General features: G+C 42.5%; 2 protein-coding genes across 3 annotated transcripts; both read right to left on the bottom strand.

Moving 5' to 3' along the window:
* Positions 1-4,664: 4,664 nt before the first annotated feature.
* On the bottom strand, positions 4,665-19,336 carry LOC126289264 (uncharacterized). The gene is made up of 3 exons (XM_049984904.1): positions 18,995-19,336; positions 7,386-7,751; positions 4,665-5,145 (listed from the first exon to the last, which is right to left on the bottom strand). Exons 1-2 carry the CDS (start codon positions 19,268-19,270, stop codon positions 7,389-7,391), a joined length of 639 nt encoding a protein of 212 aa, XP_049840861.1. The 5' UTR covers positions 19,271-19,336; the 3' UTR covers positions 4,665-5,145; positions 7,386-7,388.
* A 7,802-nt stretch (positions 19,337-27,138) lies between these two features.
* Positions 27,139-100,361, bottom strand: LOC126285150 (uncharacterized). 2 transcript variants are annotated; one of them, XM_049984822.1, is made up of 4 exons: positions 100,181-100,361; positions 50,752-51,030; positions 34,267-34,632; positions 27,139-27,508 (listed from the first exon to the last, which is right to left on the bottom strand). In XM_049984822.1, exons 1-3 carry the CDS (start codon positions 100,334-100,336, stop codon positions 34,270-34,272), a joined length of 798 nt encoding a protein of 265 aa, XP_049840779.1. In that variant the 5' UTR covers positions 100,337-100,361; the 3' UTR covers positions 27,139-27,508; positions 34,267-34,269. The 2 variants fall into 2 exon arrangements, with proteins under 2 accessions (XP_049840779.1, XP_049840840.1); XM_049984883.1 differs by lacking the exon at positions 100,181-100,361 and adding an exon at positions 99,852-100,033.
* Between the last annotated feature and the right edge of the window lie 43,818 nt (positions 100,362-144,179).

Below are 144,179 nucleotides of genomic sequence, written 5' to 3'. Positions count from 1 at the left end.
CTTTTCGGAGCAGCTTGCCACGCCAAGGGCAAGACAGTGGCCCTGAATCTCTTTGCGCTCCTTGAAGACTCATCTCACGGTTCCTCAACACATGTTTCTCAGTTCACAGCAGAATCCATAAAAAGTGGTATAGGTGACGTATTATATACTGGTAAGGCGTTCTATGGAGCAGTTGCAGATGTCGTCCCTCAAACCACCTCTTTAACTGGTAGTGCGGGTGACTAATTTGTGCAAAATAAGTCCAGAATGACATTACAACGCATTTATTTGCAAACCGCGAAATAGTAACACGTAAGTATCATGAAACGATTCCTTTCAAAAAGTTAATAAAATTCTCGAGCTCGGTAAACCCGACTATCACATAAGAACAGTTTCTGTGTATTCCATCGCCGAGTTTCATTTATGAACGGGCTCCGACTACATTCTGTCGCTGACTGACGAGATTGGCCTGCAGCCGAAATCTCTAGCTCACATCGTAAAACTTCGTCGCCCTTCGTTCGTCTTCTTTAAGTTAAAAATATTCCTTTGATTACTGAATTTAATAGTTTGCTACATAGTGTTGTAAGCGTATTGAACCCCTGATGAATCTTAGGCTTTTCCTAGCACCAGTTATTCCAAAAAAAAGGACTTAAATCATTACAGTTACTCAAGTGAAATCGGCGTTTCGAGTCAGAACACTAGTGGTTCCCCTACGTAGTTACTGCCAGGTAATGTCTGTTCTCAAGGCTTGCGTTCCTCTCCGCACTCACGTGATTTACCATCGCGCCGTATAGTCCGGTCGCTATCTTTGCCTCACTTCTTAATGCAACGACTTGTCGTCGGATCTCTGTGTAGTTCCAGTAAAAGTAAAGCTTGGAAAATTAGGTATCCTTCAAACCAGGGGAAACCTCACATCCTCCACCTTCTTTGACAAGACTGTTGGCAGAATGACATTGACTTCTTACACCAGAAGTCTTCGACCACCATTTTTGATAAATTTTAATAAAAAATTCAAGTAATGGCTGTATCTGGGCCCAGAACATTTCTGATTACTAGTCGGAGACGCTATCCCTAGGCCATGGAGGAATTGTATCACTTGATCCTGGGGCACAGTTGACGTAGTGTGGAATTCCTCAGCGACAGTTGCTAATGGCAGGTTTATTCCTCAAGTGCTGGTGGTCAGAGAGTAATATTGCATGTGTAACATTTTGCTGATACATTGTCTCACCTTGAAATCCCTTTGTCTTTGGAATCTCTGATGGGACCACTCGGCGCAGCTGGCTGCCTTGCTCCTAATTCAAACTGAACCCGATGTGCTAAGCTACGGTGGTGAGATGCCTGTCAAAAAATTTGTTCAAGTGACTCTAAGCACTACGGGACTTAACATCTGAGGTCATCAGTCCCGTAGACTTAGAACTGCTTAAACCTAACTAAGCTAAGGACATCACACATATCCATGCTCGAGGCAGGATACGAACCTGCGACTGTAGCAGCAGCGCGGTTCCAGACTGAATCTCTCGGCCACAACGGCTTGAGCTGCCTGTCGCCATAGTGTTAAATGGTTCAATTAATAGCTACTCCTGATTAGCCTCGTTATTGCATGGCTATCATATGAATGAATTAAACTTTCTAGCAGTTACAGAAGGGCAAGGGTAGACAATATGAGTGAGGGTAAGGTGTGCAATTAAATATTATTAGACAAGCTAAACAGTGGTTTCTGTTCTTGCAGTCATGGACTGTGCAGCTGGTCCCAGTGGAGGTTCGAGTCCTCCCTCGGGCATGGGTGTGTGTGTTTGTCCTTAGGATAATTTAGGTTAAGTAGTGTGTAAGCTTAGGGACTGATGACCTTAGCAGTTAAGTCCCATAAGATTTCACACAAATTTGAAACTTCTTTTATTACTGTTCTTGCATATTTAAATCTGTGTCATGCACGACGAATTCTTACCAGAACTGGTTGTTTATGCCTTATAGTAGTGTTTTTGAATTGGCAAGAGGGAATATGAGTGTTTCAATCTAATGTTTACCATGAATCTTCGCATTTGGGCGTTGGGTTAGATGCATGCTTTGGCTTGCAGATGGCGCTGAGTTCTTTCCCGTGTTTGCTATACCGGCTTGCCCGTTTTATTTGTTCACACTATTAAGTCATTGCGTTGCTCTTGTTTACTCGTGTCATTACTGGCTGCTAGTTGTTTGCGTGGCTGGTTGCCGAGTGGCTGCGCTCGCTAACGCTTGTGTTCGCTCCCGCCCTGGATTTTCTTAGGTACCCACCAAAGCCAGATAAATCCGTTGTTTTGGTATGTATGTCCATAAATGAATCTGAGCCATTCTGTTACCCGTTGCTTATGGCCAACCTTCGTCTGTTACAGATGTGGCTTCTTGGATGCCTGCTACAAGTAGTCTGTTACGTGTGGCACCGTGACGGTCCCAGGAGGCGGCTGTTGTTGGGCTACATCGCTAGTGGGGCCGCTGTATTTTTTTAAAAACTGAATAGTAGTAATTGAAGCCTGAAAGAGCGAATTAATATGTTAATTGAAGCCTGAAAGGGTAAATTGATATGTCTTAATCCCATTCCGCGTCGCTATTTCACACTCACATACAATGTTCGAATAATTTGGTTCTTCACAGTCCTGGCCTGGAAAATCATAAGAATTGAAGTCTTCTGTTTTAAATAAGCTAGTGTTTACATTAATTTAGACAGAATAGTAGTTTGCCTTTCAAATTGGCTGCTTCTAGTGTCTGTTAATCATAGTTTTATTTCTGTATTTGCACTTCAGGAAAATTTTGGAGAAGTTGCATTTAATTGCCTTGCAGGAGCAAACTATTTTTAAATTGATTCTGTATAGCTTGATCAGAGGCGAGGAGGAAATCATCAACTGTTTGGCCCAACTCTTCAGGTGAACTTAATTGTTCTTTCATATATTGGTTTTGAAATATTTAGAGGAAATTTACGAACTCTAATTATTTGAACTGGGAGAACATTCATTATTTGAGAGCCTGAGGTTAAGTGCAGTCTTAACATGAGTACACTTTACCTATAAATTTTCTTTCTAATTTGAATGTTACATTGTCTATGAGATGCAATGTTACAGTAATTTTGGCATAAAGGAACTGACTGAGTTCCCGTGTTTGCTTTCCCTGAGGGGTGACATCAGTTGTTGAAATTCTCACTGATCGCTATATGTAACTGGTTATTTACCGCAAATATTACAACCAGTTAAACTGAGTGATTGTTAATCGAGATACGAACTTGAAAAGGGTGTAACTATGAATTTGCTGCCCCTGTGTGTTTTTGGGTTTCTTCTTCCACTGCACAGTCACTTGCGCTGCGCCCTGCGTACTTTTAGTTCAGAAAGACACATCAGCATTATTGTAGATTATTTGTGTAACTAAATCAGCTCTGCTGTTCCGTCCGCATCTCGTGGTCGTGCGGTAGCGTTTTCGCTTCCAGCGCCCGGGTTCCCGGGTTCGATTCCCGGGGAGGTCAGGGATTTTCTCTGCCTCGTGATAGCTGGGTGTTGTGTGTTGTCCTTAGGTTAGTTAGGTTTAAGTAGTTCTAAGTTCTAGGGGACTGATGACCGTAAATTTTAAGTCCCATAGTGCTCAGATCCATTTTTTTTCTGCTGTTCCGTATGGAGAAAACTGTATTGCACTGAAAACTATTGATGTATGAACGTTTACGAGGACTGGTAACTCTCGTGTCTACACCACCTGGCCACGATGGAACTACCTGAGCTACGCAAGGTGTTCGACTTACCTTTCGCTCCTTTTCCCTATGAAGAAGGTTTGCCGTATTCGAGATACCTACGATGTAACCATGTCTCTACGACTCTTGGTACCGAACCTCATGCCCCTGTAAATCAGGTTACATTTTACAAACACGGAAACCGTATCAAAGCAGCGAGTTGTTAATGATCCTGCGCTACTTGATTTGGATCCTCAGTTTGTGTCAATCGTAATAACCTGTGACTGTGCCAATGCAAAACCTCGAAAACTGTCGAAGATACACTAGTAAATGCATCTGATAAATTAAATAAAATTAAAATACAGAACAGGCAGACGAGTTATGAGAAATGCGTGAATTATTAGTAAACTGATAAAGAAAAACAGAAAGACGGAATAAATATTTGATACACTATACGAATAACAAAAAAAAGAAAAAAATACTCTTGAGGACAGTGATTGGAAGTGGAAGCTATAGCTAGATACGATGTAGTGCATTCGTTGGAAGTTGAATTCACAAACTGTTCCAAGTAAATGAGAGAAAACATAACTTGAACTTATTTTTTTGATCCAACTGCCTTATGACTCGCATTTTAGCTAATAATCTCGACAGATTCTGTTTCTCAAAAGCATCTAGAATGGGTCACGACAATGCTTAGACGTTTCGACGCTTCTCGAACATATGAAGAGCAGCTGTCTGGAGAATAACGTCGCCAGCGTATGGATGGCTATGCCAAATGACGAGACTGTTGGCAAAAATGAGATTTTCAATACCGAGAAAGCTAACATCGAAATCGCAGGTACACTATTGCTCCACCACTGCTCTATTATTTACCCGGCGTATTCTCACACGGTAGATATGTCGTCCCTGCAAAAGCTTCGAAATAAGTTTTGTTAATGGGTTCCTCACATCTCAGGAAACAGAGCCACGATGTCCTGGCTCTAGAGGAGACAGAACGACTTAATATTTTTGAAAATTAATTTAATTTCACTATTCACAGTTTTATTTTTACATAAAGCTTGGACACTTAACATACGGTAGTATCAACACTGAGCCACTATTTTGTTGTAGTTGACCAGGTCAGGCTAGATATCATTTCGTTTCATTTCTTAGTCCAGAAGGACTGGTCAGTGAGTTAATGTATTCTAATATACGTTGTATAAAGATGAAACAACTCTTTCTTGTCATAGTTTTGTTTATGCCTGCATTGTTTCCGCCAGTTAATGTACTGAATTTATTACACAGAATTTATCTCTCTGAAAAATGGCGAAGGTAATGTGTACATTGATGCTGCGAAAGAACCTGTCTTTCAAAAAGCCTTGTAACAGCAAGGAAACTTCGGTCATGTGCATTTCGTATCTTCACACTACTTCGAACGTCGATAGAGATGATAATAACAGTCTGTCGCTGTCTACCCTAAGGTAATAATTGCAGCTTCGCAGTTCCTGGAACAGAGAATAAAGCCACGTGTTAGCCTATAAAAGAATGAAAGCAATTTTATAGAGATAAATAAATAGAGTATGTCTTCAAAGATTGTGTAAATATCGTTTTTATTTATAGTTCTGGAAAATCATGAGCTCTATAAATGAGAAAACGTTTTGAAAGGTTGAAACGTTCCTAACGCATTTATTAGTGAGGTGACACCTAATGACTAGTCCACGCTGAAAGTCACTGAGCTTTCCTAAAGGATCCATTATGCTTTTACTGGTCCCCTACGAAGAAGGTAATACTCCCCTCTTCAATTTATACAGGGTGGGGTAAATAAAAGTAACCCAGACGATTGGACACGATTGGATGTGAATTTATGCTTATAACCACAGCTTCTGATGTGGACGCAAGGTGAACGACCGCCATGTGAACCACAGCAGTTCAAAGTGTAGTGCGCACTATGTCAGTGTGAGTGGAGCATTGCAAAGGGCGATGGTACTCACAATGGAACAGCGGGTGTTCGTTGTGGAAAGTTACATGACAGCAAAGTAGTGGATACGGTGTGGTCAACTGTTTGCTGAGCAGTTTAATGGCGTCAAAGTGCCAGCAACACTTTGTCAGAAAATGGCGTCAGGCAGAATGTGTTTCGAAGAAGTGAAAAAAAAAATAATTGCGAAACGCGCCTGCACACCATAAAATGAGGCTGCAGTTCACAAGAAAATGCTTCAGAGTCGAAACAAATCAAACAGACGCAATAGTTTGGCACTTCACATCAGTCAAGAGGATGAAGACTCCACTTCGACCTGCAGTCTACTAGCTGTCCTAGATGGCCACCCAGGACACCTACACCAGAATATTTCAGATGAGATCGCATCAATTTCAGCAGTCCAGCTCCGATCCGCGTTCAGCAACTTACTGCCGTGGGGTGCAAAAGTGCAAAGAGATGAATGGTGGTCACTTAGAACATGATCTGTAGTTAAGTTAGTACTGTATTTCCTTTCCTTTGCTGTGTTTTTTTCTACCCTGGAACTCTGTTCTCCAGGCCACTTTTATTTGCCTCAATCTGAATTGGTGGATCTGCCTCTCATGACAGTATTATTTAATTTCATCTACGTCTACATCTACGTACATACTCCATAATCCACCATACGGTGCGTGGCGGAAGGTACCTCGTACCACAACTGGCCTCTCTCCCTGTTCCACTCCCAAACAGAAAGAGGGAAAAATGACTACCTACATACCTCTGTACGATCCCTAATCTCTCTTATCTTATCTTTGTGGTCTTGCCTCGAAATGTGAGTTGGTGGCAGTAAAGCTGTACTGCAGTCAGCCTCAAATGCTGGTTCTCTAAATTTCTTCAGTAGCGATTCACGAAAAGAACACCTTTCCTCTAGATTCCCACCCGAGTTCCTGAAGCATTTCTGTAACACTCGGGTGATGATCAAACCTACCAGTAACAAATCTAGCAGCCCACCTGTGAATTGCTTCTATGTCCTCCCTCAATCCGATAGGGATCCCAAACGCTAGAGCAGTACTCAAGAATAGGTCGTATTAGTGTTTTATAAGCGGTCTCCTTTGTAGATGAACCACATCTTCCCAAAATTCTACCAATGAACTGAAGACGACTATCCGCCTTCTCCACAACTGCCAATACATGCTTGTCCCACTTCACATCGCTCTGCAATGTTACGCCCAAATATTTAATCGGCGTGACTGTGTCAAGCGCTACACTACTAATGGAGTATTCAAACATTACGGGATTGCTTTTCCTATTCATCTGCAGTAATTTACATTTATCTATATTTAGAGTTACCTGCCATTCTTTACACCAATCACAAATCCTGTCCAAGTCATCTTGTACCCTCCTACAGTCACTCATCGACGACACCTTCCCATACACTACAGCATCATCATCAAAAAGCCACACATTGCTATTCACCCTATCCAAAAGATCATTTATGTAGATAGAAAACAACAGCGGACCTACCACACTTACCTGGGGCACTCCAGAGGATACTCTCACCTCTGATGAACACTCACCATTGACGACAACGTACTGTGTTCTACCAATTAATTTTTCATTAACTAGAAGCGTCCGGATGTTTTTCGTCAGACAGTGTGCCTTTCCCAGTTTTTTATGAACCTGTATCCCCCTCTCCCCCCCCTTCTTTTACCAAATTTTGCAGTTCCGTCGCGCTGCGCCCTTGGCTGTGCCCTATCTCGCCACCTGTTGTGTGTGGCCCTGGTGACATGTTACCTGTTATTGCTGGAGGTGCAGCATGTAAATGGCGAGTCTGTCGTGTGGGTGTGGGGGCTGCACAGGCATGTCGATCTGGCTGTACGGCAGCTCGTAGACGACTTGCATGCCCGCGCGGCGCGCCATCTTCGCGGAGAAGGCACTGGTGCAGAAGATCATCACCAGCGGCAGCCGCAGCTCTTCCTTGGCCATCCGCAGCGACTCCGCCAGCAGCGCCGCCGCCAGACCGCGGCCGCGCGCAGAACTCGCCACGGCCAGGATGTGCACCTCGAGCGCGCTCCGAGCAGTCGTATGCGACCACACGTCCGCCTCTGCCAACGCCGCATCTACCACGCGCAGCACCGCGCGTAGCTTCTCATCGCGCACCTAAAACACCGTCACATTCTGCCGTCACTGCTCAGCACAGTGGTACAACGCCCTCCTCTAGTGGAGTTGAAACGTTTCCTTCTTGTCTGAGATCTTGCAGTTTCCGAAGTGTCGGACGAAGTCCCACTGGCGGCCGTGCCGTGCGCGAAACAAATCACGCGACCGCTTGCTCCGTAGACTTCCTTCAAAACGTGTTTCGCTGGACCTGTATTACGAAGGCTATCCAGAAAGTAAGTTACGATTGATCGCGAAATGAAAATCACAGTGAAAATCAGAAATGTTTCATTTGTAACAGTTAGCTACAACTGTCAGCTACTTCTCTACGTAGTCACCGTTCTGACTCAGACATTCGTCGTAACGTTGTACCAACTTTCCAATACCCTCATCATAGAAGGCAGCCGCCAGTGCTTTTCGCCAATTCTCTATGTTGGCCGAAAGCTCGTTGACTGTGCCAAAATGTTGGATTCATAGCCAGCAGTTCGTTTAAGCAGAGATGAAAATCAGTGGGAGAAAATTACGGGCTGTATTGTGGGTAACCAAACATTTCCAATTGTAACGATGCAGGAACATCTGCATTGCCCCTGCAGAATGAGGCTGAGAATTTTTTTATGTTGCAAAGAAACCACATGACAGTTACGTAATATTGGTTGCATAGCTTCAGGGAAAAATTCTCAGCAGGCCCTCGTACTTGATGGGAGACACTATTTTCTATAACATCTTCACGCGCTCACTAAGAGCCCAGGAATGAAAAGAGCGACATAAATCTACCTGGAGTCGTACTAGAGACACTGCCCAACACATCTTTGCAAAGCTTTATCGGATTTTCATAGTCGTTTCCATTTCGCGACCGATCGTAAATGACTTTCTGGACAGCCCTCGTATTTCTGTTCACTGCTACACGTATACTACAGGGCTAAACAAGGGTTGTCAGTTTTGCTTTGACATACAAGGCAGAATTAAAATAGTCATTTCTTATGCGTCACATATCAGTTGCCTGTAACAATCATAGTACTTATAAAAGACCCTCCCATGTGAACAATGGATTGTGAAACGAGCTCCACAAACCGTCCTCTAAAAACAGGATACAATGCAAATTTAAACTTAAGAACACGCATAAAAATTCATAAGTATTCAATGGAAGAAATGGAACCCTACCTCGTACACATCAAAAAAAGTTTTGCATCACCCCATTTCCCAGAACTCGTGAAGATAGACTGTGGATATTGTACCACAGGCACAGTCCCTTTGACTGTTCAGAGATGTCACTAAACCCGCCCAAAGATGTAAACAACCATGCATGAGCAGCTGCTATTAGACAGAGGGGGGTCCACCAGCAATGAGGTAAATGGCTCATGTTGTTTGTAGTCCAACCATGCCTACACGGTAAATACCGCGGTTCGATCGGCTTCTGTATTGTTACTTTGTGCCAGGAAGGGCTCTCTACAAGGGAAGCGTCCTGGAGATGTTGTTTGGACATGGAGGAGAGACAGAGAGACAGGAACTATCGATGGCATACCTCGCTCAGGCCGCCCAAGTGCTAGTACTGCAGCGGATGACCGCTACCTACGGATTTTGGCTCGTTGAACCCTGACATCTACGCTACCATATTGAATAATGCAGCCCCAGGACGTCGTGTTACTAGTCAAACTGTGCGCAATAGGCTGCATGGTGCGCAACTTCACTACCGAGGTCCATCTTTGCAACCACGACACCATTGCAGCGCGGTACAGATGTGAACCACAACATGCTAAATGGACCACTCAGGACTGGCATTTCGTTCTCTTCACCGATGAATGGCACATATGCCCTCAACCAGACAATCGTCATAGACGTGTTTGGAGGAGACCTGGTCAGGCTGAACGCCTTAGACACAATGTCCAGCGAGTGCAGTAAGGTGGAGGTTCCCTGCTGTTTTGGGGTAGCATTATGTGGGGCCGACGTACGCCGCTGATGGTCATAGAAGGCGCCGTAACGAATGTGAAATACGTGAATGCCATTCTCCGACCGACAGCGCAACCATATCGGCAGCATATTGGCGAGGCATTCATCTTCATGGACGACAATGCGCTCCCCCATCGCACGCAACTTGTGAATGATTTCCTTCAAGATAACGACATCGCTCGACTAGAGCGGCCAGCATGTTCTCCAGACATGAACCCTATCGAACATGCCTGGGATAGATTGAAAAGGGCTGTTCATGAACGTCGTGGCCCACCAATCACCCTGAGGGACCTACACCGAATCGCCGTAGAGGAGTGGGACAATCTGGACCAACAGTGCATTGATGGACTTGTGGATAGTATGCCACGACGTATACAGGCATGCATCAATGCAATAGGACGTGCTACTGGTTATTAGCGGTCTGGACCACAACCTTTGAAGGTCTCGTTGTATGGTGGTACAAAATGCAGTGTGTGATTTTCATGAGAAATAAAAAGGGCGGAAATGATGTTGATGTTGATCTCTATTCCAATTTTCTGTACAGGTTTCGGAACTCTCGGGACCGAAGTGATGGAAATCTTTTTTTGATGTGTGTAGTTATCAAGCACAGCCTGCAGGTAGCTAATGCCTCCACATTCTGCAAGATGCTTCACAACGTTTTGAAGAATTAAAACCTGAATAATGCGCAATAAAAACAAGATGCAGCGATGGTGGTGCTGTCTGTTAGTGGTGCGGAATGTCATATGTCATCCCATATACAGGTCTCTCATCAAGTTGTAGTGGTCGAAGCAAGACCGTTCATTCGTGTTGGGATGCTATTTTCGATACGACAAATCTTTAATGCTTATGCAACCTGTCTTTTGTAAGCATTTCAAGATTCTATCGCAATATCCAGCTCTACAGGCTTCAATGCTTTGTAAGTCCATCCTTGTGATTGACGGTCTGCGGAATTTTGGCCGTTCACTAAGGTAACAAAATGAAACATCTACAGCAACCGTATTAAGGTTATTTTATTGCACTGCAACCACGTTTGGTGACTTCAATACATCTCCAGGCCTTAACTGACGCTGAGGGAGTGAACTCCAATCATATGTACGATCCCATCAGTCTCCTGCATCTATGAACTGGCGTCTGCAGAATACTGTAAAACTAACATTATGCTTTCAACCATCAACTACCAAGATTGCTAGTTGACAGTCGTCATTTGTCTGATGTAGTATTTCATAAGTAAATTTGAATAAATGGTGTACGTTGTGTAAAATGTTCAATTTTATTTTGTGATTAGTTTGTATGTCATTCAAATTTAACTTTGAAATCATCGAAACACTATGCAGTATCTTTTTATCTGGTCTGCTGTCCAATACTATGGTTCGAAGTCCATGCGTAACTTTGTCACTCGTTTACCCATCATTACTTTGCCCTCAACATCTTTGTTGCAAGTGCCTTCACTAGGGATGACAGAACGCAAATTTTTACAATTTTCACATTCTTAATTATTACCTCTTTTAATTCTTTTACGTCCTGTGGATACTAAGATACGTAACAACAACCGAAAAGGGTTATTTATTTTGTGATTTTACGTGAGTGATAGCGAATTAGTAACTGGAAAGAAAAAAAAACTTACACAATCCTAGTGTAGCCTCCAACGATAAACATATCTCCAGTACGCTGGAGAATAAAATACCTCACAACAAACTTAACATGGAATTACGTCATCCTGAGGGTACTGTGAATATTTGTGTACCAGTGGAACATCAATGCTTGAAATCTACAGTTAAATTATTTGACTGCCACACAGAAACAAAGTCATTGAGGATAAGTGGGGGATTGTAACGATCATTTCCCAGTTCATCATCAACACATACTCCATTCCTGAAATGATGGGCAGCATATCGTTTCTCACCAGAGGTAAATTTCTTGCAATAACTGATCTACAGGATTCTTACTTAAAGCTCCCTATGGACGAAACATCCAAAACGTGCTGGTCGCTGACGTACCATTTGGTTTTTTCAGTACAGTCGCCTGCCCTTCAACATTGTCAGAGCACTGGCCATACTCTAACATCTCACAAAAATCGTTCTGGAGATGGGGAAGTATTCGGCCTATGACTGTCAATGGCAAAAATGCACAGTATAGAGCAAGCAATTTGGACTTCTTGTTCAGCATACACCTACAGGATAATTTGAATATCAACAAGGAAAGATCCTGTTTCTTTGTTATGCATATGGAATACCTGGTACACATTTTCATCACTTCAGCGATACGCCCCTCTCTGTACTGCATGGAGTCATACAAAACCTACTGACCCTAAGAGATTCCAAATTCCTCAAATCAACGTTAGGTCAAATGAACTATTGCACAAAATTCATTCTTCGTAGAGCAGCTACAACTTAACAGCTACATCAGCTCTTTCACAAGAATGTTAAATGGCAATGGTCCTCCGTTTGCATCAAGTCTTTTCGAGATGTCAGACAGGTCCTACTCCTTCCAACTTGATTTAGACAGAGCTGTCAGTTTATTTCTTGCCTCCTACCGCTCTTCTCCATAGGGGGGATCCAGCCTAGCTGACAACCTGCATAGTTGGCCACATCGATCACAGATGCGTATCATCGATACTATCACTCTCCTGCATCCCACCCAACACGTGCGCCATCCCCGTTGTATCCTTCACTATGCAGTCTGGGCACTATAACCTTATGTTCAAGGTTGGTCTCCTCGACACACAGTTCTGTCACCCATGGCCACTGGCACGCATTGTTACCGGATGCTTGAGGCCAACCCCAGTGCACAAGATGTACTTAATCATCGGGATCGCACCGCCCAACATACGACGTGACATAGCCGCCGAAGCCGAAAAAAACAAGTAAGAAAAGGACATGCGTCATTCTTTATATGGACACCACCCTGCTGACCAATGGCTTTGTTCGAGGAAGAGTTCCCTGTCACGTATCTGAGCCCTGGAAGGGTCGGCTGGAGAGAATCGTTTGAAAAGGTGGGAAATCGACCTGAGAAACCCACATAAAGTTGTAGAAGAAGAACTGGCACCTGGTGGAGACCTACCGAACACAGTCTGAAGAACGCTAAGCCGTATGAGGGTAGAAGTCTGTGTGATTCTGTCCAGGATCCTCAACACCTGCTTATCTGTCCATATTTAGACCAGCCCTGCACAATGAATGACTTATGGGAGGCAAATGACAAGGCCATATTGGCTGCTGTGTTTTGGAAGTCTGAGGTCTAGTTCCGGACACAGAAAGTAAGTAAGTACTGGCTGCCTCAGCGACTTGACCTGTAGGATGCACGACCTAGAGCACTAGTGTTCCTACGAGCCAGGTACCCACTCCCATGGATGTTGACAACAGACTGCTAGGTTCTCCACTTTCTCAGGACACTGGCAACTCTGGGTCGCCCAAAAGTGTAACTACATCTCTTTTATGGGAGACAGCCCTTCAGGATTACAGCCATACACCGTGCGTGGCCCTCGCGAAAAGTCACAGTGTTTGCAACGGCGAAGACCGCCGCTGCAGTTCCAAGCATATGCCTCGGCTACATATGGCAGCAGCAGTTTCAATATCACACGCAGAAGGAACTGCTGGAAGAGAGAACGAGTGGCTCACTATATGCTCTGGATGGAAATCATTTTCGGATATTTCGGCTGATGCTCAGTTTGCCTCAGATTGGAAATTCATGACGAAAACCAGTGAAATTCTTGCTTACTTCCCACATGCACAATGCCAGTTTGCTACAGTTGGCCGGCCGCTGTGGCCGAACGGTTCTAGGTGCTTCAAGCCGAAACGCGGTTGCTGCTACGGTCGCAGGTTCGAATCCTGCCTCGGCCATGTACGTGTGTGATGTCCTTATGTTAGTTAGGTTTCATGTTAAGTCTCAAAGTCTCATAGTGCTTAGAGCCATTTGAACCATTTCGCTGCCTCTGGATTTGAACAAGAACGAGAAATAAGTTTCCAGTCTGAGCTCTAAGTCATGTCGATATGTTTATATGCATGCAGAGTGTGGGGATCACAGTTCACATTACCTTGAAGGGGTCTGGGGAGGTTTATTTTTGCGTCTGGATCAGTGCTGACAACACCCCCCTCCCCCCCCCCTCCCCCGCTTTATTTATTGCATGCTTCTTACGATTCTTACGACTGTGCTACACATTGACAGATCAGAAGCGTTGTAGCAGGCGACAGTGGCACCGAAGTTACTGACAACTCGCGAGTTGTGCAGAATTGAGCAACAGTAGCAGAGGGCATAACTTGGCGAACAAACCAGTTACATCGTGTAAAAGCCTGTGCTAGTTGTTTAATTTTGTGCAAGTATTTCCCTACACCTTTACTGAGTTCGCTCTCAAGAACACGTGTTTTTACGGATAATTGTGGCGGCATATCGGGAACATGGTGTCATTTTATGGCAGTGCGTTACCCCATAAACATTCTCAAGGACGCTATAGATTCGACTTTATGTGCTGCCATGGCCTGCGAGATTAAGTAGGTATGAACTACTTTTGGTGATCTGCTGACGTACCTACATGGTCCTGGTGGAATTCGCATACAATGTGGATCTTCTTTGATCATTTTCCTCGTAGCATTAATGTTTTCAGGAGTCACAGCTGTTGCTGGCTGGCCGGGATGAGGTTCATCTTCAGTTGACTGCCGATCCCTCGAAAACTCGCGAAACCAATTTTACAACTGTGGCCCTAGAAGGGGAAGCTTCACCAAGAACACGCAGCACAGGAGAATGGCATTCTTCGGCACTTAAACCCATTTTATGATCATAAAAAATCATGGCGCGAAAGTCGCGGCGCAACAGCTCCATCCTGCAACGTCTCTGACTCAGCACTGCCTGTGAATTCTTACCGCGCTGTGGAGGGAATCATAGCTAGCCAGGGGCTGCGCGCGCACGTCCCAAGGTCGAAAAACATCGCTCTTTCGAATGAAAACAACCCCACTGTCCTCCGCCTTACGGTTTACGGACTGCTAAAAACTTTCGGCATAGCCCTCGTATTATAGGTGTTTCCCGCAGACATCTGACAGACTAATAATTTCCCAAGATGTAGAGTTATCAGGTCCTGTAGAAACTACATATACCTCAAAATTAAATATGAATACTTCTAGAGATCAACTTTCTTGGCGAGTACGTCGGTTTGGTACAAATACTACAGGCTGGTTATACTGGCTGCATATCGATAAGAGAGAAAAACTACTGTCAGTGTTCCTCTGCACAAGTCCGAATTTGTTTAACTTCCCTCTCATGGCCAATGAGATGTCTGCGAAAGGTAGTAACATGTTTCTGAACGAACAGTCTCCGAAATTCAAGGCTAAGTCTTCTGTGACATGTTTTCACCAGTGCTAACAGCAGATTATTGAGCACAATTGTGACGTTATCAACCTGACTTAAGAAGACCGTGACAAATGTCACAAATATTCTTTGAATTTTCTGTAATTTTTCTGTTAATCCTGAGTGAACAGTAGTTTAGAGAGAAGAATAAAACTCAAGAACTGATCAAAAGAGAGGTCTATAAGTAGCCTTATATGCTAATTACAATTTCGAACGCTGCTTCCAGTAAGGGTCTGGCATCTGTCTATTATACAGTTCACTTTATATGGCTGCTTCGCCTTAAATTGTTTCTTTTACATTCTCTGAAATATTTAAGCGTGTAATTCCAATGACTGCACAAACAATGTCTAGTGAAATAACAGGTTTTCTGCCAAGGAACTATTCACATTGATGGCCATTAATGAATACATTCCAGCATATTCTCTGCGCCTTGGTAGTTTTACTGTCGGAACCGAAATGAGAGAACAGCCTGGTAGCGAGGCTAGTGGCATGTTCGAAAGACTGAGTTATAGTTTAATTTGAGGCAGGTTATATTTCAAGCGTTTTATTTTAATTAGAAATTTTTTCGTTCAGTTACGCCAAAAACACCAAATTAAATAAAAACAATGTCGACGGAACATTATTACTGAATAAATGCTTATCAGGGTACACATCCAAAGGTTATTGGCCCTGCAAAAGGCAGCATTTATCAATAAAAGAAATATGAATCTATTTAATTTCGACGAGGAATTAAAAACAGGTTCCTCATAAAGCGTGTCTGTTGCTAACATTAAACAGAAATGAAATGTGATAAACAGTTGAAGAAAACATTGCAATAGTTTGAGACGAGGTGGTACTGAGGGATGTTGAAAATAAATTGAACAGAAGAAATACAAAACAAAGAGGTACCAGCAAACATATGAGAGGAAAGAAGCATAGTAAGTAAAGGTAAGATATTGAGGGATAGGTCACAAAAAGTACAAGTTAATAACCAATTGCATAGCCATCACAAATGACCTCACAGTTGTAGCATCAAGCGTACAAGAAGCTTCTTACCAGCTCTTCTCCCTCAACCACATATTAGTTAAAGTTGTGCTGAATATCGCCGTAGACAAGATGGAGATGTTCACAGACATCAAAGAAATACTCAACAGGATCCCACCGGGTGGCGTTAATACAGCAGACTAGCTCCTTCAAGTAATTCGGGGAATGAAAAACTGTGAACCCCAACGTAGATCTGGCCATTAACATGTAGAAAATGAACCAAGCAAAAGAGAATACAGACGGCACATATTGACAGAAGATACAAAATGATAACTGGGGAATCGCTAGAGAAAAAATACAAAGCATTACAAGCATTTATGACTTTGGGAAAGATAGATGTCATCCACGGGAAACATAAAAATCATTTGCATAAAAAGAAGCATGGATATTGAGGGGTCAGATGGCAAGCCATTACGGAGCAAAGAAAAGAAGGCAAAATACAGAAGCAATATATTGAATGGCTGTTCAGAGGTAACGTAATTGCAGACAATGTTACGGAATTGATGAAGATGATATGGAGCAAACCTCAGTTGAAACAAGGAGTATATGACATTGCAACACAGTTACTGTCTTAGATGAAGTGGCCATGACGAAGCAGTTCCACAGGGTATGCAGGATATATCAGACAGGAGAAATAACTCCTTGCAGTAATAATTTAACAATTCCAGCTGAAAAGAAGGTGGGTGGTCACAAGTATGACTATCAAAAAACCTTCTGTTATTAAATCTTGGTAGCTAATTACTAACGCGAAATGGAGAGACCTTTGGGCTTCAGAGAGATTTAAGCAGACATGAGGAAAAACTGACCCTACGCCTTATCTTAGAAGACAAGAGAAAGAAAGGTAATCCCTTGTTTATATTTGTTTATTTTGAGGAATCCTTTGGTAGTGTGCTTTGGACTACTCTTTGAAATTCTGAGGGAAGCAACGGTAAAATACATAGAACGATATGCCATCTACTATTCGGACAGGAAACAGGTCACATCTATAAGAGTCAACGAATACGAAAGGGAAACAGTTGAGAAGAGAGCTAGACCATAGTATAGCCTGTCCCCAAGTGATTCAGTTTGTGAATTGAGCAAACTGTAAAGAAAAGAAATTTGGAAACAAAATTAAAAGTCTGAAGTTTTGCCGATGACACTGTAATTCTGCCAGAGATGGCAAAGGACTTGGAGAAAATCAGGTAATAATTAGATAACTGATTACGAAATGAAACACTAAAAGCCGTAGATGAATTTGTTATTTGGACAAGAAAATAAGTGAGAATGTCGATATAGAGATGATGCAAATTGCAGGCTAAAAATAGAAAGAAAACTGTTTCCAAAAAACAGAGGAATAGGAGAACTTCCAATATAAATTTAAAGTCTTAAAATTTGTTGTCCTGTTGTCCTTAGTTGGCGTGTAATATCATGTAGATAATTTTCCCGTTGGGACCGTCTCCTTGCTTTCGTTTTATGTAGGCGGACTTACGACAGTTATCACTGAAATACATTTAAATATAGAAAGAATTTTGTGTGCTCCGGAACGCAGCCTATCACAGCAGCGAAACAATTTAGGTAAGAAATATATGTAAATACGAAAACAGTTATAAATTTAGGTTCCAGAGATGAAATACAGTTAGGAATTAAAAGAGGTTCTAGCACTAGCAATAAACCTTCTATTGTACGCTGATTATTGGATTACAGGAAACAGAAGACAATTTATAAAAAGAAATTTATAGATTGAGCTAAAACGCAATATACTGCAACTTAACTATATCTGCAAATAAGACAAAGTTTATCGCTCTCAAAGAGAACAGTCCGGTCAGATCGAAAATAATGACTTAACGGAAAACTTTAGAACAAGTATATCATTTAAGTTAACTAGGATTTGATATTAATTTTAAAAAATACCAAAAAAACAATGAAGAGAAAATAAATATCCTGTTATCTGCGGAATACTTAGAAGAACTTTGGGGGATAAACAAGGAAGAAATCACAAATGAACTTCTATAAAAGTTTTGCCGTGTATGGTTCTGAATTAGGGGAAATAACAAAAAAAAAAAGACGAAAAATTGCTTACACAGGCAGCGGAGTTGAAGCACGTATGTAAGAGCCTGTTATATAATGCATGAAATAAGGAATGTACTATAAGATCAGATCTATTGACGAGTTAGAGGAGAATAGAATGAACTGGAAGGATTGTATTGACGGAATTATAGAAGGTAGAGTGTGGAAAAATAATGAATTATGGGGCAACTGGAAAGAGAGAATTAGGCAGACTTCATAGGATTTGGATGGATGATAGGGACCGGAACAGGTGAAGATAACACCTAATCTTTAGAAAGAAAGAGATAATGAAGAGAATGTAAGCTGTTAAAATTTGGTTGCACAACAGAATACTGAAGAATTAGATGGCTGGATCAGATAACTAAATAGGAAGTGCTGAATCAAAGAGGGAAGGTAATAAATTCATAGCGCTGAAGACCGCAACAACAAAACAGGTTCACGGAGTCCTACGTCAAAGACCTTTGGCACTGTGGCTATAGGGAAAGTGACTTACACCACGTGGACAAGAGTAGCTAGGAAACGCCTTGAACAACTAGGAACTGACCACGACGTTCACGGCGGAAATCGATGTAGAATGCCAATCAGAACACGAGAGTCTCTGGAGTGACTAATAGCAGTAAAATGGCGTCTAAGAACTGGAGTAAAAGAGACTCAAGAACGGAAGGAAACGCACATACTGTGAAGACAAAATATTGGCCGAAAAGGAAAGCTCGCCAGAATTAAGAACTACATGGTTCAGTGCAGTCTGAATGGACTATAATAATAACAATAATAGTCAAGACAGTAAGTGTAGTAGACATAGAGAGCGGATGCAATTAGTGTAAAATAGAAAAAGACAGAAGACAATAACATACAATCATAAGAAGAGACGATTTTAAAAATGGAAGTATCTGAGACACCTGCTGCTGCGCCTCCTTCTCGTGTATCTCGGGCGTCACGATGCTGTTGATGCACATTCCCACGGCCTCCCCGGTGCTGGCATCCTCTGCGATTAATGAGTGGCCTTCGCCGAGCGCCGACAGGAAGAGCATCTCCTCGGTGGGCGGTCCTCTGGTGTTGCCGAACGCCACGTCGAGCGGCTCGTCCGGGTAGAAGGCGCTCCTCGCCAGCCGCTCCACGCGGTCGCGGTCCGACGCCCGGGCGCGCACTATCCTGAAACCCTCCGGCGACTCCATTCTGTGCAGACGCGTGGACTGGTCAGGTGCTCGTAACTAGAGCTTCTCAAATGCAGCGAGAAAAGCACCTTCAATTCTAGCGATATGCCTTGTCTGGTAATTTTTCAGATTAGCTACCAGTCTTCTGATAAGATAGTGCTCGTTAAGTGTAGTATCCAGATGGTCCCTTACCCATTAATCTGCCAGTCTATGATGAACACTCCTGTACAGTGAAAATGAAATCGTCTACGTCGCCTGAAGATCTGCTAATAAGCGAAAGGTGTATAGGAAGAGAAAATAACATTTTGCAAGCAGTGCCCCAAAGACAGTTAACATTAATAAAATGCCAATTCACATAGTTAAGCTGCTGACTGAACAAAACGTTTCTTTACTAGTAGTTTCGATCACACAGACCATCAGGTATCATTAAACATCACCAAAGTAACTAACGTATGTACTAATTGTTATCAACAACAAAGTGTAGCATAGGAGGATGATACGGCATGAGAGCTATACTAGTCATATGGTGTCTGTCACCAACTTTTAAGATTGAAACTCATTACAAATTATCCCCATTGTGATCAACCAAAATGAAATTCCTAACTATAGGAGCATTTCATGAATACAGCTGTATTTACTGTTACACATCTACACCTTACATCAAGACGGTCTGTTCAGTTTCCTTCAGAATTGGTCGCACCATCTCTTCAACGGTCTTCCTAATGATGCTCTGCCTTTTGGTTCATGTTATTTCTTGGCTTTAGTGATTTTTTAATCTGGTATGTGGTTTATGTCCGCTGCTCGTGGTCTCGCGATAGCGTTCTCGCTTTCCGAGCACGAGGTCCCGGGTTCGTTTCCCGGCGGGGGTCAGGGATTTTACCTGCCTCGAGATGACTGGGTGTTGTTGTGTCGTCGTCTTCATCATCATCATTCATCCGCATTACGGTCGGAGGAAGGCAATGGCAAACCACCTCCACTAGGACCTTGCCTAGTAAAGCGGTGCGGGTCTCCCGCATCTTTCCCCTACGCTCTGTAAAGAAGCATGGGACTTCATTTCCATTTCATGTGGTGTGTATCTTCTTTCCATCTTAATTGGTATTGTTTTATTATGTCAATTATCTTTTCATGTTCAGTTCAGCTCGGATGCAACAACAAGTTGTGACTGAAGTGAGATTAACACGAGTAATCACTTCAGATGTCATCAAAACCAAGTGAGGCCAAAATTGAGATGATGTATGGGAAAATTGAGCCATAACGGAGGCAACTTGAGAGGCAGACGTGGAAAGTCGAGTACAAAAGATGGTTATCGGGGAATATGAGTTAGGGAAGAAAATTACACAGTAGAATAGCTAAATGCAGGTTACAACAAAAAAATATTGGACGTTCATAAATAAAAGATTTTTGTTGGGTTCGAAATTGCCTTGCTCCATACGGATGAAGACTTTTTAGATGTTGGAAAGTATATCAACTGGATAGTGAATTTATTCTTCAGCCACTGCCGAACGGTTGCATAACTAACGTTGTAAAACTGCAAATTGCCCAAGTCATAAAGTTGTGTTAGGAAGAGTGTGGTTGTAAGGAACTGGGTTAACAGTCAAATACAACAGGGATTACGAAACTTCAGACCAAATTGAAAGACACTTCCCCATGAAAATTGACTATACAGCTTCACTTCGAGTGCTGAATGGTCGGTTGTCTTATTTCTGCGTCAGCAGCATCGTGGATTGCATGATGATTTTCACTATTGACGTACATGAGCTTCAGGCTGTAACGAGCTTGTCAAGGTACTGACAACACATTTTCTGCTGTAATGGATGTCACTGTAGTTGGGACAACAGTAATGTACTAATGCACTCGGGAGACGACGATTATCTTTGAAATCCATTACTAATTGAAAAACCATACATATATATTGTGGAGGCAGTCACTGATTGTCACTGAGAACTCTCACTGCTCTGATCTATTTCTCATTGAAATACTGGGCGAATGTATGGTGTGGGCAGACAATGATTCACATTTCTAATCCTCATAGCTCTGAACTGCTCATGTCTCACTGACTGTTCAAGCTAGGGAGCCGAAAGCCACACTCTTCGCATTTGTATTTGTCAAGCTGTATTCGTGCACGATGATAGTCATCTATAAACTGTAAGAAAAACTTCAGGACTGCTGCCATTGATCCATATTCACCTGACATTGTTGCTGAATGAATCTCGTCTCTCGTAAATACCGACCTTCGTACCATTAATAAGGGACGTATTCAAAGCCTATCTATTCGCTATCACGATGAGAAAAGCTTTTTTAGCAAGACGTTGCAGGTTCACTCATTTTCATCTTTTTACATGCTTTATTCTTGCACTGTATATTGAAGCGTTCATCTCATGTCAGGTTGGTGATGTGTGGTATCTGTGAAAATAACTTTTATAATTTCTTGAAGCTCACAAACAAACGTATACTTCGATCTGGTAGCAGACCCTGTTTCTTTAATTCCTAATGTTTTGACGTGAATAATATAGTCAGATATTCATTAATACAGAGGTGTCATTCGACAGCGCGTTCATTATTTGTTCTTATAAGTTATATCGTTAAGATTTTCGCTGTCACTAAGACAGGCTTAACGTGAGCAAGTCCCTATATTCTGGTATGGAAACGCTCCTTAACTATGACGAGCTACTTCATGTTGTTCGCTGTTGATCTGAAGGTGTCGGATATGATACCCAGAGAACCATTGATCCAGTGAACCTATGACGTTTGCGAAACACTTTAAAAACTGTTTAAGGTTCCTACTGTATATATATCTCAAACACCTGTCAAAAGAGAAAAGAAATACTTTAATTCGTAATTATCAGGAGCATGTGTTCGTAGATTTAGCCGCGTTCTACTCACGAATTCACCTGCTAACCATCAACAGATTAATCTTTAGTCTTTGTCTGTGTATTATATATCATAATACTTACAGTACATCAGTACTGTATTTATGTTAATTCATTATGGCGGTTTCTCTGCTGTTCATACATACTCCGAAACCAATGTCTTTTCAGCGAACGTAGTTACTGTAGCTAATATCTTACTGGCTAGGAACACAGAAACTAACGAGAATGCTTCTAACAATAGAGAGATTTTGATTATTGAATCAGAAGTGAACATATTTTGAGCTATTTGATGGCGCTCAGGCGTTGTAAAACGTCTGTACGATTTCTGCGGAGAGAATATATGTAACTTATTGTAAGCACTTACTAATGTTTCAACTATAAAATATTTTTTAATATTCATCCGTCTCATGAATGGTTTTTATTTATCATGCGCTAAGTACACCACAGATTCCAGTCTTATAGTTTCCTCTGCAGCTCTGTCTGCCTAACGTCTGATTCTTTAACTGTGCTTTGTAAACTGAATTCATTGTGGGTTATATACTGTATTACGCTTTTCCAATTAAAGTTAATCTACATATTGAATTTTTCACATTAATTTATAATACCATAGTGCAAATATTTCGCGTGATTGCCTAAATTTTACTATGCTGTAACACAGGCAATATTGTTTGGAAGAAATTCCGAAACGAGCCAGGGATAAAATGCAAAGAGGGAAAGGTACTCTACAACTTGTAAAAAAGAAAAAAAAAGGCAGACTGCTTGGGCGGTTGGGCGGCAAAATTGGAACTCACCATTGTCTCTGCTAATATTTAAGACACATTCAGAAGACAAGCAGAGCTGTTATAAACTGAACAGGTGTCAGGAGCTACACTGAATATAAACAGCATTGAGGCAGAATTGATCAAATTCCAGAGATTTTAGTTATGTGAAACAAACTTTATGTTAACTCGCAAACAGTAACGACTTCTGTAGTGCTCCAGTTGTGGCAGAATATACTTAGTTTGCTTTTTGGTATTTATAAATTAAGTAACTTCCAGGAAGGTAACTTCCATGGTTTTTGTTTATTGTATGAGGAGGCGGTACTAAATGTTGTCAAAATAACTTGTGGAATTAATCAGTGGAACCAGCAGTTAACTAAATATAATTTCAGGCAAACAGCAACTGAGCAATACGATTGAACACTGAACTTCTGTAACTGTTTTGTTGCTTCATAGTTACATATAATCTTCATGAGTTATGATGTCACATCAAAATTTCCCCATTGCTCCAGGACGATATTATTTTTGGATTTTATTTTCCAGTTAAGGAGCATAAATTAATTTCAGTTCGTAATGACCATCCTCAAGCCTACAAAAGTCAGAGGCAACTAAATGTACAAAATATACCATAATTACAAGACAAGATATCAGAAATCAATTAAAGCATAAACGAAACAGTGACACACTTGAGCACACAATCTGCTAATCATATTAAGTCGGCATATCTAAAAAAGGAACGCTTACAATAATGTGCCCTACGATCTTCTTCATATACATATAAAACTGAAGGGCCACATGTACTGTTGTAATAGAGAAGCTGCGTCTATGAATATGATTTTAGAAGGCAGGGCAGTGATGCCTGACATGCCTACAGGTTGGCACGCAAGGTGTCGCCACCGCACAGCAGTTCAGATTTGTACATTAGTTATTTATTTAGTAGACGAATACACAGAATCGTTAAAGTGGCAGTTAACAAACCTTAATACAAGGGCACTCACCAGAGTACTAGCCTGTTAAACTATAATAACAAAGAGAGGGTGGGCTTTGCCTAACATTATAGATAACCAGTTTCACAATTGCATAATGGAGAGGCCACTGTCAAACATAGCATGTCCAGTCTAACTGTCGTACATACCAACTGATTATATGAACTATGGACAAAATTCGTTATTATTATTCAGATAGAAGCTCCGATAAAAAAGCAGCACTGCAACTGCTTCTGTGTGAGGTCCTGCTGGAGCTTCTCTACGCAAATGATGCGTTGATTGGAGCTTAGTATAAAACAAAGGAGTGGATAAAATGTGTTACAAAAGGAACCATTCAATAGAATAATCTGAAACATGTCATACATTAGGGCCATTTAAACATTAACCTGCACTACAACACAGAAAGATAAATGGACCTCAATATGCTTTGAGAATTGTATGCAGTGGTTTATACCGATAAAAAGAATTAACGAAATTTTACAGTACACTGCCTAAGAGTCAGTGGGGTCAGATAGCTGCTGTTTGGAACTGTGACAAGAATCCAAAACATGGCAGCACAGTTTGGTTCTGCCGGCTACCGCGACGATCTCTGCATGTTTTGAATAGTGCACTTGTTGTGACCTATTTGCTAAAAGCCATTGAATGCTTACATGTCGAATTTCTCTTGAGATGCAGTTTTCTGCCACAAAAATTCTTCTGTTAGTTATTTCTCGAGATATTTTTATAAGTATGGTACTGTGTGTAATACTTACAATGAATAGTTTTGAGGCATTTAAAAAATTTCCATAAAAATGAATGTATCATTTTGTGGTCAATTATTTCAATGTAAGGGGAGCTATCATGAACAGATAGGCCATATTTTGTGTATACATTACAGGCTTTTTTTTTTAAAAAAGAAAAAGAAACTCATCCAGGAGCTCATAAGCTACTAATAAACGAGAGTAATGGGGCAATGAAGCATTAGAAGTTACCACGAAGAGTCTGATGTCTCATTATGAAGATGAAAAGGAATTTCGTGGATCACGAGGATTGTTTTTAAATATATTGAATCTGATAGCCAAACAAAAGTTACATTGAGACAAAAGTTGTTTCATACTAAACGCTGTTCTAGAAATGGATGGGTAGAAAATATGGGGGTTTCAACTAACAGCTAATATCACAAGGCCTGTTTACAAATTTTGCAAAAAAAACATAATCATTCAATACTCTTCTGACGAGAAGGCACAAATAGGCAAAATAATTTCTGAAGCCTAACACTGCACTTCACTAGGAACTTCCAAAATCTCAATCCATTTAGATTTCAGAAGATTAGCAAAATCGCTTTCGGAAACCATTATTCAAACATTAAATCTGTTTTGGACGACTGTAACATTTTTGGAAAAGGCTATTTTGGCGAAAGATTAATTTGGATGAAAAATGATGCAAATTTATGTTAAAGTCAGATAATTTTGGGCATCGTAAAAACAAATTTTTTGATGAACTGGAAACTGCTTGGGTTGTGACACTGTGGAGGCTACTATGAAATACGAAGTTATTTCGTCCTGTATACCATCAACTGCAACGCAAGAGCTGCAGCGGTTTGGTAGGTCCTCTGAATGTTACTGATTTCGTGAGGTCATGATTTACTGCCACAATCATGGTGAGAAAACACTAAGTAGCCAACACTTCGATAAAAATCTTCACCAAAGTTCGGAGGAAAGCTATGACAAGCTTTAACATAAAGTTGGGTTTAAAGCAAAACGACTGTTTCCATATGGTCTTACTACTGTTCTTGAGACTGCATGTACATCAGTTGCACCTTCTGAAGTATCATGACGCTTCAGGACCTCTGAATGCATCAGCTCTGACATCAGAACCAAAACAAACTTCAACATGATTCAGTTATGGCGCTTTATAAGCCTATAAGCATCAAATAGAAATCGAAGAGGAGTTCGTACTCTGCCATTAAGCATGAGTGACTAGACGAAGCCGTCATTTATTAGTAGAGTGATTATAATGTTGGAGCTACTCTCATTTCTAAACTGGAACATAACCGACATGTCCAATGGGAAACCTGGAATGAATAAGACACTGTCTTATGGCAAATATGATTTTGTAAACAAATGGAACAGCACTATTGAACATTCAGTCAGCTGTGGGAAGTAACGAGTAAAAACTGATAGATTAAATAAGGAAAAGAAAAAATAATCCGAGTTTAGCAATGTGTTCTAAGAAGATGCTGCTTAAGATAAATCGGCATCAATACAGCCATAAAAACATTACTCTGCTAGGAGAATAAGAGGAGATGGCGAAAAAATATTCATATTCCTTACAGTACATATTGTAAACCAGGATATGTAATCGGTGTTTTATGTTTTATATCTGTGTTACTAAAAGAAGTAGGTTAGGCCATTTGGAGTACACAACATGCCCAAAAAAATGAATAGATGAACTTTTCGGAAAATATATTATTGTGTTTTAACCAATCGTTTTAATTACTTGAAATATTATTGTGTGCTCAATTGACTTGGGTTAGTTTGTAATGAACTTAAATCATTTTCCATATCTTCAAAAAATTACAAAATCAGTTAACATTAGGTAGGCCATTTGGGGGCACAACCACCTTACTTATGAAGGATAGAATTCTAGGTGAAAGACCTATCGGTAGCCAGACAGAATGCACTTAGAATGGAAGTGACAAAACAGAAAGCTGAATTTGTAGTTTGCTAAGAAATAAAAGTGCAAAAAAGATTAATTCAGGCTTTACTCTTGGTCAGAATGGCTTCTGTAACGATAATTTGAACTTTGGATATTCTCAAAATTTCCGTTTCGAAAATAAATTGAGTGGTTATTACACATTTGGATGTTTGACGTACTTCTGAGGATGTTGCTGTTAGTGCGTTTCATACACTCAAAGAAGACGACGAGGTCAAATGCAACACAATAATGGGCCAACAAAAATGAATTTTCTGCATTTGTAACAGGAAAGAAAATGTCAAAATCACAAACATGCGATTTCTGCGGAGAAACGATTATTAAAATTTCTATGCACTGCAAAATCTCAGAGTAAGCTTTAAAGATGAGTTCACTACATACCGAGGAAGCAAGATTCGTCTTGACGTGTCTCTAGAAAATATTATTTCTGTGAAATAAATTATCTTTCTGCAAGCACAAATTTCGTTTTACAGAAAGCTAGACGTACGACAACGAACGGCGATATTGAAACTCTGGCGTAGTAAGTTGAGGAAGCTACGTGAACATTAAGCCATTTTTTCCCACTAACTGACCGCAACAAGTCATGGTATCATTTCATTTTATTTCTTAGCTCATAATGAGTAGCAACTGAATTACAGTTTTATAATATAAATGAAGCAAGATTTTCTTTTTACACTTCTGTTATCTATATTACTTCTTCATTATCTGTTGCCACATTAGTCGACCGGCGTTCACTTCACTGAATTCATCACACACAACTTGTCGTTCACTAAGTTAACACATGCATTGCTGCTGCGAGGAAATGTTTCTTTCACAAATCGTTGTGAGAGCAAGGAATCGTCTAAATACATTTTGTGCTCTTTGTTTTCATGTTCCTTCAAGTGTCGCTGGGGAAGATGGCTTTAGTTCATCACTGCCTACACTCGGGTAGTTTCGGCAACTTTGCAATATCTGAAACCGAAAACAAAGCCTTAAATTAGTCAATAAAAGAATGAAAGCAACCGCATACGACACAACAAATATAAGCAGCCACAATCGGCACTGCAAATCATGTCAACTGGCTTGATAATGTTATTTTATGCATTCAATGAACGTCTCCCAGTTAACTAGTTTTCATTTCCATACAGATGAAGAAATTTAATGTAGCTTATTTCTAGTAAGCCGTTTAAGTCGTTAGGTTTTCCTTCAGTGAGCAATTAGCTCACATTCGATGAATTAGCTGTTGTTAACAATATTGTGAGATCTCAGGTTTTCCAGATGTGTTAATAGGACAATCTATGAATTGGCTCTGAGTTTTGCAGTGTAAACATAAAGGAAGATATGCACCACTGTAGGCATGAGAATACAGGGGATGGAGAAAACACCACATACACATTTCTATGGCGAAATATGGTGCACGGAAACCACTGTATTTAAAACATCACCCAGTCGTCTCGGAATCGAATCTTATACCATTCTATTGCACTATAGTTACAAGTGTAGGTAGCGATGATGTAGGTGGATAGTGATCAGTAACTCTACTCTTCAGAGTAAACCACAAAGGATGATAATAGCGCGATTAGGTGACCGTGGCAGCCAGGCAAGAGGCGACAGTTCATCCTCGTTCTCTGCATACAAGTCCTGGACGATGGAAGCAGTATGAACTGGTCCAATGTGGAGCAGACATTCCAGTAGTCTTGATTATTCTAATCGAAAGCCGTTAACCTTTTTTCATCTATTACACGATCAGTGTAAAATTCGTACTACAGAGGCGGGCGTCTCTTCTCGGAATGCACATTAGCAAAATTCTTATGTCGCCTGTCACTATTTATTCTTTTAACAAGCCCAACAACTGAAGGTTTTTATTCTCAAGTCTGCTTCTTATGGACTGTGTGACTTGCAATTGTCTCACACTTTAGATGTTTTGATTTTGTCTTCACTGGTGAATTGTAGGCACCTTCTCATGTACACCGACGGAAAAAAACGACGCACAGAAAATGAATTAATGTAGAGTAATGAAATATTGGGAATGCATTTCTCTAGGTTACATTTTTAAGTGATTAACGTACGAAGATCACACGTTAATGTAAGCACGAGATAAGACACTGAAAAAGTGAAATGTGGGACGTTTGTAACCGCCGTAACCATCAGAATGTTGAATGCAAGCACGCTGACGTGGATGCAATAGTTGTGTGGGTACCTGATATCAGTTTGCTGTCCAGAGTTCGATGCCTGTTACACTTGATCGACCAATACAGGAACAGTTGATATTGTTCGTGAATGACGATGGAGTTCTCGTCCGATGATGTCCAATATGCGCTTGATTGGAGACAGATCTGATGATGAAGCGAGTCAAGGCAAGAGAACGTTTATTAACAACAGTGAATAGGGGCTAGCGTTGTCCTCTTGGAAAACGCCCTCTGTAATGCCGTTCATGATTGGCAGTACAAAAGGCCGGATCACCAAACTGACGTTGAAATTTGCAATCAGGGTGCATGGGATAACCACGAGGGTGCTCCTGGTGTCATGCAAAATCGCACCCCAGACCGGAACTCCGGCCGGCCGAGGTGGCCGAATGGTTCTAGACGCTTCAGTCTGGAACCGCGCGACCGCTACGGTCGCAGGTTCGAATCCTGCCTCGGGCATGGATGTGGGTGATGTCCTTAGGTTAGTTAGGTTTAAGTAGTTCTACGTCTTAGGGGATTGATGACCTCAGATGTTAAGTCTCATAGTCCAGGTGTATGTCCAGTGTGCATAGCACGCAAACAGATTGATTGTAGGCATTCATCCTAGTCTCCAAACGAACACACGATCGCGACCGGCAGCGAGGCAGAACCAGTTTTCGTCAGAAAACACAACAGTCCACATTGCTCTCCAATGAGCTCTCATTTGACACCACTGAAGTAAAAAATGGCCGTGGATTTTGGGGTCGTTGGAATACATGCTAATGATCGTCTGGATCTGAGCTGTCCTTGAAGTAACCGTAACAGTTCGAAAAGTCACTGTGGTGCCAACTGCTGATCAAACGGCTTCTGCAGATAAACGATGAGCCAGACCAATACGCCTTCGCTGCCGGTAGTACCACGTCTTCTTTTGACAGTACATTCTCGTGACCACCACTATCAGAAATAATGTACGGTGGCTACATCCCTACCAAGAAAGGACATCGAGCTTCTAGGTGCCCTAGTACATTACCTCGTTGACACTGATCGAGGTGTTGATAATGGCGCCTTGTCGACTTAAAGGCATCCTGGACTAACTGAACTTCATACGTCCAGTCTCAAAGGTAACTAACGCTCACTACCTTTACAGCGTGTATTTAAAGCAAACCTGATCTGAATCCTGATGATGGCGTTACTAGAGCGACTGGTGCGAAATATAAATGGACATCATTATTCAGATGTAGAAACACGGCTGCCGACTTTCGTTTATGTGCGCAACTTCTTGGTGTTGCGATTTACATTCAAGCTCATAAATTAAGGATAATGCTGATACATGGTGAAACAACGCTCTGCTGTGTGGTTTGCGGGTTTAAATCAGCTCAGGGGTATGACCATGCGGTGCATTTGACCTGCGGTCGTCGCACGGTGGCGCTGGCAGCAGTCCACATACTTATAGGTGTGTTGGTGCATATCAGAGTACGGTGCAGCGAGTAAGTGCGCAGACGTTTTCGGACGTGCTAATGGTGACTGTGTGTCTAAAACGGCACAAAGAACACATATTGATGACGTTATGAGGGGTAGAATACTAGGGCGACTGGAGGCTGGTCAAACACAGCAGGTAGTAGCAGGGGCCCTCCGTGTGACACAAAGTGTGATCACAAGATTAAGGCAACGATTCCAGCACACAGGAAACGTGTCCAGGTGCTACAGTACGGGACGTTCACAGTGCGCAAAACCACAAGTAGACCGATATCTCACCATCAGTGCCCACAGAGGGCCACGGAGTACTGCAGGTAGCGTTGTTTGGGACCTTACGGCAGCCACTGGAACAGTTGTCTACAGACATACAGTCTACAGACGACTGAACAGACGTTGTTTATTCGCCTGAAGACATGCAAGGTGCATTCCACTGCTTTGGTTTCAGTATCTTTGTCACAGGTAGTGTAACTGGAACAGCAACGATACTTGTAAAATTTCGACATATTCATTATTAATTCTTTTAACATTTATACACACTGTAGAGACTAAGATGAGCACTGATGGCTGAAAAAGGTTATTTCTTTTCAAATTTTGTGTAAGTGCGCTAGCGAATAAATTGTTGGAGAAAAGTATTTACACAAGCAGAAATTAGTCTACAGCGATAGACTCGCACCCATGGGGTAATGTAGTTAAAACCATAAGACTGGCGTATAGAATAAAAATAATATTATACCTATATTTGCGTTAAGGCATTGCATTATATACTTAACAACCATTAACACTACTAGCGTGATGTAAATTTACAGACCCACACTAAACAATAGTTAACACAATTAGCATGTAGGTAAATTACCAGACGCATTGCATCCCTTTTTATGTATTCTATCTTATATCATTGCACCAGTAAATTGCGTTTTATAGACTTTATGTTCCAAATGTGTATGTAGCCGATAGGAAAAGCAGCATTCCCATTCTTGGGTATATTATTCTTGTAAGCAACTTGGATGCATGAGCTGTTGAGCTGATTGTCTGATAAATCTCGCACTTGGCAGCTAGTGCTGTCTTCGGAATTGTGTGAATAATGCTTTTCCGAAAGACAGATGATATGTCGCCAGATTCAAATAGACTACACACCCAAGTGAATAGTCGTTTTGTTGCCACTTCCCTCAATTATTTTAGAAATTCTGATGGAATGTTATCCATCCCTTCTGTCTTACTTGACATTAATTCCTCCAAAGCTCTTTTAAATTCTGATTCTAATACTGGATCCCTGTCTCTTCTATATCGACTCCTGTTTCTTCGTCTAACACATCAGACTAATCTTCCCCCTCATTGAGGCTTTCAATGTATTCTTCCCACCTATTCACTCTCTCCTCTACATTTAACAGTGGGATTCCCGTTGCACTCTTAACGTTATCGCCCTTGCTTTTAATGTCACTGAAGGTTGTTTTGACTTTCCTGTATGCTGAGTCTGTCCTTCTGACAATAATTTCTTTTTCGATGTCTTCATATTTTTCCTGCAGTCATTTCATCTTAGCTTCCCTACACTTACTATTTATTTTATTCTTCAGCGACTTGTTTTCTCTATTCCTGAGTTTTGTGGAACATTTTTTTACCTCCTCCTTTCATCAATCAAGTGAAGTGTTTCTTTGTTACCCATGGTTTCTTCGCAGTTACCTTTTTTGTACCTATGTTTTCCTTCCAAACTTCTATGATGGCCCTTTTTAGAGATGTTCGTTCCTCTTCAACTGTACTGCCTACTGAGATGTTCCTCATTGCTTTATCTATAGCCTTAGTGAACTTCAAGCATGTGTCGTCACTCCTTAGTAGTCCTGTATCCCAGATCCTTGTGTATTGATTCTTCCTAGCTAATGTCTTCAGCCTGCTCTTCATCACTACTACATTGTGATCTGAGTCCATGTCTGCTTCTGAGTACACCTTACAATCCAGTATCTGATTTCGGAATCTCTGAGCATGATGTAATCTGAAATCTTCCCGCATCACCTGGGCTTTTCCAAATATACCTCCTCCTCATGTGATTCTTGAACAGGGTATTCGCTCTTACTAGCTGAAACTTGTTACAGAACTCAATTAGTCAGCATTCCAGTTCCCCATGACTATTGGATTTTCATACCCCCTTACATACTCTATAACCCTTTCAATAACCTCTCTGTCGCTTCATCTTCAGCTTGCGACATCGGCATGTATACATCAACTATCGTTGTCGGTGTCACTGAACTGTTCACAGAAACACACTCTCTGCCCGACCTTCCTGTTCATAACGATTCCTACTGATGTTACACCAATTTCTGCTGCCGTTCATATTATCCTATACTCATCTCTTCTTTCCACTTCGCTGATCCCCTACTATATCCAGATTGAGTTTTTGTATTTCCATTTTCAGATTTTCTAGTTTGCCTACTACGTTCAGGCATCTGACATCCCATGCCCCAATCCGTGAAACGTTATTCTTTCATTGATTATTCAATCTTTTTCTCATGGTAACCTCCTCCTTGGCAGTTCCCTCACGGATATTCTAATGAGGGACTATCCCGGAATCTTTAGCGAATGTAGTGAACATCATGACCTTCTTCAATTACAGGCCGTATGTCCTGGGGATACACGCTACGTGTTTTTAATGCAGTGGTTTCCGTTGCCTTCTGAATCCTCACGACGTTGACCATTGCTGATTCTTCCACCATTAGGGGCAGTTTACTACCCCTATGACAAGAGAGTGCCCTGAACCTCTGTCCTCACCTCCGCCCTCTTTGACAAGCCCGTTAGCAGAATGAGGGTGACTTCTTATGCTGGAAGTCTTTGGCTGACATTGCTGATTATTAATCAAAATTTAAGCAGCGGTCTAATTCGAAACCACCATCGCCACGAAATACGCGTTGACTATGAAACGAATGTGCTGCTCCAAGACTCTGGGTGCCACATATGATTGCTTTAGAAAAGATATTTCTTTTTGGGTTCAAATGGCTAGGACTTAACATCTGAGGTCATCAGTCCCCTAGAACTTAGAACTACTTAAACCTAACTAACCTAAAGACATCACACACATCCATGCCCGAGTCAGGATTCGAACCTGTGAACATAGCAGTCACGTGGTTCCAAACTGAAGCGCCTAGAACTGTACGGCCACACTGGCCTGCTATTTGTTTTTGTTTCTGTCAATATGGCTGTTAGCTTGGGCACAGAATTTTGCACACACTGTCTATTCGTGCAAATTTTGGCTATGACTGTATGCAATATATGATACAGATAGATCTATTTTGTATTTAAAGTAATGTGATATTTGGACACATTAACAACACATTCAATATTATTCGACGATTCGTTTGTTAAGACAGACCCGCCATGTTAGCCGAGAGCGCTAATGCGCTGCTCCCTGCACTCAGATAGGTGCACCGGCCCCAGATCGACTCCGTCCAGCAGATTAGCGAAGAGGTTCGGTGTGCTAGCCAACCTGGATGTGGTTTTTAGGCGGTTTTCCACATCCCATAGATGAATACCGGACTGGTTCTCACGTCCCACCTCAGTTACACGACTCGCAGACATCTGCAACACGTTCAATCTATTTCATGATTTACACTAGATGCAGACAGCTGGGGTACACTGATTCCATCCTGTGAGCTATGGGGTGGTGGCAGGAGGGGCATCCGGCCACCCCTTCCAATTAACATTGCTAAATCCAATTGACCCACGCCGACCTGTTGAAAACTGGGGTACAAAGGAGCAAGCAAAAGAAGCAAAAGTTCTTAGCTAAGCTGACATGTGCGTGCGGGGGTGAAGTGGTGTGTGCTAATTTCAGGAACTTTAATCTGAGTAATCATATATTCCCATATTCCATTCTCGACCGTCAACTTTCAATAGCTTCCACCTCACAAAGCTCATAATAAAGAAAATGTGCGTCACCATCGTATTAGTGTAAATTTCACTGCTACCATAAATTTTACAATGAAACACTTGGACATCTGCCAGTCCACCCGTAATAGAATAAATGTACGTAACTGTTCAATGAAAAAGTCCACTAGTTACATTACGTATACACCACACCAGTATACACTGTAAACAATGCCAAGTTACCTGCTACCCCTGAAGGTCCTTCATGTAAATCGCGATCCTGTCGTGCGGCTGTGGCGGCTGCGCCGGCATATCCGTTTGGCAGTACGGCTTCTCGTAAACGAGCCGCATGCCCGCTTGCCGCGACAGCTTGGCGGAGAATGCGCTGGTGCAGAGGATGAGCGCCAGCGGCAGCCGCAGCTCCTCCTTGGCCATCCGCAGCGACTCCGCCAGCAGCGCCGCAGCCAGGCCGCGGCCGCGCGCGGAACTAGCCACGGCCAGGATGCGCACCTCGAGGGCGCTCCGAGCAGCCGTCTGCGACCACACGTCCGCCTCGGCCCACACCGTGCGCAGCACGTGCAACACCGTGCGCAGCACCTCGTCCTGCGGCTGCAACACCGGCACACTCTCCTGTCAGCACAGCCACAGAGTGGAAATACGTCTGGAGTGAGCTTGAGATGTGCAGAACAGATATTGTGTTGTCACCATGGTCACGTAACCACTGGAAGGTGAAGGGTTGGCCGTGGTGCTCCTATAAATTGTGAATCTCCTTACATGACTAGTGCTGTAGATTTTATTCAATACCTGACATAAACTAGGCCCTTTCCTTGTCCACGTGACGTGTCAGATGTACCTGATGTTTCTACATGACTACTCTGCTTGGCAGAGGGTTCATCGAACCACAATCATACTATTTCTCTACTATTCCACTCCCGAACAGCGAGCGGGAAAAACGAACACCTAAACCTTTCTGTTCGAGCTCTGATTTCTCTTATTTTATTTTGATGATCATTCCTACCTATGTATGTTGGGCTCAACAAAATATTTTCGCATTCGGAAGAGAAAGTTGGTGACTGAAATTTCGTAAAAAGGTCTCGCCGCGACGAAAAACGTCTATGCTGTAATGACTTCCATCCCAACTCGTGTATCATATCTGCCGCACTCTCTCCCCTATAACGCGATAATACAAAACGAGCTGCCCTTTTTTGCACCCTTTCGATGTCCTCTGTCAATCCCACCTGGTAAGAATCCCACACCGCGCAGCAATATTCTAACAGAGGACGAACGAGTGTAGTGTAAGCTGTCTCTTAAGTGGACTTGTTGCATCTTCTAAGTATCCTGCCAATGAAACGCAACCTTTGGCTCGCCTTCCCGACAACATTATCTATGAGGTCCTTCCAACTGAAGTTGTTCGTAATTTTAACACCCAGGTACTTAGTTGAATTGACAGCCTTGAGAATTGTACTATTTATCGAGTAATCGAATTCCAACGGATTTCTTTTGGAACTCATGTGGATCATCTCACACTTTTCGTTATTTAGCGTCAACTGCCACCTGACACACCATACAGCAATCTTTTCTAAATTGCTTTGCAGCTGATACTGGTCTTCGGATGACCTTACTAGACGGTAAATTACAGCATCATCTGCGAACAGTGTAAGAGAACTGCTCAGATTGTCACCCAGGTCATTTATATAGATCAGGAACAGTAGAGGTCCCAGGACGCTTCCCTGGGGAACACCTGATATCACTTCAGTTTTACTCGATGATTTGCCGTCTATTACTACGAACTGCGACCTTCCTGACAGGAAATCACGAATCCAGTCACACAACTGAGACGATACCCCATAGCTCCGCAGCTTGATTAGAAGTCGCTTGTGAGGAACGGTGTCAAAAGCTTTCCGGAAATCTAGAAATACGGAATCAACTTGAGATCCCCATTCGATAGCGGCCATTACTTAGTGCGAATAAAGAGCTAGCTGCGTTGCACAAGAGCGATGTTTTCTGAAGCCATGTTATTAAGAAAGAGACATGTATCAAGCTATCAGGCATCATCAAACTGGGAACTAATTACATGAGGGGTCCCGAAAGATTCCAATTTGGGGCCCTTACTTTTTCTTGTGTATATCAATGACCTTTCATCAGTAACATTACCAGATGCCAAGTTCGTTTTGTTTGTTGATGATACAAACATTGCAATAAATAGCAAATCGAGTGTAGTCTTAGAAAGATCATCATATTCAATATTAGTGGACGTTAATCACAGGTCCCTAGCCAATTCTTTGTCACTAAACTTCGAAAAAAAATCACACTACATGCAGTTCAGAACTTGTAATGGGTGTCCCACGAGTACATACCTAACATACGATGACAAGCAGATAGAAGAAGTGGACAGTGTTAAATTCTTGGGATTACAGCTTGATAATAAATTCAACTGGGACGAGCACACCACAGAACTGCTCTTAGCGACTTAACAAATCTTTATTTGCAATGCGAATTGTATCAGACATAGGGGATATAAAAATGAAAAAGCTGGCATACTATGCTTACTTTCATTCCATAATGTCATATAGGATTATTTTTTGGGGTAATTCATCAAGCCAAGCTAAAGTTTTCCAGGCACAAAAACGTGCAGTAAGAGCTATATGTGGTGAGAACTCAAGAACATCCTGCAGAAGCCTGTTTAGGGAACTAGGGATACTAACTACTGCTTCCCACCATATTTATTCCTTAATGAAATTTGTCTTTAAAAATATATCACTTTTCAAACCAACAGCTCAATTCATGGAATCAATACTAGAAATAAGAATAATCTTCACAAGGATTTCGTCTTGTACAAAAAGTCGTGCGTTATTCAGGAACACACATTTTCATTAACTTGCCAGCACCCATAAAAAGCTTAACAACCAATGAAGATCAGTTTAAGTGGAGCCTAAAGGATTTATTGGTGGCCAAATCGTTCTACTCCTTTGATGATTTTCTCAGTAAAACTGATATATATATATATATATATATATATATATATATATATATATATATATATATATATATATATATATATATAAGGAAATGGAAAAAAGAACACATTGACACCGGTGTTTTAGACCCACTATACTTGCTCCGGACACTGCGAGATGGCTGTACAAGCAATCATCACACGCACGGCACAGCGGACACACCAGGAACCGCGGTGTTGGCCGTCGAATGGCGCTAGCTGCGCAGCATTTGTGAACCGCCGCCGTCAGTGTCAGCCAGTTTGCGTGGCATACGGAGCTCCATCGCAGTCTTTAACACTGGTAGCATGCCGCGACAGCGTGGACGTAAACCGTATGTGCAGTTGACGGACTCTGAGCGAGGGCCTATAGTGGGCATGCGGGAGGCCGGGTGGACGCACCGCACGTACCGCACGCCAAGACCGTAGGATCCTACGCAGTGCCGTAGGGGACCCCACCGCCACTTAACAGCAAATTAGGGACTCTGTTGCTCCTGGGGTATCGGCGAGGACCATTCGCAACCGTCTCCATAAAGCTGGGCAACGGTCCCGCACACCGTTAGGCCGTCTTCCGCTCACGCCCCAACATCGTGCAGCCCCCCTCCAGTGGTGTCGCGACAGGCGTGAATGGAGGGACGAATGGAGACGTGTCGTCTTCAGCGATGAGAGTCGCTTCTGCCTTGGTGCCAATGATGGTCGTATGCGTGTTTGGCGCCGTGCAGGTGAGCGCCACAATCAGGACTGCATACGACCGAGGCACACAGGGCCAACACCCGGCATCATGGTGTGGGGAGCGATCTCCTACATTGGCCGTACACCTCTGGTGATCGTCGAGGGGACACTGAATAGTGCACGGTACATCCAAACCGTCATCGAACCCATCGTTCTACCATTCCTAGACCGGCAAGGGAACTTGCTGTCCAACAGGACAATGCACGTCCGCATGTATCCCGTGCCACCCAACGTGCTCTAGAAGGTGTAAGTCAACTACTCTGGCCAGCAAGATCTCCGGATCTGTCCCCCATTGAGCATGTTTGGGACTGGATGAAGCGTCGTCTCACGCGGTCTGCACGTCCAGCACGAACGCTGGTCCAACTGAGGCGCCAGGTGGAAATGGCATGGCAAGCCGTTCCACAGGACTACATCCAGCATCTCTACGATCGTCTCCATGGGAGAATAGGAGCCTGCATTGCTGCTAAAGGTGGATATACACTGTACTAGTGCCGACATTGTGCATGCTGTGTTGCCTGTGTCTATGTGCCTGTGGTTCTGTTAGTGTGATCATGTGATGTATCTGACCCCAGGAATGTGTCAATAAAGTTTCCCCTTCCTGGGACAATGAATTCACGGTGTTCTTATTTCAGTTTCCAGGAGTATAATATAGAATATTTCTGCACAATTTCAGTGCAGTAATGTGTTCATTGTAAATATGTGTATGTGTGTGTGTGTGTGTGTGTGTGTGTGTGTGTGTGTGTGTAAGTAAAATCTAACTTCTGCACCATCTTAGTGCAGTAATGTGTTCATTGTAAATAAGTATTATAGTAGTCCTATTACACGTTTATTACCTTATAAATAAATAAATAAACATCTTTATTTTAAATTCAGTGAATTAGTATTTCTAAAATGGCTCTTTCATATAGTGTTCATTAAAAAATGACGATCATTCCACTTGGGACCTGTGGAATGGTACATTAGTTTATTTTTTTGGTTGCAAATATTTTTCATGTATTGGTTTTTTTCTGACATATTCTACACCCTGAAGGACCTCCTCACTATGAATGAATTGGAATGAGAGTAAATGTAGTCTAATCTAGTCTAACTTTTTCTTTCTGGGACAGCCACAATTAGTTTTAGGTTTTTACGACACATTATAGAACTGTCGATTCTGTTCCAATACACTTCTCTACCATGGCACTGCAGAACGGCTTGCATATATCTTTGAAAATGTCTCGAAAACACCGAATTTGCCCAACATTGGCGGCGATGATACAGTCTGCCCCTTCATTGCTTCATTTCAATATTTGTGCATTTCTTTTTTGTACGTTAGCACATAGTTTTGCCTACTGGTAACACACTGGCGTACTTATTTAGCACATTCTATACACAGGCTTCCACTAAACGGAATAATTTACAAGTGGAAACAAATCAAATAACTGTTGTAAACGTGTGTGACGTATTTCTCTCTCAAACGCGAGTCCCCCTTCCTACCATCCCAAAGAAAAGAATGGTGTACTACATTGTACTACATTGTACATAAACTTCTGATACTGTCGTCCCTCGTTAAATTTTTTTTAGCCCTTCAATGTGATTTGTTGAGCAGACCATTGTAATAGTATGAAAGTGAGTGGCCAATATGACAAAAAGAAAAGAAATTAGCTGTCCGCTGTCCTTTTGTATATCGATATTTATGGATGTTAATCAAATGGTGAACACAATAAGGAGAAGAAAAAAATCGGACAAAGCAGCCGAATTTGTAATAAAATGAATATACCATTTGTGTGTTTCGTGTGCTCGTGTGTGTGTGTGTGTGTGTGTGTGTGTGTGTGTGTGTGTGTGTGTGTGTGTGTGTGTTTTAAACCTAATCTGTCGACTTCCTACTGATTTACCTATATTACATTCCATATGTTGTAGCTTCTTTCATTTACTTCACAGGTTCTTATTATATGTTGCACTTAGCACATATTTAATTTCTTGTTAACTATCAGTTCTCTGTACTATAAAGAACACAAACACAGAAACACACACACACACACACACACACACACACACACACACACACACACACACACAGAGAGAGAGAGACTCGCACAGACACAGACATACCGGTTTCTTCTATATTACGTAAAATATGCCATCCAATTACATTAGGCGATTACCTTTCGAAATGCTGAATAACCACCTTTTGGGGTATGTCCACTGCCACACGTGCATGAAAAGTGTCAGTGAGGTACTGGAAATACCAACATGGATGGGACCCATGTCTACTACAACATAGTGGCCAGCTGCGCTAGGTTTCCGGTCTGACGATCTATGGCGCGAAGAGCCCCACTGAGGTCTTCCCACAGATTCTCGATTAGGCTTAAATCCTGGGAGGGTGGTAGACAGGGGAGATTGCTAAACTCATCCTGGTGCTATTAGACACACGCACGTAGACTACAAACCATGTGACACGTTCCTTTGTCCAGCTGGCAGATGAAATCTTGAAAAGGAGAAACATACTGATATAGGGGTGGACATGGTCAACAAGGATGGATGCATATTTTTGTTGATCCACTGTGTCTTACAGAACATGATATCATCTAAGGAATGGCAGGAACACATTCCACAGAAGACCATGACGCTCCCTCGTAATTTGCTTTCAGACGTATCATGATGTACACACCAACGGCCATCTGACGGAGCTTAAGGCTATTTGCCACCACTCAATGAACGCCTGGTTGCATTTAGTTTTTACATATTACACGTTATAAGAGCCAAAAAAACTGGCACACCTGCCTAGTATCGTGTAGGGCCCCGAGAGCACGCAGAAGTGCTGCAGCATGACGTGGCGTGGACACGACTAATGTCTGAGGTAGTGCTAGAGGGAACTTATACCATGAATCCTGCAGGGCTGTCCATAAATGCGTAAGAGTACGAGGAGGTGGAGATCTCTTCTAAACAGCATGTTGCAAGGCATCCCAGATATGCTCGATAATGTTCATGTCTAGGGAGTTTGGTGGCCAGCGGAAGCGTTTAAACTTAGAAGAGTGTTCCTGGAGCCACTCTGCAGCAATTCTGAACGTGTGGGTGTCGCGTTGTCCTGCTGGTATTGCTGAAATCCATCAGAACGCACAATGGACATGAATGGATGCCGGTTATCAGACAGGGCAGGTGATCAGACAGGGTTCTTATGTAGGTGTCACAGTTGTATCTAGACGTTTAAGGGTCCCCTATCACTCCAACTGCATAAACGCCTCACTATTCACCATTACAGAGCCTCCAAAAGCTTGAACATTCCCCTGTTGACATGCAGGGTCCACGGAGTCATGAAGTTGTCTTCATATCCGTAAACGCCCATCCGCTCGATATAATTTGAAAATTAGACTCGTCAGACCAGGCAACACGTTTCCAGTCATCAACAGTCCAATGTCGGGTACACTCGAGGCGTAAAGCTTTATGTGGTGCAGTCATCAAGAGTACACGAGTGGGCCTTGGGATCTGAAAGCCGATATTGATGATGTTTCGTTGGATGGTTCGCACGCTGACACTTGTTGAAGGCTCAGAACTGAAATCTGCAGCAATTTGCGGAAGGGTTCCGCCTCCGTCACATTGAAAGATTCTCTCCAGATGGCGTTGGTCTCTATCTTGCAGAATCTAGTTCCCGCCGCGGCAATGTCGGAGATTTGATGTTTTTCGAATCCTGATAATCACGGTACACTCGTGAAATGGTTGTACGGGAATATCCACACTATCATCACTACCTCGGAGATGCTGTGCCCCATCGTTCGTGCGCTGACTACAACACCATGTTGAAACTCACTTAAATACTGATAACGTGCCGTCTTAGCAGCACTAACCGATCTGACAACTGCGCCACACGCTTGTTGTGTTATATAGGCGTTGCCGAGCGATGCGAGGTATTCCTCGGCGCTTCAGTGTACTTCAAGGTCCCCAATTTTGATATTAGGTTTCCGATTAACCTCATTTCTACCACTCTACATTACTTTCGTCAATTTTCGCTTTATTCTTTATCAGTGTTCTGCGAGCGGTATAATTATTAAGTCCTGTAATAATTCTTTCTCGCTTAGAGATGGAAAAGAGCCACCGTGGTACAACAACAGAGTTAGAAAACTGCTGCGGAAGCAAAGGGAACTTCACAGCAAACATAAACATAGCCAAAGCCTTGCAGACAAACAAAAATTACGCGAAGCGAAATGTAGTGTGAGGAGGGCTATGCGAGAGGCTTTCAATGAATTCGAAAGTAAAGTTCTATGTACTGACTTGGCAGAAAATCCTAAGAAATTTTGGTCCTATGTCAAAGCGGTAGGTGGATCAAAACAAAATGTCCAGACACTCTGTGACCAAAATGGTACTGAAACAGAGGATGACAGACTAAAGGCCGAAATACTAAATGTCTTCTTCCAAAGCTGTTTCACAGAGGAAGACTGCACTGTGCTTCCTTCTCTAGATTGTCGCACAGTTGACAAAATGGTAGATATCGACGTAGACGACAGAGGGATAGAGAAACAATTAAAATCGCTCAAAAGAGGAAAGGCCGCTGGTCCTGATGGGATACAAGTTCGATTTTACACAGAGGACGCAAAGGAACTTGCCCCCCTTCTTGCAGCGGTGTACCGTAGGTCTCTAGAAGAGCGAAGCGTTCCAAAGGATTGGAAAAGGGCACAGGTCATCCCCGTTCTCAAGAAGGGACGTCGAACACATGTGCAGAACTATAGACCTATATCTCTAACGTCGATCAGTTGTAGAATTTTGGAACACGTATTATGTTCGAGTATAATGTCTTTTCTGGAGACTAGAAATCTACTCTGTAGGAATCAGCATGGGTTTCGAAAAAGACGATCGTGTGAAACCCAGCTCGCGCTATTCGTCCACGAGACTCAGAGGGCCTTAGACACGGGTTCACAGGTAGATGCCGTGTTTCTTAACTTCCGCAAGGCGTTTGACACAGTTCCCCACAGTCGTTTAATGAACAAAGTAAGAGCATACGGACTATCAGATCAATTGTGTGATTGGATTGAGGAGTTCCTAGATAACAGAACGCAGCATGTCCTTCTCAATGGAGAGAAGTCTTCCGAAGTAAGAGTGATTTCAGGTGTGCCGCAGGGGAGTGTCATAGGACCGTTGCTATTCACAATATACATAAATGACCTGGTGGATGACATCGGACGTTCACTGAGGCTTTTTGCAGATGATGCTGTGGTGTATCGAGAGGTTGCAACAATGGAAAATTGTACTGAAATGCAGGAGGATCTGCAGCGAATTGACGCATGGTGCACGGAATAGCAATTGAATCTCAATGTAGCGAAGTGTAATGTGATGCGAATACATAGAAAGATAGATCCCTTATCATTTAGCTACAAAATAGCAGGTCAGCAACTGGAAGCAGTTAATTCCATAAATTATCTGGGAGTACGCATTAGGAGTGATTTAAAATGGAATGATCATATAAAGTTGATCGTCGGTAAAGCAGATGCCAGACTGAGATTCATTGGAAGAATCCTAAGGAAATGCAATCCGACAACAAAGGAAGTAGGTTACAGTACGCTTGTTCGCCCAATGCTTGAATACTGCTCAGCAGTGTGGGATCCGCACCAGGTAGGGTTGATAGAAGAGATAGAGAAGATCCAACAGAGAGCAGCGCGCTTCGTTACAGGATCATTTAGTAATTGCGAAAGCGTTACGGAGATGATAGATAAACTCCAGTGGAAGACTCTGCAGGAGAGACGCTCAGTAGCTCGGTACGGGCTTTTGTTAAAGTTTCGAGAACATACCTTCACCGAAGAGTCAAGCAGTATATTGCTCCCTCCTACGTATATCTCGCGAAGAGACCATGAGGATAAAATCAGAGAAATTAGAGCCTACACAGAAGCATACCGACAATCCTTCTTTCCACGTACAATACGAGACTGGAATAGAAGGGAGAACCGATAGAGGTACTCAGGGTACCCTCCGCCACACACCGTCAGGTGGCTTGCGGAGTACGGATGTCGATGTAGATGTAGATGTAGTTTGATTGTAGTAATGTCACCAGCGAATCTCATCATCGATATCCTTTCATGCTTGATTTTAATCCAATCCCTGAAAATTTCTTTCATTTCCGTCTTTGTTTCTTCGGTAGACTGAACTCTTATGGACAAAAACTTTTAATCAGAACATTTTCCAGTGTTATTGTTCCTTCTCGATTTTTATACAAATCATGTATTACCTGCCTTTTCCTGTAGCATAAAATCACTTTTTCTGAGAATTTGGAACATCTGGCACTATTTTACACTGCTGAACTCTCTTTCTTGGTCGACACTTTCTATGAACGTATCCTCATTTTTCTTGTCTTGCTTCCATTATGAAGCCCAATGCGTCTCTGGGTCCGTTACCTGTCATTAAGAGGAACTGAGCATCATGTAACAGAATCTCGATTTTCTTCTCCATTCTTCTTTGTCGAATTGAACATCATGTAACAGAATTTCGATTTTTTTCTCCATTCTTCTATAAATTGTTCTTGTAGACAAGTACGATGCAAGAAACCATTACTATGACTATGCAGTACTCACTTTTGTCTGCCACTACTGCCTTTGGAACTGAGTTATCGATGTTTTTCCGTGTCTGATGATATGTCTCCAGTCTCATCGATTCTACACAGCAACTTCAATAGTCGTTTAGCTGCCACTCCCCATATGATTTTAGGAATTTCGGAGGAACGTTGTCTACGGCTTCACCACGATTTGACAGTATGTCATCTAAAGCTCTGTTAAATTCTGGCTGTAATACTGACTCTCCTGGATCTTCAAATTTACTTCCATTTCTTCTATTATCACGTTTAAGACATATTCTCCCCCTCACAGATGCGTTCAGAGTATTCGTGCCGTCTACCCGTTCTATGCTGAACGTTTAGCAAGGGAACTTCTCCTGCACGCTTAATATTTTTCGTCTCGAAACCACCTAGCTGCTACCGTCGCAGGTTCGAATCCTGCCTCGGACATGGATGTGTGTGATGTCCTTAGGTTAGTCAGGTTTGCGTAGTTCTAAGTGTATGGGACTGATGACCTCAGAACAATTTTTTGCTTAATATTTATAACTTTGTCTTTAATTTTACCAAAGTTTGTTTCGCTTTTTCTCTGTGCTGAATCTGCTTTTTCGATCACAATTATTGTTTGATATCTTCACGTTCTTCCTGCAACCATTTCGTCTTAGCTTCCATGTACTTTATGCTCGTTTCAGTCGTAAGTTGAATACAAGTATTCCTGTCTTTTTCCTAGCATTTTTGTACCTCCTGCTTTCGTCGGTCAGTCGGAATATTTCTTCTGTTACCCAATGCTTCTAAGCAGTTACCTTCCTTGGACATATATTTGTCAGTCCAGCTTCTGTGGCAACTGTTTCGATAGATGTGTATTCCTCTTCAATGGAACTGCATACTGTGGTATTATTTTCGCATTACCTGAATCAGTAGGAAATTTCAAATGCATATCATCGTTCGTCAGTATACTACCTCTGTCTGCGTAAATTCTGCCTGGCGATTCTCTTAAACTTCGTCCGTCTACAGAACATAATAAATTATGATCAGGATCTAGATCTGCTCCTGGGTTTTGATTACAATACATATCTGATATCAGGATACCTGTCCCACCATGACGTAATCCGGCTGGTATCTTCACGTGTCTCCACCACTTTCACATGTATACATCCTCTTTTTGTGGTTTTTGAACACTTCAGTCGCTGTTACTACCTGAAGTTTACTGTATAACTTCACTGTCTCCATTCAGACACTGAGTTACTCATTCAGCGCCGCTTAGACCGTTGAGGGACAAGGGCGGCACATTCTTCCGGGTGTCCCGCAGACACAGTTCTCCAATGGTACGGATAACAGGTGGGTCATAGTTTCGGAGTGAAATGACGTGGCAACTGGAAACGTACTCCAAAGTTGAAGTATACAGTACAGTAAAATTCTTGTATGTAAAACGTCTAACTTGCACATAGATTCGTCTTTAAATTCTGGTGGTGTATGGACCAAATGCAATGTCGTGTCCGTCCGTAGTGAAAGTGTGCCAATAATTTTACCAAGGCAGCACAAACAAGCATGATGCTAATCAAGAAGTCTAGATCTTGCACAATGCGGTTTACGTAGACTGATGAGCCAACAGATGATGACTACTGCACATCAAGAAGGTGAATACCTCCAGGGTAAATTGTGGGCATGTGACGCAGTAAAGAAAGAATGTAAGAGGAAGAGAGATGAATGGGCAACCATTATAACGAAAATACAACTATTCACATTGGTATGTAGAATCTCTGAGTCTGGCGGCATACCATCTGACTTTCGGAAAAATATGATCCACACAATTCCGGAGAGCGCAACAGCTGACAAGTGCGAGAAATATCACACAATCAACAGCTCAAGCATCAAGGTACTTACGAGAATGATATACAGAAGAATGAAAAAGAAGATTGAGAGCGTGTTAGATGACAATCAGTTTGGCTTTAGGAAAGGTACATACACCATAGAAGCACTTCTGACATTGCGGTTGACAACGGAAGCACGATTGAACAGAAATCAAAATATATTAATAGGATTTACCGAACTGTAAAAAGCGTTCGACAATGTGGAATGGTGTCAGATGTTCGAAATTCTGAGAAAAAAAGAGGTAAGCTATAGGGAGAGACGGGAAATATATGTACAATATGTACAAGAGCCAAGAGGGAATAATAAGAGTGGATAACCAAGAACGAAGAGCTCGGATGCAAAAGGTTGTAAGGTTGTAAGACACGGATCTAGTCTTTCGCCCCTACTGTTCAATCAGTACACGAAAGAAGCGATGATGGAAATAAAAAACGGTTCAGGAGTGGAATCAAAATTCTAGGTGAAAGGATTTGCAGATGACATTGCTACCCTGAGTGAAGGTGAAGAAGAATTACAGGATCTGCTGAACGGAATGAAAGCTCTAATGAGTAGAGAATATTGACTAAGAATAAAGCGACGAAAGTCATAAGAAGTAGCAAAAATGAGAACAGCGAGAAACTTAACATCAGAGTTGGTGGTAACGAAGTTTATGAATTCTACTACCCAGGCAGCAAAGAAGCAATGACGGACGGAGCAGGTAGGACATCAAAACCAGAGTAACACCGGCGACAGGGCATTCCTGGCGAAGAAAATTCTACTAGCATCAAACATAGGCCTTGATTTGCCGAACAAATTTCTGAGAATGTACGTTTAGAGCACAGCGTTGTATGTCTGGAAAACCTGAACTGAAGAGAATCGAAGGATTTGAAATGTAGTGCTACTGACAAATTTTGAAATTTCGGTGGATTGATAAGGTAAGGAAAGAGGAGGTTCTACGGAGAATCGGAGAGGAAAGGAATACATGGAAAAACTGACAAGGAGAACTTTATAAAAGACATGACATTTAAGCCAGTGACTATAACACTATCTTTATTTCACGATTGCAATTTCTGCCTTAGGCCATTATCAAGTGCAGATTTTTGGGGCTTTAGGCCATGTCAATTTAAAATGAGCTGACACATTTATATGTCGTTGTCATTACTATTAAGAACATTCGTAACACTGTTACAATCGTGAAATAAAGAAAGTTTTACAGTCACTGGCGGAAATATGATGTATTTTATAAAGTTGTCCATGACTGTGAATCCCAGGTATAAAAAGTTAATTGACAAGGAGAAGGTACGGGATGATAAGCCATCTGTTAAGACATAAGGGATTGACTTCCATGGTACTAGAGGGAGTTGTAGAGGGAAAAATTGTAGAGGGAGACTGAAACTGGAATACATCCAGCAAATAGTTGGCGGATGTAGCTTGCAAGTGCTACTCTGAGATGAAGAGGTCCACACAGAAGAGAAATTCGAAGCGGGCTGCATCAAACCAGTAGAAAACTGATGACTTCAAAGGCTATTGATGAACAGGAATCTCCAAATCATACGATTCCTATATGTTCTTATGCTGACCCAACAACATCATCAGTTATAATTGCGACGGGCACAGCATCACTAAGTTTTCGCCGTGGATCAACAGCAGCCTGTCGCCTGTCGAATGAATCGCATATATTGCTACAACCGGTCGATGATTGGGACCTTACACGGCGTCATCCCGGAAAATGGTTACCTGAATCGTGCACAGGACCACAGATGCAGGTCGGTGAGGCAGAATTATGCCGGTACATTTAGTTGGTTTTCCATGAGACCTGAGGTGGTAATCGAAGGCATCACAAGAGCAATGAACTGCGTGAACATTATTGTGGATCACCTGCATTGCTTCAAGCTCGAAGTCTCCCGCTACGGCGATGACATATTCCTTCAGTGTAACTGTTGGTGTTGCAAGGTCAGAATCGTACTGCAGTAGTTTGATGGGCATTACAGTAAACTCACATTGATGGCTTGGCCAGGAAATGGGCCCAATGTGAATTCTTTGGAACACATATCGGGCGTTGGCTGTATGCCCGTAAACCACCATGCCGTAATATGAGGGAATTGCTTGATCTGTACGTAGACATGTAGTGCCGCATTCTGAAATCCTGTCAAGGGCCTGTAGAATCTCTGTTTGGCTGTGTTTGAAAAGTGGAACGACACGCTGTTAAATCAGATGGTCATATCGTTTCGGCTCGTTGACGTATTTTCGGCAATCTGAAAAAACATTAGATCAAAAGAGATTTTCCAACGACGAAGTTTAAACAGCGGTTCTCTAATAGCTCCATGACCAAGGAGCGGATTACTATCATCGAGGAACTGCAAGATTGATAGAACGGCCCGGCCGGATTTTACAGAGACTTGGCAACCAAGTTGAAAAATAATGCTACCTATGTAACTGTAGCATTTTTCAAGTGTTGGATTCAATAAAAGTTTCGTGATCTCCCATACGAGTGCTTAATTCACTTTTTGAATTCCCGTCGTATACCTGAATTATTGTTGTTATCGTTGGTATCCTATCGATTCTGATCAGAAGAATTGTACTACTGAATCGCCCAATGTAACGCACTCTCTGACCAACAATTCTACTATACAGGACGTCCTTCGAGCAACATACTATTTTTTGCTATTGTTTATATTATCCTGTATTCGTCTGACCAGAAATCCTTATCTTCTTTCCATTTCAGGTCACTGCGTCTACTATAAACTGAAGCTTACATTCTCTCTGGTTAGATTTTTAGATTTGCTACCATATTCTTGATATACGACACTCCGGCTTGTAGAATATTTTTTCGTTGGTTATTCAGACTTTTAGTTACAGGTGCCTCTCCTTTGGAATTCCCTCCCAGAAATTCGTATGGGTGACTAACCCAGAATTTTTTTTTATCAGTAGAGGGAGCACTATTGAATTTTTTTCCATTACAGGCCATATGTTCTTGGTCAGACATGTGTGTTTTTAATTCAGTGGTTTCCAATGCAGAAGGCCTTCTGCATCCTCATGCCGTTGATCATTGCTAATTCCTCCGAATTTTAGGGGCAATTTCCCACAAATAAGACAACAGTATATACCGTACCTATGCCCACTCCTCCGCTCTCTTTGACCAGGCTGTTCGTAGGACTAATTTGACTTATAGTAGCGGAAGTACCCAGAACAACCACTTCTGGCCGTAATAACGGCCTTGATACGCCTGAGCATTGAGTCAAACAGAGCTTGGAGGGCGTGTACAGGTACAGCTGACCATGCAGCTTCAGCACGATTCCACAGTTCATCAAGTATAGTGACTGCCGTATTGTGACGAGCCAGTTGCTCGGCCACCATTGACCAGACGTTTTCAATTGGTGAGAGTTCTGGAGAATGTGCTGGCCAGGTCAGCAGTCGAACATTTTCTGTATCCAGAAAGGCCCGTACCGAACCTGCAACATGCGGTCGTGCATTATCCTGCTGAAATGTAGGGTTTCGCATAGATCGAATAAAGGGTAGAGCCACTGGTCGTAACACATCTGAAATGTAACGTCCACTGTTCAAAGTGCCGTCAATGCGAACAAGAGGTGACCGAGACGTGTAATGACCGAGACGTGTAACCAATGGCACCCCATACCATCACGCCGGGTGATACGTCAGTATGGCAATGAAGAACACACGCTTCCAATGTGCGTTCACCACAAAGTCGCCAAAGACGGATGCGACCATCATGATGCTGTAAACAGAACCTGGATTCATCCGAAAAAATGACGTTTTGCCATTCGTGCACCCAGGTTCGTAGTTGAGTACACCATCGCAGGCGCTCCTGTCTGTGATGCAGCGTCAAGGGTAACCAGAGCCATGGTCTCCGAGCTGATAGTCCATGCTACTGCAAACGTCGTCGAACTGTTCGTGCAGATGGTTGATGTCTTTCAAACGTCCCCATCTGTTGACTCAGGGATCGAGACGTGGCTGCACGATCGGTTACAGCCATGCCGATAAGATGCCTGTCATCTCAACTGCTAGTGATACGAGGCCGTTGGGCTCCAGCACGGCGTTCCGTATTACCCTCCTGAACCCACCGATTCCGTATTCTGCTAACAGTCATTGGATCTCGACCAACGCGAACAGCAATGTCGCGATACGATAAACCGCAATCGCGATAGGCTACAATCCGACCTTTATCAAAGTCGGAAACGTGATGGTACGCATTTTTCCTGCTTACACGAGGCATCACAACAACGCTTCACCATGCAACACCGGTCAACTGCTGTTTGTGTTGAGAAATCGGTTGGAAACTTTCCTCATGTCAGCACGTTGCAGGTGTCGCCACCGGCGCCAACCTTGTGTGAATGCTCTGAAAAGCTTATCACTTGCATATCACAGCCTCTTCTTCCTGTCGGTTGTTTCGCGTCTGTAGCACGTTATCTTCGTGGTGTAGCACTTATAATGGCCAGTAGTGTAATTAAGAAGAAAACAACTTCACACAGAAAGTTCTATCGTAATTACATTCTTTGAGCTACGTGGCACAGAGGTGAAAATATTGTCAGAAAATACGGACAGTGGTGAAGAACAAACGCAAATAACTAGAGGAACATGTATACGATATTTCAGACGCGATCTTACTCGTACTAGGGCGGCGCACCTGTAATTGCTTCTTCTTCTCGTGGACTTCGGGCGAGACGATGCCGTTGATGCACATGCCGACGGCCTCTCCGGTGCTGGCGTCCTCGGCGATCAGCGAGTGCGGTTCGTCGAGCGCCGAGAGGAACAGCAGCTGGTCCGTGGGCGGCCCCCTGGTGTTGCCCAGAGCCACGTTCATCGGCTCGTCCGGGTAGAAGGCGGTCCTCGCCAGCCGCTCCACGCGGTCGCGGTCCGACGGCTGCGCGCGCACTATCCTAAAGCCCTCGGGCGTCTCCATGTTCTGCGGGTACACGGAATGGTAAGGCGCGTGTAGTTCAACAGTCGCAACAGTAGTGAGCAATGCTGCTTCAGTTCCAGCGATACAGCTGACCTCGTACTGATTAGCTACTGCTTTCCTGATAAGATAGTGCTTGTTATGTGTATCTCTCACCCAGCGTCTGATGACTACAATTTTATTGTGGAAATGGCATCTCGGCGCAAGGCCAGATTATGCATGGTCACGATAGAAAATAAATGGCAATTTTACGGAGGGTTCATTAGAATATCAAGTTCATTACATTATTAAGCCATTGTTGGTGGGGAAAAGAGGTCGTCACTTTAAAAACGCAGTTGGGACATTTCATACCATGGTCCACAAGGAAGTTACGTGGGAAACACGTCCCAACAATTATGGATCCAGTGAAGGACAGAGCTTGCAAATTTGATCGATCTACTTCTAGTGTAACCAAAGGCAACAAGTGACTTCCTCTAACCTCTTTCCGCACGTGCCCTTCTGCCAAATTCCGCATCAGCACATCAGGTGAACGGACAAATTCTTTCGATAAAACTGTCTTAGTTGGCACGTATGCCACAGCAAACTATAGCTGAGTAATAAATAATTTAAAAATCGAGAGTTGTAATTAGTCTGCCTATGTGGCATGTCCATCGCCTAGGTCACACGGATGTATACAATGTACGTAAGAGCTAAAATTATTGTATGCGAACGGTTCCCCACAGCCAGTAAACAAAGAAGATGACGCTGACGAAAATAAGCTGATGATTGAACAAAACATTTCACCAACTAGCAGTTTCGATCATCACCTGACATTCACTTAACACTCGTGATGTGGTTGTACGGGAAAATTCCCACTTCGTCGCTACCTCGGAGATGCTATGTGCTATCGCTCGTGCGCCGACTGTAACACCATGTTCAAACTCACTTAAATCTTGATAACCTGTCACTGTAGCAGCAGTAACCGATCTAACAATTGCGCCAGACACTTTTTGTGTTATATAGGCTTTGCCGACCGCAGCGGCGTATTCTTCCTGTTTACGTATGTCTGTATTTCAATACGTATGCCGATATCAGTTTCTTTGGCGCTTCAGTGTATAAGGAACCGTCAAATGTAAACGAGACAGAGAAAAACTATGATTAAACTATTTACTATTTCAAATGTAATCACCATAACGGTTAATACATTTATCCCGCTGCGAGACAAGACTATCGATGCCTTCAAGGAAAAATGTTTGCAGTTGCCTATGGAGTCACGATTGTACCCAGACGTGCAAGTCTTCGAAGCAAATCGACGGCCACGAATGACTTTCTTCATGGCTCCAAAAATATGGAAATCTTATGAGGAGAGGTCGAAACTGTATGGACGATGTGTAACGGCTTCCCAGCGAAAAGGTCTGCAGTGTAGTCGAAACAACGGTAGCAACATGTGGGTGGGTATCATTCTAGAGCAGAACGAAGACGTACAACATCCTGGGTGTATGGACTAGGTGGTGCGCTTCAATGTCTACAAAGTGTTCACATGGAGTGCTGACACAGGGCATCATTCTTTTACAGGATAATGCCCACCTACGTATTGCCAAGGTTGTTTACGTCATTTCCACTGCGCTGCAGGCATTTCGCTGGGAAGCCCTTAGACACATCCTCCATGCAGTCTTGTTCTCCCCCCATGTGTTTCTACATTTTTGCAGTCATGGAGAAAGACATTCGTAGCCGTCAATTTGCTTCGGACGGAGAGGTGTACACCTGGGTGCAACCACGGTTCCTTAGATCACCACGTATGATTTTTCCATGAAGGCATTGACCGTCTTGTCTTTAAGCTGGATAAATGTTTTAACAGTTAAGGCGATTACTTCTGAAATAACAAAAAGTTTACTTACTTGCTTTCCACCTGTCTCGTTCTCTTTTCATTGTCCCTTATAACTATCGACGGCACAGAGGGCCAAAGAAGGCAGCGGTGCAAGTGAACTTGCGGTTAAAGCGGAAACTTGGATGGGAGACATTTAGGAACTGATGGTGTCGTTGGACAAAAAGCTATAAGATAGGTCTTCTGTTGGAATCTAAATTGTCTGGCTCTACTAAGTCACAGTAATTTTCATATCTTAGAAAAGATTTCATGCACTATTGATGTTTGAATATATGAAGAAATTGTTTTCATCTTCGTTAACGGACTCCAATATCAGAGTATACCTCTTCAAAAATTAATGTGTAATTACTGTATGTCAAAGACAATATTATTTCTTGAACATTTTAGAATGAATAGAATGAATTTTTTCATACTGAATATTCAGTATTTCTTCATCGCAATGTGCATTTGAATTCAGTTGCTCCTTTATTCAAATAGGATCTGATGAAAGGTGTTATTTTTAGGTACAGGAATGTAATATAACCAAGAGTAAGACAATAATGATGTGCTAATGGCATTTGAAGTTTAAATTTGTGTACAGGGTGTCCCAGAAGTTTTTCGACAAACTTCGAGGGGTTGTGGAGGGTGGTTCTAATGGCTCTGAGCTCTATGTAACTTTGCTTCTGAGGTCATCAGTCTCCTAGAACTTAGAACCACTTATACCTAACTAACTTAAGGACATCACACACATCCATGCACAAGGCAGGTCACTGAAACCCTTCTGAAGCTGTTGCTAATGATGTGACTGTGATGTGGAAACGTGAAGGAACCATCGCAGCTTGGTCAAGTGGTGGCAGGCTACTCTCGTGAGTAGTTTTGAGCAGCTTTGGAAAGCGGTTGACGGACGGTGAAACCAAGAATAAGCGACAAGGTGTCCACGCTTCGTCACAGAACACGGTTTCGTCTGTAAATCGGAAATGGATCTGTGGTAGCTATGACGACAGGGTACAATGTTTCGGAGCATATCGTTCAGCGCAAATGGTTAAAAATGGTGATTCACAGATGACGACCCAGCGACATGTCAGTTACGATTACAGTGGGCATGAGATCATCAAAATTGGACCATGGCTGAAAGGATACATGCCGCTTAGTTGGACGAGTCACGTACTGGTTACAGAAATTCGATGATCGTGTCCACATACGCTGTAGTACAGGCGAACGGCTACTCTAAAACAAACACCGGGGTACAGTCACATGTTGGTGAGTTCAGTGTAGCACTATGAGGGATAACAAGTTTTATTGAGAACCCTTGAGAGACATACATGTCTCCATCCACATAACGTGCACTGCCAATTGCTCAAAAGAGCACACAGGTTACTACAGGAAGTCATTGCATAGTATTCTGTGTGACTAAAAGCCTCGTTGGTGATGCACAAACTATAAGAAGTTAGTGACAACAGCAGCTGAACAATTGGTAGTTTGTTGGGGATTTCTGCCCACAGTTAGCAAATATGTGTAAGCCGTGTAAGCCGATCACATGATAAACTGGATCAAACAATGTGGCAACCAAGAATATAGAACTTATAATTGTGATTCAAGCACCAGACTGGAATGTAAAATAAGATCACCGATGGCCCTCGTACATCGTTTTGGGTATGATATCTGTTTTAATTCTTTGAAGATTAGTCTTCTTACTACATACCTCACTACAAGTAACAAATTATAAAAAAGGAGATGTGTGATGATGAGTATTTCATTAATCAAGTAGTAATGAATCATCCATAATCAAACTCTGATGTTTTACCTATCTGGAGGGACCCTAATTGCCATATGGGCCTCTTCATTATAAGCTTCAAAGGGGCGAGGTTAGCGGATGTATATACTTTCTCTTCAAAATAAAATGTTCCGTTCTTCTCCTGAAGTTCTGTGGGATCATAATAAAGAAACCTACTTGGTTGTCTATGGGCAGCCTTGTAATTCAGAGAACGGTGGTGCAAGTAATGACGATGCTGTGTCCTGCACTTCTGTCTACCCTCGGTATGGATGAGACCGGCGAATTGCTGTATGTCAGGTCTCCCTCCCTCCTGTCGGTCACACAGCACTGGCTACATTGTGTATCAACATAACGGCTGACCACCACCAAAAAACGCCAATCTCTTTTCATATTCTTGTGGACTCCACAGAAATGCGCGGTGCCTGCTTCCCCCCCTCCCCCTCCCTAATGGTACTTGCACTGTTATAGGCGCTGGTACTTCCTTGGGACTATTTGCCTCTGCCGACCACATGACCGTAGGAACATTATCCACGTATCCCTCCGCCAAGCTTGTACTGAAGTAGTCATCTCGTCACAAAGCGGACAATTACAACTTCAGCACCCACGAAGGAGTCGCCAGCACTCACAGCTGGAGCTTTTGGTTCCACTGTGTTCCTAGGATGATACACGTCGGTTGACTTTTATTTTGTGATAGTACCAAGTAGTTTTCATCAGTGATGGCCTTCCGGTTAGAATAGAATAATTTCAATGTTGTCAGTTATCTCCAGTGACCTAGTGATGGCTAAGATTTATTATTTCTGTTGTGGAACCACATCAGGATGATTACAACCTTTGTGTGTTCGGACTTCACGGAATTGCGCTCTGAGAAACTGTTTGGTTTTTTGCGTTTTTGTAATAAAGTATTCATTATTACCTGGAAATCTTATTTGCGTGTGTGGACTCACTCTGGTCACCACAGGTGATGGTGACGAGGCTGCTGGACTATGAAGTTTAACAACATTCCTAGTCTGGTCGAGGACACCTTCAGAATTTCCGTGTCATTTGGCTGCTTTAATAATACTTCATTTATCGTAGTTTCACGCTAGTTCCACGCTAAATCGAACAGAAAGTTAATTCCGAGCTCCCCATACAATGTGAAGTACGTTAATCACACATGAGTGATCAGCTGGAAAGAAAGTTGATCAGCAAGCCGAAAGTTGCGTCATATTGACACTGCCGATAGGCAGTCCCAGTTTTTAGGAGAGTTTTCCTCCTACAGCCGGAAGCGAAACATACAAGACCTACTGCATGAAAGCTAGTGCGCCGTTGTTTTTACAAGATGGATGTGTGCTGACGGGATAGTCTCAGAGACATTCAGCACACTCTCACCAACTGCCACCCTTGCCAGGAATTTCCAGCCTCCTCCCACGCAGCTCTGGTCACGAATTCGTTTAGACTTTTCAAGCCTGTTCATAGGCACATGACGACTTACCTTCACCGATGCATATAGCAAATTTCCACATATATGCTACTAGAGTTGATGCACGAATAACGCCTGAGCACAATTTCCTGTGTGAAGTGTCATCTGGGATTCGTAAGATCCCCTGTGATTTTCCACTGAATTTCGCTTGAACAGGAATTGCTCATCTCTGTTGACGTTAAACTTGGCCGCTGTCGTAATTCCATTTGTTAAAAGGGTTATTTCTTTTATGCTCAGCACTTGACTACTCCCACATCCTGTTGCCTTAGCACTGAACATTTTAAACATAGCAGGTATAAGACATCAGGAGGACGTTGGTTCAAACCTGCAATAGTGGGGCAAATATAGCACGAACGAGTTTTGTTTGTGTGAGTTGCCTACATCAGAGGGAAGTATACATTCGTGGGCAAACCAGTTGTTCTCCTTTGACTGACAGTTATCTATCCCACTGTTCTGCTAAGAGGATTATGAACCCTGGGGATGATCTGTCCTGAGGAAGCTCTCCGCACCCCTTCCCCTCCCTCTTCTTCCCCCAAACCCTCAGGTAACCACTATTACTCCCCCTCCCCTTCGATGACACAAGTACACTTTCAGGCCTTAAAATGATCAATTAATTACCTGCCCACCTTCTGGGAAACCACCCAGCCCTCCTCTTTCCTCCCCCACCTGGAAATTGGTAGGAAAAAGACAAAAAGATGATCAAATTGCGAGTGTAGGTAGACTACCATGCAGTACGACCCTTCATTACCAACTCTTGGGCATTATATATATGGGTCTTGTGATGATATAACAGACATTTATGAAGAAGAAATGAGTGGTTTATGCATGATGGAGCCTCAAGCGGACGTTGTTTGATGCAGTTTACTTAACTAAAATGCGCCATCTATTCAGAAGTACTGTTCTAGGGTCTGGAGTTAGTACCAAGAAGAGAGAAATGAAGTGTAACATAAACACATGCATTCCTAAGGCTACATGGTTCTGTGCTTGAAATATGGTACAATGCTGGAGTCGTGTGGCTTTTGACATACAGTGTGGCTGATCCCGACGGAGGTTCGAGTCCTCCCTCGGGCATAGGTGTGTGTGTTTGTCCTTAGGATAATTTAGGTTAAGTAGTGTGTAAGCTTAGGGACTGATGATCTTAGCAGTTAAGTCCCATAAGATTTCACACACATTTGAACTTTTTCTTTCTTTCTGGCATACTAGTCATGCGGAATACAATGCTGTTAATATTCCAATCTATAAAATATATTCCCATTGCTAGACATACTTTTTTCATGCAGGATTCTCTACGATAAACCGTAGTGATAAACTGTAAAGTGATAAAACTACACATCAAGGAAAACATCGATTCTTTGTAACAGAAACACTACATAGATATCCAGAGGGGTACGACGCCTGCTGTTTACGAAGTTCAAGACTGATTGGAGTTCAGAAAATATGGTATATTCACAACAGCCGTATAAAATTATTCAGTATGTGACTTAGAGCAGTATCTATCTGTGATCGTTAACAGCAAACCTCTACAAATCCCCAAACCACAGTCATCGGAGGAGTTCCAGCTCATAACTAATGAAACATTGCCGTTGACGAAAACCTGTTTCCGTGCCCTCCTCTAGACAAATGAAGGTTCGTGCAAAGTAACCCACTACTCTGCCACATCTTCGACATAAGTCGAATCTCTAGTTCCTTATAGGTACGAAACGACTGTTACTATACTTTTCATGTTACTATACTTTTCCTATCCTAAGTGCTAGCAAATGAATCATCAGGCAGAGGGCAAGTGTTAAGATTTTTTATAAGGTTGGTGTTTAAGACGCGCAAATATTGTCGTAGAAAATCCAACAGCACATGGGTACGTCAGCAATATGACCATATACATATTGAAAACTGTGCAAAAGTGTTGAAGATGACATAAAATCGATAAAATTCGAGGATATCCCAGCAGAATCACACTTTGTAGTGTTTGTGTTACAAAGAATCGATGTTTTCTTTAGTGTGCAAGGTATTAGTTTTATCACTTTACAGTTTGCCAGTATAGTTTATCGTAGAGAAACATGCATGGACAATGTATATCTCAGGCGCTGGGTATTAACAGCGTTGCATTCCACACAGCTAATAGGTCGGAAGTTGCGCTACTCTAGCAGTATAGCGTTTTAAGTGCAGAACCATGTAGCCATAGGAATGTATGTGTTTATGTTCCACAGTTATTTCTCTCTTACCACTATCTTCTTGGTACGAACCCCACACACTACAACAATACTTCTGAATCGATGGCGTAGCCGAGTCATGAAAATTCATCAAACTACATATGCCAGTCTGGAGCTTCATCATCCATAAAGCACCCGTTTCTTCTTCATAACTGTATTATATCATCACAACACTCTCATCTCTACTATAAACCGATAAGGGATGCTAACCTGCCTTTCACGGGTAAGGCATATTCCTGGCCACGAGTTCGAATCTCAGTCCGGCACACTGGTTGAATCTGCCAGGAAGTTACATATTAGCGCACAATCCGCTGCACAGTGAAAACTTCAATAGTGAGGGGTGGTTTAGCGATGATTTGGAAATTCTGTGATCGCGTACATGGCTGAAATATGTGGGATCAACCAAAACGGAACACCTAAACATATGCTACCACGTCACTGCGATGTCTTTCACATTTTTTACGTCGATAAGAAACACCGCCTCTGTCTTTAATTTCAATCATCATGTGAGTGTTGTAGAAGCGGCAGCATATTAATTTACACCATGCGATGCCTAGCTTTCCGTGAGAGCCAATAGATCAAGATGTGTTAATGTCAGTTTATGACCTGCCACAGACCTCGAAGTTGTGGTGGAAAAAAGAAAATGATGGAAGTGTTTGTAACTGTAGTCAAACACTGACTGGAGGTGTTAGAGCAGAAAAAAACCAATTTATCAAACAACAAACAGGCAGCCAATCTTGCGACTGATATTCGGTGGCATATGGTCCTACTACAGTGCAGGTAACGAAATTATACAATGGTCTGTAAGAGCGACTTCGATAATGAGCCACCCACTCCAATGATATACAATACCTGTATATTTAATAGAATCGCTACATGTGCTCAATATCAGCACATAGCTGGTATTTGTTTTCGATATACGTACTGGAAACACGGAAGCGGTAAAATCTTCTAGAGTTCTCTATCGGATGACGTTAACGGAGTTTTTATAGTTTGTAATTTTTCTCTGTCGGATGGTACAAAATAATGGGCGATGGTACAAAATAATGGGTATGGAGACGGTATTTGGCCGACAGACATGAATGCACCCTGAGGGACACAGATCTCTTTCCAACTGCAATACCTGTACGTAGACTGGAGGCAGACTGCAATGGAGTAGTAAAGTCCTCATCTTTCTTCCATTTCCTGTATGATCTGGAGTCTTCCTAATTTTCTTGATAAGAAACATCTCCATAACTGCTGGTACTATGTTTCTACTACCTCATGTCACATGAGGAAGTTTCGTTTGACGCTGGACTTATACAGAACATTGTACATGGTTGGCAGAACTACGGCAGCATGTTCCCATCTCCACCGAGTGGTGAAAACACAGTACTATAGCATTAACTCAGCACTCTCTGTTTCTCCATGGAATGCAAAACGTCTTAGCGCTCACCAACTTCCGTTCAGCTGCGACTTAAAGTGGGGCGATCGCATGGACAAAGCTACAGGGAGGGCGGGGCAGAGACTAAGGTGCAGTTGCAAGATGTGTTTGCGTTCTTTTTGTAGCACATCGGTTCGTAAAGGTGACTCATTTCGAGATATGAGACTGGCATGATTTACCAGTGCCTGTAACCATTAAAAGACATCTCCAGAGGATTCAACGCAAATATATGGCTGAATGGATAGACGATTGGAAATCGCAGACAGAATGACTACCAGAAAGTGCAACGCTATCAGTGGCTCTTGCGTGTGCTCGTATAACCAAGACCGCGTTTTAAGCAGGGCAACGGTAAATAGTAATTGTCATCATGTTTTTAATAGCCCGATCCTTAGTGAAATGTACTTTGCTTCTGCGGTCAATTTCAAATGTCGGTTCTTAATAGTGTTCCTCGGAAATAAGATCACCTTCTCTCCAGAGATTCCCATTTGAACTACTGAAAAGATTACTCGCCAAACGAAGTGACTCTCATGATCAATTTAATTAATTAACCTATCAAATTGAAATCAGTAACATGCTGCTTGTCTCGGTCCCGCAGTACAGGCGTAAGGAGCTATTCTCCTGGAAGACGAAGGATTCGCGCCCTCCCATCGGCATGATGAAGGTATCGGGATTCACCATACCATGCAAAGCGATGGGTAGATTGCAACGGATATGATTCTTGACTTGGAGCGGTAAACAGGCGTTTTCTTTTTGTTGCGGCGATACTGTTTAATGATATTTCAATCTCCCACCTGCAAAGGAAGAAACAACCATCGTAATAAAATGAGATATATTACCCAATTTATGAAGTAATACACAGTATAAGCCTGATATTTACAACTTCTCTGTACTGTTACCTTAACAGACTTCGTATGTGGCGAGAGATTTGGCTATTTTAAGGGAGTTGTAAAGTGTGGAGGTATCCTATGACGGTGGCAGCTCTCAGCACTCCATCATGAGCCAAAAATGGGCTTAATATTCGAGTCCTCTGATGCATGGCGTAACAGGTAATAAAATATTTTTTCCTGCTTGATGAGAAAAATTTAGAGGACAGTAGCCTATGCCATACTGTTACAAGATTTTCACGAGTAACGATATTTCAGCGATTTGAAAAAGAGTGTATGCCTCGATTTCTTCTGTCTTCGAAACTGACTTGTATAAAAGGGAGTATACATCCGAGCTACATCAACTTGTTTCCCGGTCATGAGTAGTCACAAAGAGTCGATAACCAGAAGTAACAGATTATCTCAGGCTGTGAGGTGTGGTTTGGTACAAAGAAAGCTACAACCTGTTTGAAGTTCAAAAATGGTTCAAATGGCTCTGAGCACTATGGGACTTAACAACTGAGGTCATCAGTCCCCTAGAACTACTTAAACCTAACTAACCTAACGAGATCACACACATCCATGCCCTAGGCAGGATTCGAAACTGCGACCGTAGCGTGTTTGATCTTGCCCACCGCAACGGGAGTTTGCGGGGTGACCAGTGTGCTGACTGAGCGCGACAGAAGCGGGCATGTGTATTGCGTGACAGAAGATTTAATACGCTATATGATCACAGATATACTAACACCCCGAAAAACATACATTTTTCATATTGGGTGCATTGTGTTGCCACCTGCTGCCAGGTACTCCATTACAGCGACATCAGTAGTCATTAGACATCGTGAGAGAGCAGAATAGATCAGGTGATTGGGTGATCAGGTGATTGGGTGTCACTTGTGTCATTGTGTCAGAGTTCCACACTCCTAAACATCCCTAGGTCCACTGTTTCCGATGTGATAGTGAAGTGGAAACGTGAAGTGACATGAACAGCACAAAAGCATACAGGCCGACCTCGTCTGTTGACTTACAGAGACCGCAGACAGTTGAAGAGGGTGGTAATGTGCAATAGGCAGACATCTATCCAGATCATCACGCAGGAATTCCAAACTGCATCAGGATCCACTGAAAGTACGGCAGGTTGTGGGTGTGGCGAATGCCTGGTGAACGTCATCTGCCGTCGTGCGTAGGGCCAAGATTAAAATTCGGGGGCGGTGATGTTACTGTGTTGTCGTGTTTCTCGTGGAGGGGGATGCACCCCTCGTTGTTTTGCGTGGTACTATCACAACACATGCCTACATTGATGTTTTAAGCACGTTCTTGGTTCCCTCTGTTGAAGAGCAATTCGAGGACGGCGATTGCATCTTCCAACATGACCGGCACCTCTTAATGATGCACGGCCTTTGGCGGAGTGGTTACACGACAATTATATCTCTGTGATGGACTGGCTGGCACAGAGTCCTGACCTGAATCCTACAGGACACTTTTGGGGTTTTCTGGAACGCCGACTTAGCAGGGCTCATCGGCCGACACGGTATCTCTTCTCAGTGCAGCACTCCGTGAAGAATGGGCTGCCATTCCCCAAGAAACCTTCCAGCATCTGATTGAACGTATGCCTGCGAGAGTGGAAGCTTTCATCAAGGTGAAGGGTGGGCCAACACCATATTGAATTCCAGCATTACCGATGCAGGGCGTCACCAACTTGTAAATCTTTTTCAGCTAGGTGTCCGGATTCTTTTGATCACACAGCGTATGTTGTTGTTGTGAACTTCAGTCCGAAGACCCATGTCATTCACGTCTCCAGATTACTCTATCCCAAGTGAATTTTCGAGTTTGTGTTTGCACCATTCGCTTTATAAGCAGCTCACAACCACAACCACAATCATGATGTGCTACGTAGCTTGGTTCTCATTACTTGTTTTGAATGAACTTGAATTCGCTTACTTCGTAGTTGTGAGCTGTACCGATTAGGAGCTTATCGCATTTCCCAAGCAGTCTTTCAGGTGTTTTTCAGGTAGTGTCGAACGTGGCGCCTGCCATTCGGCTACCTGACGTGACTCGGTCCCGCGGTGGGCCGGAGCTGCTACGAGCTGCCCAACTCACCTCTGCACAGGCGTCTTTCCGGTTCTCTCTGGTTGGTGCCAGAGGCTGCTGTAGTGCCTATATGACTGAGTAACCATGCCAACCTAATCCAAGAGGGGGCAGATACCTCTGTAAGATACTCCCCAGCCCTTGCAGTCAGTGCTTTTTATTCCTGAAGACAATGGCGGAGATAGCCATGGATAGCTCGAGAACTATATTCGAATTTGCCCGGCTTGAAAACCATGAAAACTTTATTCAGTCATGCCACCGCGAAACATTCCGATGACACAATTTTTCGGTACCCTCCAAAGTGTTAGCGGTACGTTCATTATGATTATGGCCTTCTAGTGAGCCAACCTTTGGTGTAAACGTTGCCAGAATTAGTTTTCGTTTCACTAATAACAGATTATCACTCGTTTTCTTTGTATTTCATGTAGAACTTTGAGTCAATAAATCAATATTTTTGAAGTCAGACGTGCTTTGCATTTTGAAACTTAATTTCCTGCGACTGTTTTTGAATAGGTGACCCTTAAATATTAAAAAACCAGTCATTTGCTTATCTAATTTGTTGTCTGACTGCAACAGTGTTTCCGTTGACAAATAGATGTCCTTACTTCGGAACATTCATGTGTCTGATCGATGTCTAACGACCGTTGCACTTCTTGGTGTCTAAAAGTAATTGCCCTCTCTTGTATAGCATCTCAAGGTTGGGCACAACACGGAGCCAATAACATCTCAAAGTATTCGTTTGAGGCGTTTTTGTATGGAATTAAATCTTGGATTTAAACAGTCCAGATATTAAGAGAATAGAAGGCTTTGAAAAATCAAGTTACCGAATAATGCTGAATAGTGTGCGGGTAGCCAGGAGAAGGAATTGGGTGATAGGACACAATGTGAGGCACCAAGGTATACTCAGTTTGGGAATGGAATGAATTGTAAGGAAGAAATTGTAGCGAAGGTCTAGTAAGAACTACAGTAAGCGTGTTCCAGTGGTTGTCGTTTGATATAGATATACAGAAATGAACCTGCCAGCGTGATACACTTGGTGAGGCACTTACATAGGCCACTCGAATAACTCTGCCACTTATAGAACAAAATCTTTCAAACAAAATCTGTCTAGCATTAAAGGGGGGGATTGTGTGGAGTTCATCGTTTTTTCGTGGGTTTTAGCTTGTAGGAAATACGATAGTAAAAACTTTAAATGTAATGGCATTTTGTATTATTTGCCTTCTAATATTATTTTGAAAACACGTTCACTGTGTTGGGTTTGGTTATGTAAGAGCGTCCGTTGATCATACAGCAACAGCGAAAAGAACAGGTACACTAAGTGATTGTTTACTTTACAGGTTACACCAACCGAAAAAAACATACCACTCATTGCACGTTTTGTGTGTTTACCTGTTACATGAAGAGCATCGAATGTCAACATCATTACACTCATTGCAGGGTTCCTGTGTTTATCTATCGCATGAAGACCGTTAGTTTGCGATTTGCTGTCGTAGCGAGTTTACGACGTCTTCATAACGTTATCAGACTTTCACAGTGTTCTACGCAAATGAAATTTAATATGGTTATTGCAAATGTTGCCGTCATATGAGGGTAGCAGTACGACTGTAAGGTGAGAGGTATCCTGATAGTGCAGCATTGTCGTGAATCTATCTTCCCAGATACAATTTAAACATTTCAGGAAATAGGTAACGTCGATAATAATAAAAAAAGTGAGTGGCACAAATCAGCAACTAACGAGCGACGTACTCTGATATCGTAGCGGCTGTAGAACGCTATCCACATGTTAGTACAAGACAGTTCGAACGCGTGGATGTAATCAGTCAACAAAGTGTTCTGTGAATACTGCATTCCAGCAGATTTCACCCATGCGACATATCACTTTATCAGGACGTTCATGGCGGTGTGTTCCTACGAGGGGTATAATTCTCGAATGGAGCACTGGAAACTGCAGACGGATGACATTTTCTTGACCAAAATGTTATTTACGAATGAAGCATCATTTACAAACCATGGACACGCCAATTATTGGTCCTCTGAAACTCCACGAAGGCTGATAAGGAAGGACTAACGAAGACTTTGATCAGTCAACATGTGGTGAAGTCTTCTAAACAACCGAATTGTTGTTGTTGTTGTCTTCAGTCCTGAGACTGGTTTGATGCAGCTCTCCATGCTACTCTATCCTGAGCAAGCTTCTTCATCTTCCAGTACCTACTGCAACCTACATCCTTCTGAATCTGCTTAGTGTATTCATCTCTTGGTCTCCCTCTACGATTTTTACCCTCCACGCTGCCCTCCAATACCACATTGGTGATCCCTTGATGCGTTAGAACATGTCCTACCAACCGATCCCTTCTTCTGGTCAAGTTGTGCCACAAACTTCTCCCCAATCATACTCAATACTTCCTCATTAGTTATGTGATCTACCCATCTAATCTTCAGCATTCTTCTGTAGCACCACATTTCGAAAGCTTCTATTCTCTTCTTGTCCAAACTATTTATCGTCTATGTTTCACTTCCATAAATGGCTACACTCCATACAAATACTTTCAGAAATGACTTCCTGACACTTAAATCTATACTCGATGTTAACAAATTTCTCTTCTTCAGAAACGCTTTCCTTGCCACTGCCAGTCTACATTTTATATCCTCTCTACTTCGACCATCATCAGTTATTTTGCTCCCCAAATAGCAAAACTCCTTTACTACTTTAAGTGTCTCATTTCCTAATCTAATTCCCTCAGCATCATCCGATTTAATTTGACTACATTCCATTATCCTCGTTTTGCTTTTGTTGATGATCATCTTATATCCTCCTTTCAAGACACTGTCCATTCCGTTCAACTGCTCTTCCAAGTTCTTTGCCGTCTTTGACAGAATTACAATGTCATCGGCGAACCTCAAAGTTTTTACTTCTTCTCCATGAATTTTAATACTTACTCCAAATTTTTCTTTTGTTTCCTTTACTGCTTGCTCAATATACAGATTGAATAACATCGGGGAGAGGCTACAACCCTGTCTCACTCCTTTCCCACCCACTGCTTCCCTTTCATGCCCCTCGACTCTTATGACTTCCATCTGGTTTCTGTACAAATTGTAAATAGTCTTTCGCTCCCTGTATTTTACCCCTGCCACCTTTAGAATTTGAAAAAGAGTATTCCAGTCAACATTGTCAAAAGCTTTCTCTAAGTCTACAAATGCTAGAAACGTAGGTTTGCCTTTTCTTAATCTTTCTTCTAAGATAAGTCGTAAGGTCAGTATTGCCTCACGTGTTCCAACATTTCGACGTAATCCAAACTGATCCTCCCCGAGGTCCACATCTACTAGTTTTTCCATTCGTCTGTAAAGAATTCGTGTTAGTATTTTGCGGCTGTGGCGTATTAAACTGATAGTTCGGTAATTTTCACGTCTGTCAACACCTGCTTTCTTTGGGATTGGAATTATTATATTCTTCCTGAAGTCTTAGGGTATTTCGCCGGTTTCACACATCTTGCTCACCAGATGGTAGAGTTTTGTCAGGACTGGATTATTGGTCATTATTTTATTGATGTTCACTTATATGCTGCGAGGTATTTTGATTCGTTAAGAGAGATGCTGTCACTGTAACTAGAAGACATCCAACTCGACATACGACAAATCATGTGGTACTAGCACGATGGATGCCCTGCACATTATGCACGAAGAATTACAGAGATTCTGAACAACAGATTTGAATAAATTTGGATTGGTCGGTCCGGAAACACAAAATAGCTTGCACGTTTGCCAGAGTTAACGCCTCTGAACTTTTACTTGCGGGGTTAGTTGAAGCAACAAATTTGTAATTAAATTCCAACCGCTCGCGATGATATGAAGTATCGTATTACAGGAGCTTGTACTGCTGTCGGATCTGCTGAAATTCTACGTGCAGTATTTTCCAATTTCAATCCCACGTATGACTCCTAAAGTTCAACATTTTGAACACGTGTTGTAACAATGTACATCACATTACTTACGGATTATTTCCTCCCAGTCTCACTACGTGCGTCTGCAAATGCACCTGCAAAGGCTCAACACCACAATATGATGTAAAATAATTACTGCACAACCTAATGCATTGCACATTTCTTCAAACCTATATCAAAATGTAAATAAGATAACATGACAATCTATTTAACATAAGAAAGTGACCATCGTGTCTCCTCTACCTTTCCACCCACGAAAAACGATGGACACCACACGATGTCCCTCTTCAAGGTAACCAGATTTTAATTTCGTTCATCTTATTCGATGTTTAGGAAAGTCTGTAACTGTGTCATTCATAGAATGAAATTTTCACTCTACAGCGGAGTGTGCGCTGATATGAAACTTCCTGGCAGATTAAAACTGTGTGCCGGACCGAGACTCGAACTCGGGACCTTTGCCTTTCGCGCGAAAGTCATTCATGTTTAAATAAAGAAAAACTGCACCAGCTACTTATATTTTTATGCTTAGCACAACGTGTTTCGAGAATTAATTATCATTTTCAATTACATTTGTTTACATGAGTATGTTTCCATGTGTGATTTTCTGCAGATGTCTTTTTGAGGTTATACTGCAATCGGAAAATCGGACGAAAAGAATCTTAGGGTGTTTTTGTACGCTAATTTTATAAATGTGTATTTTATTTGTCTACTTAAAATCATTGTACGTCCTCCATTAGACAGAATGTCACACACACGCGAGCCATAATGTCCACTGTTTGTTTCAGTGGTAAAAACAGGCCACTCGCAAATATATTAAAAACGCTACGGTTTCACAAAGAGTTTGTGCACAATCAGAAGTGTTACAGAGTTTTTGAATTACATTACATAAAGCTGTGAATTATAAAATTAAAGTTGACTATTGAATTATGGATTTCATTTTCTAACTAAACAATTAGACATCATTAACCAAACCGCAGAGGCCAATGGCACCCGCAGCTCAACTTCATAACGATCAGTAACAGAACCAAGTGTATGGCTAGGATTCCTTACATAGGTAACATTTCTCAATGTGCAGAGAACCGACTTAGGTCACATAAAGAGACAGTAACTTTCTCCACAAACTATAACAGAAATTAGACCACACTGTGAACAATGAAAAAAGATAAATTCTCAGACTCAGGAATATAAAACATTCCACCACTTCCAAAAACCATAAAAAGTATTTCATGAAGGAGCTTGAAATTTTTATTCACTACAAAAAGCGAGGAGAAAAAATTCTTAATGACAAACTAGATAGTGAAACAGTTGATTTTTCAAATTTTTCTCTTGCATATAGTAAATGTCTGTGAGCACTATGGGATTTAACATATGGGGTCATATCACACAAATCCATGCTCGAGGCAGGATTCGAATCTGCGACCGCAGCGGTCGCACGGTTCCAGACAGAAGCGCCTAGAACCGCTCGGCCCCATCGGCCGGCTTATAATAAGCGTAGTAAATTTGATAAATATGTACGTTTCCTCACATATTTTAAAAATGTGATAGAAAATTCAGAAATTAATAGTAGTTAAAATTAATTTTGTAATTGACAGTATATATATATATATATATATATATATATATATATATATATATATATATATATATATATATATATATATATATATATATAATGCAATCCAAAATCACTGTACCGCCTCTGACAGTATACGAACTCTTTGTCCATAGAATGGAAATATCATTGTAGCGTGTTTTCAACAAAACAGTGTAAGTGATGATTTGAAAATGGTGACGTTCTGTGTAATGGAGGAGGCACAATATCTGTAAGCAGACAAACAAAAATACCATTTCTAAAATTAGTATATTAAAACACTCCAGTATTCAATTTGTCCGATTTCCTGATTGCAGTATAACCTCAGAAAGGCATTTGCAGTGCAAGAGGCGGAAAGTCACACAGGAAACAAATGGTTCAAATGGCTCTGAGCACTATGGGACTTAACTGCTGAGGTCATCAGTCCCCTCGAACTTAGAACTACTTAAACCTAACTAACCTAAGTACATCACACACATCCATGCCCGAGGCAGGATTCGAACCTGCGACCGTAGCGGTCGCGCGGTTCCAGACTGTAGCGCCTAGAACCGCTCGACCACCCCGGCCGGCACACTGGAAACATCACTAAAAATATTCATATAGATAAATTCTCTCGAAAATGAGACTAAATTCTCAAGATGCGTCGTGCTAAGCGTGAAAAAATAAATAACTGCTGCAGTTTTTCGTTATTTAAATCACGACCAGCTTTTGTTTGAAAGATCGTCTTTTATCAGGAAAAGACGCTGAGGTGCTCAGGTGGCCTGCCCCGTCACCCTGTATATACGCGTACAGCTGAATGCACGGACCTAAAACAGAAACCAGTGGCACATTTCCCTTTAAAGTGCCGCAGTCGAATTGAATTTTTGCTGTTCTCTGCATCAAAAACACGGCCATTTATTTATTATTTATCAGCAACTAAGGGAAGTAATGGTGAGATTTCCCCTTATACATGCATTTCTTCCTTAAGGCATTGGATATGCAGAACGTTCATATTCGGTGTGGTGTAGTTCTCATACGTTCGAGCAAGGCTATGGTACAAGTCAAAGCAACGAGTCAGTTTCCTCCTTGGAAATCAATGCTTTTCGGAAACAATGTCAACGAAATGCTTTGCCACATGTTGCTCATTCCTGGGATTCTTCAACAAGAAACAGCGCTGCTAACAGGGTAGCACACTCACGTCGCCCCGATCTCCTGTACAGCCCGGTGAGGAGGTTGTTTCCGAAGGTCTGCATTCCGGCTGTGGGCGGTGTTCCCCGGCTGCTTCCTGCAGCAAGTTGAGGGCGGCGACTGTAGCCACCTGGCCACAGGTGCTCGACCCTGGGACCGCGCGCTGTTGCATAATGCAGACGCCGTGTTCCACCCCATAAAACCAACTGCTAACGGCCCGCGGCGCGGACCACTCGCCGGTCCGTGGTCATAGAATTAGAGCCATTTATTCCTAGGGCAACCGTTCCGGCCGCTGTTTCGCGGGTTGTAGCAGTCTTCGCATTTCGGTCGCTTTTATTGGGCACCCTCGAAATAGCAGAATGCGGCGGTGGAACATTTCGCCACTGTTTTCTCTTTATGGATGGAATGCAAAGTGCCGCGTGCTTCGATCCTCATTTGAATATCGGTAGTCGGTTATTAAAGCGATCGTATCCCAAAATAACGCTATCGTCTGATCGTATCGGACTGCATCATCTTAAAAGGCTTTTAGGCAACACTTTTCGCCGTGTAACGCCAGCATATTGTTGAGAAGATTCTTATTCTCCGGTACCGTTCTATTCCAAGGTGGCAATGTTTAGTAATAGCGTCCAGCTTTCATCTCACTCCAAGAAAAAAAACATAGTGAGCATAAGATCTGTCACTCGTAATTGTTTTTAAAAAATGAATCTGCTTCTATATCAATGATTTCCCGCATATCCCAAAGACTGTTCTTACTTACCAAACGGAGATGACGACATACATTGACAAAGTAATCACTACATTAAAATAACACGGAGAATATACGTAACTGACATAATATACGTTTCAGTGCACATCACCCAAAGTATTCAGTTACGTTTGTCTGTGTAGACGAAGATACAATGTACAATGAACCCTTTGTTTATGAAGTAGGAAGAAATTAGGTGTTATATGATTAACTAAAAAGGTTTAATGATATTTTTTAAAACATCTCCGCGGTGTAATTAGTTTTCTGTGCCTACATCATTGAGCGACTTAATAGATAAACGCGAGATTGCGAATGCATATGTCCCAGAATCAAATCTCAGTCGCAGCTACAAATTATTTCTGCCAGATATCCTTTCTTTCAGTTCTGATCATGATTCTTATAGAAGGAAAATGTGAAATTTTGACGTGGTCCTGATACACGTTGAATTGTGGGTCCACTTATAATGGCTGCTAAGCCAGTTCGATGGTTGTCCCCCCTTTATAATGGCTGGCAAGTCAGTTCGTAAGTTGGAGGAAGGTAAGGGGTTATCACCTATAATAGGACCATAGATAAAAGAGCTGTAATTTTTAAACAAGCCACTAGGTTTATCTGTTTCCATTAAATCAGCTGTAAACACAATGTCCGTCACATTTTCAGGATTACCTCCCCACTTGCAGAATCAGATTTTTAATCTTCAGCGGAGTGTGCGCTGATATGAAACTTCCTGGCAGATTAAAACTGTGTGCCCGACCGAGACTCGAACTCGGGACCTTTGCCTCTCGCGGGTAAGTGCTCTACCATCTGAGCTACCGAAGCACGACTCACGCCCGGTACTCACAGCTTTACTTCTGCCACTATCCGTCTCCTACCTTCCAAACTTTACAGAAGCTCTTCTGCGAACCTTGCAGAACTAGCACTCTTGAAAGAAAGGATACTGCGGAGACATGGCCTAGCCACAGTCTGGGGGATGTTTCCAGAATGAGATTTTCACTCTGCAGCGGAAAAAATCTCATTCTGGAAACATCCCCCAGGCTGTGGCTAAGCCATGTCTCCGCAGTATCCTTTCTTTCAGGAGTGCTAGTTCTGCAAGGTTCGCAGGAGAGCTTCTGTAAAGTTTGGAAGGTAGGAGACGGATACTGGCAGAAGTAAAGCTGTGAGTACCGGGCGTGAGTCGTGCTTCGGTAGCTCAGATGGTAGAGCACTTGCCCGTGAAAGGCAAGGGTCCCGAGTTCGAGTCTCGGCCGGGCCCACAGTTTTAATCTGCCAGGAAGTTTCATATCAGCGCACCCTCCGCTGCAGAGTGAAAATCACATTCTGGAAACATCTCCCAGGCTGTGGCTAAGCCATGTCTCAGCAATATCCTTTCTTTCAGGAGTGCTAGTTCTGCAAGGTTCGCAGGAGAGCTTCTGTAAAGTTTGGAAGGTAGGAGACGGATAGTGGCAGAAGTAAAGCTGTGAGTACCGGGCGTGAGTCGTGCTTCGGTAGCTCAGATGGTAGAGCACTTGCCCGCGGAAGGCAAAGGTCCCGAGTTCGAGTCTCGGCCGGGCACACAGTTTTAATCTGCCAGGAAGTTTCATATCAGCGCACACTCCGCTGCAGAGTGAAAATCTCATTCTGGAAACACCCCCAGGCTGTGGCTAAGCCATGTCTCCGCAATATCCATTGTTTCAGGAGTGCTAGTTCTGTAAGGTTCGCAGGAGAGCTTCTGTAAAGTTTGGAGGGTAGGAGACGGATAGTGGCAGAAGTATAGCTGTGAGTACCGGGCGTGAGTCGTGCTTCGGTAGCTCAGATGGTAGAGCACTTGCCCGCGGAAGGCAAAGGTCCCGAGTTCGAGTCTCGGTCGGGCACACAGTTTTAATTTGGCAGGAAGTTTCATACCTCCCCATTGTCATACGTAGTGCATAGCTCATGGCCGATGGTGAGTGACGTGGGGAAGTAGATGTGGAAAATCACTGATGGGTTTGATCTTCAGTTTCCTGGTTATTGGAGCTAGTATTTCCAAGGTATTTCCTAGGTGGATCCAGTAGTGAACTACTGTTACGGGAAATATAATCTCCACGTGCCATTGATATCTGTAATGAACATCGACTAGTACAGTGTCCCGATAAACCTAGGACCAACTACACTTGGATCTGTGACATCAGTTAAGCAAAGTCACCTGCGTACGGAGATCTGAAACAGACAGATTATCTCTGCACCTATTCTAATGGTGGTACACCAACGGAAAAGAAATGAATGTATTCGGGAGCATCGGAATTTTGCTGTGTCGATTGGTGACAGGCAGACCTCATCTATGAGGCATATACACAGCTTCTTAGTACGGATAGACGCTCGCTTGTCTGCCATGGATCATCGCTGGAAGACTCGCAAGACGCTGTACAGCTTTATGGTGACCAGAATGTTTTCGTTGTCTGATACAAGTGATACGGCTGGAAGGCACGCCTGACCGACCTAACTTGGAAATAGTCCCTGAAAATAACGGTCATCCTTTCGGAATGTGTAGGATGGGATTTTCCAGTGACTAAGTATACCTTACCAAATTGATTTGGCAAAAATAACATGATAAAGATTCCTTTTTCGTTCCCAGGACTTATTATTTTTCCGAGTCTTAGCTCGGTTTTGCGTATTTGGAACCCCGTCTACCACTGTGTTCGCTCAGAGTCGTTCACCAAGCACTATTCAATTGTTGTGCAAGGCTGCACAGGCATCACGGCTGCAGATATCAGCGACGCACGTCCTTGAATCACTGACTTGAATTACTTCCATCTAATCTAGCTGCTACGAAGATTAAAGCAGAGGAGAACATTCGATTCTGATCGTCAATAAATGTAAAGTATTGCCTAAGTATATTCCAACAGGCCCTCTACTGTTATATTACGCTACTGGCGATAAATCACTCTATCCAGTAAATACCGTAAATTACGTATGAATAGCCGTCCGGAGACACCTAAAGTGAAAAGATGTCCTAAAGAAAACAGTAGACAAAGCAGATGGGTTTAATTGGGATAATATTACGGTAGTGACTTTGTCGACGAAAGAAGTGTCTTACAAAATATTTGTTCGTCTGTTTCTTGAGTACTACTCGTACTAGTCAAGTTGTGTGTCCCGAAGACATAAAAAAGGTTCAACGAAGAGAAGCGCGTTTCGTTATAAGTTGGGGCCAACGTTATAGATTTGAGAAGGTTCTCAATAAACTCCAATTGCAGACGCTACAAGAGAGACGTTGTGCATCACTGAGATGTTTATTGTTGAAATTCTGAGCCGGCAGTTTCTAGGCGCTTCAGTCTAGAACCGCGCGACGGCTACGGTCGCAGGTTCGAATCCTGCCTCGGGCATGGATGTGTGTGTGATGTCCTTAGGTTAGTTAGGTTTAAGTAGTTCTAAGTTCTAGGGGACTGAAGACCTCAGATGTTAAGTCCCATTGTGCTCAGAGGCATTGAATGAAAATCTGAGACCCTTCAGTTTCGGATATCATATTACTTCCTGCGATATGCGTCTCGTAAAATGACTGCAACTAGAAGATAAGAAAAACTGTAGCTCATACATAGGTCACTCGTCATGCTCTCTCTGTAAACGGAATAGGGTAAAAGATACTGGGACCAGAAGTACTCTCCGGGGAAACACCGCAGTGTGGTTTTGTGGAATGAAGGTGTAATGTGGATATGTGTATCGAACGAAGTTGTTGAAGTGCAAGGGAGAAGTCGTAGTAGTGGGAGTGACTAATGTCAGTCTGAAACAAATGTATACAGAGTGGTCCATTGATAGTGGCCGGGCCAAATATCTCACGAAATAAGCGTCAAACGAAAGAACTACGAAGAACGAAACTTGTCTAGCTTGAAGGGGGAGACCAAATGGCGATGTAGGTTGCCCGCTAGATTGCGCTGCCATAGGTCAAACGGATATCAACTGCGTTTTTTTAAAATAGGAACCCCTATTTTTTATTACATATTTGTGTAATACGTAAAGAAATATGAATGTTTTAGTTGGACCACTTATATCGCTTTGTGACACTGTAATAGTCACAAACATATGGCTCACAATTTTAGACGAACAGTTGGTAACAGGCAGGTTTTATAAATTAAAATACAGAACGTTGGTACGTTTGAACATTTTATTTCGGTTCATCCAATGTGATACATGTACCTTTGTGAACTCATCATTTCTGAGAACGCATGCTCTTACAGCGTGATTACCTGTAAATACTACATTAATGCAATAAATGCTCATAATGATGTCCGTAAGCCACAATTCATTTGGCAATACGTGTAACGACATTCCTCTCAACAGCGAGTAGTTCACCTACCGTAATGTTCGCACATGAATTGACAATGCGCTGACGCATGTTGTCAGCCGTTGATGGTGAATCACGATAGCAAATATCCTTCAACTTTCCCCACAGAAAGTAATACGGGGACGTCAGATCCCGTGAACGCCATGTTATGGTGCTACGATGACCAATCCACCTTTCATGAAATATGCTATTCAATACCGCTTCAACCGCACGCGAGCTATGTGCCGGACATCCATCATGCTGGAAGTACATCGCCATTCTGTTATGCAATGAAACATCTTGTAATAACATCGGTAGAACATTACATAGGAAATCTGCATACATTACACCATTTAGATTGCCATCGAAAAATGAGGGCCAATTATACTTCCTCCCATAATGCCGCACCATACATTAACCTGCCAGGGTCGCTGATGTTCCACTTGTCGTAGCCATAATGGATTTTCCGTTGTCCAATAGTGCATATTATGCCGGTTTACGTTACCGCTGTTGTTGAACGACGCTTCGACGCTAATTAGGATGCGTGCAAAAAGTCTCTCATCGTCCCGTAATTTCTCTTGTACCCAGTGGCAGAACTGTACACTACGTTCAAAGTCTTCGCCATGCAATTCCTAGTGCATAGAAATATGGTACGGGTGCAATCTATGTTGATGTAGCATTCTCAACACCGACGTTTTTGAGATTCCCGATTCTCGCGCAATTTCTCTGCTACTCATGTGCGGATTAGCCGCGACAGCAGCTAAAACACCCCCTTGGGCATCATCATTTGTTGCAGGTCGTGGTTGACGTTTCACATGTGGCTGAACACTTCCTGTTTTCTTAAATAACGTAACCATCCGGCGAACGGTCCGGACACTTGGATGACGTCGTCCAGGATACCGAGCAGCAAACATAGCACACTCCCGCTGGGCATTTTGATAACAATAGCCATACATCAACACGATATTTACCTTTTCCGCTATTGGTAAACGGTCCATTTTAACACGGTTATTGTATCACGAAGCAAATACCGTCCGCAATGGCGGAATGTTACTTGATACCACGTAGTTACAAGTTTGTGACTATTACAGCGCCATCTGTCACAAAGCGAAAAAAGTGGTCCAACTAAAACATTCATATTTCTTTACGTACTACACGAATATGTAATAAAAATGGGGGTTCCTGTTTTTAAAAAACGCAGTTGATATCCGTTTGACCTATGGCAGCGCCAACTAGCGGGCCAACCATAGCGCCATCTGGTTTTGCCTTCAAGTTAGACGAGTTTCATTCTTTGTAGTTTTTTCTTTTGATGCTTATTTCGTGAGATATTTGGCCCGGTGACTATCAATGGACCACCCTGTAGTTAAACAGGAGTTACTTTAGCTGCTGGATATAAAAGAGTTTTTGCGTTAAGGTGAGTTTACACAATCTATACGTAGTTTCCACGTCTTTTATCTACTGAGATTTAAATCAGTTTCAGATGGTTTAACCGTTCTTGCGACTGTCATATCAGTTGCAGTTCTGAGGTACAATGTAATGGTTTTCCATGACTCCTGACTACTTATGTTACGAAATGACTTGTATCATACGATAGCACTTATGTAAATTCTTTGTTGAATGGCGATGCATCATTCTCGTTCATTGACTGTAGCACGTCTGACTATCACCGTTTGTCAGTCACGGACACGATGCCGTTCCCACTGAGAAGACTTACGGAAGTTTCACGCTCCTCAGGAACAAACACAGAGACTTCCACGGAGGAAGTGCTGTGTGAAAATTTATTTTTCTCAAACATTCACATATTCATATTTACATCTTTCGTGTTCTGTATTTTGAAGATATGCTTCGTCTTGTGGATAATTTTGGTGTCAGAAGGGAAATGCACCATATCCTTGAAGTAACGTGCAAATAAAAAAGCAGAAGCACACGAAGTGATCCCAAAATTATCATTAAACACATACGATCACTCCATAACTGTAGTGGCAGAATGTTCCTACAACCAAGCTCTGTCCTTATTGTTCAAAGTACAGTGGAAGTTGTTCAATCGCATCAAAACGTCGATTTTTAATACTAAAGTCAGTTTCTGGCCATCTAGCTTGCAGACTCTTTATGAAACTGAGGCACATCCTGCACAGTGTCATGTGATGAATAGTGAATACGCTAGTGGCATTCAAAATCGCCTGGCGATTTTGTATCGCGACTGATTCAACCATCCGAAAGAAAAACATCAATCTTGGACGTCAAGCCATTTAGGAACTTCCTAGATATTTTGAAGCCTTGGTGCTGCTTCAGATATTCGTCATCACAGACGACCTCCATTCTGCAACGGATTTCATTTGTTCCACGGATTCACTAGACACGAAGTCAATAATAAAACGTTATTCGTCATAAAAAAAGTTGCTATTTGGGCGGGCACGTTTACACTGCTCCTGCGACCATTCTTGTGCAAAAGTACACTGCTGCACGTACGCTTACCGAGTCATAGGTTACAGGAACAAATTTTCGTTTATTACAGAGATACAGCTTTCATTTAAAACGCCCTAAGAACAGAACGATACTAAAAAGGACTGAAAACGAACCTTAGCTTATATATCTTCGAGCGATTGAATTACACATTTAATTTGCTACGTATGTTCGATTTCAGTCAGAATGTGTTGGATGCTTACCACGTAGGATTTAGGATACATAGAGAAAGCTCAAAGAAGAGCAGCGCGTTCTATATTATCGAGACGCAGGGAAGGAATTGTCACGGACATGGTACAGAACTTGCAAAGGCGTTTCTCATCACCAACTTTCTCCTCCGAATACGAACATATTTTGTTGACGCTGACCTACATACGGAGAAACGATCATCATAACAAAATAATGGAATCAGAACTCGCACGGAATGATATCGCAATTTGTTTTTTTTGTTTTTGTTTCTGTGTTTTTTTTTCTTTTTTCGTGCGCTGCTCGAGAGCGGAATAATAGAGAATTATTGTGAAGCTGGTTCTATGAACCCTCTGCCAGGCACTTAAGTGTGATTTGCGGAGTATCCATTTACAGGTAGAAACAGATGTAGAGCGGGACAAATATAGTAATAAATGTACTTTGGACTTTAGTCTTAAGGTATTGTTATTTGAGTATTTTAAAATCACTTGACGGGCTAACGAGTGATTAGTGACTGTTTGATAATGGTGCTTCTTCACAGACACACTTGAGTAACCTTCAATTTGAAGGCAGAGCTCCTGACTGATTGTATCGTATGAGTTGCGATGTTCTTCCGTTGTGCACAGGAAGATACCCGCTAATGTGATACTGTCATTTGATGAGAAATCTCAGATGATACCTAATCCTAATACGCAGTCCCCTCTTTTATGTGAATCAGTTCATGTATACGAAATGTAAACGAACACATACAGATTTGTTTCGAGGAAAGGCGTAGTGCTACCTTTCTGTATAGTTACGTATTACAGTCTACCTGTATTGAACGAGTGGGGCAGCGCAGTGGTTAGAACACTGGACTCGCATTTGGGAGCACGACTCTCAATCCCTCGTCTGGCTATTCTGTTTTAGGTGTTCCGTGATTTCCCTGAATCGCTTATGGCAACTTCCGGAATGATTCCTTTGAAAGAGCAAGGCCGCTTTCCTCCTCCGTCCTTCCCTAATCCGAGCTCTTGTTCCTTTTGTAACAACCTCGTCATCGAAGGGATGTTAAACACTGACATTCTCCTCAGCTACCTGTCTTGACATTGCTGAAGTCTCATACCTTCCACGAGGAATTCCATACAATTTTTCTAGAATTTCACAACATAAGGAGAAAGTTGCCCCACACACTCGTCTTTATAGCCGATTTCAGTGTCTTGATAGTGTTCGCACTGACTAGGGCATACGTGATGGCTGGGTGTTGTAGTTAGGTTTACGCAGTCCTAAGTTCTAGGGGACTGACGACCACAGATGTTAAGTCCCATAGTGCTCAGAGCCATTTGAACCATGTGACTAGGGCATAGGTCGAGGCTTCTGTCATACTATCAAACTGTGGTCCAACATCTATGACAGTGTGTGATACTTAGTTCTCATTCGAACCTTTAAAAAATGTAATACAAAAACCAGTATACTAGATGATACATATCTGAGCTTACAAATTGTTTATAGTCACTAGTAGTGACTCCCTTCTACGCAGAGTAGTAACTGAACCGGCAAAGAACCGTCAAAATGCCTTACAGTACCAAATCGTCTTTTACAGTAAAAGTCAAGGTTTCTTTACATGTGTTACCAATCGATGAACAAAACAGAGTGATTCACGAAGACATGAAAATATTTTAATAGGGTATTCTACAAGTAAAACTAAAGACAAAAGTTGATGTAAACATAGGTCCGCAAATATTTAGTTACGAAGTTACGGCTAATAAAAGATTTTACCTGAAATTTAGCAACTTCGCTAATGTGAAGCCATCGCAAAACTTTACGACGTTAAAGTAAAGCACGATTTCCATTTATTTTGTTGTTATTGACCTGGTGAATCTAATGAAACATGTCCCAGACGTGTATCTGCAGTAGTTTTGCACAACCTCCGAGAGACAAAGAAGTAATTCCGTAAAATTTTTCATTTATTAACTACTTGACCCAATTTGTTTTTCTAATTCCAAACAATTGCACAAAGTTTTCAAAAAAAACGGTTCAGATGGCTCTGAGCACTATGGGACTTAAATTCTATGGCCATCAGTCCCCTAGAACTTAGAACTACTTAAACCTAAGTAACCTAAGGACATTACGCAACACCCAGCCATCACGAGGCAGAGAAAATCCCTGACCCCGCCGGGCATCGAACCCAGGAACCCGGGCGTGGGAAGCGAGAACGCTACCTCACGACTACGAGATGCGGGGGCACAAAGTTTTCAACAGAAGTTGTAGAGAATTTCATTTTGGAAAAATAATGATGATGATGATGATGATGATGATGATGATGATGATAATAACATTAACTGAAACTGTATGAATGTGTCAGATAATCTGCTTCTATTAATACCATAGAATACGTGAGTTCACATTAAAAGTAGAAAAAGCAAATGTCAGTGTGAATGAAATTCTACTACACTCCTGGAAATGGAAAAAAAAGAACACATTGACACCGGTGTGTCAGACCCACCATACTTGCTCCGGACACTGCGAGAGGGCTGTACAAGCAATGATCACACGCACGGCACAGCGGACACACCAGTAACCGCGGTGTTGGCCGTCGAATGGCGCTAGCTGCGCAGCATTTGTGCACCGCCGCCGTCAGTGTCAGCCAGTTTGCCGTGGTATACGGAGCTCCATCGCAGTCTTTAACACTGGGAGCATGCTGCGACAGCGTGGACGTGAACCGTATGTGCAGCTGACGGACTTTGAGCGAGGGCGTATAGTGGGCATGCGGGAGGCCGGGTGGACGTACCACCGAATTGCTCAACACGTGGGGCGTGAGGTCTCCACAGTACATCGATGTTGTCGCCAGTGGTCGGCGGAAAGTGCATGTACGTGTCGACCTGGGACCGGACTGCAGCGACGCACGGATGCACGCCAAGACCGTAGGATCCTACGCAGTGCCGTAGGGGACCGCACCGCCACTTCCCAGCAAATTAGGGACACTGTTGCTCCTGGGGTATCGGCGAGGACCATTCGCAACCGTCTCCATGAAGCTGGGCTACGGTCCCGCACACCGTTAGGCCGTCTTCCGCTCACGCCCCAACATCGTGCAGCCCGCCTCCAGTGGTGTCGCGACAGGCGTGAATGGAGGGACGAATGGAGACGTGTCGTCTTCAGCGATGAGAGTCGCTTCTGCCTTGGTGCCAATGATGGTCGTATTCGTGTTTGGCGCCGTGCAGGTGAGCGCCACAATCAGGACTGCATACGACCGAGGCACACAGGGCCAACACCCGGCATCATGGTGTGGGGAGCGATCTCCTACACTGGCCGTACACCTCTGGTGATCGTCGAGGGGACACTGAATAGTGCACGGTACATCCAAACCGTCATCGAACCCATCGTTCTACCATTCCTAGACCGGCAATGGAACTTGCTGTTCCAACAGGACAATGCACGTCTGCATGTATCCCGTGCCACCCAACGTGCTCTAGAAGGTGTAAGTCAACTACCCTGGCCAGCAAGATCTCCGGATCTGTCCCCCATTGAGCATGTTTGGGACTGGATGAAGCGTCGTCTCACGCGGTCTGCACGTCCAGCACGAACGCTGGTCCAACTGAGGCGCGAGGTGGAAATGGCATGGCAAGCCGTTCCACAGGACTACATCCAGCATCTCTACGATCGTCTCCATGGGAGAATAGCAGCCTTCATTGCTGCAGAAGGTGGATATACACTGTACTAGTGCCGACATTGTGCATGCTCTGTTGCCTGTGTCTATGTGCCTGTGGTTCTGTCAGTGTGATCATGTGCTGTATCTGGCCCCAGGAATGTGTCAATAAAGTTTCCCCTTCCTGGGGCAATGAATTCACGGTGTTCTTATTTCAATTTCCAGGAGTGTATATACATACACTTTGACAATACATTAACTAAAATGTTCAAAAATGTCTGCCGGCCAGAGCGGCCGAGCGGTTTTAGACTCTACAGTCTGGAACCGCGCGACCGCTACGGTCGCAGGATCGAATCCTGCCTTGGGCATGGATGTGTGATGTCCTTAGGTTAGTTAGGTTCAAGTAGTTCTAAGTTGTAGGGGACTGATGACGACAGACATTCAGTCGCATAGTGCTCAGAGCTATTTGAACCATTTTTTTTTAATGTTTCCACCAGGTTCAATGAACATAGTAGCAAGTGTATGAATAGATTTCGTTGCTCTTTTTAGCTTCTTTTCTTAATTTCGTCTATTGCGTTAATAATGCGAGCAAGTAATGCCTCATGTGTATTGACTTCGTACTCATAAACTATGTCCTTCAACCATCCCCATATACAAAAATCCATTGGCATGAAACCGGTCGATCCGGGTGGCCACAGGCGTGTAGCACCACGACTAATCCCTTTCCGGGGAAAATGTTCATTTAAATGTGTAATAACGGCGTTGGTGAAATGCGGAGGTGCTCTGTCATGTTGAAAATATAAGATACATTTGCAGTCAGGTAGCAAGTGGAGCATTTCTTCTTTAAGGAATTGTAAGTACATCTCGCTAGTTAGACGTCGTCGGAAAATGAATGGTCCAGTCAAATGTATGTTGATTAAACCACACTTCGCCCGCCCGGTTGGCCGTGCGGTCTAACGCACGACTTTCGGGCTGGAAGGAACGCCTGGTCCCCGACACGAATCCGCCCGGCGGATTTGTGTCGAGGTCCGGTGAACCGGCCAGTCTGTGGATGGTTTTTAGGCGGTTTTCCATCTGCCTTGGCGAATGCGGGCTGGTTCCCCTTATTCCGCCTCAGTTACACTCTGTCGACCATTGCTGCGCAAACAAGTTCTCCACGTACGCGTACACCACCATTACTCTACCACGCAAACGTAGGGGTTACACTCGTCTGGTATGAGACGTTCCCTGGGGGTACCCACCGGGGGCAGAACCACACAATAACCCTGGGTTCGGTGTGGGGCGGTGGAGTGGACTGCGGTAGTCGTCGTGGGGTTGTGGAACACTGCGGCTGCGGCCAGGACGAGGCCCCCAGTTTACATACAACAGAATACCACACTTCACATTTACACTAAATCGCTCTTGGAAATTGCATTCACTGTTGGAGGTGAGTTTTCTTCAGACCAAACGTGTTCGTTACGTAACGTTTTTATACCATCTCTGTGCCTCATCAGTAAATAAAATGCATTTGTGTAACTGCCGATTAGTATTTCACCAGTTACACAACTCCAAACGAAGGGCAGGATCTCCCAGATGTAAATGATAGAGTTATTGTTTATGGTGAGGATACAGAACATTGTACATCAGTGTACGCCATACCTTAGACTGTTAAATGCCTAATTGTTCAGAGATATGTCGTATTCTTGTACCCGGGCTACGATCAATAGTATCCATGATATCCTCATCATTGTCTTCACGTATCGAGGGCTCATACTGATTACGAACGCTAGGTAAAGAATCTGTCTCCCGTAACATTCGAAATACTCCGCTAATGGTTCGTGCATTCGGAACCCTCCCCGTTGGCTAACGTACTCGATATTCGGTAACTACGGCCTTATCATTACCATCACATTTGCCGTAAATGTACACCACATTGGCGTATTCCTCTGTTGTAAATTTCAATGGCATCCCCCTTTCATAAATAATGTACAAAGTACAACAGCTACTATCTGGTTTCAAAGCCACTAATGTTATTACGTTCTTTCACTGAACCATACAGAAAGCTAACTCGTTTCAAGGTTGGGAAACGACTGAAACAACTCACTCACGGTTGTCAACAATGACAAACAAATTTACTTGTATAATAATCTTTGCTTCTCTGGATGTTCTGGGAAATTACTGCAGATACACATCTGGGACATGTTTCATTAGATTCACCAGTCCAAAAACAACAAAATAAATGTTAATCGTGCTTTGCTTTAACCTCCTACAGTTTTGCGATGGCTTCATATTAGCGAGGTTGCAAAATTTCAGGCAGAATCTTTTATTAGCCGTAACTCCGTAACTGAATATTTGCAGACCTATGTTCACCATCAAAGTTTTCCTTTAGTTTTACTTGTAGCATAACACATTAAAATATTTGAATATCCTTGTGAAATACCCTGTATATTACTCCCGACAGCATTTGTTTTAGCGCAACGGAATATGTACATTAAAACATATTCTCTGAAACTGAGTTTATGTTGCCGTTGGTTGTAACTTTCCTCTCCAATATTCTTCTGCCCCCCTATTTAGAGCTGTTTTAGACTACTGGGTCCACTGTGTAATGCTTCCTGTGAGACGAGGAAAATGAAATAATTACAAAAGCAGTGGTCCCGTTGAATACAAGACAACAATCGCATCTCTCGGGAAATACGCTAACTTGTGTGTGTTTGCAATATTTTGCACCAATTTCGAATGTTATGATTAAGAATCTGCCCAGCGTTCGAGTACACATCTCAGGAGGTATTGAAATGTAGGAAAATACGTACTATTGTCTAAGTAAGAGTATAATTTCCGCACGTTCTTTTATTTCGCCATAGTATAATGAGAATGTAATTCGACATAGCATCGTCAAATTTACTTAATTCTTTCAGTTAAAGATGTTATATAAAGCTTTTGTTAGCAAAATCTTGCCTTCTTGTAACATAAAAGAGGGTAACTGTAAACACATAAAAATACCAGACACCTTGAAAATGGCAACGTCTTACTGAACTTCTATTGTACATCAATGCTTAAAAAACGTTTATTCATGAAGATACGACGCAAATGCATGGGAATATCGGAACTACTAAATGCGTCGTAGTATTAATGTTCCTGTGAGAAAAAATATGTTTTTTCATGCAATATTTACCTTGAGAACAAAAACTTTTTACTCAGTAGACAACTGTTACTGAATTACTGTTTTACAACAAGTAGGCAGCCTTGAAGTAAAATCGGCTCTCGTTGGCGGCAGACATCTGAACAGATGAGAAACAGATCTCAGAAACGCGACTGCTGTCGTTTCATATGACATTTCACAAATGGAAGGAGGAATCTACTGATGTTCGGCAGTATCACTGCTGAGTGTTATTTTTCAAGCCGTGGCCAGTGTTTCCAGTCCAGTATGTTCCCCTCGGCAACATGAGTCAATAATCTTCACTTTAAGCAACGATGTGATTAGTAGTACTAAGAACAGCTGCTCTGTCTCCAGTTGGCAGTAACTCTTTGAAGAACAATAGCGTGGCGTATCAGATTCTTTTATGAGTTCCTACGACAATATGAGATACGCCACGGGCAATACTTAAGACAAGCCATCCTAAGGCAGATGGGCACACAATGGTATACATAAAGTACAAAACATTGATAAAGTGAGTATGACTGTGAGAAACAAAGAACCTGACGCGGGAGGGGCAACGACCTGAGTTTTATACCGCCATTTACATCGTTATATTCTTAGGGAAATGTGCAACAGCAGATATCAGTTTGCTCGCCGTGAGCCAGTAGTGCAGTGTCACAAAACTGAGTTAACGAATGCATTACGAAACGCAGACGTGAAATTCTTGTAGAATGACTAAGAACTGTCGCTGTGTTCATCACATACAAGAAGTAAGAAACAAAATAGTTATGGTTTTTTCCGCAAGAGTGTTATAGTCCACCACTAAAATGATCGTGCTCACGTTATATAACCTGAAGTAAGTGTTCGCTTCTTGTGAAGAACAAAAAGAGAATAAATCTACACATTTACATATTCATGATTACTTTCCAGTTGCACAATTAAGGCGCCCGGCAGAGGGTACGTCGAACCACATTGAAGCTATTCCTCCACCGTTCCAATCCCGAACAGCGCTCGAACATACCGCAACACCTCGTTACGAATTATAATGTAGAAGCAAGATATACAGAGCGTTTACGTTATGATGGTACAAAATTTCACTGATGATGGGAAGAGTAAATGTATCAGTTTGAGGTAAGAGACCATGGTCCCGAAACGGACGAATCGAAAGTTATAAGCGAAAATTGTTCTGATTCCTCTGACAGTGGAATACACGTACCGGTACTATTGTTGCTAAGAGTGTAGAGTAGGAAACTTCCATACACATGGGCACTAAAAAGTGCACTTTAAGAGATATGACCACTTTTTCATCTTCCATATTGTGAAACACATCTCTTCTACTGCGTACACTTCGGTTTCCGTATTTTTGGAGGAGGTGGTATGACCAAAAAGAATAAAGAAAGGCCAGTAAATATGGACTCTAAAATGCGTGAGTACTTGTTCATCGTTGGTACTGTGGAACATATCTACTGAACAAATGGCCATAGCTCTTAAGTTACGTATTTTAGAGCACTCATAACGTTTTCTCATTTGCGTTACGGGCCAGTTATAGTTAGCAATGTTTAGTACGACTCAATGAAGCTGAGCTTCGATAATGTCGATGTTTTACTTGCGTAATGCGTGCTTTCATAATGGAGTCTTTCAGTTCTTTGTAAAGGAAAGGAAAAATTTTAGAGCGAGAGCCAAAAGGTTGTGTTTCTTTTACTATAACAACCGCATACGTGACAATAAGTATCGAGCTCTAGAAACTGCTTGAAATACAATTCTCAAAGTAGTTTCACTCTAATGACGTACGAAAGGTACAACGACTGATGTACCTCAGTCTCAGTCCCACGAGACGCGTATCAAAGTATGCGAAGAACTGCTATGTCCAGTGGGAAATTTAAGGAGTAGGATGATTTATGCGGATGATAGTGGTTGTAACATACACGTCTAAGGGGCTGCACACTGGTGGGATAATGAACTCTATCGGAAGGACGGTTATCCAGAAGATTTCCACATATTGCTTAACACGATTGGCGAGATGGCTCTTTGGAAAAGGCTACCCCATCCTTCTCCATCCAAGATATGCTTTTATCTGTACAGATGTCGACGACTGGGTGTAAAAGCACAATCTCCATTCTTTTTAAAGCTACTTCTGTCTAAGCGAAGTTACAGTCAGCGAGGAGATGCAGTTGTACTAAGTATTGATCATTTGCAATTAAAATTAGCTAATCTTTGTTAATTTGGCGCCCCTTCGTCTTTAAAGGAAGGTGCACAGTACCTGATGAGAAGTAATTCTGTAAACCATTACCCGAACTAGTTTGACTGAATTTCATCTATCTAAGAAATTACTTTGTGTCCCCCGCGCGTTTCATTCAGAGATACCTGGAAATGTATAAGTCATATTATAAAGGCTTACTTACTCATTGCATTTACTAACACAAATAGCTGTCACCAATCTCGCCCAGATGCTGGAAGAAATTTCCCTCGTAGGGTTTTGTTCGTCAGTGGTAGGAAAGATAGCAGTGTGCAAGTTGTGATCAAATCAGTGGACAGTTTTCTCTTCACGACGTCTCATCAGCCGAAACAATAAGGAACTGACGGCGGGAATCTCTCTACAAATAATACGTTGGAATGGGACATTAAATCGTTTATTCCACGACGGTTTTCGAAAGGACATCTGGTGTTGGTGTCTTAGATCTATTTTCTTTTAGCTCGGTTACTCATCCGTCGTAGCATAAACTTGATGAGCTGTAGCAATGTAAACCATTATCCCAACCAGACTGACTCAGTTTCACCTAACTAACCCTCACCAATCAAATTTCACCTTCAACGCATCAATCAACAGCAGGCTTCCCCCACAAGCTGTCAGGAGCGACAACACGAAGGTCATAAACCTTTGTCGAGACAGAACGTTTGATTAGATTTTTGATAATCTGGGAAATGACTGTATGGGTCACAGTTCAAATAATAAATTATAACCTATTTCAAAAATTGTAATTATAGTGGAGAGAAAAACCTTCAGTCTGTGCTAAGTAAAGGAAGGAGTAATAGACAAAAATCGAGATAATGTGTGGAACTTATGGACCTAGTGAAAAATTTTGACTATTAGAGTCCTCATGTTAGCTAACATCATGAGACTCTTACTTCAGTGGAAGGGTTAGAAGAAATGCTGGATGAAGTGAGCAGTTTACACAAAACAGAGTAAAGATTAATAATGACCAAGGCTACTAAACATTTTCAGAGGGGAAACAGAGAGAAGCTAATTGCTAAACATAGAACTAGAGTTGACACGGCAGGAGAAGTTGTGAAAAAAATGTCTTTTCGGCTGGAAGGTTACAAAAAATAGTTCGACTTAGAGGGATGACGGTACATGCACACATGACAAGAACTATCCCCTTAACGTTAGAGTTCTACTGGTGTAAAACTTAGGCACAGAACTGAAGAAAAGGGACTTGACCACAGTGTTCTACGGAAGAGAAACATGGACCGTGGGAAAACAGTAGATGATGAAACTGAAAGCTTTTTTGTAGCGATGCTACAGTAGGATGATAAGCTACGGAAAGATAAACTCGAAAGTGAAAGATTCTAGGAAACATCACTTAGAAATGAGGTCTGGATATTCTTCAAATTAATAATGGGAGTGTTGATAGGTTATTTGACAACCTTGGCTCAGTAAAAAACGACTGACACTTCTTAAAAAGAAATCTCTGTCAATACGGTCTCCATTTGAAAATAGCCCTTACCGTAGTTGGAATTCCATGTTAAATTGCTGGTGACGCCGTACAATGTCAGCATGGAAGCGACATTCACAAGTTGGCGTTATGCTAGGGCGTATCTGCCTTCAATACGGCGTGCTTAAAACGAGAGCCACGCCATGTTAAAACCAACCTTGCGGTGTACGCCTGGTTTTATTTTCAGCAGGTATTATCTTAATTACCTTATTGTGTCAACATATTTGTTGGAAATTGATTGGGAAAGCTCTCATAAGCTTTGACGAATACTGTGAGATAAGGAGAAGTTATGTGCATTTGCTCCTCAAGCACCGGTATCCGTCCGTGTCACGCTTCTCCGAAAAAAACTCTCTATGAAGTGACAAATAATCAGCTGACAAGTTTTCCAGGTTTTGTGCCGTCTCGTGATCTTCAATACTCCCTCAGAGCCACAACAAAGACATTCTGTACAAAGGAACACTTGGTTGTCTGTATATTTTCTTTACTGTATTTATGTGAACTATCGTGTTCAAAAAACAGGTAAAGTAGCTCAATACGTTTATATTTTTGACATATTTAGCTTCACGTTCAATAAATCCGCATATAACCCTTGAAATAATAGAATGAAACTCGTTAGTGCCTCTGGCTCGATGTATATCGCTACGCTGATACTGGAGAAGACCTTGGCGGCTGTGTCACGACTTGTTTGTTTCGACTTGTACGACAACATGCCGGACGTGTACAAGTATGTAGATGCGACAGAAATGGGAATATATCATGAGTTTTGTCGTGGTTCTGTTGTCAGATACGGAAGTCAAAGATAGGGACGGGAGGAAATAGTTGTGTTTTGTACACATTTATAAATATTCATTCAAAAATGAAAATGTAGCAGTAAATTGATGACAGGGCATTATTAACATAAAGCGAAAAGAAATAAGTTTTTCTTCTACCCTACGTCGTCCGTGGAACGAAAGCTTCAATTCCCACTTTATAAAGTATGTAACCTAAGATGTTTTCAAAACGAAAAAATCTGTTAAAAACCATTATCTGCACATTCACGAAACACCTACGAAATGTTAAAAAGAGGAAGAGGACAATATATGAAAGACTATTACATAGGATTCGGACAGGAAACACCGTTTTGCACATCTGGTCTTACTTGGTAACAAACTTGCTATAGCCAAGATCGCATTACTACTTCCTTATTTTGACAAACGGTTTCCACACACTTTGCTGTCATTTTGTGGTCTGTAACATAGTGGATGTAACATTTCTTCTTTCTTGATTTGACGTAATTGCATTGACATACCTTAAAAAATTTTTGTTTCAAAACCCCTCCATTGTGAGTTGGAACGTCGTACCAAGTTGGCATATTATTGGATAAAATGTAACACATTATACAAGTTTATCAGAAATAAAACCTCTACAATCAAAAAGCATTTTGTGCACATGGACAATAACCTATACTCGCATGTACGCTCTGATCTCATGATATCGACGTAAGAAGCATCTAATGGCTGTAACACGCTGTACACGTGCTAACTTTGTAACGCTGCCATTTAGTTGTTGCGTATACGCCGTCTACGAAGGATCATCAAAGAATGGAACATTTCAAGCTAACATAAACAGATGCGCTAATGTGCGTATACTGTATATTGTGATTTTTAATACTTAACGGTCATCTGTGAGCGCAGCATATACGGACATGGCCATTTGCACGAGGTGCTTTTTGATAGTAAATGTTTTATTTTTAATTCTGAGAAACGTTTGAATAATGTGCTACATTAATGTGACAACTTAGCATGAGGTTCCAAATCACAACGAACAATTTTTGAAATAAAAAGTTTTGAAGGTTTGCAAACGTACAATTTCCTTTTCCGTTTCTTGTAATGTCAACGAAAAAAAGTCGGTTTTTCTCAAATATTACCTCGTAAATCATGAAAGGATCTATATTACATGTACGTGCACTGCGCTATAGACCAGACGATGACAGTGAAGTCTGTCGAAACTGGTTGTCGAAAATAAAGAAGTATTACTGCGATCTTGGCTATAGAAAGTATTTTATCAAATGAAGCAGATCGCTGCTCCTCTTTTCTCGACATGAGAAAATTCAGTCTAACAGGAAAACTGCTGAGAGGAGGGCCAAGTGAGAATCACGCGTGACGCGTGACGCAAACCATGTTGTTGCAAGTACTGTAGCTGTGATAGGTGGAAGGTTTAAAACGATATCAGTTAAACCCAATAAAGGAGTGTGTGTGCTCTAAACGCTGCTGTACATCTAGATATAAGACACAAAGCGTGTAACCATCACGTTTTGCACACTGTAGATAAAAATCGGATATTTAACGTAATCTAAGGGATAGAAATTCGACGTAGACTACACTCTAAACATTAAATTATTAACGAACGTATATACCCGTACCATAAAAGTATTTTAGCCAGTCAAGACATATTTCAGGTTGTGTCTTAAGTTACCTTTGGTCTGTTTTGGAGAATTTCCTTCTTTAACTCTAATTTGGTCAACTAGTCTGATCTTTTTCTACAAATTGGTGAATGTATTGGTTACACAGTTTTGTGATTTACATCAAGAGGCTTAAGTTTTCTTCCTCCATAGGGTTTAGAGTATCCGCAGTCTTTTATCCTGGTTTCCCGTTCGCGCTCTTAATTAAACCTACTATAGCTGTATCAAACAACTTGGTTTGCGGCACATATGGCGCGCGCTTGCGCCAGTCTCTTCCTCCAGCTGTTCATTGTTTTTTCTTTCAGTACGGCCAAACGACGTCGTATGTAAGTCTCTTCCTCGTATTGTGTGGTCCTTTTCCTTTTTTTAGTATTCCGAAGGAGTTTCGTGATTCTATGAAAGTGGTTTCCTGAGGAATTTTTCATTTTGTTAACTTATTAGGTTCCCTCCTTTATAAACTGGAACACGGAATTTTTTGTCCTAGAGACGACATAGGGTGGAAAACATCGGTAGTTATGCTTTATGTCAATAATGCACAGTCATTGGTTTATTGTAAATTTTCATTTTTGAATAACTGTTTATCCCTAATTGTAACGTATTGCTTCCATCTAACAATGTATGACACAAGATGGGATTATATTATTCCTAAACCGGTTATAAACAGTAAAATAATATTCGTTCAACAGCTGGCTTTCTTCATTTCTTCATTTTGTGTAAATTGACAAAAAATGGCTCTGAGCACTATGGGACTTAAGTGCTGTGGTCGTCAGTGCCCTAGAACTTAGAACTAACGGTCGCGCGGTTCCAGACTGTAGCGCCTAGATCCGCACGGCCATTCGGGCCGGCTGTAAATTGACACCTAGAAGGGTCAAGTAAAGACCAACCCATCATCTGACCAAAACCCCAGACCGTGGGACACCGAAAAACTGCTCCACCGTTCACAATAGTGAACAGCACGAGCTCACTGGCGTGGCGTTATGTGCTTATATAACGTACCAGCCACATTCTGTGCCACATCAGTCATTCTAACAGCGTATCTAATAGCAGTAACTAACACAAAGCGTTCTGACAGATGTCAGCACATTTGGTGGCCTACAACTCGCAACACGGCCATTGCTTTTTATCTCTAGTGTCCTTTCCGTATGAGTTATTTAAGAATATCTCATAGACCAATTTTCATCTCAGATGTACTTCTTCACAAACACAGCAGAACCTCTCCACTATAGACGGGTTGGATAAAAATAAAGAAAGACCAAAAACAGAAAACGTTAACGTGTCTAATACGGTGTAAGAAAACCGTTGGCATGAAAAATATCTTCTAGTCGTCTCGGAGAGGATAAATGGGTCTTTTACGATTCTTCCTGCAAAATAGTGACGGGTTCATCTAACGATAAAGCATGTGACAAGCGATCACGCGCCCTTCTCTCCAAAGTTCGGTAGAAAACGTAATAATGATGATATCTGGGTAGGTGCGACAATTCATCTTCGTGCTCACAAAACCAGACCTGGACGATACGAGCTGTGTGGAGAGGGTCACTGTCATGTTGGAACACGGCGTCACCATTGACCATGGGATATACCTGATCATCCAAAATAGACACGTCATCCTTTGCAGTAATGTGACCTTGTAGGACAGCTATGGGGCCCATGGAATACTAGGATATGACTGCCCGTATTATCACCGAGTCTCTGCCTTATTTCAATCTTGGGGCGTAAACTCTGCCAGATGCTGGAAACTGTTTGAAACAAGATTCCTCTGGCGAAATGACTTTATCCGTAGTCCAGGTTTTATGGCTTCGGCTCCATGTTTTCCTGTTACGGACATTTGGATCACTGATGAGTGGTTTTGGAATTCCAGCTTGCCCTGCACTTCCGTGCTTATGGATGTGCTTTCGTGTTGTTTTGGTACAGACAAAGTTAGCGAGTGTGACATTCTCTTCTGCAGTGGCTTTTGCAACTATCGTCCATCTATTCTTAGCCTTATGATCATTACCTTCACGATGACTCAGCTCACACTTTCGTCTTCGTTGTGTCTTAGGGGCTATTGTTTACGGGCGTTCACTGTATGCGGTATAAATCCACTATACGGTCTCTCTTGGAACACGTAAAACTTGGTCTGCCTTCATTACGGAAGTGCCCACCGTGCGTGCACTAACAATTTATCCACGTTCGACTTCGCCTAGCTGCGACACAATGCACTCACAACCACACACGACTGACCTCGACTGTCACTTGCAAGGTATTGGCGACACCGCACAGTTCCCGCTCACGGTCAAACACAACAGTGTAAGCTGCAGACTTGGCTAGCATACGCGTCAACGTTGAAGTAAGGATTTCCATATTTTCTATATTTCCGCCCAACCCATGTGTTTTGATCGACTGCCATTCCTGGTAGAGTGAAATGGCGGTGAATAGGTTAGCGGCAGCTTAATGGTTCCAGAACGTGTTTTCACTGTGCAGCGGACTGTGTACAGAAACGTCCTAGGAGATTAAAATTGTTTGACTGTATTCGACTTTTGCTGACATTGCTTATTCACACAGGCACGTCTCACTGTCCACTCTCACAGCGCCATGTCTGAACTTGCCTCTCTCTCCCAAACTTCACATTGAAACTTCCTGGCAGATTAAAACTGTGTGCCGGACCGAGAACTCGAACTCGGGACATTTGCCTTTCGCGCGCAAGTGCTCTACCATCTGAGCTACCCAAGCACGACCCATCGTCACAGATTCAATTCTGCCATTGGTCGCTTCTGTGAAGTTTGGAAGGAAGGAGACGAGGTACTAGCAGAATTGAAGCTGCGAGGACGCTTCGTGAGTCGTGCTTGGGAAGCTCAGTTTGAAAGGTCTCTGTTGGATTCCTTTCATATTAATTTCTTAAATCTGTTTGCCAGATTTTCAAGGGCAAGGAATAAAGGTGAAGGGTGCAATCTACGGTAAGAGCGTAGAAATCCGAAGGGAGACTCGGCTTAATTTTACCTGCCAGGGAAGAGAGTTTGAGTACAACTTCTTTGTGCTCCCGATGCTGAATGTGGCAATGACTTCATGAATGCCCACCATGCAGTAATTGGCATGGGTGGAGGAGTAATGACGATTCAAGTTGGGGATCAGCCAATTAATTTAGTATTTGATGAATGCATATTACGTGCCGAGTCAAAAATTAGTTGCCTAAAATTTCAAGCTCAAACCGAGTCGCAACCGAGACTGGAGTTACTCGTGAACTCTATAAGTGAGTCGTGCTCTACGTCTGGTGAGCAGGGGAAAGATGTTGTTTTTGCTGATGCACTGAGAAAGAGCATCGCGGGTGTCAGAACCACGGACAGGGAAAAGGAGAACTTGTATTGCCTACTTAGGAATCATAAACGGGTATTTTCTGAAACTGAGGGGAATGTCCGATATGTGGGTATAATGGGTCCGGCAAACCCAGGTCCCCAGCTGTTAGTAGCCTTGCTTCCGATTTTCTGCTTTCAGTGCTACTATCTATCTATTACTATTCTATATCTGTCAGTATAAATGAGGATCTCTTGCTGTAGTATGTGTGCTGTATGAATATTTTAAGATAGGAGAACTCTGAGAAAGGAATGAGTAAGTTTGGAATCTTGAAAACAGGTTGCAATAATACGATTGTTTAACCATTGGCTTCCCAATATGCGATGATATGTTAATATTGATGATATATGTCTTTTTTGTTCTTTATAGCTGAGTATGTAAAGTGCTGTCTGTGGATTTCGTCAGTATACTGATTCCCTTCAAGGTTAAAGAAGAATTGCGGTTTGTGTAATTTACGTGGCCCTGAAATATTATTGTGGTAGTCAAATACGAGCAATTTTTCAGCAAATGGAGAATGGAACAGAAATATGGATCCTTTCTGTAGCCTTGATTGATGTCGAGCCAGAGCCTAAAAAATTATTCTGCGTTAATACTTGTTCTAGAAAAGCGACGTTTATGTGTTTTGCTGATGCTGTGAGCATTACAGCTTACTGTTTTCGCTGGTGCGGGATGCACTGCAGCCTATATGATTTGTACTGAGGAAATTTCCCTCTTGAGGGTAGAGGAAGGTTAAATAATTTTGATTATGGGATCGAAGGAAAGCTTGGTTTAAGGTAATAACGATGAAGCAAAAAAATTGTCATTTAAACTACAGGAGGATTCGGATCTTTTGTGTCTGTTGTAAGTTCAATATGTTAAGACGAAACTGTTTTACAGAATAGAGGTGACCACAATTTTGCTGTTCATGAGAAATGAATCCAGAATGACCACCACAGGCGAAATAACTGATTTGGAAGCGAAAGGTAATTTAAAGAAGGAACGAAATGGGTAACCTGTATAATGAAAATATTTTAACTCGTTCAGAGCCATCTGTGTGATTAATTCTTGTGATAACGTAATTTTAGATGAAATTTTCTTACTGTCTTATGTGTGAATATATCAGTATGATAAATGTATAATTACGAGTCTCTTATCACGTGTGTCAACTGGTATAAATGTTTTGATGTGTTCTTTTTACTATGTATGTTTAAGGAAAGATTCTCTATATTTATCATGTGACAAGACATATGCCGCGAGCGTCAAGAAGAGGACGAATTAGAACAATGTTGTAGTGGTATAAACACGGTGTTTAAGTAGCATTAAAGTAGCCTGTTTGATTAACTAGTAGTGGATTAAAGTAGAATTTTGAGTAATTCTTGTGTATGGGTAGTTAGTTTGTAGAATATTCAACAGGTGTGCATGTGTGTATGTAAATACCATTTGAACCCTATGCTTTCCTGACCTATACTTACACAAGGTATAATCCTGTTCATTTTAGTGAATTAATAAGTAGCATTTGATTTATTAAAACGCAAGTGAACCACATTAGTGATGTGAATTTAGATATTATATTGTCAGTTCATTTAATTTTTATTTTTATACTGTCCAGTCATTTCACTTTTGTATTTTACATTGTCAAGTCATTTAACTTTTATTTTTATATTGTCGATTCATCTAATTTTTTTTATTTAAAAAAATTAAGTCTCACTTTTGTTCTAAAAAAATTGTGAAAGACAATACTAAGTGGTATTATGTATGACATTTTGTAATCACATAACTACGATGAACAATTTCCGTGAATGCAGTTGAGAACCTGAAAGCGAACCGTCTAAACTCCTACGAAACAGCGGGAGCAGCGAGGAGGAGGACTAGTTGTAAACAGGCGGGTTTCCCAGCAGGACACTCTGTCAGCCGGGCCACTTCGGGAGCGCGGTCGGCAACAAAAGAAGGGTACGCGGCAAACACTTTCCCTTAAACCCGGAGCTAATGGCCAGCCGCACCAGTGCGACCCTTCGTGGAGGCGATGACCTGAGATGGCTGAGCGGTCCACCGCGCGGAAATCCGTCAGCTGTCAACGCACCACACGCACGCGACCGTGACGAGACGGCAGCGCTGAAACGACAGAAGACCGGGGAAAAAGGGGCGTGGAGCCCTTTGACACATACTGTCCAGAGAAACTGGCAGACTTCAACTACGCCTATCAACATTTCCTGGCGGATGCCCACTGTCAAGAGACAGTAAATCGTAGTTCGATGTTCTCTGGTAGCTAAGGGTGGCACAAAGAAGAGCCATTAAGTGTCATCCTTGCCCAGGAATTATCAGTCAGCTATTCATGATCATAGGACTGTGATCGATTAGCCTTTGCATGGGGCATATTTATAGTGAGGAACCCTTTAAGGGTAACAATTACATAATTAATTGTTTGCTAACTAACTGAAGTATAGTAGAGTGATTAAATTAGTGCCACAAAGTTATTTTAATTCTGCCAATTATTAGTTTTATAAGATATAGAATTTTTTGCGATAACCACTTCGCAAAACATGTTTTTTCTCTTATCTTTTTCTTGCTTTTGCGTATTGTGCATTGTAATGTTCCTCTTTACAATACTGATGTTATTTTCATGTTTTTTCTTAATTGCTGTGGCACCTTTGCTATTTTCATAAATTTTACTTTTTAATAAACAGTCCTAAATTTTCCTGTGATCAGGTGGCTCTTTCAATGAGCAAATACTGGTGAACTCCATAAGAGTAACAAATCAGAAATTGTTTTCTTATTAATGACACAGGAACCATTGTTTTTACTTGCTGACCGAATTAGGTCTACACTATCTTTTAAATACGTGTCACAGATTTGTTTTTTTCTTTGAAATTGGTAGATTCTAAAGATGTGTTGAAATTATTGTTTTTTAGCAAATAGTTTGTGACCTTTTGCCTTTTCTTTACATTTTTGATTTAAGTTGGGTGTGAGAAGCCTGTTTGGGAATGTCCTAGCATGGCCAGAAAATTCCCCGCACAGTCTTTTCCCGGAGCGTTGGGGTTATGAAAGATCTCTGTTGGATTCCTTTCACGTTAATTTCTTAAATCTGCTGTCACTTACGGCATAAATTCCTCTTCTAAATTTATTGTGGTGTTTCTGACTATCTGGGAGGAGATTGAGCAGTAAAACGTGTTACTTTTACACATCAACAAGAACGACCTGTCACACTACTACAATTAAAAACATAGTTTATTTGTAATTTATGTCACACAGTCTCATACGGAACCTACATCCGCTTTCTTTTATATACTGTGTATGATAAGATACTGTCATCCCTCTTCCCTTCTGTGTGAGAGAATGAATGAGCAAATGTATTTCTAGTTGCATGCTGGATGGTAGCAGACAAGCCTGTCTGCTAGAGAACAGTAGGACCAACGTCGGAACAGGTAGCTACGCTTTCTAAAAGCACAGAGGTTTCTATTCTTAGTATGGCCCTGTAGGTCCCTTGTCATGTTGGTATGGGAAGCTGCCTCTCTGGTCACTTCCGTTTTGTATCTGTGAAGCACCCTTGGTAGGAGCCCAGGCCAGTCGGTCTGGAGCGAGCGTCGGAAGTGGTAAGATCTCCGGCTAAGCATGTCTCTGCTAAGTCCGTAGGACTGAAAATTTAATCACCTTTATTTCAGGTTTATATCTAAAATATCTAATGTTACCTTAAATTGTAACGCAGTGTAATTCTAGTGTGAAGTTCAGAATAACTTCCAGTAGTTGCTTTGTCACTACTTTGTGAGTAAAGTGGAACCACGTGTGGATGATCCGTAACTGTAACTAAGATCATCAATCTTAAATGCGAACGTGTGTGAGATTATAACGTATCGTCTTGACAATATTTTTCAATATAGCAACTTTTCTTTATGTTCAACCCACGTGGGCTGTACTTTGTGAGACCAGTACCAAATGCTTATACAATTGTTTGACCCATCAGGTTAATAGTAAGACGATAGTAACCAGTTCGATGTTTTTCTTTTGTAATTTGTGTTTCGATGTAATTTATTTTAATTATCAAAATTATTGTTGAGTTACACTCTTTGTGTAAACCAAGCTGACCACGCGAAGCATATAGTGTAATCATCAAAGTAGGCCTCAGCTATTCTTTTCGGGAAGATTTCACAGAAAGTTAGTATGAATTTAGTATACAGTGTGTGGTAATTAAATGACGGACAGGATTGGGCTACGAACGTAACTTCTTTGGGTGAAAAGTGAATCGGTTGGTTGTGGTTAATTTCCTCTCGCATACGTTTCAACGTTCTTCGTGTGTTAATTTATGAATGCAGTGTTGTATGCAATCTCCCAATCTTGGCTCCATATTTGATGTGTTCCGTATAATTACAAACTCACATTTTCACAATCCTAAATAAGGCACCAGCTTAGTTATGACTCAAGTTTAATATGCTGAAATTTCAATGATCAATGTTAAAATAAATTTCCAAATATAAACTGATTTATTTCTTTTTATTTAAATTCTCTTTTTTATATATATCACCGGTTTTCGTAAGATTATTAAAAGATTATAATTAATGTTAGTCTGGTTGGGAATTTGGTAAGCTAGACTGGATACCTGGTGAAACAGTTGCGCAGTAATGCAAGGTTAACTTCCTCGAATAGCTCACAGCTTTTAAACCGCTCTTATGGCCATGAATAGCAGCACCGCTTTTATATCAAATTAAAGCAGCAACATTACAAGTTGGTAGAGCACTTACCCGCGAAAGGCTAAGGTCCCGAGTTCGAGTCTCGGTCCGCAACACAGTTTTAATCTGCCAGGTAGTTTCATATTAGCGTACACTCCGCTGCAGAGTTGAAATCTCATCCTGGAAACTTCACATTGTCTCACCTGCATGCTATGCCTGCCTGTCGGGAAAAGGCACTGGCTAAACTGAAACAGCGAAGAGGGCAGGTCACGAGTCGGCATGGATAGCTCGGCAGGTATTAGCATTGCGCCTGAAAGACAAAGTTTCATGTTCGAAACAAAATCGGCACGAAGTAGCAGCCCCATGGTTATTTCTAAACTGAATTTTCCACTGTAGAGCTGTGAATTTTTCTAACAGCCTACCACCGAGACTGTATGGTCTTCCTGAAGTGCATAAAGAAGGTCTGCCTTTTCGGCCTATAGTCAGTAATATTGACGCACCCACATATTATTTAGCCAAACATCTAGCCTCTTTGTTGAGACAATTTGTTGGCAAATGTTCACACCATATACGCAACTCTGCTGATTTTATTAACAGACTGGCGGATCTCCACTTAAGTAGTTCGGATCTTCTAGTGAGTTTTGGATGTAGTTTCCCTTTTCACAAAAGTACCTCTTGTGGATTCCTTGATTCTAATTGGTCAACAGTTTGAATAGGACATTACTGCTTTGTTTCGACATACTCTCTCCTCAAGTTATTTTATATTTAACCAGGAATATTTTGAACAGTCTGACGTTGTCGCCATGGGCAGCCCTGTGTCTCCTCCGGTGGCTAACCTCTTTATGGAGGATTTTGAGGAGAGAGCGGTCAGTAAACCAACTGTTTTTTTGGAGATACGACGATGACACTCTCATAGTGTGGCCCCACGGAGAGGAAAAGTTAATGGAGTTATTTCATCATCTTAACTCCAACCATGAGAATATTCGATTTACTATGGAACTAGAGAAAGATGGCTGCCTTCCATCTCTGGAAGTTTTGGTAAAACGGAAGAGTGACGGCACTGTGGGACACTCTGTCTACCGCAAGCACACTCAGACTGATTTGTATTTGCATTCTTCAAGTTGCCGTCACCCATCCCAGACCATGAGTGTACTTAAAACGCTTGTACACAGGGCACACACAGTGTCAGATGCAGAGAATTTGCCTAAGAAACTGGCACATTTGAGGACGGTGTTCAGAGACAATGGGTACTCGACCCGGCAAATTAACAGGGCCTTCGCAACTAGAGCCAGGAACCGGGAAGTGGATAAAGAGGAGGACGCGCCAGCCAAGTCTATAGCTTTTCTTCCCTTTGTCGGAAATATCTCCTTCAAGATAGCAAATATTCTTGAATTTGCTGGGATCGGTGAAGAATGATTTGTTACTGCGAAAGGCGGTAATTTACAAAATACCGTGTCAATGTGGTATGGCCTATATAGGACAGACAACGCGTACAGTGGAAGAGCGTTGTACGGAACATCAGCGTTGACTCGCCTACTGCAGCCTAGTAAGTCTGCAGTTGCGGAACATTGTATTTCTAACGGACACTCAATGGAGTACGACAAAACTTCGATTTTGGCCATTGCAAGAACTTTTGGGACTCCATTATCAAAGTATCAGTTGAAATACGCATTGCGGAAAATCTAATGAGCCGTGAGAGTGGTTACCAATTGAATAACGCATGGAATGCCGTCATCTCCGAAATTTGCGCTCGACGAAGACGCCAGAGGACTTCGATAGCAGCGGCCAGCGACAATACCGACGGTAGCTGAGTACTGCAGTTCCACCAGCGAGGGCGCTGCCACTGGGCGGTGTGGCCCTTCTGTCTCCACAGTTACAACGCATGTGCAGCAGTACTATCAGCGCACTATATAAGCTGGAGCGGAGAACGTCTTCGTCAGTTCTCGTTCGGCTCACCTGAAGATGGCTGGCAGTTGTCCAGCCGAAATATCGTGCAGTGAAGTTTATGAAGACCGGCTGCAAGTCGCAGTCCGGCTCACATTTTTGATCAAGAAGTTACCTTGCAGCTCACACTCTGTTCCTTAGGTAGCACTTAACGCTTGTTAGTTCGCGACGCGGAGCACCGGTTACGCGTCGACGCGGTGGTGTCGCAGCACTGACTGCGCAACGCTCTGATGACGTACCGCACACGTCACAAAGCGCCGGGCAGCGGGTTCACTGTCAGGGGCAGCGGGGCAGAGCTGAGCGCAGCTGCGTGCAGCTGTGGGGCCGCGCCGGTCGCTTACCGTGTCAGAAGGACGTTGATCGCTGAGCGCGGGACAGACAGCACTGCGCCGCGCAGCGTAGGGCAGCGCCGAGCTGCTCACACCGGTTCCCGCCAGGCTCACGTGCGCCGCGCCAAGTTCCCCTTCCCCTCCCGCTCCCTCCCCCTCCGACACCATTCCCTTCCCATTCGGTCGCCCAAATGCTACTGAACAAGGTCTCGTAACACGTACTTGTCGCTAGTTATATCTTAATCACCTAGACGCCATTGCGAACCGCGGCTTGTAACTGCCTGAAGATATCCTATCTCAGTGTCCTGCTCTTTACTTTCAGTATGGGAACGAAGTGCTCAAGACACTGACTGTCACGAGGCAGCCGACACACACAGCAGGGCCTCACGCCAGACCGTGTGTCCGCCGACGGCCACACGCTGCGCTTGTTTAATACAGCACCAGACTCCAACTCCATTGTATAGAACAGATTCAGATTTCTGACTGCTCTACAATTAAGTAAGGGGTTACATATTTGACGTTAAGCATTTAAGAGAGTTCTTTTACTTGCGTACGGTAGTTTTAAACTCTACTCCTGGGTAATTTGTGCTCCCGTTTCGGCAAAAGCTGGTTTTCCAAACATTTCAATGTTTATTGTGTGTTATCTCCTAAATTATATGTCATTGAATTATACACAAGAGCGCACTGAAAAGTAACACCTCCCAATTTTTTACTCTGTTCTCCATGTCGGTGAAGGTATTACACGTCAGCAAATACACTATGTGATCAAAGTATCCAGACACCTGGCTAAAAATGACATACAAGTTCGTGACTCCCTCCATCGGTAATGCTGGAATTCAACATGGTGGTGGCCCAACCTTAGCAAAGATGACAGCTTCCACTCTCTTAGGCATACGCTCAATCAGATGCTGGTAGGTTTCTTGGGGAATGGGAGCACATTCTTCACGGAGTGCTGCACTGAGGAGAGGTATCAATGTCGGTCGGTGTGGCCTAGTACGATGTCGGCGTTTCAAAACATCACAGTGGTTTTCTATATGATTCAGGTCAGGACTCTGTGCAGGCCAGTCCATTACAGGGTTGTTATTGCCGTGTAATCACTCCGTCACAGGACGTGCATTATGAACAGGTGCTCGATGGTGTTGAAAGATGCAATCGCCATCCCCGAATTCCTCTTCAACAATGGCAAGCAAGAGAGTGATTAAGACGTCAATGTAGGTCTATGTTGCGATAATGCCACCCAAAAAGCAAGATGTGCAAGCCCCCCCCCCTCCCACCCCTTGAAAAACACGACCACACCATAACACCATCGCCTACGAATTTTACTGTTGGCACTTCGCACGCTGGCATAAGACGTTCATCGATCATTCGCCATACCCACAGCCTGCCATCGAATCGTTACATTGTGTATCGTGATTCGTCCCTCCACACAACGTTTTTCCTCGCTTTTGAGCTGTACATGTCCCTTCACATTTCCACTTCACTATCACTTCGGAAACAGTGGGCCTAGAAATGTTTAGAAAAGTGGAAATCTCGCGTACAGACGTATGACACAAGTGACACCCAATCACCTGAAAACGTTCAAAGTCCATGAGTTCGGCGGAGCCCCCCATTCTGCTCGCTCACGATGTCTAATGACTACTGAGGTCGGTGATATGGAGTACCTGGCAGTAGGTGGCAGCACAATGTGAAAAACGTTTGTTTCTGGGCGTGTCCGGATACTTTTGATCACATAGTGTAGTCTATACGGCATCGTTTTCAGATGAAACAAGTTGGTCGCCTACAAATTGTAATTGGTACACTGTATTGTCATTTATGGGATTTCTATGTCTATACCTTCTTCTTCTAACGTTGTAGCCTTCTCCCAGAAAACGTATTATCCTTGACGTAATGTTTTACAACTTGAAATCCAGGTCATAAATAATTTCCAATTTCGATATTTGATATAGAATTTTTGTTAATGGTTTAGTTGCCTGTATTATGTTTGGATTTATTTCCGTCAGTTTTAAAGTCTTCCACATCTGAGCCTAAGGTACAGTACAGTAAGATTCTCCTGTATCCACAAATACCAAACCTAGGAGTGTGCCCGAACTCACTATCTTCTCAATTTCGTATCGTAAACAAAACATAAACAGTTGGTGAACTACCTAGCCAAAAACCGGACTGTTCTTCAGCCTTCATTTCTTTGTATCATTGTTCTACGTAATGTGTATAATAATTATTGTATAAAGTCTACTAGCTTCCCGGCAACCGTTACATCCGTATAGTTGTAAGAATCATCTACCTTCTTTTACCATGTGTCGTTGAAAGACAACCTATTACCAAGGTATTTGGTACATCGTCCCTATTTAGATATATTTCAGAAATAGTAGAAATACGCAATATCAACTGTAGGGAAACCATAAATGATGCTGAAGGATCTAGTTCGAGTCATTCGCAAATTTTCGGGTGTTAACCTCTGGTCTCGGCATCAACCAGTCGATTTAGTCACCACTGTCAAAGCGGGCATTGACGAACATCCATGTTCAGTCTTTCACTTAGCATTGTAAATGAATTTCAAGTTTCACATAAAAGTAGTCATCAGTAAAGTTCATTTCCTTGTAAAGAACAACAACATTTTCCTTCCTGAAGACAAAAGATGCTTCTGCACACACGACCTATTTTATCTTAATTGTGATTGGGAGAACTCTTGAAATACGCTGCTGTTGGGTTGTTTGGGGGAAGAGACCAAACAGCGAGGCCATCGGTCTCATCAGATTAGGGAAAGACGGGGAAGTAAGTCGGCCGTGCCATTTCAAGGGAACTATTCCGATATTTGCGTGGAGATATTTAGGGAAAGAACGGATAACCTAAATCGGATGGCCGGACGTGGTATTGAACCGTCGTCCTCCCGAATTCGAGTCCAGTGTGCTAACCACTGCGCCACCTCGCTCGGTAAGCTGCTGTCGAACTGTGTTTGCAGTAGTGTATAAAAGTCTATTGTGTGCTTATAAGTGCATTATTTTGTCCACAATGGTGCAATGTGAACAAAGCACACATTGATCACGTCTCCCTTCTTGAAAAATAGGAAGTCCCTTCGTGAATGGTCATAGACGTATTCTTGCACTGTCCTACACGATAAACCGTAACTCTTTTCGTTAGAAGTTAGTTTCCTGAAAAAAAAAATACTGCAGTATATTTTATACATATCTTCAGGAAGTTACAGTTTAATGAAAACAGATCGGTCCAATAATTCGTATTCCGGTAATTCCACACGCCTGTTTTCATGCTACGCACTGATTGTTGATACAACTGATGAATTTTTTATTATATCTAGTTGCTCTGCGAATTTGGGTGCTCCGATAAAAGCAGATATGATTATCAAGTAAAAAATAACGGTTCAGAACCAACCTGTCAATCATGCGGAGACTGCAATAGCCAGTTGCGGTACTGAAGCCAAGCTATAATGTCTGACTTGATCAATCGATTCAGTATCGTTACTTTGTGGAGTTCCAGTTTGGGTTTCTGTTGCCCAAATTTTGTATCATGCAAGTCATTCTTAAACTGGTACCATCACTCTCTGTTATGGTAATTAGTTTCGTGTAAAGATATGACCTCGAGCGAGCCCATAACAAACATTCCTTTGATCTACACTTCCTTTTCTTTTCATGCGAATGGGAAAAAAAGCAGTAGTTGTGGGTATAGATAGCACCAATCCAGCAATACGATTGAGGCAGGTACCATGCACCACGCACATGATGTGGTCAACGACACTTTTGTAGAGACTTAATTCAGTGAGGTAAGACTACACCAGTCGATGAACAGAAGAAGTGATTTGGTAGCGTTATGGATCCTTCAAAATTGGAGATTGTGTACTCTGGATAATCCGCCACCAACTGCTTGCTAAACGAGTACAAAATCCAAGGGGACAGGTTAACAACGTAAACGGACACGCTTCTTTCTTCACGTATATAGGCACCTTCCCTTCGGAATTTGAGTACGAGGGATCTTAAGTGTAGTTTTTTTTTATGGTAGGTAATTGTTCTTAATCTGTGTTGCTGACATCTATGAGGAGGGAGGAATGCTGTGAAACCTGGTGCCATCTAATCGTATTTCCCTCGAACAGCAAATCGGAGCTTTGTGCTCACTGTACCCACTCGACAATTGCATCGCTGTCATGGTATCAAATGATCTCTCTTAAGTTCTACAAAAGGAATGCAATTATCCCATTCTCTTATCGACCAAACACCCATGGTGAAAATTTATTTCCGCCATCAATATTTCAGAGCACTTATGTACGTTAATAACAACATTAGAGCGCGTTAATGGTCTTTATTACTTAGGTCCTTACTGTAATAGCAAAATTTCAGTGACACATTCACACAGGAAACCTAGGTAGCATATGCGAATAATTGTACTCAAATAATTCTTGATCGCTGTAACATTGGTGCTACTGGAGGAGAGATGGCTAATACAATCACTCATTATTGGACCGTGTGAAAAATTCCAGTGCCAAGTAGACATTATCAACGATAGCCCGTCTAATAATCGGTAACACTGATTTTAGCTGCTTTCTTCGTTGTTGTAGAGAGTAGACAGTGACCAGGCTCTATGCACTGCTCTTTACTTTGGCGAATTTTTGTTTCTTTCATGTGCAAGGTACATCTGTGAAAGTGATAAAGGAAGCATAAGTCGGTGAGAAGTGACGCCATGGTGATCTAATGAATGTTCAAATGGCTCTAAGCACTATGGGACTTTACATCTGAGGTAATCAGCCCCCTTAGAACTACTTAAACCTAACTAATCTAAGGACATCACACACATCCAATAAAATGTTCTCGGTCACGGGCACCAGTGACGTCACAGCCGGCAGCTGGCGTATATAAGGGCAGTCAATCACTTGACAATGCCCAAGGAGTTCTTGGCCGAAAGGTCGTTTAGTTTTAAGCAATTGACGCGGTTGGAAACCCGAGAACATTTTATTCAATGTTATCGTCGAGAGACTCTGGATCCATACATCACACACATCCCTACCGGAGGCAGGATTCGAACCTGCGACCCTAGCGGTCGCTCGGTTCCAGACTGTAGCGCCTAGAACCGCACAGTCACTCCGGCCGGCTAAAATCCCTATGACACGGAGATCCTGAACGTGTCGTTGCACAAGTAAGCTAGAATTTTGCACATAGAGGAAGACTAAGAGCAGGAAGCACCGTAGTTGATCCAGAGGAATTTGCAGCTAGAAGCTGTTACCGCCCGGTTGTCTGTGTACCTGCCAACTGCCGTCAGTGCCGGCGTATCTGCGCTGGCTGTCCCCATTCCGCCAGCCCAGCTGCCCGGTAATCGGTCGCGACCCCGCGCGGCGGCCCACTTCGTGCCGCGATAACGCCAGCCGCTGTAATCGCAGCTGCGAAACTGCCGCATGGCCAGTCACCGCCGGCTTCACAGTGACTATGCTAACAAACTTCACCCTTCCTGCTCAAGGCTGCTGCGTTTTAATAAAAACGGTAGCACGCTAGTTTCCGTTACCCCTTCTTCCTTTTCGTGTCTTACCACAGTCCTACACGAGAATACAGTCGTTAGACTAAACCAGCAGCACCATTATCGCTGGAGTTCAATAAGCAATTCAACACTTTTCCATCTGAATGAAGGTTGGTTTAATTCAGGATTCCAATACCCCATATTATTTCCCACTCTTTAGACGAGGGAAATCTACTTTTGAACATAATCTTCGTTCAGCGTGAAGACCTTACTTATTGTGATGGCATGTACGCTCACATAGTACCACCTTAGCGGTCTACATCGGAGCCAACATCTTGCTGCATCGAGAACATCCCCATAATCCACGTACTGCTTCTCCCGGAGTGCATCCTCCATCGCGCCAAACACGTGGAAGTCTGAAGGTGCGAGACACAAGTTGTAGGGTGGAGGAGGAATAACAGCCTAATGAGGTTTTGTAAGCCGCTCTATAGTGTGCAGGCTTGTGTGAAGACTTGCGTTGTCATGGAGAGGATGAACACGCTGAAGTCTTTTCCTCAATTTCTTGAGAGTAGCACAATGTACTTTCGGGTTGGTCGTCACACCATGATGGGGGACATGAAACAGAATTACCCGTTTAGACAGTCAATAAAATTATTGTGGGTTTTAGGCCGCATTGTCATCTGTAAAATTCCGACGTTTCGGCGTCTGTTGCAAGGCGCCTCTTCAGGTTGTATTGCTGCTCTTCTTGGAACTTTCTTGATGTCGATCCTATCTGGTAAAGATCCCAGATCGCAAAATAAGTACTCCAAAAGAGGGCGGAAAGGCAAAGTAAAGGTAGTCTCTTCAGTAGATCTGTTACATTTCTTAAGTGTCCTTCCAATTAAACGCAGTCTTTGGTTTGCCCACTACACAACATTTTGTATGTATTTCTTTCAATTTAAGTAATTCGCTGTAATTCCTAGTTATCTAGTTGAACTTACGGCCTTTAGATTTGACTGACTTGTCGTGTAAACGAATTTTCAGGGATTCCTTTTAGCATTCATTTGGATGAATTATTTAGGGCCAATTGCCATACAGATATCTTTTCTAAAACATTTTCCAGAAGAGCAGTTAGCAATACACCCTGAGGCAGGCGGCTTGCAACAGACGCCGAAACGTTGAAATTTTACAGATCACAATGTGGCCTCAAACCCAGAAGAATTTTATTGACTGTGACAACGGTCACGCAAGCCTACGTTAACATACAAACAACCCCTTCAGAGTCCCACAAAATCGTACTCACACTTTTCAAAAATTATCAGACTTCTCAAAATTACAACACACTTGCAAACTTCCCGTCTTGCACATCAGTCCCGCCTTGAAGCAACTCGTTCATCGGCTGTCTCCTCTTCACTCGCAGAAGTTTTGCACAGACGTTATATATTTTTTTCCTACTGGGTACTAAGGTTCCAGACATACATTGAAAATATACAGAGGTACATTGCGAATAATATTACAACTCAAGATAATTTGCATAGCACTTTCTCCATACATGTTGGTACATACACTCTTGACGGCCGGTGTGGCCGAGTAGTTCTAGGCGCTACAGTCTGGAACCACGCGACGGCTACGGTCGCAGGTTCAAATCCTGCCTCGGACATGGATGTGTGTGATGTCCTTAGGTTAGTTAGGATTAAGTAGTTCTAAGTTCTAGGGGACTGATAAGCTCAGATGTTAAGTCCCATAGTGCTCAGAGCCATTTGAACCATTTGAACAAACACTCTTAAGATAACTGATGCCAATTAAAGAAAGAAAATGTATAGTTTTGTGTTGTTCCGTAGGAGATAACGACTAAGTGAAACACTGCCAGAAGAATATCAAAAGGTGGGTCAAATCATTCGTCACAGAGCATACTACTATTATTTCCCGAGGTGGTTTGGGGAGGCTGTCGAAATGTAGAGTCGCGGTAAGGTGCTCCGAAGCAACGGGGTAGCATCCAATATAGTTAGACATGTTACCCTATGGGCTGTCAAATCTTTTTTCATCCTCGTATCTGCTGACTTGACGTTCGTTGACTCCTTTGTTTTTCCTCGTATGAAGAGGCGGGTCCACTACGAGACAGGAATTTAGAGAATAATAAAGAGGACACTCTAGAAGTTGAAGGTTTGCTGAACAGCCAAAATATATTTCCCATGTGCCTTTAGTATGTTTTTTTACACGAGGAGTTCATTTTTCATTTATTGTTTCCCTATAGATGACATTGCGTATTTCTACTATTTCTGAAATATATCTAAAAAGGGACGATGTACCAAATACATTGGTAATAGGTTGTCTTTCAACGACATGAGAAAAGAAGGAAGATGATTGTTACAATTATACAGATGTAACGGATGCCGGGAAGCTTAGTAGACCTTACAGAATAATTATACAAATTATGTAGAACAAGAATACAAAGAAATGAAGGCCGAAGAACAGTCACGTTATGGCAAGGTAGTTCAACAACTGATTATTTTTTGTTTACGAAGCGAAATTGAGAAGAAATAGAATTCGGTCACACTCTCAGGTTTGGTATTTGTAGATACAGAAGAATCTTATGGTAGTGTACCTTAGGCTCAGATGTAGTACACTTAAAAACTAACGGGAATAAATCCAAACATAATAAACGCAATTAAACCTTTACAAAAATCCTATATCAAATATCGAAATTGGAAATTGTTTATGACCTGGATTTCAAGTTGTAACACATTACGTCAAGGATTTTACATTTTACTCGCATTGTGTAAAATATGTCTGGGAGAAAGCAACAACGTTGGAAGAAGAAGGTATAGACATGGAAATCCCATTAATGATAACATAGTGTGCCAATTACACTTTGTAGGCGACCAGCTTGTTTTAACTGAAAACGATGCAGTGTAGACTAAACTATGTGATCAAAAGTCTCCGGACACCCCCCAGAAACATACGTTTTTCACATTAGGTGCATTGTGCTGCCACCTACTACCAGGCACTCCATATCAGCGACCTCAGTAGTCATTAGGCATCGTGAGACAGCAGAACGGGGCGCTCCGGCGAACTCACGGCCTTTGAACGTGGTCAGGTGATGGAGTGTCACTTGTGTCATACGTCTGCACGCGAGATTTCCACTCTCCTAAACATCTCTGGACCCATTGTTTCCGAAGCGGAAACGTGAAAGGAAACGTACAGCGCAAAAGCGAACAGGCCGACCTCGTCTGTTGACTGACAGAGACCGCCGACAGTGGAAGAGGGTCATAATTAATAGTAGGGAAACATCTACCTAGACCATCACACAGGAATTCCAAACTGCATCAAGATCCACTGAAAATACTATGACAGTTAGGCAGGAGGTAGAAAATTAGTATTTCATGGTCTAGCGGCTGCCCATAAGCCACACATCACGCCAGTAAATCCCAAACGACGCATCGCTTGGTATAAGGAGCGTAGACATTGGACGATTGAACAGTGGAAAAACGTTGTGTGGAGTGACGAATCGCGGTACACAATGTGACGATCCGATGGCAGGGTGTGGGTATAGCGAATGATCGGTGAGCGTTATCTGCCATCGTGTGTAGTGCCAACAGTAAAATTCGGAGGCGATGTTGTTATGGTGTGGTCGTGTTTTCACTGAGGGGGCCTGCACACCTTGGTTTATTTGCGTGGCACTATCACAACATAGGCCTACATTAATTTTTTAAGCACCTTCTTGCTTCCCATTGTTGAAGAGCAATTCGGGGATGGCGATTGCATCCTTCAACACGATCGAGCACCTGTTAATAATCCATGACCTGTGGCGGAGTGGTCACACGACAATAACCCCCCTGTAATGGACTGGCCTACGCAGAGTCCAGACCTGAATGCTATAGAACACCTTTGTGATGTTTTTAAACGCCGACTTCGTACCACCCCTCACCGACAGACACTGATAATTCTCCTCAATGGAGCACTCCGTGAAGAATGGGCTGCCATTCCCCAAGAAACCTACCAGCACCTGATTCAGGGTATGCCTAAGAGAGTGGAAGCTCTCATCAAGGCTAAGGGTGTGCCACCACCATACTGAATTCCAGCATTACCGATGGAGGGCGTCACGAACTTGTAAGTCATTTTCAGTCAGGTGTCTGGAATCTTTTGATCACATACACTATTTTGTTGTTGTGGTGTTCAGTCCGAAGACCAATGTGATACACCTTTCCAGATTACTCTATCCCATTCAAATGTTTTTCTTTCGTGTCAATCAGCATTTCTGTCTTCTCTATCCCGAACATCAGCTGTTATTTTGTACCGGTATAGCTAAACTTATTTGCTTTTAGTCTCATGTCCTAAACTCAGTCTCTCAGCATCACTTGATTTAATTCGACTATATTCTATTTACCTTGTTTTACTTTTGTTGATGTTCATCTTATAATCTCTTTGCGAGACACTATCCACTCCATTCGACTGCTCTTCCAAGTCCTGACAGAATTTCAATGTCAATGGCAAGCCTCAATATTTTTATTTATGATTCCTGAACTTACTCATTCCAAATTTATCCTAGATTTCCTTTACTGCATGCTCAGCTCTAGATCGAATAACATCAGGAATACACATCTATAGTGTTTTGGTGTAAAACTGTAAATCGACGTAATCAGAATCACTGAAACGAGATATATGAGCAGTAGAACCATGTCGATAAGTCGACCAAGAAAGGCACCAACAAAAAGTGTGCAGTGAGGAGAACAGACAGCGGAGGTCACTGTTATTTCACGCTTTCACTACCACACATTGTGTTCGCGGCCGGCGAAAATATCAGTGTTGGAATAAAGCTACATTTAGATTTCGATGCATGACACGATTAAAGAACTAGTCACCTTGCGTGTTGCGTTTCCCATTATCTAAAATTGAATTTTGACTCATTAAGCATAAAAACTTGATGTGCAGATCGGTAAGTTGTGTGCATGCCTTAAAGATACCGTTTTCCACTCTAGAGGGCACAAACTGTTTAGTGTATATCAAAGACTGTGAAATGAAAATACGGTAACGCATTTTATTGTCGTATATTGACGCAAAGAAATTTAACATTGTGTGTGCAGTTTTCTGATCGCGGCGTAATTGAAGTGATTATGGAGACAATTGTACACGGCATGGGTAGTTCAATACAAACCGCGGGCTACTTTTTTCACGATGAAATTAACTTGACATTGTTTCGTAGTGCGGATGATATACCGTGAAAAGTGCCACGTCACGGTCTAATCATAAAGCATAAATCCGAAAACTGTGGCTAAGCTGTCTAACGTGGTGTTAGTCACACGTTAATCGTAAGGGGAGTGTCTTACATTCGTCGTTGCATGCAGACAGTTAAATTGCAAATAATTCTGCGGAGATCGAGCTACCAGCAAGATGACATTAATTATTGGAATGTAAGGCACAGCTAAGGATTTATGGACTAACGACACGGACGTCAACGACTGGTCGACAGCGTCAGCCAAGTGGAAAATGTTTGAAGAAATATTGGCTAAGAGTCATTACGAACTACATTTTTCTGATCAGTGACGTAAAATCTCATTATGCAGACACAATAGCAGATTTTTATGATTTTTGACCGTACCTAACTGTAAAATGTCATATTTAAATGCTATTTTAATTTCTATTCAACAATAATGATCAGAATAAGAGTTAAAGGCTGGTTTCGTCCATTAACTTATTTCTTTCCATTTTGCCAACCCATTAATTTCCGACGCAGTCCTTATTATTGCGAATAATTGTTACAAGTACTAACGAAGTAAAAGTGAACTGCCAACGTTTCTTTATTTATGTAGTTTGTAAATGTTTATCTATATGTGCATGTTTTATTGTTCTGCAGTTGATCTCCTTTGAAATATTGTGCTCTGCCGATGACGTTTGCGCGCTGTGCATTATCTGCCATTATATTTGCAGGCAGTAGAACGACACAACTGCTGTTTGTTTTGGAGAATACGTTATCAGAGATCAGCTGTTTGATTTTTATGATGGATGATCACTCGTAATGTTATAGTTTTTATGTACTCATTTGCATGAGTGAATGTAAAATCAGCTAAATTCAGGAAAAAGTAGCATTGTCTTGGTTTCAGTTATCTTAAAATTTGCGTGCGCGAGAGAATAGAGGAGACGAATCGGGTTACTGTCAGCACGAGTAATTGAATACCACCGGTTGTAGCTCAACTGATCGAGGACGTATAGTTTCGGATGATACATTTTGTGATACTCTTTTCTCCATACAGTCTGCTATACAGCATGGTGCCTGCCACAGTGTTAGCGCAATTTTATGTAAATTCTATTGATGCTTTACATAATTGTGCTCTCTGACAATTTAATGCAATGTGTGTGCATCATAAAGAGTTCATACTAGTCTGTCAACCTCAGATTTCAAGACCTGGCAACGCCTGTATAAGACAAGTGTCTGGTGCAATTATTAGATCGGTTATTGCTGCTACAGTGACAGGTTATCAAGATGTGAGTGAGTTTGAACGTGGAAATATAGTCGGCGCACGGACGATGGGGCACAGGATCTCCGAGGTAACGATGAAGTGGTGAGTTTCCCGTACAACCATTTCACGAGTGTGCCATGAATATCAGGAATACGGTAAATTATCAATTTCCGACATCGCTGCGGCTGGGAAAAGATCCTGCAAGAAGGGAACCAATGACGATTCGTTCACCTTGACAAAATTGCCGCAGATTTCAGTGCTGAGCCATCAAAAAGTGTCAGTGTGCGAACAATTCAACGAAACATCATCGATACGGATCTTCGGAGCCGAAAGCTCACTCGTGGTACCCTTGACCTTTGCGCGACGTAAAGCTTTACTCCTTGTCTGGGCCCGTCAACACCGACATTGGACTGTTGATGACTGGAAACATGTTGTCTGGTTTGGCAGGTCTCGCTTCAAACTGTATCGAACAGACGGACGTGTACGAGTGTGGAGACAACCTCATGAATCCATGGACCCTGTATGTCTTACGGGAACTATTCAAGATGGTGGAGCCCCTATAATAGTGTGGGGTGTGTGAAGTTAGAGTGACATGGGACTCCTGGTACGTCTGGGTAGGGGTCTGATAGGTGACACGTACGTAAGCATCCTATCTGATCACCTGCTTCCATTCACGTCCTTTGTGCATTCCGACGGATGTGGGCAATTCTAGCAGGACAATACGACACCCCACATGTCCACAATTGCTACAGAGTGGCTGCAGGAACAATCTTCTGAGTTTAAACACTTCCGCTGGCTATCAAACTCCCCAGACATGAACATTATTGAACGTATCTCGGATGCCTTGCAACGTGCTGTTCAGAAGAGATCTCCACCTCCTCGTACTCTTAATGATTTATGGACAGTGCTGGTGTCAGTTCCCTCCAGTGCTGCTTCAGACATTAGTCTAGTCAATGCCACGTCTTTTTGGGGCACTTCTGGTGCTCGCGGGGGTCCTGCATGATATTAGGCAGGTGTACTAATGTCTTTGGCTTTCCGTGTATATCTGCTATGGCTTACTAACACTTTCAAAGCCGTTCAGATTTAATTTTTCCGTGATTAATTAAATCGTTTAAGGCAAATGTTGGGATATTGCTTTTTAAAATGAAGTGTCATCCGATTTCGTGTCCATCATCTGATAATAGACGTCGACGGAACATGAAACTCTGACCAAGGTATCGCATTTAACAGAAGCTCTATTTTTATAGACGAAAATGCTAACCAGTATCACAGAGAGCATGTGGATAGCAAGATTATTTAAGCGAAGCAATACCTAACTGATCAGACTGTCAAATGAGCCACTGAAGTTTTAGTACGTCATACAGTAAGGAAAATGTTCCTTTGCAAGAACAATCTCTAAGTGCAGTTTTCCGGAACTTCTATAGCAGACGGTAGTACTAAGGTCCGAGCTTTCGATTGTCACAAGTGCTTAAAAATAAAACGTTTAGAGATAAGAAATCACTTTATCTAAAATCAATTAAAGCAGACTGATAAAGCAGAGAGTACTGAATTTGATAAGTTGCTTTTTATGTTATCTACATGCACAAATGACCACACATGTGACAGCTGTAGCTTTTAAGAACAGCATTACAGATTCGTAAAACTAAATCTCTGTCTGGCTGATGCCAGTCTGCTATTTTGCATCATTTCCCTTGACTGCAAAATGATGATGCGGAAATAAATATCCACGTTCAGTTTGACGTCTGAGTTTTTGATTTTCAAAAAACCTATCACATGGTGTAGCACTATCATTTAGTAATAGTACCTCCAAAATATCGTCCCGCATATGCGAAAAATTCGATAGATTTCCTGCAGACAGAACTGTGTGAGTCCTCCTAACTTGTTGAAATGGTTCAAATGGCTCTGAGCTCTATGGCACTTACATTCTAAGGTCATCAGTCCCCTAGAACTTAGAACTACTTAAACCTAACTAACCTAAGGACATCACACACATCCATGCCCGAGGCAGGATTCGAACCTGCGACCGTAGCAGTAGCGCAGTTCCAGACTGAAGCGCCTAGAACCGCTCGGCCACCGCGGCCGGCTCCTCACTTGTAATTCATCATGTGGAACAAATGTACTTTTTGGCAAGAACGACGAGACCTTTACTCGTCGTGATATTTGAGCAGCTCACCAGGAAATATCTACATATTTTTAAAACTGTTCATTGCCATTGTAGCAAACATCTGATAAGTACGCGTAGGTAGTAAAAAATTACGGAACTTGGGAGGAGTTACAAACATTCAGCAATTGGGTAAAGTACTTTTCGCAGTTTGTATATGCAGAAAGATCAGTTTTGTATTATTTGAATTATGATGTAACTTGCTTCAGTTTAAGGTTATCAATTTTTCTCTAGATAGCGTAAATGGTTGCACAGGTTGATTTCATGTATATGGATTCCCCTACTGGGAGGTAGTGGGTGGTTAGCCAGGTAATTGCAACGTTACAGATTTTCCTTATAAAACTTTTGTTTAAATGACGTACTTCACTTGCAGGAACGCACATTTAGGTTGCCAAAAGAAACCAATGACCACCATTACATATGCTGTTTTCTAGCTGTATTGCGGACACACAGTGACACCGACGCAACAGGAGACTATTTATTTTTCACAGCTGAACGTACCTTTAGAGCGTATAACACATAAATAATAGTAAATATAGTCTGAATGTCTCTAAGTGAACGTATCAACGTGCGGTACGTTCTAGAATATTAATCATTTGAGCTGAACGTGAGATTAAGGACCCTTCTGAAGTTTGCAGGGATACATTTCGTATCTTCCCATAAATTCCGTCATGAAGGATTTCTGTACGCCCCTTCCTCCACGGTGCGGCGAGGGACTCCTGTACAACAGGAACTTGGTGAACTTCAAGGAAGTTTTTGAGCAGGACTATGGACTGTTTCTTGCACTTCTTCTACAAGCCTACTACCGAGTTCGGCTGTCGTGGAAACTCCGTGGACAAATCCCTTCCAATTGATGGATCTAGACCTGTTGCAAACGTTCTGAGTCTCTCATCTGAAAGAAAATGTACGGATGTCAGTGGTTGAGATTCTACTTCCCAGTGCCTGATTTTCCTTGAACTTCGAGCGAATTCAGTGCTGATCAAGATTGTGGTAAGGCCTTCATCGCCCAACCGCGAGCATCCTAAAAGCTGCCTCAGGCAGCGTTTGATAGATCCTACCATCCGTTCAAATGGCTCTGAGCACTATGCGACTTAATATCTGTGGTCATCAGTCGCCTAGAACTTAGAACTAATTGAACCTAACTAATCTAAGGACATCACACACATCCATGCCCGAGGCAGGATTCGAACCTACCGCCCGTTCCCACGATACACCAGAATTCGTGTGGAATTAAGAATTTCCATGTGATTGCTTGCAGAGCGTGGCACTGGTGCGTCTTGTCGTGTAAAGCTGCTATAACTCCATCAGTTCAGTGTGTGTGTGTGGCATAGCCGGCGCTACTGCTACGGTCGCAGGTTCGAATCCTGCCTCGGGCATGGATGTGTGTGATGTCCTTAGGTTAGTTAGGTTTAAGTAGTTCTAAGTTCTAGGGGACTATAGGGGACTAATAACCACAGCAGTTGAGTCCCATAGTGCTCAGAGCCATTTGAAGCTCTTTTTTTTTTTTTTTTTTTTTTTTTTTTTTTTGTGGCATAGAACGCAGTAACGTCATCAGTACCAATCGCGCTGGGCACTCCTCATCTTCCCTTTGTGCTTAGTAGAGATTTAAGAAATCCATCACCCGACGCATCTGAACGTTGTTTCACGGGGAAGGGCGCGTATTCTTGCGCACGTGAATAGAGCTATAAATGACTTATTCGTCATCTTTCTTTGTGTGATGTATAAAGGGACAGAAAAATCCATATTTGTGCCTTAAAATTGTTACTGATGTTTAACTCGTTTACCAGGTAATTGAGCCTCTGTTTCTTGAGTAAAGCGGGCGACCACTATTTCGTGCCAGTTCACACTTATTGAGTTTGGACGAGGATGGACCGGGCGACTCGGAATTGAACATCATTCGTTACAAGAAAAGCTAAGAGCCATTTATTTAAAAATGCAGATGCGCTTAAAACACAGAAACACATACGACAGAAGACAATACTTGTCTTTGTCTAAAGAGAAAAGCAACTACCTTAATTAAGACATAGTAAGGTTATAGAAGTTAAATTTAAACTGAGCAGTCAATGGCATCACCAGTTAACCTCGGGAAGATGCAAAACAATCAAACAGAAATTAATAATAAATACTTTGGATAAGGCATAGAATCTCGAGAACAGTAAATACAAATGTGGCGTCAATTCCCGAGCACAGTGAATGTGGTAGAATGAGGCCTTACATTCCCAGAGCAGCTGCGCAAGCTGATGAGCCTAAACAACATGGGCTCTGACGTCGCCGCGATCCGGGACGCATTAGAATAGACCGTTGGAGCAACTCACATTAGCTGCCTCTAAAACACATACAAAATACAAGAGGAAAGAAACACTAATCATGCAGCGACAGTAAGTCAGTTCCAGTTCCCAGCAGTTTAAGTCAAGAAAACTTTCTCTCCTATCAGAACTTCATGAAAAGGAAGCGGAACACTTCTCGTACGCGTTGCTAGTAACGGCTACCAGTAATTACTCAGTAAACAGTTCCAAAGCGAGCGATCGCAAGCAAGTAGTGAAATGCAAAAGCTAGAAGCGAAGGTCGTCAGTAAAGTACCTTAAATTTATAAATCACTAAGTACATCTATATATACAATGAAACGCCAGAACATTTTGACAACTGCCCAGCGTGACGCTGGATGCCACCTGGTGGCGGTGCGGTCACATGACGCAGTAATCAAAGTTCGTAAGCGCAGCAAACACGGACGGGAAATCACCCTAGTGAAGATACGTGTTGCAAATGGGGAAACGCATTGAGATAAGCGACTTTCACAAAGGGAAGCATACTATTACGCAGAGCCTGCGAACGAGTATCTCGAAATCGGCGAAGCTGGTGAAATGTTCACGTGCTACTGTCGTGAGCATCTAAGGAAAGAAAAGGACAGTGAAACTATCACTAGGCGCTAAATTGCTGGACCTCCACGGCTCTTCACATAAAGTGTAGTTCGGAGGCTTTCTGCTCTATAAAGTCGGACAGATGTTTATCTGTAGCATCTCTGCCGATAGAGCACGACGCTAGTACACGCACAAGTGTTTCGGAGCACACCATAAAGTGACGGACCATATGAATTCGACCCAACGGTTGATCAATGGGAACGTGTCGGCTCATCGGATGGGTCACATTTTTGCTACACTGGGTCGATGGTCGTGTCCACAAACGCCGTCATCGAGGTGAAATGTGAAGAGCACCACGGACGCAGGTTGGTGGTAGCAGTGTTATGATGTGGAGAAATTCTCCGACGTTTGCATGGAACCTGTGTTAGTAATCGAAGACACACTGTTAGCTGCGAACCACTTGCATCCATTCATGCTGATGTCTTCCCCGGGGGCGATGTCATCTTTCAGCAATATAGTTGTCCGTGTCGCGGAGCCAGAGCCGTGTTACAGTGGTTTGAGGAGCATTATAGTGAACTCACGTTGATGTCTCGGCGACCAAATTCGCCTTATGTAAATCATATGGTATGGATCTTGGTTGCTACAGGGCGCCATCACTGTGTACGTAAATCAGCTGCCCGTTATTGACATGAATAACATGACCCGAACACAGACATCATATCGCCACAAACGTACTTGATACACAGAATCAGTGATATATTTCGTTCCAAAGACGGACAAACAAGCAGGTGATGATAATGTTTTGGCTCACCAGTGTATATACAAAAGTTAGTGTCATGATTGTCTGGCTCATCATCGCCCAGCCCAAGCAGCTAAAGATACAAACATGAAATTTGGAGAAGGTGTTGATGTTATACTGTAGGCATTGTTTAAGAAGAGATGGTTCAAATGGCTCCGAACACTATGGGACTTAACGTCTGAGTTCATCAGCCCCTAGAACTTAGAACTAATTGAACCTAACTAACCTAAGGACATCACACACATCCATGCCCGAGGCAGGATTCCAACCAGCGACTGTAGCGGTCTCGCGGTTCCAGACTATAGCGCCTAGAACCGCTTGGTCGCCTCGGCCGGCGTTTAAGAAGAGATTTTTCGAATTTCACCCATAAGGGTATGAAGTAGAGGATGAAAGGTTTTTTTTTTTAAAAAAAAGTCACTCTAAAGGCAATTTTGAAGATAGAGCTACTACAATTGGTATTTCGTTTCTTGGTCACAAATAAAGAACGAAGCATTTCAGCAATTTTGGAAATCTACTAAACTATTTTTAAAGCTACATCTACGAAAATTGGTATTTGCCTTCTTAGTTACAAATAAAAAGAAAAATACGTGATTTTGAAAGTTGAATCCGATACGAGGTGAAAGAGAGGATGAAAGTTTAGTGGAAATATTTTATTATGTAAACATTTTGGAAGCCAAATCTATGAAAATATCTATTTGTCTACTTTGTTAGGAATTAAAACTTAAGTATTTCATTGATCCTGGAAATTCAACTCTGATGGGAGAGAAATAGGAGGTGAAAAGTTTTCTATTTATATTTCACTGTGAAATCATTTTTAAGGCTGTTGTTGTTGTCTTCAGTCCTGAGACTGGTTTGATGCAGCTCTCCATGCTACTCTATCCTGTGCAAGCTGCTTCATCTCCCAGTACCTACTGCAACCTACATCCTTCTGAATCTGCTTAGTGTACTCATCTCTCGGTCTCCCTCTACGATTTTTACCCTCCACGCTGCCCTCCAATGCTAAATTTGTGATCCCTTGATGCCTCAAAACATGTCCTACCAACCGATCCCTTCTTCTAGTCAAGTTGTGCCACAAACTTCTCTTCTCCCCAATCCCATTCAATACCTCCTCATTAGTTACGTGATCTATCCACCTTATCTTCAGTATTCTTCTGTAGCACCACATTTCGAAAGCTTCTATTCTCTTCTTGTCCAAACTAGTTATCGTCCATGTTTCACTTCCATACATGGCTACACTCCAAACAAATACTTTCAGAAACGACTTCCTGATACATAAATCTATATTCGATGTTAACAAATTTCTCTTCTTCAGAAACGCCTTCCTTGCCATTGCCAGTCTACATTTTATATCCTCTCTACTTCGACCATCATCAGTTATTTTACTTCCTAAATAGCAAAACTCCTTTACTACTTTAAGTGCCTCATTTCCTAATCTAATTCCCTCAGCATCACCCGATTTAATTTGACTACATTCCATTATCCTCGTTTTGCTTTTGTTAATGTTCATCTTATATCCTCCTTTCAAGACACTGTCCATTCCGTTCAACTGCTCTTCCAAGTCCTTTGCCGTCTCTGACAGAATTACAATGTCATCGGCGAACCTCAAAGTTTTTACTTCGTCTCCATGAATTTTAATACCTATTCCAAATTTTTCTTTTGTTTCCTTTACTGCTTGCTCAATATACAGATTGAATAACATCGGGGAGAGGCTACAACCCTGTCTCACTCCTTTCCCAACCACTGCTTCCCTTTCATGCCCCTCGACTCTTATTACTGCCATCTGGTTTCTGTACAAATTGTAAATAGCCTTTCGCTCCCTGTATTTTACCCCTGCCACCTTTAGAATTTGAAAAAGAGTATTCCAGTCAACATTGTCAAAAGCTTTCTCTAAGTCTACAAATGCTAGAAACGTAGGTTTGCCTTTTCTTAATCTTTCTTCTAAGATAAGTCGTAAGGTCAGTATTGCCTCACGTGTTCCAACATTTCGACGGAATCCAAACTGATCTTCCCCGAGGTCTGCATCTACCAGTTTTTCCATTCGTCTGTAAAGAATTCGCGTTAGTATTTTGCAGCCGTGGCTTATTAAACTGATAGTTCGGTAATTTTCACATCTGTCAACACCTGCTTTCTTTGGGATTGGAATTATTATATTCTTCTTGAAGTCTGAGGGTATTTCACCTGTCTCATACATCTTGCTCACCAGCTGGTAGAGTTTTGTCATGACTGGCTCTCCCAAGGCCGTCAGTAGTTCTAATGGAATGTTGTCTACTCCGGGGGCCTTGTTTCGACTCAGGTCTTTCAGTGCTCTGTCAAACTCTTCACGCAGTATCGTATCTCCCATTTCGTCTTCATCTACATCCTCTTCTATTTCCATAATATTGTCCTCAAGTACATCGCCCTTGTATAAACCTTCTATATACTCCTTCCACCTTTCTGCCTTCCCTTCTTTGCTTAGCACTGGGCTGCCATCTGAGCTCTTGATATTCATACACGTGGTTCTCTTCTCTCCGAAGGTCTCTTTAATTTTCCTGTAGGCAGTATCTACTTTACCCCTAGTGAGATAAGCTTCTACATCCTTACATTTGTCCTCGAGCCATCCCTGTTTAGCCATTTTGCACTTCCTGTCGATCTCATTTTTGAGACGTTTGTATTCCTTTTTGCCTGCTTCATTTACTGCATTTTTATATTTTCTCCGTTCATCAATTAAATTCAATATTTCTTCTGTTACCCAAGGATTTCTAGCAGCCCTCGTCTTTGTACCTACTTTATCCTCTGCTGCCTTCACTACTACATCCCTCAGAGCTACCCATTCTTCTTCTACTGTATTTCTTTCCCCTATTCCTGTCAATTGTTCCCTTATGCTCTCCCTGAAACTCTGTACAACCCCTGGTTCTTTCAGTTTATCCAGGTCCCATCTCCTTAATTTCCCACATTTTTGCAGTTTCTTCAGTTTTAATCTACAGGTCATAACCAATAGATTGTGGTCAGAGTCCACATCTGCCCCTGGAAATGTCTTACAACTTAAAACCTGGTTCCTAAATCTCTGTCTTACCATTATATAATCTATCTGATACCTTTTAGTATCTCCAGGGTTCTTCCACGTATACAACCTTCTTTCATGATTCTTAAACCAAGTGTTAGCTATGATTAAGTTGTGCTCTGTGCAAAATTCTACTAGGCGGCTTCCTCTTTCATTTCTTAGCCCCAATCCATATTCACCTACTATGTTTCCTTCTCTCCCTTTTCCTACACTCGAATTCCAGTCACCCATTACTATTAAATTTTCGTCTCCCTTCACTGTCTGAATAATTTCTTTTATTTCATCGTACATTTTTTCAATTTCTTCATCATCTGCAGAGCTAGTTGGCATATAAACTTGTACTACTGTAGTAGGTGTGGGCTTCGTATCTATCTTGGCCACAATAATGCGTTCACTATGCTGTTTGTAGTAGCTTACCCGCATTCCTATTTTCCTATTCATTATTAAACCTACTCCTGCATTACCCCTATTTGATTTTGTGTTTATAACTCTGTAGTCACCTGACCAGAAGTCTTGTTCCTCCTGCCACCGAACTTCACTAATTCCCACTATATCTAACTTTAACCTATCCATTTCCCTTTTTAAATTTTCTAACCTACCTGCCCGATTAAGGGATCTGACATTCCACGCTCCGATCCGTAGAACGCCAGTTTTCTTTCTCCTGATAACGACATCCTCCTGAGTAGTCCCCGCCCGGAGATCCGAATGGGGGACTATTTTACCTCCGGAATATTTTACCCAAGAGGATGCCATCATCATTTAATCATACAGTAAAGCTGCATGTCCTCGGGAAAAATTACGGCTGTAGTTTCCCCTTGCTTTCAGCCGTTCGCAGTACCAGCACAGCAAGGCCGTTTTGGTTAATGTTGCAAGGCCAGATCAGTCAATCATCCAGACTGTTGCCCCTGCAACTACTGAAAAGGCTGCTGCCCCTCTTCAGGAACCACACGTTTGTCTGGCCTCTCAACAGATACCCCTCCGTTGTGGTTGCACCTACGGTACGGCCATCTGTATCGCTGAGGCACGCAAGCCTCCCCACCAACGGCAAGGTCCATGGTTCATGGGGGCTAAATTTATGAAAACTGGTATTGGCTTCTCGGTTGGAAATGAAAAGCTACGTATCACTGTTTTTGGAAATTCAACGCTTAAGGGGGTGAAATAGGACCAGACTGATTCACTGACTCATCACTTCCGAGCCCAAACCCTTCAGGAAAGAAACTTCAGATATGGAGCGGGTGTGGATCTTGTACTGTAGGCATCGTTTAAGAAGGTATAGTTCGACATTCGATTCCTTAGGGGTGAAACAGGGGATGAAAGGCTTTTGAAAAATGTCGCTATTCGAGTAATTTTGAAGACAGCACTATGGCAATTGGTATGTGGTTTACCCTTCAGAAGTAAAATATATATATTTCAGCAATTTTGGAAATTCAGCCTCTAAGGGAGGAAAATAATGGGTGAAAGGTTTTCGGAAATAAATGATTTTTAAAGAACTACTAAGTCGTTTTTAAAGCTGCATCTCTGAAAATCGGTATCTGACTCGGTTGGCAAATAAAAGAATCTGTTTTTCAGTGTTTTTGAAAATTCAACTCATAAGGGAGTGATATAGTGAATTAAAAGTTTTATAAAATTATTTCGTTACGAAATCATTTTCAAAGTTAAATCTATCAAAATTTGTAATTGTGTTCTCTATTGGAAATAAAAGAAAATACGTCTTTCATTGTTCTTGGAAATTCAGCCCATAACGGGGTGAAATAGGGGGTGAAAATTCTTAAGGAAACATTTCGTTATATTAAAAATGTTTAAAGCTAAGTCTACGAATATTGGTTTTTCGGAAATCAGTAAGTTATAAGGAATCTGATCCGTGATATAGGTATAGTGTCTTTGATTCATAATCAAAGCGTTTCCAGTCGTGAGGTTCGAAACCCGCCACCGCATCAATTTTCGTTAATAATCAGCACTGGCGGATGAAGACTTCCGGCATAAGAAGTTACCCTCATTCTGCCAACGGCCTTGTCAAATAGAGCGGAGCAGAGAGCAGAGGTTCAGGGCACACTCTTGACTTTGGGGTGGGAAACTGAGCCTAAAAGCGGAAGAATCAGCAGTGATCAACGGCATGATGATGCAGAAGGCAATGAAAACCACTGCATTAAAGACACAGGACATGTGACCTGTAGTTGAAATAGTCGTCATGATTCCGGAATAGTCCCCCATTCCCATCACCGGGAGGGGACTGCCAAGGGGTAGGTGACCACGAGGAAAAGATTGAATGTTCAACGGAAGGATAAAGTTCTACAAGTCGGTGGGTGAAATGTCAGAAGGTTGAATGTGGTAGGGAATCTAGAAAATCTGAAAAGGGAAATGCAAAGGCTCAATCTAGATATAGAAGAGGTCAGTGAAATGAAATGGAAAGATGACAACGACTTCTGGTCAGGTGAGCATAGAGTAGTATCAACAGCAGCAGAAAATGATACAACGGGAGTAGGATTCGTTATGAATAGGACGGTAGGAGAGAGAGTGTGTTACTGTGAACAGTTCAGTGCCTAGGTTATTCTTATCAGAATCGACAGCAATCCAATAGAGGAAATAATAGTAAACATGCCGAATCGCAAGGCTGAAGATGGAGAAATAGAGGAAGTATGTGAGCATACTGAAAGGGTAATGCAATATCCAAAGAGAGATAAAAATCTAATAGTCCTGAGGGACTGGAATGCAGTTGTAGGAGAAGGAGTAGAAGAATGGACTCGGGACAAAAAATTAGAGAGGAGAAAGACTAATTTAATTCTGTAATAAATTTCAACTAGTAATAGCGAATACCCTGTTCATGAATCATAAGAGGAGGAGGTATACTTGAAAAAGGCCGGGTGATGCGGAAATATTTCAGTTAGATTACATCAAGGTCAGTCAGAGATTCCGAAATTAGAATCTAGACTGTAAGGCGTACTCAGAAACAGATATAGACTCAGATCACAATGTATTAGTAATGAAGAGTAGGCTGAATTTTAAGAGATTAGTGAGAAACAATCAATACACAAGGAAGTGGGATACGGAATGAGTATTAAGGATTGAAGAGAAATGCTTGAAGTTCTCTAAGGTCCACCCCTGGTAGCTGAGTGGTCAGCAAGACGGAATGTCATAACCAACTGCCCGCTCAGGGACTGGGTGTTGTCCTTATCATCATCATCTCATCCCCATCGACACGCAAGTCGCTCAAGTTGCGTCAACTCGAAAGACCTGCATCAGGCGAACGGCCTATCCAACGGGAGGCCCTTGCCACACAGCATTTCCATTTTTTAATTCTCTAAGGCTGTATACACAGCAATAAAGAATAGTCCAGTAGACAATACATTTGAAATTGAATGATAATATCTAAAAAGAGCAGTCATAAAAGTTGGAAAGAAATACATAGGTACAAAGAATGTAACTGTAGAGAGGCCATATGAACAGAAGAAATACTACAGGTGGTCGATGAAAGAAGGAAGTACAAAATGTTCCAGGAAACTCATGGGTACAGAAGTACTAATAGTGTAATAAATAGGAGGTGAAGGGAAGGTAGGAATAAATGGTTGCATGAAAAATGTGAAGAAATCGAAAAAGAAATGATAGTCGGAAGGACTGACTCAGCATATCAGAAAGTCAAAACAACCTTCGGTGAAATTAAAAGCAAGGACGGTAACATTAAGAGCGCAGCCCGAATTCCATTGTTATATACAGCGGATAAGGGGAAAGAGTACATTGAAGGCCTCTATGAGGACAAAGATTTGTTCGAAATGTTAGAAAAATAAACAGGAGTTGATTTAGAAGAGTTAGGGAATCTAGTATTAGAGTCAGAATTTAAGAGAGCTTAGGAGGACTTAAGATCAAATAAGGCAGAAGTGCACGATAACATTCCATCAGAACTTCTAAGATCATTAGAGGAAGTAGCAGCAAAACTACTATTCAATGTTGTGTGTAGAATGTATGAGTCTGGCAGTACACCGTCTGACTTTCGGAAAAATATCTTCCACGCAATTCCGAAGACTGCAAGCTTTGACAACTGCGAGAATTATAGCACAATCAGCTTAACAGGCCATTCATGCAAATTGCTGAGAAGAATAATATGCAGAAGAATGGAAAAGAAAATTGAGGAAGTGTTAGATAACGATCAGTTTGGCTTTAGGAAAGGTGAAGCCACCAGAGAGGCAATTCTGAGATTGTGGTTAATATTGGAAGAAACACTAAAGAAAATTCAAAGCAGGTCCAAAAGATTTGTCCACCTAGAAAAAGGGTTCGACAATGTAAAATAGTGCAACATGTTCGAAATTATGAGAAAAAGAGGGGTAAGCTGTAGAGAGAGACAGAGAGATGAGTAATATACAATATGTACAATAACCAAAAAGAATAATAAGAGTGGACGACCAAGAACGAAATGCTCGTATTAAAAAGGGTGTAAGAGGGGGATGAAGTCTTTCGCTGCTACTGTTCATTCTGTACATTGAAGAAGCAATAATGGAAATAAAAGAAAGTTTCAGGAGTGAAATTAAAAGTCAAGGTGAAAACGTATCAATCATACGATTCGCTGATGATGTTGCCATCGTGAGTGAAAGTGAAGAAGAATTACGCGTTCTGATGAATGGAATGTTAGTCTAATGAGCACAGAATATGAATTGAGAGTAAACGGAAGGAAGAAGCAAGTAGTGAGAAGTATCAGAAATGAGAACAGTGAGAAACTTAACATCAGTATTGATGGTCACGAAGTAGATGATGTTAAGGAATTTGTTACGTACGCAACAAAATAAACAATGTCGGACGGAGCAAGGAGGGTGTCAAATGCAGACTAGCACTGGCAAAAAGAGCGTTCCTGGCCAAGAGAAGTGTACTAATATCGAACATGAGCCTTAATTTGAGGAAGAAATTTCTGAGAATGTATGTTTGGAGCACATTACTGCATGGTAGTTAAACGTGGCTTGTGGGAAAACCGGAACAGAAGAGAATCAAGGCATTTGATATGTGGTGCTACAGACGGATGTTGAAAATTAGGTGGTCTGATAAGGTAAGGAATGAGGAGGTTCTGCGCAGAATCGGAGAGGAAAGGAATATGTGGAAAACACTGACAAGAAAAAGGGACAGGATGACAGGACTTCTGTTAAGACATCATGGACTGACTTCCATGGTACTAAAGGGAGCTGTAGAGGGCAAAATCTATAGAGGAAAACAGAGATTGGAATACATTCAGAAGATAATTGAGGATCTCGGTTACAAGTGCTACTCTGAGATGGAGAGGAGAGAAATTCGTGGCGGGCCGCATCAAACCAGTAAAAATAAAAAAAAAAGATGTAAAGAAATATGTATTAGGGGATTAATGTTTCTAGGAAAGTTCAAGAAGTCAGAAGGCATGATTAACGAGAACCTCGGATTGCAGCCACCAGTATCGCTCTTCAGCCAAAGGTATATCCGGAAAGTTTAGATTTTTCAATTTGTGAACAATGTAAAATTCCGACTAAACGAAAACAAAGAAAGAGAAAAAATAAGAAAGAAATGTGTGCAGACCATACAGTCCACGCCAGCGGAGCAATGGTCACTAAGGTAGTTGATGTATCAAGATGAAGGTGTTAAGTAAACAAGTAAACACACGAGAAGGGCTTTCCTGTTGTCGAAGAGCATAGCTAAAACAGTGGCAACAGTGACACGTTGCTGGCAGGAAAGTTCACTTTGCAAACGCTCGCACTATGCTACGAGTGAGCAAATGCGCGAATGCTGGTGAGAGATCCTGCATAGTCCCTTGCTACTTGTCCGCGGACACTGTCAGCCAGCATTTGCCCCTTCATCTCCTGCTAAAATTCTTAGTTTAGAATCTGCGTGCATGTAGAGTGATGGAAGTAGATTTATCTTTAGCTTCGAGTTTCGAAATTATCACTTCTTAGTAAGACTGCATGTATTAAGTTAATTTATGTTTAATTTAAAAAAAGTACATGTCCCTTGCTTGTTACTTTACGTCTGTGTTGTATTTGTGACCACACAATTAGGTCGCCAATGATAGTTTATTGTCCTTTCCTTGACCCGTGAACCCTCCCTTCTTCCATTTCTCCGCTAAACAGAATAACGAAATCATGAATGTACCGCGCTACTCGTATCTGCCGTCAACTTGTGCAATGTATTTCTTTGCGGCGCTGCTCTGCTCTCTACAGTATTACGGACTGAAAAGATTAATCTTTATTCCATTGCTGCAAAGTTGTGCGTCTATCGAACTGAAGAGACCGGCCGGAGTGGCCGAGCGGTTCTAGGCGCTACAGTCTGGAAGCGCGCGACCGCTACTGTCGCAGGTTCGAATCCTGCCTCGGGTATGGATGTGTGTGATGTCCTTAGGTTAGTTAGGTTTAAGTAGTTCTAAGTTCTAGGGGACTGATGACCTCAGAAGTTAAGTCCCATAGTGCTCAGAGCCATTTGAACCAGTTTTTGAACTGAAGAGTGTCAAACTGTTTTCTATCGTCTCCTGGTGTCACCCGAGAGTGTACCTACCTATAGTTTATTCGAACGAAGCGTGGACGATATATTCGAGCTCAGAGGGAAGTGGAACGTGCAGTTAGAGCTGGTCACACTAAATTCAACAAATAAATAAATAAATAAATATTATTCCCTGAGTGACAAACATAGGAAAACAACATGACTGTGCGAAAATCTAATAATTGTCATGCAAAGCGTCGTGTGAGACATGGCATACAAAAAGAGTAAATTCATCAGCTGTTCTTCACTAACGAATTTTTAGAATATAATGTTATTTCTTTTTCATTCGATGACACTTTTGTGTAGGCCAAGGGAAGCTACATTTCCGCAAATATTTTGAACAATTTATATTTCCATGGTCCTATTGTAATAACTACGACAGGAAGGAAAACTTGTCAGAATCTAACGGGACTACAAACTCGAATTCAGTTGTGGATGATGTGTTGTCGCTCGTCTTCGGTCCTGTCCGAGAGTAGCCACGTGTCAACTACAGGGTACACCCAGGCGCTTGAAGTTTGGAAGTTAGGAGATGAGGTACTGGGAGAATTGAGGCTGTGAGGGCGGTTAACTCAGATGGTAGAACACTTGCCCGCGAAAGCCAAAGGTCCCGAGCTCGAGTGTCGATACGGCACACAGTTTTAATCTGCCAGGATGTCTCATATCATCGCCACACTTCGCTGCAGAGTGAAAATCTCATTCTGGAATCATCCCCCAGGCTGTGGCTAAGCCATGTCTCCGCAATATCCGTTCTTCCAGGAGTGCTAGTTCCGCAAGTTCTTTCACCATCTTTCTAGGAAGAAGGTGGTGTAGCACTCTGATCGACAGCGCCGTAGAACATCGCTGGCGCCGGCTGTACGACAGCTCTTTCCGGCTAAGCTGTCTTTGACGGATCGCGATTGGTGGACGCTTCCTATTTAAGGAGGATGTTGCCGTTCACGGGGAGCGGACTTTTGTGGAGAAGCGCGTGGCGGAGAACGTGCTACTGCTTTACGCGAAATGGCTGTTTCGCTGCGGCAGGGTTGGAAAGTTCCTGATGAGCAGCACTGCCAAGTTGGACAGGCGGTTGCGATAGCCGCAAGGTAGCCTGGAACTGAGCTGTTTGGACAGCGGACGTAGGGGGCCTGCCTGTCACTGCGAAAATGCGTTCAGCAGTACCGCGGTAGGAGCCATGCTGTCCGTGGGCCATCGGTGATGGGACACGCCGATACGTCCGTCGCCTGCAACTGTTCGCCGTGTCTGACGCCTTCGCAGTAGCTGCAGTCGTTGGGATTGTTCGAATGGTGAGCATCTCGAGGATGTAGCGCCACGAAAATTGCAAGATTGTATTAAGCGTCGGTGTCTGATTATTTACGGTATCAGTATTTGCAAGCTGTGTGTCATTTGTCTCAGATGTGTTCAAACCCAACCTCCTCTCTGTCTCTGTCTCTCTGTCTCTCTCTCTCTCTCTCTATCTGTACGTGTGTGTGTGTGTGTGTGTGTGTTCTTTTAGGAAAATTTTGCTAGCCAGGAAAGAGGCTCGTATTTATTGAAAGTGTTTCAATAAACTTATTCGGTACTTACTGTTCTATACTAAATGTTATTTCTGATGAAACTAAGTTCTCAGGGCCAGGTTACAGATCCTACAGATCCAGTCTGTTCTGCACTGCAGTAAGTTGCAGACAAATGCATTCATGTATTTCTATTTGTAGAACTACTCGTTTTCATTTATTTACTCCGTTACCTTTTCTTTAATATCACGGATACTTGGAGGTTCAAAGTAGCCTCGCTTGCATGGCCATGCAATCAGTTATGCTCTCACTGTCAAAGCTGCAGTTGCATTCCGCCTAGATAATTCGGCGTAACATTATTACCTTTCCTTCCCCTTCTTAAAGGCTAAACACTATCGTCTCTTTCAGCTTCTAATTAATAACTATTCTTTGTAGAGGACACTTAATTTGGCCTCTGTTATGACAGTGTATGTTTCTGACACCAGAATAGTCGTGGAAAGCGCAGCGTAAGGCTTACACCACCATAAAATCTTTAAGCTTTATTACTATTACTTTATTCATATTTTTCTTTTTTTAATAATAGTAAAGATACTCTGTTGGTATCCCTTAAAAATTATTAAATTTTTTTGGCCCTTTAAGCTGAAATGATAAAATTCTAAAGGAAGTGTTCTCTGGACGAATTATATTGTACCTCATGATTTGTCAAGCTGATCTAAATTCTTTAGGTACATTTGTCTTACTTGTAAATATATCTGAAGCACATTAGTCAGTAGTGGTCCTTCCGTCCAGCTCCTGTAATAAAATCAAAGATTTGCGTACTGATAAACTTAGTGCATTTAATTTGATTCTATGTTTCATTTGTAAAGGATTTTGGTGCAGCAACTTACTGTCAGTTTGGCTTTGAACCGCCTATCCAACATTTTGGCGTAAAGTAAATTTTTGGTATAATTGTCTATTTGTTAAATTTTTTGAGGAATCAATCCTTGAGTAAGTGCCATTCATAATAAACTTATCACCAGGTGGTTCTAGGCGCTTCAGTCCGAAACTGCGCTGCTGCTACGGTCGCAGGTTCGAATCCTGCCTCGGGCATGGATGTGTATGATGTCCTTAGGTTAGTTAGCTTTAAGTAGCTCTAAGTCTAGGGGACTAATGACCTCAGATAAGGCCCATAGCGCTTAGAGCCATTTGAATTTGAATAAATTTATCTTTACGAATTTATGCAAGTTGTCACCAATGTATTTAAGTTTGTTATTTTAAAAATAAAATTTTAAATGCGTTTTGTCTCGTCAGTTGGGCTTACTACTACGACTACACCATACTGTGTGCTCTGCCACCTTTCAATGGTGGCAGTGTGGTTGCAGTTTAAGAGGATGAAGACACGAATTATAGACTGGTGGTAGCATCGTGTTCGGTATTTTAGTATTTTTTGTTCGATATCGTACTGTGTAGTTATCTTTTGTTTCAGCATGGATTCCCTACCAGACAGAAAGGTCATCGATGTAGTGAGCCTCAGAATACCTTGCTTGCAGTATGAGCTGCAAATCTGTAAACAGAGCACGGGGGGCAACATAGCAGATCTCTGTCAACATCTGCTACTGCCTTGATTATCTCTGTAAACAGTTCTGCCACAGCAGTGGTATAAGAGAGTGAAGCCAGTGAATTTTGTAAAAATATATTGGCTTGTCTTCAGGATAATGTTCTTCATCTCTTAGCTAAGTGTGCTGAGTGTTCCTAAATCATCTCGCCAGCAGTATTCGTGACGTACGTCATGTTAGTAAAGATCCCTCTGTGTTATCTGAAGTACAGCTGTTGCAGGATGCAGTAGTTAACTTACAGCAGCAAATGTTATCGTTAAGTTGGCGAGATGATGAGCAGGGGTTGATGTTAATAACGGTAGAGACAAGGGGGAACCAGAAATTAACAGTGCCTCTGCTAAGCTGCCAAATCCAACTGATTGTCATTATTAAAGGGTTGCCATGTTTAGCAGTAAACACTACTAAGCAATTAATGTAGTTGTTGTGGTTATTGTTCAAGTTACACGAAGAGGCTAGTGTACTGTAGGTTAGTCACACGGTAGCTATGCCTTTAATTTATCGGTTGTCAGTAGGCCGTTTAGGAAGGAAGCTTCGGAGTTCATTTACATATTGTGAGATTTCTGCAAGGCGCTACTGAGCAAATGAGTGGGCTCTCATGAGTTGCAGGAATTAAAGGAGCAGTATGTCTTGGTTACAGGCTGAGAATGAGATGTCGGCTTATTATGTTTGTGATATGGATTTTGGCATATTAGCATTGTGTGTTGAGATTACCAAAGAAGAGGCAGTGGATAATATCCTGGAAGCCATGAGAGCAGGGAGCAGATCGGGTATATTATTTAACGAGAAATCGGTGTGCTTTTCTGATGTAGATAAGCTTTTGGTTGGGATCGAGAGTATTTGATGTAATGACCATAAGTGGTGAGAAATAAATCTTTACAGTAAACTATTTCATCTCTAATAAAACATGCGAACGCAATGATGAGCAGTTACAACGGTTTGTCAGGGGTGTATCCTATCATTCTAACAAGCCTGGGCATTTTCTTATAGACTGTCCTATCACCAAAAGCACATGTAGGAACAGCTGACTCCAGAAGAGGCGGCACTGCAGTTAGCAGACGGCTCCCTCCAGGCTGTTGCAGCGTGCATGCAATCAGGTGCCCGCCCTACGGGTGCTCAATATTAGGAAACCAACCGGTGTGTGACCTACTGGTCCGGAGGTAATATACCTCTATTAGATTACACCTGGTACAAGCGTTATGTGCAGCTGGCCCAATTGGTGTCAGATCTGTCACGCAGCAGTGTTGTCGGTCAGGTTCGTTTCAAATTGAATATACAGGGTGTCTCGTGGGCATTGTAGTGCTGGTAATTATAAATCTAGCCTTAAAATTAATTTTAGGCTGTCATTTCGGCAGTCAGCTCAGTTCGTGCTGGATTATAAAGGCCGTGAAAATTATTGTAGATTTAGGCCCATGCACGTGTAGTAGGGTCAACGCTCAGCAGGCGAAGGTCAGTGTAGAGCATTTACCGGAAGATCAAACTTGGCAGCTAATGGAGTTACTGGATGGATTCCCTAAAGTGTTGACAGATCTGTTGAACGTGACTAACAAAATTGAATATCGGGGCCAACTTATCGACCAGCAACAGATTCATCAGACCCCTTATCGGTTGTCACCACCCAAAATACAAAACTGGCGAAAGCTTATTGATGAGCTGCTGACAGATGGAGTCATCCGACCCTTTGTCTTGCCGTACGCCGCTCCAACACTTCTACTTCCTAATCCACATGTGTAAGGCTTTAGACCCATTGTGGACTACCGAGCGTTGAACCAAGAGATTGTGCTCGAATCGGTCCCGCTCCCCGAATTACATAACTGCTTTACGTGGTTCGCTGGTTCCCGGGTTTTTACCATCCTGGATTTGAACCAAGCTTACTACTAGGTGCTTCTAGCTGAAGAATCCAAGAAGTTAACTGCATTTTGCACCGATTGTAATGTTTTCGAATTCAGTAGAGTCCTGTTTGGCTTGGCCACAAGAGCGGCGGTATTGTCACGGTTTCTGAATTCCATATTGGGAGACTTCTAGTTTAAGTCTGTGTGTAACTACAGAGACGGCATGGCCGTACACAGTGGCAGCTTTGTAGGACATCTGCATCATCTCTGCAATGTGTTCCAGCGCCTCAGGGAAGCAGAGACGCCGGCCGCGGTGGTCTCGCGGTTCTAGGCGCTCAGTCCGGAGGCGCGCGACTGCTACGGTCGCAGGTTCGAATCCTGCCTCGGGCATGGATGTGTGTGATGTCCTTAGGTTAGTTTGCTTTAAGTTGTTCTAAGTTTTAGGGGACCGATTACCACAGATGTTCAGTCCCATAGTGCTCAGAGCCATTTGAACCATTTTTTGAAGCAGAGACCACACTTAAATCTACTAAGGTGAACCTTGTTCGAGGGAAGATATTTTTGGGACAAAGCGTGTCCAGGAATGGGGTCTCCATTGACCATGGTTGCACTCCGGCTATCCATTCATTCCCTGTGCCGAAAGATAAGAAAACCAAGGTCGATTTTGTAAGTATAGAATTTTTTTTTTTTAAATTCGTGTCTGATTTCGTACAGATTTCCGCATTCCGACTTCAGGTCTGTCACATCAGAGGCAACACAACCAAATTCTGGGTGCACTAAGCGGTACGTTGGAAGTGGATGACGACGGGGCTGAGGAAACCAGAGATAACGTATCATCCATTACTGGCATGGAGTTTTGACTGAAATCCCATCCTTGTTTAAAGATCTCAAGCCTGAACAGCAAGGATCCTGATTTGCGACCTACTTCTGAAATACTGAAGAGTGGTGGAACTATGTTAAGGCATTTCCTTGAAAAGGGCCTTTTATGTTTCCAGGCTGGAAAAGATAAAGCACCCAAGTTGTGTGTGCCACAGAGTCTGATTCCGGGTATATTAAAATATTTCCACGAGTCCTTGTGTGGAAGGCATTTGAGGTTTCGCTAAAGTAGACTTACGAACATGCTGGTCTAGACCGTTCCAGTTTAACTTTCCTTTTGTCTTAAGATGGTCGCTTCATGCGAGCAGCGCAAGACCTCCAAACCCAGTACCAGTGCTAGGAAGTGAGTTCCAACCCATAGAGAAAATTTCCATCGATTATTTAAGGCAATTACCTCGTACCAAAAAGGGGAACCAGTTGTTCTGATTGTGGCTGCTGCATTTACGAGTATTACCTGAATATTTCCTAACACAAATACCACCACTGCTACGACTATTGAACATTTTGAGAAAAATCTTTTCAAGATTTGGCCCACCAATAGCCCTAGCTAATTACAATGCTCCTCCTTTCGTAGTCAAAGACTTCAAGAAATTTGGCCTTAATGGGGCATACCACAAATAAATACAACACCATATAACCAATCACCCTCTTTTGCAAAAAGAATTAACGGAATTTTGTAAGCCGCCCTCATTGCATATCGTTCTGCGGCTTCAAGGCAATGGGACTGATCCCTAATTTGATTATCCTTCGCATTTAATATCGCCCATCATGAAGTTCACAAAATCACACGGTCTAAATTGATGTTCTCTTCTCCTCTAAATTCACCATTACCGAATTTGTGGTATTTGTTGCCAATGAATGTACAGCTGTAGGAATTAAAAAAAAAAGAGGGTGGTGGTGAAAAGCAACATCAGACCTGTGTAACACCGGGAGAAAGTCTGACACGATAAGGAACATATCTCAAGAAAGAAGGTAAGGTTCCCTTGAGGAACTCTTAGGGGCAGAGCAAAGCAAGTCAAGGTATCATGACAAAGCAGTTACACATGTTTCTTGGGCCATATCATTGTTGAGTGGCGCTCTCCGCAGTGTAGCCTGGAGCTCAGGTGTTCGGATGGCGGACGGAAGCAGCTTACCTGTTATTCAGGAACTCGGTTTAGCAGCGGCCTCGGTAGGAGCTGTGCTGGCCATGGGAAATCGGTACTGGTACATGCCGTACGTCACCTACAACCGTACTCTGTGATGATGATGTTTGGTGTGTGAGACGCTCGAATGCGCGGTCATCAGTGCCAGTACAAAGACACAGTTTTTACACATTCCAGTTTTTACACAGTACAACCTAGTCACTGTCACGAATGAAGATGATGATGGTGAAATGAAGAGGACAACACAAACAATCACACGCGGGAACCGTACACTGTGTCTGACGCCTTGGCAATATCTGCGGCCACCGAGATTATACGAATGGTGAGCATCTAGAGCTTGTAGTGCAACTCTGTGACAGCAAAATTGTCAGGCGTCGGTTGCTGCTTACTCACAGTATCAGTATTTGCAAACTGTGTGTCATTTGGCTCAGGTGTATTGAAACCCAAACCCTCATACTAATGTCTGTGTGTGTGTGTGTGTGTGTGTGTGTGTGTGTGTGTGTGTGTGTGTGTGTGTGTGTGTGTTCCTTTAGAATAATTTTGTTACTCAAGAAAGAGGCAGGCATTCATTGAAACTGGTTCAAGAAACTTAGTCACTAACCTATTTGCTATACACTTCATGTTATTTCTGATGAAACCTGAAGTTACAGATCACCGCTCCTAATATTGCACAGTTTGTTCTTGCATTGCAATAATCTGCATAAGAATGCATTATGTTTTTAGATTTGTAGAACCATTAGTTTTCATTTATGAACATAGTTACCTTTTCTTTAATATCACGAATACTTACTGGCTTGGAGGTTCAAAGTAGCCTCGCTTGTATGGTCATGCAGTCAGTTAAGCTGTCACTGTCAAAGAGATGCAGTTGTATTACACCTAGATAATCCGACTTAACGTTCTTTCACATCTTTTCTTAACTGTAATGGCTTAACACTGTCATCTTTTTGGTTTGTAATTAATTTCTATTCTTTATGTTATACGATTCATCTAACTTGGCCATGTATCTACACGCTGATAGTTGTCACCATCCGGGTCAGCGTGAAGGGGTACAGCTTCGTACCTTGGACACAGGGCACATGTCATTTCCGACACTGAAACTTCGCCAGCTGAGCTGTGCCATCTTGAAGTTACATTTCGTCAAAATTGTTATAGTGATAGATTGAACGTGAGTAGCGCTATTGACCAACTATACATAGGGTGATTAATGATAGTATTGAGTCGACACGTAAATCTACTGCCATTATGCCTTACGTAGGAAGCCCTTCCAACAAGATCGGTCGTATTTTACGGAAATGCAATGTGAAATGTGTTTTCCGACCTCCATCTAAAATTAGAGTGCATTTGGATTCTGTTAAGTATGATCTTGGTTTGCGTAAGGCGGGTATACATCGCATTCCTTGTAGCTGTCGCATGGCATATACTGGCAGGACCGTGTACTGAGCATAAACGGCACACATGATTACAGCAGCCAGGTGGAGCTGCTGGTGCCGAACATTGTTTGGATACTGGTCACCCTACGTTATATAACAATACCGAGATATTCACATGCACGTCTAGCTGTTGGGACAGTGTTATTAAAGAGGCTGTTCAGATTAAATTAGCGAGAAACCTTGTAAACAGGGATGGAGGTTTTTGTTTAAACTCTTTTTGGAGTCCTGCTCTCTCCTCTGTCAAAAAACAGGGACAGAGTCAATGTTAGTTCACCTGCTATTTTGTAGTCTTTCAATATCGATACCGCTGACTTTTGTCAGCTTAGGTGGCACTAGCGTTCAGTGTGTGTGGTATCTTTCCTGAATTACTCCAAGAACCGATTTTTTAAATTTACCTGTACATGGCCTCTCCGTTGCCGTTTGTGCCTCCAAAATTACGGGGTGCACTCCCGCAGAAATATCGGCTGTCACGTTAAATATTACCTGGCTGTATTCTCGCAAGTTGTTTGAAAATTTGGGTCTATGCTTCACCTGTAAAGAATTTTGGTGCAGCAAATTATGTAAGTTTGGCTGACATTATTTGAACCATCTAGCCAACGTTTTGCCATATTGTAAATTTTCGGTACATTTATCTAGTTGTTAAATTTTTTGAGGGCACAATCCTTGAGAAAGGGGAGGTTGTAACAAATTTATCCCTAATGATATTTATGCATGTTGTCTCCAGTGCATGTGTTCAATGCTGTGATTTTGCAAATAAAATTTTAAATGCATTTTTTATCTTCAGATGTGCTTACTACTATGACTCCAGCAGCTTGTGTGTTCTGCAGTCACCTTTCACACATGTTTAACTGCCTGTCGAGTTGTAAGAACGCGTTATCATACTCGTAGTCCAGATAACACTGTACTCGCTCCTAAGTGGTGCTGCCGAAAACGAGGCAAGTTGCTGAACTGATGCTGTCAGTCGAAATAAAATGTATGACGTTGGTCTCTGTGTAACGCCGCCAACAGGCGATGTCCATCGAGACGAATAAGACTGTCATATGAGGAAAGGTTGATGTGTATATCTTAGCATCTTGTGCATGAGGCAGGGTTTCAAAACACAACGCTCATAGAGTTTTTAAATACTTTTCCTGTTTTAGTAAACTTACTGAAGCAGTCATCTTGCACCATGTAGTCAGGGTCTGCCACGACTGGCTTCTTCCGGACGCCATGTCGGCGAAGGTCTGTACTGAGAGCTCACGCCACTACACATATCCTGGCGTTTACAGTCTGCGGGACAAAATAAATATTCCTTCGTGATTTACACGATCGAAATACCAGTCACTGACCAAAAGTCTGCAGCTAGATTTCGAGAAGCAGCACAGCTAACAGGCGGTCGTGTTGTACTGAAGCTTGTCACCTCTCGCATTTCGCTCTCTGCCTCTTTTTAACCTCACAATGGGATTCGAAATAGGTAATAATCATTTTGAAACAGTCTACTTTAAACTCTGGTTTTTTGTTAATCTGCGAAATCTCATCAATAGTAAGTACACTTTTCTTCCAAATTCAGAACAAAGTATTAATTTTTTTTCTCTGCTTGTGAAGACCCTCTGGTCAGATGTATGGCATTATGACAACTAGAACTCCGCATGGGATACTTACAGTGAAGTGTGTGAATATCTGTGGAGGAGTGGCGGCCCATTATTCTACAAAGTGGATGCTGGGACCTGGAGCGAAGGTAGTCCGTTACTTAGTCAACGCTATAATTCGTCCCAAATCAGTTCAGGTAGGAATCTATGTAGGCCAGTCCATTTTAGGAATGTTATTACCCACTAACCATTGCCTCAGACGCTACTTTAAGAGAGGGTGCACTGTCATGCTGGTACATTCGCAGTCTCCGAATGGTTCCTCTACTGAATACAGTAAAAAATTGTAAAAATATGTTCATATCCTTCCAGATTTAGCGGTTTCTTAGATGAAATAATGCGACCACTCCCTAACCACCAGTACCACACCTAGCGTAACACCATCTCCTCCACACTTTCCTGTTGGCGCCATACATGATGGCAGCTAGCTTTCCCCAGGCATCCGCCAAACCGAAATCCTTCCGTCGGATTATCACAAAGTACTCAAAATCACTCGTTTCCATTCACCCATTTTCCAGTGGCATCGTCCTGTAGACCACCTCACGCGTCGCTTAGCATCGACTGCAGACATTTGTGGCTTATTAGCAGCAGTGCGACCGTTGCGTACCGTTCTTTTCTAACCGCATACGCACAGCACTTAATAATTCGTGAATTCTTCCCCTGATTTCATAAGATTTTTTACAAGCACATGTTGAGAGTCTCTGTCCGTCAGTATATGAGATTCCGCCTGGTCTTCGTTTACTTGAGCTTATTCAAGTACTTCAAGTCCGGCTGCTTTCTCACTGTCCTCGATGGATTACCGGAGGCTGCTTTAGCTGTAGTTGTTCCTTCATCACATCACACCGACTAGACCAGTTGTAGAAAGGTTGAAGTTGTAGTTCGATACCACAGTAGTTAGGGGTTGCAGTTACCGACCCCGGTCCGTATTGGTATCGTTGGACCCTCTAGTCATGGCCAGAGCCGCTAGCGCCGCTCCACGGCTTGTATCAAGTTTCTAGCGAGCTTTCGTCCACTCTTGGTAGGGACGTCAAGTAGTAAAGTAGCATAGCCTTCAGCTGACAGGAAGCAACCTGTAACATGGCGCTTAGTGACGTATGGCCTACGTGATACTTCAATAACTATCTGTTTATAATGGATAATGGAAATGAGCGTTTGCCGTCATTGGCCGGGAGGCCCCTTAGGGGGGCAGGACCGGCCGCCTTGATGCAGATCTCATTACATTCGATGCCACATTGGGCGACCTGCGCGCCAGATGGGGATGAAATGATGATGAAGGAAACACAACACCCAGGCCATGAGCGGAAAAAATCTCCGACCCAGCCGGAAATCGATATAGTTTGTTGCTTTTGGTCTGGGTGGACGTCACAAGGCATCCGTTCAGGTTGATCCACCAGTGTCGGCACCACTCAGCTATCGAGGCGGACTGTTTATAATTTTACAGCCAAGAAGAATCCTGTACAATCAGTTAAGTACAGCATATATTATTTTTTACCAACAATTTCTAATTATTTTAGTCGTTGCAGATCCAGACCATGCAGCCAGCACCTTATCGACGTTACTGACAAACCAGCTATAATTTATATGTTTCTATTTAGCATTGGCCACCAGTCAATATTGGCGACGACTCGTTCGTGTCATCATAACAGAAGTATTCCATATGTGTTTGTTATTCTCGTGATTTCTAGTGACTAGCCCACATTCAAAGTCAATGAGTTCCCATCACTGACCACTTCTGTCATCTCTACTGACAACACAATTCTTTCTGCTTCCTTTCATTCTGGCGGGTACGCTTCTCGTGACGTCTAGTGGTCATTTCCGCATTACAGAGGGGTGTCCGGATACGTTTCATCTGATAGTCGAAACTGTCTTTATGTAGTCAAATAGGAGCTGTTCCCACTATTGTGGGTGTAATTACCGTCGACATAGAGAGTGTTTCACGTACGAAACAACCGCTGCATGCGAGCCAGGGACCTCGCAGGGAGTCTGGACCTGGATCACACTTTTGATGTTCTGGCCCGTTACTTGCAGATTGTGATTTGTGGCGTCTGTCTCAACCGAAAACAAGCCAAGTTATGAGCGGTTTCGGAAAGAAGTCCAAAAAAGTCACTGCCTATTTAGAGCTTCTGACTTCTGTGTCAGCAGCATATGCTGACATGGCTATTCAAAAACTCTAACTGAATTCTTATAAAAGTAACTGTAGCATCTTGAAAGCCGTACAGCGGAACGCATTTCACTTTTGGTGGGATTTTCAGCTGCAAAGCTCATTTTCAAAGTCAACTATAGACGAACGAGAAGGAACGCAGCTTCCTAATTTCTCCAGCGCTAAGCACACTGACCTACATGATGAGTGGACACAGAAACAATTCCATTCTCCCCACTATACCACATGTTACACGAGAACGCACCTTACTTTCTGTACGGCCCCCGTAAATGCTGAGCGAAATAATTTGGATTGTACCTTTCTCGGTACAGTTAGTTTTAAGTGGCCGCAAGCTGTGAGAGCTCATTAGCGCAGCTTGAGAGAGGACAGTAATGCTGAGCGCCGTTGTTACGGAGGTGGCGTGAAAGTGGCGCGCTGGAGGGTCGGCTCCCCAAGAAGAGCTCAGCCCCAGGTGGCCCCCGCCTCCACTAGCCAGGGGGAGCGCAATCAGTAGCCCGGGGAGTCCCCGGGGAGCCCGCACTTTGTCTTACTTGTTGGCTCCGCACTTCGCCGCTCTCTTCTCTTCTCCTCTCCTCTCCTCTGCCTCACCGTCCGATGGCACCCCGCAGCCACTGCATGAGCATTATTCTCTGCTTGGCTCTTCACTCAAGACGGTTCGGATTACAAGATCCGTCATGGCTATCACAGACTAGTTCTCCTTGCTGTAGTGACTTTCGAAAAGTAAATAAGACATTGTATGCTACATGACGCTTGACTGTGACTTCATAAAAGCAGAATATTGAAAAGAAGATTATTTTTCCCTTGAAGTTTAGAATTTCTTATGTACGACCACTCTTAGGTTCTTTACTTACTTGAATCACACAAAACATTTTTAAATGTCTGGTTATATTCTACTTATTTATTAATTTATTCGCATGACCCTTACGGGCAGTACGACAAATCGCCTTTGGTTACGTTCCTTTGTGTTTAATTTTCCTTGCTTCCCGACTTCCTTCATCATTCGAAAGTGTCGTTCCCTTTCTTCCTAGGTCTGTTTTCTTTCTTTTGTAGACCAATTCCTTTCCTGAAATGCTGCATCTCATTGCTTCCCTAACAGTTGCTCTCTATCTGTTACGTCCATTCTAATTCCATTGTTTTTTATCTCTTTGGCGACTTCGGTGAACTATTTGGGTTTGGATTTGTAGCTGTTTAGCAAGTTGAAGATCTTCTTGGTTAGGCTGTTATTTATTCGGTAAATGTGTGCATTAAACAGTAGTATTCCTTTCTTCTTTACACTAGTTAGCTTTTCCTTTTCCAAAAAGAGCTCTCTGCTTGATGTTAATTAGTATTCAACATTATTATTACTTCTGAGTCCCAATATTTTTCTTAAAATTCTTCATTCAACTTTTTTCGGGCTTTTCAAGGTCCGCAAATCTTGTCACTTTAAATGTTTCATGCCTTACCACCTTTTGACAGTGTCTTTGTTTTCTGGTCCAGGACGAAGTTTTGTACACGTTTTTGTCATTTGGAATGCCCTTTCCATTCTATGTACCCAATTTTCTAAGGCTACCTTTTATTTGTATTCTTTGTTGTCCATTCTCCTAGGTACTTAAAACAGTTTGTTGTAGATGTTGCGTTGTTAAGAATTTTAAGGCTTCGCGGGGCGTAATAGACATTTGTCATGAAGTGTGTTTCCCAAAAGGTACTTTTAGTCCTATTTCGTGTTCTTGTTTCTGTAGGTCTGTAATTTGTTCTTAGGAGCTATCCAGTGAGACAGCAATTAATGTCATGTCATCTGCAACCCCCAGAAAACATAAGACGATTCTATTTTGGTTTCCTCATAGTTGACCACCCTAAATAGTGTTGGTGGATTTTATCTATTCTCTCACTATCTTCTGTAATGTGCAGTTGAAAAGTAAGGCTTTTAAACCATCTCATCGCGTTTCTCTTGATTTTTTTTTTTTTTTTTAAGTAGGGTTTGTCAGTTCCCTTACAAATTTTACTTTCGATGTTGTGTTTGTCAGTTTCCCCTAATTAATTTTTGTTTATTTGTTGTGTTTCAGGTTTATGGTTTCCCTGATTTCTATTATGTTCTTTAAATTTAGCATTTGTCTCCACAAGACTTCGATTCACGTATCCTGTTTGATACATATCAAACGGCGAACATTATATATACTCCTGGAAATTGAAATAAGAACCCCGTGAATTCATTGTCCCAGGAAGGGGAAACTTTATTGACACATTCCTGGGGTCAGATACATCACATGATCACACTGACAGAACCACAGGCACATAGACACAGGCAACAGAGCATGCACAATGTCGGCACTAGTACAGTGTATATCCACCTTTCGCAGCAATGCAGGCTGCTATTCTCCCATGGAGACGATCGTAGAGATGCTGGATGTAGTCCTGTGGAACGGCTTGCCATGGCATTTCCACCTGGCGCCTCAGTTGGACCAGCGTTCGTGCTGGACGTGCAGACCGCGTGAGACGGCCCTTCATCCAGTCCCAAACATGCTCAATGGGGTACAGATCCGGAAATCTTGCTGGCCAGGGTAGTTGACTTACACCTTCTAGAGCACGTTGGGTGGCACGGGATACATGCGGACGTGCATTGTCCTGTTGGAACAGCAAGTTCCCTTGCCGGTCTAGGAATGGTAGAACGATGGGTTGGATGACGGTTTGGATGTACCGTGCACTATTCAGTGTCCCCTCGACGATCACCAGAGGTGTACGACAGTGTAGGAGATCGCTCCCCACACCATGATGCCGGGTGTTGTTCGTGTGTGCCTCGGTCGTATGCAGTCCTGATGGTGCCGCTCACCTGCACGGCGCCAAACACGCATACGACCATCATTGGCACCAAGGCAGAAGCGACTCTCATCGCTGAAGACGACACGTCTCCATTCGTCCCTCCATTCACGCCTGTCGCGACACCACTGGAGGCGGGCTGCACGATGTTGGGGCGTGAGCGGAAGACGGCCTAACGGTGTGTGGGACCGTAGCCCAGCTTCATGGAGACGGTTGCGAATGGTCCTCGCCGATACCCCAGGAGCAACAGTGTCCCTAATTTGCTGAAGTGGCGGTGCGTTCCCCTACGGCACTGCGTAGGATCCTACGGTCTTGGCGTGCATCCGTGCGTCGCTGAGGTCCGGTCCCAGGTCGACGGGCACGTGCACCTTCCGCCGACCACTGGCGACAACATCGATGTACTGTGGAGACCTCACACCCCACGTGTTGAGCAATTCGGCGGTACGTCCACCCGGCCTCCCGCATGCACACTATACGCCCTCGCTGAAAGTCCGTCAACTGCACATACGGTTCACGTCCACACTGTCGCGGCATGCTACCAGTGTTAAAGACTGCGATGGTGCTCCGTATGCCACGGCAAACTGGCTGACACTGACGGCGGCGGTGCACAAATGCTGCGCAGCTAGCGCCATTCGACGGCTAACACCGCGGTTCCTGGTGTGTCCGCTGTGCCGTGTGTATGATCATTGCTTGTACAGCCCTCTCGCAGTGTCCGGAGCAAGTATGGTGGGTCTGACACACCGGTGTCAATGTGTTCTTTTTTCCATTTCCAGGAGTGTACTTAAACACTGGCACTCTGCGCAGCATTAAACTCTGATGTTAGTTCCACCACAGTTGGCTGCCTGTTCTGTTTTACCAGTCTGCCCAGCCTACGACGTCCGACATCTATAATGGCGGGTGGCCGCCCAACCCAACGACATGTGGACGTGGTTCCATCTCGGTTTCGCCAAGTGTTGAAGACACTCACCATAGCACTCCTCGAACACCCTACAAGTCGTGCAGTTTCCGAAATGTTCGCACCTAGCCTTAGGGCCATCACGGTCTGCCTTCCCTATTTACATACAGACAGCTCGCTCACTGATACTACAGGCACCGTGAGCGCCTCTGACCAGCAGTCATTCCTCGCCAAGTGACCCTGCTATCGCCTGGATGGGTTTATATGGATAGTAGGTGGGTGGCCATAATGTTCTGGCTGATCAATGAAAAGTCACAGTTAACTCTGGCGCTACACTACACTAGTCTCTGTCGCCTGTGGCACAGTGTCAGCGAAAAATGACCCTTGGGAAATCGGGATCTTAACACAGTTTCTGATCCCGGAAGTACATGGTGATACTCTGTACGAACCTTCAGTTTTCATCTCTGTGTATTTGCCACAGCCAGTCGAGCAACCGTACGAACTTATATTGGTGTGGTCTCGTTCTAGTAGGATTCGTGCCTGCTCTTCCTGTTGTGCTAAGTCCACCTCGCTAGCACTCATTCTGCAGCCAATCCACCATAGCCACTGTCTGTGCGATCTGTTAGAGATCCTATGCTCCTCGCGCTAGTGACTGCAATTTTCGCAAAGTTACACGTGCACGTCCTGCAGGCATGCTGCGTTGCGAACTCGAAGACTTCCAATTTAGTTTATATAGGGACAATGGGCTTGCATCTTTTATATTGCTACTGCGCCAGGCCCTCAAAATAAGTATTATCGTGCTATTGCAGGGCAAGATGGCATGTACTGGTGACTTTGTGGTGGTCATACTCCGCCTGTGCTAGCGGAATGTACCGCTCCAGCAGGCTGCGTGCGGTGGCGAACAATCGACAATCAATACGACGCGGAAAGAAATCCCCAGCGGTCCAGG

The sequence above is a fragment of the Schistocerca gregaria genome, chromosome 1, assembly GCF_023897955.1.
Source record: "Schistocerca gregaria isolate iqSchGreg1 chromosome 1, iqSchGreg1.2, whole genome shotgun sequence".
Taxonomy (NCBI): domain Eukaryota; kingdom Metazoa; phylum Arthropoda; class Insecta; order Orthoptera; family Acrididae; genus Schistocerca; species Schistocerca gregaria.
This window is presented reverse-complemented; position numbering and strand designations above follow the sequence as displayed.

What these genes read in the sequence shown, in the direction of transcription:
- LOC126289264 (XM_049984904.1), bottom strand. Translation starts at nt 19,270, where the DNA reads ATGGAGTCGCCGGAGGGTTTCAGGATAGTGCGCGCCCGGGCGTCGGAC. An exon ending in AGAAGGAGGCGCAGCAGCAG is followed by an intron (nt 7,752 to 18,994) that starts GTGTCTCAGATA and finishes ACGGTGTTTTAG; the next exon opens with GTGCGCGATGAGAAGCTACG.
- LOC126285150 (XM_049984822.1), bottom strand. Translation starts at nt 100,336, where the DNA reads ATGGTGTCGGAGGGGGAGGGAGCGGGAGGGGAAGGGGAACTTGGCGCG. An exon ending in ATCAACGTCCTTCTGACACG is followed by an intron (nt 51,031 to 100,180) that starts GTAAGCGACCGG and finishes GTGTACCCGCAG; the next exon opens with AACATGGAGACGCCCGAGGG. An exon ending in AGAAGAAGAAGCAATTACAG is followed by an intron (nt 34,633 to 50,751) that starts GTGCGCCGCCCT and finishes CCGGTGTTGCAG; the next exon opens with CCGCAGGACGAGGTGCTGCG.